The following is a 122,096-nucleotide window of genomic DNA, read 5'->3' as shown; positions in this document are numbered from 1 at the left end:
AGTAGAGGGTTGCGTGTATTATTTTCCGCCTACTGTATATACAGTACTCCTCCCCATGCATATCGCTGTATCGTGCCCCCTTTAAGCAGCGTAGTTATAAGTAGACGGTTGCGTGTATTAATTTCCGCATACTATATATACAGTACTTCTCTTCATGGCAATTGGTGTATTGAGCCCCCTTTAAGCAGCGTAGTTAGGAGTAGACGGGGTGCGTGTATTATTTTCCGCACACTGTAAATACAGTACTTCTCTCTTCATTGAATGCATGCTGTTGGTTGTGGTGTGTATATCGGAACGGTCCGCGTAAGTTTCTATTCGCATCCAGTTTGTTAATATAAGAGGGATTAATAAAGTTAATACCAAACAAACAATTTTTTCGACCAATCAGCAAGCACCAAAAGTGATATATGTACCTGCAATTAATAACTGCGCCATTGCCAATATGACTTCTACAAGAGCCAGGCCCTTTTCTACATCTGAGCTTTTGGCCCTGGTGGAAGTGATGGATCGTCACCTGGGGCCCAGGGGCCCATATGTATCTAATGCGGACAAGCGGCGGGCGTATAATGCTGCCCGCCGCCTGATATTTTCCACAACCGGCGTCCGCAGAAGCCTGGGCCAGGTTGAGCGGCGCTGGTCCGACCTGCGCCGGCGGCAGCCGGTTCTACTCAGCAGCCTTCGCCGCCATATTGCCCGATGTAAGTTTTGATTACTAGTATGTCAGCGTTTTTTAGCAATGTTTGGTGTACTTTTTATAAATATGTTCCTGAGTATGGGGGTGTATATGGGGTGTATATGGGGTGTATAGGGGGTGTATAGGGGGTGTATATGGGGGGTATATGGGGTGTATAGGGGGTGTATATGGGTGTATAGGGGGTGTATATGGGGTGTATATGGGGGGTATATGGGGGGTATATGGGGGGTATATGGGTGTATAGGGGGTGTATAGGGGGGGGTTTAAGTAGTTGATCAGTTTTTGGGTGTAGGATATCAAATAGTTTGCATGATAAATGTCTGAAATTTCACAGCAATGATAATTTTGAAGGTTATGAGCATGACTAATGTGAATTTTTCTTTCCCCCTTTTTTATGAAACCCAATCTTCGATTTCTATGCCATCAACATGAACATTTCAGCACGGGCAAGGGCACGCATTGAAGCCCGGGAGCAGGCAGCCCGGGACCAGGCAGCCGAGGAGGAGGAGGAAGAGGAGGAGGAAGAAGAGGAAGAGGAAGAGGAGGAGGAGGAAGAGGAGGAGGAGGAGGAGGAGAAGAAAGAGGAGGAGGAAGAGGAGGAGGAGGAAGAGGAAGAGGAAGAGGAGGAGGAGGAAGAGGAGGAGGAGGAGGAGGAGAAGAAAGAGGAGGAGGAAGAGGAGGAGGAGGAAGAAGAGGAGGAGGAAGAAGAGGAGGAGGAAGAAGAGGAGACCCAGGGTGCAGTTTTCACCCACACAATTTCCCCATCCCCCCCCCCTCCACAACCCCCACCCCCTCCACAACCCCCCCCCCCCTCCACAACCCCCACCCCCTCCACAACCCCCACCCCCCCCTCCCCACCCCATTTCCAACCCCCCTACACCTCTCCACCACCCACCCCCAAACCTCTCCACTCCCCAGTAACACCCAGTACCTCGGGCCAAACACCAGGACCATCCTCCTTGCTCCTGCCTTCCCCAACCACTCCACAGCCAACCAGCGGCGCCCAGGATGGCTCAAGTAGCCGTAAGTAAATAATGTGTCTAATGTTGACCTACACATTTCTACACATAAACAATCACAACAACCACATATGTGTATCCAACATCAACATTAGTTGCAACATATCACTGCAGGGCGACCATGAGGTGTGTCCTGTCCTTCTCCAGGAACAAGGGTCCCCTTGGTGGTTTTTTTGAGTGTGGCCATGCCTCACCCCTTGAATAATTGACATAACAGTACATCCAATGAGATATCCGACATTAGTGGTGTGGTAGTTATGTGGCTCCAGGTGTTGGGTAACTCCAGTTCCCAGCATGATGTGCAACACAGGGCCAGATTATAATGGAGGCGCAAGGGGTCAGTGCCCCTGGGACCCCCTCTAGCTAGGGGCCCCCTGTGGTTGTCATTTTTTTTTTTTAAAAAGACAATGTTTAAGTTATGTTTTTTTTTTTTAGCTAAATGTTTTGTGCATGGGTGGGGTAGTGCTGCAGCTTCACCTATCTGCCAATGTGACAATGATTTATGGTGCTGAGCATCGGGAGGCAAGGCACACTGATTGCACAAGTGTGCAGTGCATTTCTGGGAGTTGACTAAGTCCCATGACACTTTGCACCAGAGGACAGAGGCTGAGAAGTTTGTGCTGAGCTCTGATTGGTGAAGCTCATTACATACTTCTCAGGTCCATGGAGAACAGCAGCAGCAGCTTAGTCATAGGAGGGTTTTTAATCAGAGGCAGCACTAGGACTGTGAGGTCTCCTCCAGAGTAAGGGGCAGAGGGACAAACACAGGCTTTTCATGTGGTGTGTGTATATATATATATATATATATATATATGGTGTCTATTATTATTCCGAGTGCCGCCAACCCCCTGTCTATATATATATATATATATATATATATATATATATATATATATATATATATCCCCTGCAGGTAACCATTGACCAAGTTTATTCTGCCTTTACTCTATGTTTTGACAGTATAATATTCGCCCATGCAGTGTGCGGCCAGTAATGACAAGTGCAAGGGGGCCCCCCGCTCTAAAGTACCCCGGGCCCCCCAAAGGCTTAATCTGCCACTGGTGCAACTTAAATGTAGAGATTGTTTTGGTAATAGTGTGTGAGGCCATGCGGATGCATGCTTTACAAACATAGCTGTAGGCCTATAATTTGTACAGCAATGTCCTAAATTTAAAATAGTAAGGAGTGCTTAAGCCACAACAATGTCATAACCCTTAAATAGCACAGGCTAATTGTGAGGTTAGAGGACAGTCCCCCCAAACCAAAGTACCAATTGGGATACAGCATACATTCATTGATGAAGGAGTAATTGAATTAATGTTATTTACTATGTACAGTATGTGCGTGTTAACATATTTTTTTTTAGTACTGTGTTTACAGCAGACCCATCTTCAATGTAGTTTAAAAATGTATGTGGCCTTCACACATAACTCACAACTTTTTATTATGTACAAATACAACAAACATTTGTGTATGTTATATATTAATTTTTTTTTTATCCCTTCACTACAGACACTGAACAGCACCAGGAGGAGGTCGCCAGAATTATGAGGGAAATGTTCCTGACCATCCTCTATTTATGTATTCTTTTTGGCCAACTGGAGGCCCTCATTTAATTTATTTTTACCCCCCCCCCCCCTTATTATGTTTGTTAGAAATAAAAGTTTCGATTCAGTTATAAATTGCCTGTGTTTTTACTAATAAATATGTTAGAGGGCTTGTAAGGGTAGGTACATACAGATGTGTACTGTACGTTATACTTGTAATTTGAGGTGAGGGGTAATGATTGATGTGTGAATGTGTGTGCTTTTGAGTAAAATAACACATAGTGAAAATGCATGAATGTTTAATGTTGTTCGATTAAAACATCACACATAACATCAGGGTAGGTATACATGTTACACATTTTGGACAAAGTAATTACGTACATAATTTAGTACATATACAGAAACACCAACATAACTTGATTTAAAAGTAACAGCAATATGGGGACACATAGATAGTGATTAAAATGCCACATTAGAACATAACAAATATACATGTAATGTGGTTTAAAATGTAGTTTTATTAGGTCTTTATTAAGGTAGACAATTGAGTTAATAGAAAACAATAATTGAATAACAAATAGATTAATTAATCAATTGTCAGATTAGTAGTTGAGAGGCAAGATTTGCAGGTCCATATATGTGAAGGGTATGCCAGCGTGCACGGACGTACGCTCACTCTCACGAGCGGTGACATAAGCTGAGTTTTCCATTGAAAACAATAGGGACCCGTCCGTGCAAACTGGCGTACGCTCAGATCGCCGCAAGAAGGCGGTGGGGAGACGGAGGAAAGACGGCCGTAGACGGCACCATACGCTCAGTTGTACGCCTGTTGTCGGAGTGCAAGGGCTGGCCCGTCCGCGTACGTTGCCGTACGCTCATTTGTACACCACTCCCCTTCTACGTTATTTCTGCCCGTACGCAAGCGGCTGATTTGTGGGTGGACTTAACCCTAACGGCCGCGTACGGCTAGCGTGCGGTAATTGTGAACGTACGCACGTTTGGCCGCTCCGATCAGAATAAGGCCCATGGTGTACTAGTTACCTTAACCTGGCCCTGTGCCCGTGTACCCTTCTAGGGCCCTCTCAAGTTACAGAAGCCTGGAAGAATGTTGCCACGCCCACTATTTCTGTGGGTACGGCAGCCCTGCTGCCTTTGTTGCAGGACTTTGGAGGGGTAAGTAAAATGGTTGTAGTGTGCACCTCCTGGGACTCGGGGCCTGTGTGAACTGTGCACATTGCAATCATCTATATAAGTTAAAGAGTGTGTGTGCGTGCGTGCGTGTGTGCGTGTCTGTCGCATTGCAGACACACCGTGGAACTCAGAACCACCAAATTCAGCATTAAGATACCTCTGGACCCGGAGGTGTGCACCTCAAAGCCTTTTTGGGAAATTTCACATACATGTATGCCATGATTCATAATGAACACAGTTTACAGTAGATACAGAGGGGCAGATGTATTTAGCCAGGTGAAGTGATAAAGTGGAAGGTGTGAATGCAGCAGCCAATCAGCTTCTTACTGTCATTTTTCAAACTCAGTCTGTAATTTGACCATTAATAAATCGTCCCCACAACATCTCTTTCCATATTTAACATTTCAGGACAGTGTACAGGTTTGTTTCTTGCAGTAACTTTACTCACGTTGTTTGATGCCTGAACAAAATAATGAATGAATTAGTTAATGCCCTACAATATCCCAGTTAATATATGATGTACTTATGCAGGGCTGCCGCTAGGAATTTTGGGTCCCGGGACTGATTTTCAGTTCCCTCCCTCCCACCTCTTCCCGCTTTAACTCCTCACCCGGTGGCAGTGGCAGAGGTGTGGCATCACCTGGCTCATGCATCCCCTCGGTCCCGCTAGGTCATGAGCGCACATTGCAATGCAGAGAGCAGCCTGCAGAGCGCCAAAAACAGGAAAAGAAAAGAGGTGCAAGATGGAATTATCCTTGGACCTTCCCACCCACCCTTATGATGTATAAATAGGACATGCACAGTTTAACAAACCGATCACTTCAGCGACAGAATCTGCCACAACTGCTGCTGAAATGATTGGTTTGTTTGGGCCCCCACAAAAAAAGAGGTGCAAGATGGAATTGTCCTTGGGAGAAGAAATACCATAAAACCGGCAGCACTGACGGAGCCAATCCTCGGGGGCTAGTAAGACTCACCACTGTGGTGGTGGTGGGGGGGGGGGGGCACGGCACAGGTAGGGCAATGAAGTGGGGGGGGGGTTTCTGGCGATGATGGCACTGGTGAAGCTAACGGCGGCGCAGTACAGCATCAGGGTATTTTTCATGAAAAATACCCCGATGGTGATGAAGAGACCCATCGGATATTTTTGATAATTGATACATCCCTGCGATGTATGCATTGTGAGTTGGCCCAATGTTATCACAGCACATCCGCATCATTAGATGCGGATGGTGACAAACCTGAGGATAAGTGCAACATGCCCTGCATCACATGCTGCAAGCTGTGATGAGTTTGCTATGCCCGTTCCTTTTTTACTCAGGGTTGGCAGGCTCATGGATGAGCACGCGGCAGGATCAGCTGCACTGTCAGTTTGTTTTTTCTTTAATTACTTAATGATTTAGCATTCTCAGAGGCAATAAATACCAGCAGATAGCACTGACTATACAGACCCTGAAGGAAGCTTCCTGTGGGCTGTGGAAACAGCTGTCTGGGACTTGCTGATATATTGTTCCCTGTTGCTCATTCAATAAATCCTTCTACACCTTAATGCTTATTAGTGAGTGCTGGTCTCGGATGGATGAGGTAAGTGTTGATACTGTATATCAGCGGCGTAACTATAGCACCGCAGCCCCCGCCACCGTGGGGGGGGGCACTGTGCATGTGGGGGCGCCGGGGGCTGCGGTGCTATAGTTAAACCCCCCCTCAATCCCCCGCAGACTTACCTATCGCGCTGGTCCCGGCGGCTCCGTTCTTCTGCTGAGTACCACCACAAAATCTCTGAAACTGTCTGCTGTATGGGGGCGGCCATTTTCTGGTGGTCCTCAGCAGAAGAACGGAGCCCCCGGGACCAGCGCGATAGGTAAGGCTGTGGGGGATTGAGGGGGGTTTGCATGGGCGGCGGGGTAGGGGTGCTTGGCGGGGCGGCGACGGGGGGGGCTCCACCCTAACGGCGGGGGGGCGCCCAAAACGTAGCTACACCACTTCTGTATATATAGTCTAAAGTGGAACTGGATGAGTGCAGAGTATGTATGATGACACATTAAACGATGAGCGTACCCAGTGACATCTTGCATGATGATGACTCAGAGGTTGCTGGCATTGGCTAGCGCATACACAATTACCGATGCCGGCCGTGACAAGCGACATTCCTAAGATATCTCTTTACTGTTAGACACCGTCGCCCGGATGCCAGGGACTCCGGGCGAACGGTGGTGCGGGGGCAGCGCAGCAGCGCCAGGCTTAACGCCCAGCGAGGATCTAACAGCCGCCGTCCGGATACTGGGGATTCCGGACGGTCGGCGGGGGGCGTGTTTAATAGCAGGCCGGGGGACGTCACTAGGCGACGTCCCAGCCTACAATCTGACGCCGGGCGTCGGGGCGTTGCTAGGCAACGCACCCGGTCTTCCGCCCGGCGCCAGGTGACGTCAGACGCCAGCCTCAATGAAGGGGCGCCTGTTTCAAATAAAAGACCTGCGTCTGCTGCATACAGACGCCGGTTATAGCTCTGGGTAGCTGTTCCTGGTCCCCCAGCGTTGCTTCAGCTTCCTGGTTCTCCTGGCAGAGGCTCCCCATTGTGCCTGCTGCCTCCCTGGTTTCCAGTCTGCTGTTTTCCTGGAAGTCTCATCTGCGGACCCGATTCTTGATTGTTGCAGGTTCCAGTCCTGTCCAGGCGCTTTCTCCACCCTTCGCCTGTGGATCCTCTTCCACCTTCCCTATTTACGTAAGTGCTCCAGTGGAGCCTGGTTATATTCTTTACTCCGTCTGCTATTTTTTGCATACTTGTCTGACCTGCCTGTGGGGTTACTTTGCGGGTTCAGGCCTCATCCCCGCCGTGGGTCTGGCCTGTCACCCCTCCTGGTGGTTACCAGGTTCCACTTCTTTTTGTCATTTCATTCATTCTCTTTTTAGTCTTTCTGTAGGCAGGGCGTTTCTTTGTATTCCGGTTTTGGGAATTCGCTCCCCCTCCTGTGGTTTTACCGTGGAGATTCCCTTTACACTCCCTGGTGTTTGCGACTGGGTCGCAATCCCGTTCTTGGCCAGGTGCCGGCAGATAGGGGTTATTATCAGCTTAGGCCCGGTAGTTAGTCTTTTCCTTTTGTGTCTACCTCCGGCGATTGCAAGCCCTTTGTCCGTACATAGACCTAGCTGCATCGGGGTTGGAGCGGGCATAACTCGCTCCTTCGGACGCGGCGGCAACAGGTGAAGGCTAGCTTTTGCAGGGGTTTGCCATCTGTCCGAGGAGCTCAACAGAGTGAGTGTAGGGTTCGCCGTGGCCGTCCTAAACAGCGGTCACGGCTACGGGCTCTCGCCTGACCTCCCACTCCCTTCTCCCTGGTGCACTAGTGCACAAACCTCAGTCAATCCTAACATTATAACCGGCCAAAAAGACAGGTTGTATAATAGGCCTTGTACAGCTATTTCCTTTGTTTGTGTGGTTGGATTTCACTTAGTATGAACCCTAACACTCAGACGTTTGCTGACCAGCTCCAAGGGGTAACGCAAATGGTTAGAGAGTTGTCCTTAAAGGTTGCCTCTCAGGAACAACGGTTACGCCCGATAGAGCCAGAGGTTCCTGAACCCCGGGTCAATTTACCCGATCGTTTCTCGGGTGATAGAAAAGCCTTTTTCAATTTTCGTGAAAGTTGTAAATTATATTTTCGGTTGCGACCTCGGTCTTCAGGGTCCGAATCCCAGCGTGTGGGCCTGGTGGTTTCCTTACTACAGGGGGACCCCCAAACTTGGGCCTTTGGGCTTCCTGCCGATAGTCCTGCCTTATCCTCAGTGGATAATTTTTTTTCATCTTTAGGGTTATTATATGATGACCCTGACAGGGAGGCTTCTGCGGAGACTCACCTCCGGGCCCTTAGACAGGGGAAAGACCCAGCGGAGGTTTATTGTACGGAGTTTCGCCGTTGGGCAAACGACTGCGGTTGGAACGACCCTGCCTTACGGAGTCAGTTTCGCTGCGGGTTGTCGGAGGCAATAAAAGACAGCCTCATTCAGTATCCAACACCCAAGTCTTTGGACAAATTGATGGAACTGTCTATCAGAATCGATCGCCGCCTCCGTGAAAGGAGATCTGAGCGGGGTGTTTCTACTCGGCCAATTCCATTTGTCCCTCTTGCTTCAGAGGATGGCGAGGAGCCTATGCAGCTTGGGGCTACTCGCATCTCACCTGAAGAAAGAGCCCGTCGGTTCAGTTCCGGTCTCTGTCTGTACTGTGGCAACAAGGGACACGTTCTCAAGAATTGCCCTAATAGGCCAGTAAAAGCCTTGGCCAAGTGAACAAAGAGAGGGTTTACTTTGGCCTACAGCTCTTTTCCTCTCACGATTCACTACTAGTTCCTTGTTGTATTGCTTTCGGTGATAATAAGTTTTCCGGGACCGCATTTAATGATAGTGGAGCGGCTGGAAACTTTCTGGATATCTCCCTTGCTAAAAAATTGGGGATTCCCCATCTCAAACTCCATGGGTTGGTGACCTTACGTGGGTTAGACGGGAGTGTCTTGCCCAACGGGGCAATATCATTTCAGACCCCCTTAATTTCATTGACCATGGGTTTGTTCCATAAAGAAAAAATTGGTTTTCTTCTCATATCTTGTCCAGTCGTTCCCATTGTGTTAGGGCACCCCTGGCTGGTAAAACACAATCCCACCATTGATTGGTCCGCGGGTGAAATTGCTCGTTGGAGTCCCAGTTGTTCCCAGCAATGTTTTAACACTCCAGTCTTAGTGGCGTCTCTTTCCCTCTCTGGGGTTCCACCCCCTTATCAAGACTTTGCGGATGTGTTCTCAAAGGGAAAGGCTGACTGTCTTCCCCCACATCGCCCCTACGATTGTACTATTAATTTGATTTCCAATGCTCCCTTGCCCAAGGGTAGATTATATGCCTTATCCATCCCTGAGACTAAGGCGATGGATGAATATGTTCAGGAGAGCCTGAAGAAAGGGTTCATTCGCCCATCCAAGTCTCCACTCAGCGCGGGTTTTTTTTTTGTTGCAAAAAAGGATGGCACCCTAAGGCCCTGTATTGATTTTCGTGCCCTCAACAAAATCACTATAAAAAATACTTATCCGCTTCCCTTGATTTCTGTACTTTTTGACCAGTTACGGTCAGCGACCATCTTTTCCAAGATTGATCTCCGGGGCGCTTATAATCTTGTGAGAATTAGGGAAGGCGATGAGTGGTAGACGGCATTCAGTACACAGACCGGGCATTACGAGTATTTGGTAATGCCCTTCGGTCTCTCCAACGCTCCTGCCGTCTTTCAGGATTTCATAAATGATGTTCTTCGTGAATTTTTGGGCAAGTTTGTGGTCGTTTATTTAGACGACATTTTGATTTTTTCCCAAGATTTGGATTCTCATAGAAATCAGGTTCGGCTGGTTCTACAGAAATTACGGGAGAATCGGTTATTTGCAAAACCAGAGAAATGCGAGTTCGAGGTTACACAGGTTTCTTTTCTTGGATACATTATCGCGTCTCAGGGCTTCCAAATGGATCCTAAGAAGCTTCAGGCAATTGTGGACTGGGCTCGTCCTACCAATTTGAAGGCGATCCAACGTTTTCTTGGTTTTGCTAACTATTATAGGCGATTCATTTCTTCCTTTTCTACCATTGTGGCACCCTTGGTGGCATTAACCAGGAAAGGGGCCGACCCTTCCCAGTGGTCTCAGCAGGTAGAACAAGCCTTCGAAACACTAAAAAAAGCCTTTATGTCAGCTCCTGTGTTAAAACATCCAGATCCGAGACTCCCTTTCATTGTAGAAGTGGATGCCTCCGAAGTTGGGGCAGGAGCGGTCCTTTCCCAACAAGGTTCCGATTCACTTGAGCCACATCCATGCGCATATATGTCCAGGAAGTTCTCCGTGGCTGAGGCTAATTATGATGTCGGTAACCGGGAGTTGCTCGCCATCAAGTGGGCCTTTGATGAGTGGCGACACTGGTTAGAAGGGGCAGTCCATCAGATTCTGGTCCTTACTGACCATAAGAACCTTCAGTATATCGAATCTGCTAAAAGACTTAATGCCCGGCAAGCCCGTTGGGCTCTCTATTTTACACGCTTTAATTTCATCATTTCTTATAGATCGGGCTCAAAGAACATCAGAGCTGACGCCCTGTCACGGGCCTTTTTGCCCCAACACGAGACCAAGATTGACAAAGGACCCATTCTGCCTGCTTCTTATATTCATGCAGGAGTCAATCAGACCCTGGAGAGTCTCATACGCCAGGCACAAGGGCAAGCCCCGGCTCAAACACCAGTGGATAGATTATATGTTCCTCCGTCTCTTCGTCGCAGGGTTCTGTCTGAATACCATGATACCAAGATCGCTGGTCATCCGGGGGTCCTCAAGACTATGACTCTTCTGTCCCGGGTACTCTGGTGGCCAGGCATTTCACGAGATACCCGGGAATTTGTGCTGTCTTGTCCAGACTGTGCCCGGCACAAGGTTCCCCGATCTAGGCTGATGGGAGAACTGATTCCATTGTCCATTCCTGTCAGACCTTGGTCTCATCTGGCCATGGATTTTATTGTTGGGTTACCTGTTTCTTCTCAGTGTCAGGTGATATGGGTCATCATTGACAGATTTTCGAAAATGGCACATTTTGTGGCCTTGAGGCAACTACCTTCGGCTAAGGAGTTAGTCACGTTGTTCCTGCAACATATTTTTCGATTACACGGTTTGCCCACCGATATCGTGTCTGATCGTGGCCCGCAATTTGTGGTACAGTTCTGGAGGCTGTTCTGTTCCGCTTTAAAAGTCAAAACCAGCTTGACTTCTGCCTTTCATCCCCAGTCCAACGGGCAGACCGAGCGATTAAATCAGTCCCTCAAACAGTATTTGAGGTGTTTTGTGTCTAAATTGCAGGATAATTGGGTGAGCTTTCTCCCTCTAGCCGAATTCGCCTATAATAATGCACATCATTCGGCTTCTAAGACCTCCCCCTTTTTTGCAGTATATGGCTTCCATCCGCGGGTTAATTCCTTGGGACCTGATGCCCCCAGGTCGGTTTGTTCTTCGTCGGCCTCTCAACTCAAAGTCATATGGAGAAAGGTTCATGCAGCTCTTAAGGAGGCCTCTTTGAGAGAAAAGGTACTAGCAGACAGATCCAGACGTCCTTGTCGTTTGAAGGTTGGTGATTGGGTGTGGCTTTCCACCCGTAATATCAGGCTTCACCAACCATCCGCAAGGTTAGGGCCACGTTACATTGGCCCCTTTCGGATCATCAAGAGGGTTAATCCGGTAGCGTTCCGTCTCTCCCTACCTAAGTCCCTCAGGATTGCTAACACCTTCCATGCCTCGCTGCTCAAACCCGCATTCTTTTCTCGAAAGTTTCCTCGCAGAATCAACGCTGGGTCATCTCCAGTAATGGTGCAAGGACAGCGAGAATTTCGAGTGGAAAAGATACTTAACTCCAAATTCGTGAGAGGTTCTTTACAATTTCTGGTGCACTGGAGGGGGTTTGGTCCCGAGGAGAGATCCTGGATCCCGGATAAAGATCTGCATGCACCCAGTCTTAAAAAGATCTTCTTCCGAGAGTTTCCGGATAAACCGGTGGTAGGGGTTTTTTGACCCCTCCTCAAGGGGGGGGTACTGTTAGACACCGTCGCCCGGATGCCAGGGACTCCGGGCGAACGGTGGTGCGGGGGCAGCGCAGCAGCGCCAGGCTTACCGCCCAGCGAGGATCTAACAGCCGCCGTCCGGATACTGGGGATTCCGGACAGTCGGCGGGGGGCGTGTTTAATAGCAGGCCGGGGGACGTCACTAGGCGACGTCCCAGCCTACAATCTGACGCCGGGCGTCGGGGCGTTGCTAGGCAACGCACCCGGTCTTCCGCCCGGCGCCAGGTGACGTCAGACGCCAGCCTCAATGAAGGGGCGCCTGTTTCAAATAAAAGACCGGCGTCTGCTGCATACAGACGCCGGTTATAGCTCTGGGTAGCTGTTCCTGGTCCCCCAGCGTTGCTTCAGCTTCCTGGTTCTCCTGGCAGAGGCTCCCCATTGTGCCTGCTGCCTCCCTGGTTTCCAGTCTGCTGTTTTCCTGGAAGTCTCATCTGCGGACCCGATTCTTGATTGTTGCAGGTTCCAGTCCTGTCCAGGCGCTTTCTCCACCCTTCGCCTGTGGATCCTCTTCCACCTTCCCTATTTACGTAAGTGCTCCAGTGGAGCCTGGTTATATTCTTTACTCCGTCTGCTATTTTTTGCATACTTGTCTGACCTGCCAGTGGGGTTACTTTGCGGGTTCAGGCCTCATCCCCGCCGTGGGTCTGGCCTGTCACCCCTCCTGGTGGTTACCAGGTTCCACTTCTTTTTGTCATTTCATTCATTCTCTTTTTAGTCTTTCTGTAGGCAGGGCGTTTCTTTGTATTCCGGTTTTGGGAATTCGCTCCCCCTCCTGTGGTTTTACCGTGGAGTTTCCCTTAACACTCCCTGGTGTTTGCGACTGGGTCGCAATCCCGTTCTTGGCCAGGTGCCGGCAGATAGGGGTTATTATCAGCTTAGGCCCGGTAGTTAGTCTTTTCCTTTTGTGTCTACCTCCGGCGATTGCAAGCCCTTTGTCCGTACATAGACCTAGCTGCATCGGGGTTGGAGCGGGCATAACTCGCTCCTTCGGACGCGGCGGCAACAGGTGAAGGCTAGCTTTTGCAGGGGTTTGCCATCTGTCCGAGGAGCTCAACAGAGTGAGTGTAGGGTTCGCCGTGGCCATCCTAAACAGCGGTCACGGCTACGGGCTCTCGCCTGACCTCCCACTCCCTTCTCCCTGGTGCACTAGTGCACAAACCTCAGTCAATCCTAACATTTACAGTATATGCAGAATTCCAAAATCCACAATACATCTGGCCCCAATCCTTTTGAATATGGGAAACAGCCTGTAGTTTGAATTGGGAACAGAAGCGTAGGGAAGTTGGCTCTGGTGAAGCTCAAGCTTCAGGAGCCGGGGAGGAGAGAGGGCTCGCTGGCGGTCCCCTCTTCTCCCTCTTCCATTGCACCATAGAATGATAGAATATGAGGCAGAAGTCAGAGAAAGAGTCTCTGTCCGTTGCAGTCTCTCCAAAAATGGCCACCGCCTTGGAGGAGACAGACACTAGTCCTGGTGGACCTCTAGTGTTCATCAGAGGAGCTCAGCGCAACCAGCACTACCCGGAATGCCGGGCCATACCACCCCCTCGCACTGCGGGTTCGCCCACACTGCCTGCGAATGAATGTTTAACATAAACATCTATTCACAGGATAGGGAGAACCACCCACATCATTCGATGGTCACCGACCATCGAATGATCTCGAAGGTGCACATACTCTCAGGTCACATAGATATACGTGCACGCTTGGCAGGAAGTGGGCGGGTAGCTGACATCGGGGGATGTTTTGCTATTTGGACCGGCTACAGTTTTGCTATTTGACCATGCTAAAACAGATGCAGGGCATGCTGGGATGTGTAGTTCATTAAAATCTGGAGTGTCAAGGTTAGCCATCACTGGTCTATTGTGTACCCATATTTACACACTTCCGATTTGTCTTTGCAATCTAGGCTTTCTGATGTCATGGATTTCTCTGATCTCATCACAATTCCTCTGTGCATTATAACCGGTGTTTTTGTAGCCATTGTCTTTTTCCGACAAAAGACACACATTCATCCGAATTATCCCCCTGGACCATGGCCTCTTCCAATAATAGGAAATATTCACCTTCTGAACTTCAAGAGACCCCACCTAACAATGCAAAAGGTAATACATAAGGTATTGTGATGAATTGGGAATAATGGGCCTGATTCAGACCATATATTCACAGCCCAGCTAACAGGTAAATGCCGCCCTACCAAATGCATTTCTCCCACCGGGCGAATCCCCACACTACGATGCGAGCGGCGGTGTATGCTAACACATGCACTAGAATGCGGCCACACAGAGGAAAAAGTCAACCGATGGTCGCTCACCATCAAAAGATTTTTTGTTTCTTCGTAGGTAAAAGCAAGTCTATACCTACAGTATACTCATGTGACATCAGCCGCCAGCTCCGAGACGCTTGCATTCGCAGGTTGCCTCCCAGCATTTTTGTGTGTCCACGCCCATAAAATAATGGGCGGACCCTAACGACCGCCCCTTGTCTGCCCATCATTGAGCAAACCCCCCGGGCGAGCGTGAAACTACCCGAAAGTGTTCGCTCCACGGGTTTGCGCACCCGCATATTTGCGCATATATTCGCATGCGCAAACCCCCACCATTGGCCTGGGAAACGAGTTCGGGCCACAATGAACAGGTCTGAATCACCCACAATGTGTCCTTCCTTATCATGACGCAAGCAGTGAGATGCTTTTGTAGCTGGCAAAAAAAAAATTTTAAGCTTCATATGTATTTGCATGGCACCGGATAATTGTATGTACCAAAAAATACCATAGGACTGTATGCTGTGGTAACCCATCCGTGACAGTCACCTGAATACTATCTGCTACATTTCGCAAAATTTTCTAATTTCACAATAACCTAACTATATATAATAATTTTTACACATTTTTTCACTTTAAATTCATTTCAGCCAGGCCATTTCAATGCCTCATGGGAGAATACCCATTGAGACCATTTGTGACCAAGGCTGACACACTTATTTATTTTTCAGTATAATTTTCATCTAATAATTTATCACAAATAATAACTTTTTCACCATTAGAAATTTCTATCAAAACCCTTTAGGCAAAGCTAAATTAAACTTCTTTTTGCATCTCCATTGTTCAGTGACGATGTGACGATATATTTGTGAGCTACTATTTTAATGCATATTATTAAAGATTAATATATTTTAATAAGTTGTACCCCAACAAAGAGAGTCATCTTTTTCTTTTGTGTGTTAAATACACATAGAACCAAACAAACAGTCCCTGACTACATTATTGGAGCTAGAAATTGTCACTGACAGCAAACGTCCACACACCACCACCACCACCACCACCACCATCATCACCCAACATATTTCGGTGTCTGGTAGACCTCCACTGAATCATTGCTAAAATTATTACTATAAAACTTGGAACTTAGTTTGGGCTGTTAGAGTTAGGCGGTGGGATAGTCACTAAGGTGGTAGGGTTAGGCTGTGGGGGGACACTGAGGTGGTAGGGTTAGGCTGTGGGGCCAGTTAGCGTTAGGCACTAAGAGGGGGTTAGAGTTAGGCTGTGCGGTGGGATAGTCACTAAGGTGGTAGAATAAGGCTGTGGGGGAGCACTGAGGTGGTAGGGTTAGGCTGTGGGGCCAGTTAGCGTTAGGCACTAAGAGGGGGTTAGAGTTAGGCTGTGCGGTGGGATAGTCACTAAGGTGGTAGGGTTAGGCTGTGGGGGGGGGGGCACTGAGGTTGTAGGGTTAGGCTGTGGGGGCAGTTAGCGTTAGGCACTAAGAGGGGGTTAGAGTTAGGCTGTGTGGTGGGATAGTCACTAAGGTGGTAGGGTTAGGCTGTGGGGACAGTTAGCCTTAGGCACTAAGAGGGGGTTAGAGTTAGGCTGTGTGGTGGGATAGTCACTAAGGTGGTAGGGTTAGGCTGTGGGGGGGCACTGAGGTGGCAGGGTTAGGCTGTGGGGCAGTTAGCGTAAGACACTAAGGGGGTTAGATTTAGACGGTGTGGTGGGATAGTCACTAAGGTGGTAGGGTTAGGCTGTGGGGGGGGGGCACTGAGGTGGTAGTGTTAAGCTGTCGGGGCAGTTAGCGTTAGGCACTAAGAGGGGGTTAGGGTTAGGCTGTGTGGTGAGATAGTCACTAAGGGCTCTTCTACCTCTAAGTCTGTCAGTTGTTACCCAGTTTGTTTTATCACTGTCTACTATTGTAAAGCGCAACGGAATCTTCTGTGCTATATAAGAAACTGTAAATAAATAATAAATAAGGTGGTAGGGTTAGGCTGTGGGGGGGCACTGAGGTGGTAGGGTTAGGCTGTGGGGAAAGTTAGCGTTAGGCACTAAGAGGGGGTTAGAGTTAGGCTGTGTGGTGGGATAGTCTCTAAGGTGGTAGGGTTAGGCTGTGGGGGGGGGGGACACTGAGGTGGTAGGGTTAGGCTGTGGGGACAGTTAGCATTAGGCACTAAAGAGGGGTTAGAGTGAGGCTGTGCGGTGGGATAGTCACTAAGGTGGTAGGGTTAGGTTGGGGGGGCACTGAGGATGTAGGGTTAGGCTGTGGGGGCAGTTAGCGTTAGGCACTAAGAGGGGGTTAGAGTTAGGCTGTGTGGTGAGATAGTCACTAAAGGCTCTTCTACCTCCAAGTCTGTCAGTTGTTACCCAGTTTGTTTTATCACTGTCTACTATTGTAAAGCGCAACGGAATCTGCTGCACTATATAAGAAACTCTGGTACTTCTGTACTTTCACGGCGCCACTAGAAATCGCGGGCATCGCGGCCATTGAATGCACTAAAAATCGGGTGCGACGCGATGCCCGCGATGCCCGCGATTTCCCATAGGGACCAATGTTAAATTTCTCAATTGACCCGATTTTACTGTTCAATGCCTCAATTGACACGATTTTCCCATAGGAAACAATGTTAAATGGCCCACAGAGGCCAAATAGCCACCCTGAAGTGTGAAATGGCCCCCACAATTGTTAACGCCACCCCACGATCAACGTGAACCCGAAGCGTGGCGAGCGCAGCGAGCCCGCGAGGGGCGGTGGTACGCGTCCTCCGACCTTTTCATACCCCCACTATCCACGTCGGCGTGGAGTTGAGAATAGAATAGTGTGGCGAGCGCAGCGAGCCACCGAGCCCGAAGCGTGGAGAGCGGACGCGGATACCTTCACAGGTAAACGCGTCCCTTCGCGGGCTTCACAGGTATCCTCGTCCCCTCGCGGGGCTCGCTGCGCTCGCCACGCTGCGCTCGCCACGCTTCGGGCTCGGTGGCTCGCTGCGCTCGCCACACTATTCTATTCTCAACTCCACGCCGACGTGGATAGTGGGGGTATGAAAAGGTCGTAGGACGCGTACCGCCGCCCCTCGCGGGCTCGCTGCGCTCGCCACGCTTCGGGTTCACGTTGATCGTGGGGTGGCGTTAACAATTGTGGGGGCCATTTCACACTTCAGGGTGTCTATTTGGCCTCTGTGGGCCATTTAACATTGATTCCTATGGAAAAATCGTGTCAATTGAGGCATTGAACAGAAAAATCGTGTCAATTGAGAAATTTAACATTGGTCCCTATGGGAAATCGCGGGCATCGCGTTGCGCCCGATTTTTTAGTGCATTCAATGCCCGCGATGATCGCGATATCCTATCCTTCCTAATCTAGTGGCGCCGTGAAAGTAAAGAAGTACCGAAACTGTAAATAAATAAATAATAAATAAGGTGGTAGGGTTAGGCTGTGGGGGGCACTGAGGTGTTAGGGTTAGGCTGTGGGGGCAGTTAGCGTTAGGCACTAGGGGGGGTTAGAGTTAGGCTCTGTGGTGGGATAGTCACTAAGGTGGTAGGGTTAGGCTGGGGGGGGGCACTGAGGTGGTAGGGTTAGGCTGTGGAGGCAGTTAACGTTAGGCACTAAGAGGGGGTTAGAGTTAGGCTGTGTGGTGGGATAGTCACTAAGGTGGTAGGGTTAGGCTTTGGGGGGCACTGAGGTGATAGGGTTAGGCTGTGGGGGCAGTTAGCGTTAGGCATTAAGAGAGGGTTAGAGTTAGGCTGTGTGGTGGGATAGTCACTAAGGTGATAGGGTTAGGCTGTGGGTGAGCAGTTAGGGTTAAGCACTAAGGGGGGTTAGGGTTAGGCTGTGGGGTGGGATAGTCACAAAGATGGTAGGGTTAGGTAGTGGGGGGGCAGTTAGGGTTAGGCACTAAGGCTGGTTTAGGGTTAGGCTGTGGGGTGGGATAGGCACTGAGGTGGTATGGTTAGGCTATGAGCGACAGTAAGGGTTAGGAACTAAGGGGGTACAGATAGGGTTAGGCTGCAGGGAGTGAGGTTACGTTAGGTATTAAGGCGGTTAGGTTTAGGCTGTGGTGGTGGGTTAGGCACTATGGTGATACGGTTAGGCTGTGGGGGGGGGGTAGTTTTAGAATGATGCTGTCTGACTGCCGGCATCCCAAGCACCAGGATGCCGGTTCCATCCCCTAGAGTATCCACACGTGTGTCCAGATTATATGGAGTCTCCTTTAACATCCTCATTTTTGCTTTTCATTTGCAGCTGGCTGATAAGTATGGTCCGGTGTTCAGCTTAGCAATAGGGAGCCAGAAGATGGTCGTCCTGTGTGGATTTGAGGCTGTGAGAGACGCCCTAGTGAACCATGCAGCGGAGTTCTCCGAGAGGCCCAGCGTACCAAGTTTTGATGATATGTCCAAGGGTTATGTAACAGTTGTTTAAGCTGATAAAATGTTTTATTTCATAGGTTACAAAATGTCAAAAAGAAATAAAAAAGGGAATTAACTAAACACGAGACATGCCCAATTCTACATACTGCACATTACATGTGATAAAAAGTGTAACAGAACAAAATGTCAATAGAACTCTCATTTTATTAAATAAGCCCCTATGTTTGGTGACTGGCACATTTTAATTATTTTATTAATGGACAAGTCAATCTGGGGAGTTCAATTTAAGCGGCATGTTGAATAGCGCTGTGAATAAGTGACAGAGGCCAAGCTATTCAATTGTCTGCATCAAGTCTAATTAAATATTAAAATAGTGCAAGAAAGCTTAACATTGTATTAAAAAATATTGTGTTAGCTGTGTAGACGCAAACCCTGAACTATTGCTCCGGGGGTGGGCCGGGGACATGTTTTTTTTTTTTTGTTTGTTTTTTTTTAAATTCAGTCTTTCTTTATTTCGATTTTTTCAAATTTTTACAAACAATCATCACATTGATATTCATTATGCAAGCACATGTCACATAGTAAAAAAGCAGAAAAAGAAGAAAAGAAAAAAAACACCGTTGAATTTTGACAATAAATTGCGTATTATTCTTACATAAACAAAAAACAGCATTTTCCCTCTCTAACTCATATTTGTGCTGAGCTTCCAATTTTTATCTTTGCATGTTTTTCTATTTGTTCTTCTAACCCTACTCTTTCTTTCGATTTAAAACTAGTTCATCCATTCTTCCACCCCACCCTCCCTCCCTTAGCCTATTTCTGTACCCCCTAGCCCCCCCGATTTATACTTCTGCTATCAATTATTGTGCTTCTACCTACTTGTTTTTAATCCTACCATTTTCGCGTGCCTATCTGTGTGTAATTAGATTGCCCCCTTTATTAAGTGTCAGTGTCGGTGACAATCCTATTTTAACTCTTTGTGTTCAGCAGTTTATCCATCCGTGTGGTGTTTTGAGGATATCCAAGGTGCCCACATTCTTTCAAATTCTCTTAGGTGTCCACTTCTCCTAATGTGCATATGTTTTTCGTGTTCTATCGTGTTATTCACTGCTCTAATCCATGTTTTTATATCTAGTCCTTCTTGCCCCATCCAATTTTTTGCTATTTGTGCTTTAGCAAGTGCCCACAGCTTCTCCCACAACCAATTGTTTAAAGCCCCTATCTCACTGGAGTTTTGAATCCCCAATATACACTCTCTTACTTCAGGGTTTTGGTGAGATCCTCTGATATCCCCTATGATGCAGCCGACTTGTCTCCAAAACTCTTGGACCATCCTACATTCCCAGATCATATGTATATAAGTCCCTAATTGTTGTTTACATTTAGGGCATATTTCATCGCAGTTTGGGTCATACTTTTTTTTCCTTACTGGGGTAACATATGTGCGGTGGAGTATATACAACTGAATTTGCTGGCATCTTATGGATTCCGTTGCCCTCAGGGGAGAAGATAAAGCTCTCTTCCATTCCCTATCGTTTAGTTTACCCACATCCTTCTCCCAATCTTGTCTGAGCTTAGCTATTTGGGGGTTCTTCAGTTCTTGTATTAATAATTTATATATTTCTGAGACCTTCAGCTTTTTTTCTCTGTCCAACATTACCTTTGCTGGGGAGCTGTCCAATTTTATTCTCTCCTTCCCAAAACTCGCCTCGAGGCTACCCCTTAATTGTAGGTATCGGAAGTAGTATCCTCTGGGTATCCTATATTCCAATTCTAGCTGGCCATAGGTTTTAACCTTCCCATCCTGAACTAATTGGCCCAGCTTATCTATTCCCACTTTGGACCAGGATAGTCTAGCCTCTTCCTCCCCTATGTCATCTCTCTCCTTTCTGTTTCCCCTCATTTGTGTTTTTACCCATACTGCAGTTTCTGGGTCTATGCCCCTATGGTCCATAAGTTTATTTGTATAGCACCATATATTTACCGCTTGTTTGACTATGGGATTATTTATTTTTTTAGTTCTCTTTATGCAACTGGTGATTATTGCTTGTCTAGCTGTTATTTTCCCAAAGCACTGGGTCACCATTTAGGAAAGATGCTTGGCGGGAGAAACATCCAGACAGTCAAACCTATTCATGTTTCTCTAGGTCATTGGAGGCTCTGTCTCGTATCGATATTATTTTTGTTAATAGTGAAATGCTGTCAAGAATTGAAAGTGTTGCATATTTGCCCCATGGGATTTCTGACCATTCCCCTGTATTGGCTCAAATCCGCTTGAATCAGGATAAAGGTCAGAATATGTGGAAATGTCATCCTGCATGGCTGGAACAAATGGAGGTAGGTTCTGGGGTGGAAAAGGAATGGGGGGATTACTGGGCTAACAATGAGGGTTCCGCACACCCGAGTGTATTGTGGGATACTAGTAAGGCAGTAATAAGAGGCTCCCTAATCAAACAGATTGCATATATTAAGAGACAAACAAGGGAAAAGAAACAACGGTTAGAGAAACTTAATGCAGAGTTAGAATCACAGTACTCCCAAGATAAGGAAGCAAGCACAAAGGAAAAATGGGAGGTAGCAAAGAGGGAGTGGGCTAGAGAATTAAATGTAGCCACAGCAAGGTATCAGACATTCCTCGCCCACAGAAGATACATAAACCAGGATCGTCCTGGGAGCTATCTGGCCCAATTGGTTCTAAGCTCGAGACAAAAACAATTTGTGAGTAAATTAGAAGGTGAAGATGGGCATGTAATTGAAGCCACCCCTGATATAGCTCAAACCTTCGTAGAGTATTATAAAAAACTATATTCTAGCGCATTAACCCATGAGGAGGTGGATATTAAGCAGTACCTAGAAGCAACACCGTTACCACAAATAAGTAAAGAACAGAGGGAGAGTCTGGAGGCCCCTATAACGGTCATGGAAACTATTAATGCTATAAATCAGATGCCACGTAACAAAGCCCCTGGGTGCGATGGTATACCAGCAGAACTATATAAAAAATGCAGGGATACAATTGCACCCAGACTAACTGAATTATTCAATAAAAGTTTGAAAGAAGATAAGCTGCCAATATCAATGGATGAAGCCCTGATAACGGTAATCCTGAAAGAGGGGAAGGACCCCCAAAAAACAGACGCATATAGACCAATATCTCTGATAAATGGAGATGCAAAGATCTTGGCAAAGATATTAGCGCAGAGATTGGAGGGAGTTTTGGACGACATAGTCCAACCCGATCAAACCGGCTTTCGGAAAGGAATGGGTACCAAGGAAAACATCAGGAGACTATATACTAACTTACAGGGAATAGATACAGATGGATCTGGTAAAAAAATAAAAGCAGTCATGTCTCTTGATGCAGCCAAGGCATATGACTGTGTCGAATGGAAATACCTGTGGTCGGTGCTGGAGACCTATGGGTTCGGACCACAATATGTTAAGTGGATCAAATTTTTATATAGAGACCCTAAAGCTCGAGTCCAAATCAACGGATATACGACAGCCCAATTCCGGCTAGCCAGGGGAACTCGACAGGGGTGCCCGTTATCCCCGGCCCTGTTCAACCTGGCAATCGAGCCGCTAGCATGCATACTAAGATCAACCCAGGGACTGGAGGGAGTTCAAAAGGGGGGAGATAGAAAGGAGATTATCTCGCTATATGCAGATGATATGGTAATATTCCTAAATGACTGGGAAAAAGAGCTACCAATGGTTCTCAAGATAGTAGAGCAATTTAGGACATACTCTGGGTTGAAAATAAATTGGGGAAAGTCCCACATTATACCCAATAAGGGCAGGGCTAGTCTAAATACTGAATGCCCCTTGAGATGGGTAGATGAGATGAAGTACCTCGGAATAGTAATCTCAAATAATCCAGGACAATTCCTTGAATTAAATCTGGAACCACTTATTAAGATGTACCAAGATAAAAGTAAGTCCTGGGCCAGATTACCCCTGACTGTGACAGGGAGAACCAATCTGATCAAAATGATGTTTTTGCCAAGATTTCTGTATCTCTTCTTGAATGCACCAATAACCATACCGAAAAAATACTTAAAAAAAATAGATAGTATCACTTCCTCGATAATATGGGCAGGGAAAAGGGTTAGAATAAAAAAGGGTACACTAATTAGACCGAAAGGAGCAGGTGGGTTGGGACTTCCCCATTTCTATTTATATTATATAGCAGCACAGCTTACACACATACAAGAGTGGATAACAGGTAGGGAAAATGATCAGGTTAAAGAAAGGGCCGGGGACATGTTGACGTCACATGACATAGCCGCTCGCCCTGTCTTCGTCCCGCTGCCCGCAACTATAAGTCAGTCTCCACTGACTTATATTTGCTAAGGCAGGAGAAATCATTCCATGACCGAATGATTTCTCCTGCTGCGGGCATATGCGAGGGGATGTGTCTTCGTTACACATCCCTTCGGAACCATACGACAGGGGGGCGTGCATTCGCTGGGGCAGTGGGGCGGCGTCACGAGGACTCGGTTAGCTGTGAGCTTCACAGCTTACCGAGGCAACTAGAATCACCCACTAGTTGATACGTTTTCCTAAAATAGTACAATATTTATTAAAACAGAAGACAGATTCCAGCAATTAATACAACGGCGTAACTATAGCACCGCAGCCCCCGCCACCGCGGGGGGGGGGGGGGGGGGGCGCTGTGCATGTGGGGGCGCCGGGGGCTGCGGTGCTATAGTTACATCCCCCCCCCCCCAATCCCCCGCAGACTTACCTATCGCGCTGGTCCCGGCTCCCTTCTTCTGCTGAGGACCACCACAAAATGGCCGCCCCCATATAGCACACTGTTCTCTGAAACTGTCTGCTGTATGGGGGCGGCCATTTTGTGGTGGTCCTCAGCAGAAGAAGAACGGAGCTGCCGGGACCAGCGCGATAGGTAAGGCTGCAGGGGATTGGGGGGGGGGTTGCATGGGTGGCGGGGCGGCGGGGGATTGGGGGTGCTTGGTGGGGCAGGGGGGGCGACCCCCCCCTAACGGCGGGGCGGCGCCCAAAACTTAGTTACGCCAGTGAATTAATACACAATTTTCTGTACACATTTCATGCTTCAGTCTCTTGGTGTACAGAAGTAGTCATTACTGTCACATTTTCCAGACCACCCAGCTGGTGTGCGGGTGCATTCATTCCTAACCGACACATTAAACAGATCCACATGTGGCCTGGAAAATATGATCAGCTCGTAGATCTCGAGGACCGGTTTAGCCCCCCCCCCCCTCCTTGTGGTCATATTAAGGTGGTACCACACCAATCTTTTTACATTATCCTATTGTATTTCTGACTAAAGATCATACACAGAGCACCTGATTTCCACACTTGATAAATAAGTACATATCTACTGCAGTTGAGAAATTAGGTAATTGCCAACCTCACTGCCTCGTTAGACCACAAATTAATAATATACTAGTTATTACAAATACTGTACCTTAAAGAACAGTATTGTAATTAGCAGCAAAGGCTTTTACTTTGATACTTTGCATGCTCGTCCAATGGAAGATGAATATTTTGAGTATCTACTGTAACATTCATAGCCTGAACTTTGTTGATCTTTTATTTTAGGATTTGCACTTTCAAATGGGCACAACTGGAAAATGATGAGACGATTTACCCTCTCTACACTACGACACATCGGTGTGGGGAAGAATATCATAGAAGACCAGATCAATTACGAATCGGATTGTTTAGTAAAAAGGGTTCAATCCTTTAAAGGTCAGTAATTGGTCCCTAGCCAGCTCTAAAGTATATTTCTTTAAGTACAAGGAAGAGACCATGTACAAAGACACAGTATCGGATATGAACCAGAAAACTACAGAGCAGGATTAGACAAACATTAACTTTTGAAATACTGTAAGACCAGAGGTGGATTCCAATTTGGGGGCCCCTTCATCAAACAATCCATAGCACTATTTCGGCACTATTTGGGCCTCAGTCATATGTGATAGACATGCAGGGTTGGAGTACTAGGGTTTTGTAACCCAGATTGACCCATACACACAGAAAAGGACCTGGGTTGTTCCAGCTAATTACCGGGTCCAAATGCTTGACCTGACAATTACATCTTCTGTCTAAAAGGGGTTTATTTATGTACTTATTAACAGTTTCTTATGCAGCGCAGCATATTCTGTTGTTCTTTACAATTGTAAATAAAGCAAACTTCATAGTTACAGACAGTCAAATTGGTAGGAGGGCCCTGCTCGCAAACTTACAATATATAAGGAGATAGGTATTACAAGGATAGGTGTTATCTATAGCATAATGGTCCACCAGATTGCGAAGGATCTTGGTGGGCTGTATGATATGGTGCCTCAGCAACGTAAACCAGAGGTCAGGAGGATGAGAAGGTGGGAGAAAATAAGGGAGGATGTGTGTGGACTGTACAGTGTAGATGTAATTGAACAGGAAAGGTTTATGACGGTTATGTGGGTAGTTCTGGGTTATGATAAGCTTGCCTGAAGAGGTTAGTTTTCAGGGAACGCTTGAAGTATTGGAGACTAGAAGAGAATCTTATTGTGCTTAGGAGAGCTTTCCACTGAGTGGGTGCAGCCTGAAAAAAGTCCTGCAATCGTGAATTGGAGGGAATAATGAGTGCGGATGAGATATAGATCTTGTGAGGAGCGAAAAGGTCGGGTTGGGAAATATTTTGAGATAAGAGAGGAGATGTACTGTAGATTGGTGTAGTTTGATTTATGGCCTTGTGTGTACAGATGGATCTGCTCTCATCAAAGTGGCTCCCATCGCACCGTCCACCGTGCGACACCCTGCGCCAGAATGGGGCACGCACGTGTTGAGACACTTTCGTTTTAGTATGTCTTGTGTAAGGTAAGGGTGAATTTTGAATATGATTTTAAGATGCATGTGGTATGATTTCTAGACAGATTGAAATTGGGGAACAGAGGAGATTTCAAAGTCAAGGATGACACCTGGGCAGCGAGCTTGTGGAGTAGGATTGATTACACAACAAATTTGTTGGTAAGCTGCTTAATCAGAGGTGTGTCACACTGAGTGAGAAATATCTACATAATAAGTAGGATTGATTGTCATATTCTCAAGAGCGATAGAGATATCTGGTTGGTAGCTACTATTGGTTGGTGGAAATATAATTCAGAGACAGGTTTGCTACTTTATGGAGCTGGGGGTATGTCTGCACTCTATAATCAATTTGAATGTATGTGATCTACAGATCAAATCCCCACGTTATATTTAATCGGTTTGCGGGGGTGCAGTTCCCAAACAGTAATAGTTTAAACGATGAGCAAGAAGAGAAAGGACTGTTGTTTAGGGGACGCACTAAGGCAAAAAATAATCACATAAAATTTAGCTTTTAATAGGTCATATTTTAAAAATTCCCATTATATGACATGATGGGAAGCCGCAGTGAATTTTAAAGAGGTTAAAATCACACGTACAAACATATACACACACAGATGGTGTTTTTAGTGATAAAGAATTGAGGAAAAAGTGATCCTAAAAAGATCTTAAGCTGAAAAATGTCAATTTTCTTAAGCAGATCTTCAATGTATAAAGAAAAAAATGTTTTTATTGTGTAAATATCTCTGACAATAAAAGTCCTTGTACTTTTTGTACTCAAAGTGTGTTTATTAGTGCTAATACTCTTATTTATCCCTGCTAATACACTGGGGGACCACGGGCACTTTTATGTACAAGGCCCGGGAATAGATTTATGGTTATTCCCTGTGTTATGCCTGATTACCACCAGATACAATACAGTCACCTAGGTTTAGAACCAGGTGATATTAGTAGATTTTAGTACAATTATCGTAATTGTCCGGTAAGTATTTTATAAATATAATGAAGATAGTTCCAGCTGTATATCAGTTTAAATACTTGGTCAGCAAAGATACTATCTATTATTTATAGAGCATAACACTAGATTGTTTCCTGATCAATATATTGTATACAGGAACAATTAGGTGTATTATTGGAGTACTGAATGCTATGTTCAGGTATCAACAATTGAATACAGTCACCAAAGCTGGGGACCGGGTGGTCTTACTAATTCTGGCAATGTTGCCTCTATTGTTCCCACCTCTCAATTGTTTATGTGAGCAGATCTAGGGAAACCTTGCATAGTACTGGTTTGGATATTTTACAGGCAAGGGTGCCCTCTGCTGTTCATATCTGGAACATAGTATAAGAGTCCTATATTCAGCATAACACACATAAGACAAATCTAAATGACTGAGTACATTTAAAGATTATTTCTGCTAATTGACATTTCAGTTTAGATCAGTATGCTGGCGTCAGTATTATGAATGCCGGTATCCCTATGTATTCTGTTTAAAATGGTCATGCTATGTATTATCAGCATTGTTAGGGAACCATATATTGTGCCCCAGAATGGTTACAGTGGAAGTGTTCTTTAATGTATTCTTATGGAGATGCAACACTGTGTTCATATTATTGCGTTAACAATTTTTGTTTATTATAATTAATAATAATAAAAGATAATGATATAATAACGATAATATTAGTCATTTCAAAACTTTATTAGATTTATTTGCAATTCTCAAATGAAAGTGTGTTTATGCCGCGATTGTTAATAGACTGTAGCGTAGAAAACTTTATATTAATAAAATTATGCTTTCAACCATTACACTATACTTTTTCTCATTTTCATGGTTTCATGGATACTGTCCCTTTAAACTGGGACAATCAAGAATTACACTGGTTCTGTGGCTGGGTGACATCAGCTGTGGCCCTTTAGAGTTCCTTAAGCCTGAACCCTACCCCTAACAATAACTCCCTCACAGCATAACCCTAACCTCATCTGATGCCTAACCTCAACACCCCCCCCCTGCAGCCTAACCCTCCTGCCCATAGCCAACCCTAACCTCCTCCGGCAGCCTAACCCTCATGTCGGCCTAACCCTAACCTCCCCCTGCAACCTAACCCCATCCTCCTCCGTAGCCAACCCTAACCTCCTCCGGCAGCCTAAACCTCATGTCAGCAGCCTAACCCTAACCTCCCCCTGCAACCTAACCCCATCCTCCTCCGTAGCCAACCCTAACCTCCTCCGGCAGCCTAAACCTCATGTCAGCAGCCTAACCCTAACCTCCCCCTGCAACCTAACCCCATCCTCCTCCATAGCCAACCCTAACCTCCTCCAGCAGCCTAACCCTCATGTCAGCCTAACCCTAACCTCCCCCTGCAACCTAACCCCATCCTCCTATGTAGCCAACCCTAACCTCCTCCGGCAGCCTAACCCTCATGTCAGCAGCCTAACCCTAACCTCCAGCTAATTACCGGGTCCAAATGCTTGACCTGACAATTACATCTTCTGTCTAAAAGGGGTTTATTTATGTACTTATTAACAGTTTCTTATGCAGCGCAGCATATTCTGTTGTTCTTTACAATTGTAAATAAAGCAAACTTCATAGTTACAGACAGTCAAATTGGTAGGAGGGCCCTGCTCGCAAACTTACAATATATAAGGAGATAGGTATTACAAGGATAGGTGTTATCTATAGCATAATGGTCCACCAGATTGCAAAGGATCTTGGTGGGCTGTAAGATATGGTGCCTCAGCAGCGTAAGCCAGAGGTCAGGAGGATGAGAAGGTGGGAGAAAATAAGGGAGGATGTGTGTGGACTGTACAGTGTAGATGTAATTGAACAGGAAAGGTTTATGACGGTTATGTGGGTAGTTCTGGATTATGATAAGCTTGCCTGAAGAGGTTAGTTTTCAGGGAACGCTTGAAGGATTGGAGACTAGAAGAGAATCTTATTGTGCTTAGGAGAGCTTTCCACTGAGTGGGTGCAGCCCGAAAAAAGTCCTGCAATCGTGAATTGGAGGGAATAAAGAGTGCGGATGAGACATAGATCTTGTGAGGAGCGAAAAGGTCGGGTTGGGAAATATTTTGAGATAAGAGAGGAGATGTACTGTAGATTGGTGTAGTTTGATTTATTGCCTTGTGTGTACAGATGGATCTGCTCTCATCAAAGTGGCTCCCATCGCACCATCCACCGTGCGACACCCTGCGCCCGAATGGGGCACGCACGTGTTGAGACACTTTCGTTTTAGTGTGTCTTGTGTAAGGTTAGGGTGAATTTTGAATATGATTTTAAGATGCATGTGGCATGATTTTTAGACAGATTGAAATTGGGGAACAGAGGAGATTTCAAAGTCAAGGATGACACCTGGGCAGCGAGCTTGTGGAGTAGGATTGATTACACAACAAATTTGTTGGTAAGCTGCTTAATCAGAGGTGTGTCACACTGAGTGAGAAATATCTACATAATAAGTAGGATTGATTGTCATATTATCAAGAGCGATAGAGATATCTGGTTGGTAGCTACTATTGGTTGGTGGAAATATAATTCAGAGACAGGTTTGCTACTTTATGGAGCTGGGGGTATGTCTGCACTCTATAATCAATTTGAATGTATGTGATCTACAGATCAAATCCCCACGTTATATTTAATCGGTTTGCGGGGGTGCAGTTCCCAAACAGTAATAGTTTAAACGATGAGCAAGAAGAGAAAGGACTGTTGTTTAGGGGACGCACTAAGGCAAAAAATAATCACATAAAATTTAGCTTTTAATAGGTCATATTTTAAAAATTCCCATTATATGACATGATGGGAAGCCGCAGTGAATTTTAAAGAGGTTAAAATCACACGTACAAACATATACACACACAGATGGTGTTTTTAGTGATAAAGAATTGAGGAAAAAGTGATCCTAAAAAGATCTTAAGCTGAAAAATGTCAATTTTCTTAAGCAGATCTTCAATGTATAAAGAAAAAAATGTTTTTATTGTGTAAATATCTCTGACAATAAAAGTCCTTGTACTTTTTGTACTCAAAGTGTGTTTATTAGTGCTAATACTCTTATTTATCCCTGCTAATACACTGGGGGACCACGGGCACTTTTATGTACAAGGCCCGGGAATAGATTTATGGTTATTCCCTGTGTTATGCCTGATTACCACCAGATACAATACAGTCACCTAGGTTTAGAACCAGGTGATATTAGTAGATTTTAGTACAATTATCGTAATTGTCCGGTAAGTATTTTATAAATATAATGAAGATAGTTCCAGCTGTATATCAGTTTAAATACTTGGTCAGCAAAGATACTATCTATTATTTATAGAGCATAACACTAGATTGTTTCCTGATCAATATATTGTATACAGGAACAATTAGGTGTATTATTGGAGTACTGAATGCTATGTTCAGGTATCAACAATTGAATACAGTCACCAAAGCTGGGGACCGGGTGGTCTTACTAATTCTGGCAATGTTGCCTCTATTGTTCCCACCTCTCAATTGTTTATGTGAGCAGATCTAGGGAAACCTTGCATAGTACTGGTTTGGATATTTTACAGGCAAGGGTGCCCTCTGCTGTTCATATCTGGAACATAGTATAAGAGTCCTATATTCAGCATAACACACATAAGACAAATCTAAATGACTGAGTACATTTAAAGATTATTTCTGCTAATTGACATTTCAGTTTAGATCAGTATGCTGGCGTCAGTATTATGAATGCCGGTATCCCTATGTATTCTGTTTAAAATGGTCATGCTATGTATTATCAGCATTGTTAGGGAACCATATATTGTGCCCCAGAATGGTTACAGTGGAAGTGTTCTTTAATGTATTCTTATGGAGATGCAACACTGTGTTCATATTATTGCGTTAACAATTTTTGTTTATTATAATTAATAATAATAAAAGATAATGATATAATAACGATAATATTAGTCATTTCAAAACTTTATTAGATTTATTTGCAATTCTCAAATGAAAGTGTGTTTATGCCGCGATTGTTAATAGACTGTAGCGTAGAAAACTTTATATTAATAAAATTATGCTTTCAACCATTACACTATACTTTTTCTCATTTTCATGGTTTCATGGATACTGTCCCTTTAAACTGGGACAATCAAGAATTACACTGGTTCTGTGGCTGGGTGACATCAGCTGTGGCCCTTTAGAGTTCCTTAAGCCTGAACCCTACCCCTAACAATAACTCCCTCACAGCATAACCCTAACCTCATCTGATGCCTAACCTCAACACCCCCCCCCCCCCCCTGCAGCCTAACCCTCCTGCCCATAGCCAACCCTAACCTCCTCCGGCAGCCTAACCCTCATGTCGGCCTAACCCTAACCTCCCCCTGCAACCTAACCCCATCCTCCTCCGTAGCCAACCCTAACCTCCTCCGGCAGCCTAAACCTCATGTCAGCAGCCTAACCCTAACCTCCCCCTGCAACCTAACCCCATCCTCCTCCGTAGCCAACCCTAACCTCCTCCGGCAGCCTAAACCTCATGTCAGCAGCCTAACCCTAACCTCCCCCTGCAACCTAACCCCATCCTCCTCCATAGCCAACCCTAACCTCCTCCAGCAGCCTAACCCTCATGTCAGCCTAACCCTAACCTCCCCCTGCAACCTAACCCCATCCTCCTCCGTAGCCAACCCTAACCTCCTCCGGCAGCCTAAACCTCATGTCAGCAGCCTAACCCTAACCTCCCCCTGCAACCTTACCCCATCCTCCTCCGTAGCCAACCCTAACCTCCTCCGACAGCCTATCTCTCATGTCAGCAGCCTAACCCTAACCTCCCCCTGCAACCTAACCCCATCCTCCTATGTAGCCAACCCTAACCTCCTCCGGCAGCCTAACCCTCATGTCAGCAGCCTAACCCTAACCTCCCCCTGCAACATAACCCCATCCTCCTCCGTAGCCAACCCTAACCTCCTCCGGCAGCCTAATCCTCATGTCAGCAGCCTAACCCTAACCTCCCCCTGCCACCTAAACCCATCCTCCTCCGTAGCCAACCCTAACCTCCTCCGACAGCCTATCTCTCATGTCAGCAGCCTAACCCTAACCTTCCCCTGCACCTAACCCCATCCTCCTCCGTAGCCAACCCTAACCTCCTCCGGCAGCCTAACCCCCATGTCAGCAGCCTAACCCTAACCTTCCCCTGCAACCTAACCTCATCCTCCTCCGTAGCCAACCCTAACCTCCTCCGGCAGCCTAACCCTCATGTCAGCAGCCTAACCCTAACCATCCCCTGCAACCGAACTCCATCCTCCTCCGTAGCCAACCCTAACCTCCTCTGGCAGCCTAATCCTCTGTAGCCAACCCAAACCTCCTCCGACAGCCTATCTCTCATGTCAGCAGCCTAACCCTAACCTCCCCCTGCAACCTAACCCCATTCTCCTCCGTAGCCAACCCTAACCTCCTCCGACAGCCTAACCCTCATGTCAGCAGCCTAACCCTAACCTCCCCCTGCAACCTAACCCCATCCTCCTCGGTAGCCAACCCTAACCTCCGCTGGCAGCCTAATCCTCATGTCAGCAGCGTAACTCTCCCGCCCATAGCCAACCCGAACCTCCTCCTGCAGCCTAACCCTCCTGCCCATAGCCAACCCGAACCTCCTCCGGCAGCCTAACCCTAACCTCCCCCTGCAACCTAACCCTGTCCTCCTCCGTAGCCAACCCTAACCTCCTCTGGCAGCCTAATCCTCATATCAGCAGCGTAACTCTCCCGCCCATAGCCAACCCTAACCTCCTCCTGCAGCCTAACCCTCATGTCAGCAGCCTAACTCCCAAAAAGCCTATCCCTACCCTCCCCCTTTGCAACCTAACCCTGTCCACTGTAGCCTAACCCTAATCTCTCCCTGCAGCTAAGGACAATAGTTGATCAGGGCCAGAGCACAAGGAGAAAGGTTCCATACCCCCCCCCCCCCCCCCCCCCACCACCACCACCAAGAAAAAATTTGGGGTGTATAATAAATCATAAATCGTGACCTATAGTATTTGGTGGTTTCTCTATTATAAGGAATAAATTGATCCTCCTCCTCCCTCGCTGTCCTATACTGTGTTACTGTACTATACTGTAGATAACTGCAGGGCATCTACACTGAGTTCTTGCTATGATAGCATACTGTACTTACCAACTTTTAAAGTTGCCTCTGGGCCATTCCGAGAGGGCAGGCAAGTATGTAAGTATACAGGGGGAGAGAAAAAGGTGTATTGCGCTGCTGAATATAATAGTATTACTTGCAACAATTTGAGTAGTAATAATATCCCAATATTGGCTGGAATAAATTGAATGACGGACACACTGTTTGTATTTCAAATTTATATAAAAATAAATATAAATAAATACATTTAATTACATATAGATAATAGACAGTACACATAAAACAAAAATCTAATATAATATAATGTAACAATTATGCTGAACTGGGATCCAGTTTAAAAAAAAAAAAAAAGCTATTTGTGGATTTTATGAGAAAAAAATAGCTTGACGGCATATGTTATGCCAGATTATTGGTACCGATATATATTCTCCAATTATTCTCCGTTTGGGCTGGTAAAGTGCGCGAAACAATTGTATTAATATCCAGCTATGAATGGGGCTGACCTTCACATTTAGTAGTAGGGATTTGGGGGGACATTTACCAAAATGGATTCGTAGAAAAAAAGGTGTATTCGTAGGGAGAAATACACCTTTTTTTTTACGAATTTGTATTTTCGGGATTTGCAATCCCAAAAATACAACAATTCGTAGTCCTAAAGATGGAACATTCGTATTTGTATTTACAAATACGAATGTCTACACCATCGATAGGATACGACAGAAATCACCATTCAATAGAGAATGGTGGTTTCTGATTTACTAAGCAGCCGTACTGATAATACGGCTGCTTAGTGGTGTAAAACACCCACGCAAATACGACAGGAAAATGGAACACCAATAGAAAGGTCTTTCCTGATTGGCCGCTAGGCGGCTAGGCGGCTCCTGATTGGCCAGAATTCATTCTGAGCCCTGACGCCGAAGAGGAAGGATCTCTCCGGCTCTGAAAGCCGGGGAGCGTCGCGGGAGATGCCGGCAGCTGCTGGAAGTCCTGGATGTCGACAGATGAAGAAAGAAGACCATCCATGGAGGACCTGGGTGAGTTGGATTTCCTTCCACAGGTCCAACATGGATTATCCTCGGACAGGACGCGGACCTCGGAGCCACCGACACGGAGCCGCCGACACGGAGCCACCGACACGGAGCCGCCGACACCGGAGCCAGCGACCTACCAACGGGATCAAGATAGGTAAGTATCAGTATGTGTGTAATGTGTGTGTTAAACTTTTATTTAAAATGGGTGTCAGTGTGTTTTATTTAACTATTTTTTTTACTGTGGCACTACAAGACCCAGCGGGCCCTTTAATGCCCAGCAGGCTGGGACTTGTGGTTCTCCAAGTCCCAGCTTGCTGGCACTTGTAGTGCCACAGTAAAAAACAATCGTTTGTTCTATTTTTTACACCGCTATCAGCTCGATGCCCACCGCCCAGGGGCATCGAGGACAGCACCAGGCTTCAGCCTGGTCAGGTAAGTCCTGGAGGGGGGGGACCCCTTTATTGGGGGGGTCCCCACTCCCCCAGGGCCCCTGGCCAGGCTGACTGGTCGGTAGGGTTAATGCTTTGGCCGGGGGGACTTGCATAAAAAGTCTCCCCCCGGCTGTGGCATTACCCTGCTGGCTGGTTTTGCCTGGGGCTGGTTCTTAAAATACGGGGGACCCCTAGTCATTTTGTCCCCCGTATTTTGGGAACCAGCCCCAGAGCAGGAGCCTGGGGCTGGTTGTTAAAAATCAGGGAACCCCTATTTGTCGGGTTCCCTGATTTTTAATTACCGGCTCCAGGCTCTGTCAGCCTGGTGCTGGTTTCGGCTGTGGGGGGGACCCCACGCCGTTTTTTTTTTTTTTTTTTTTACACCTTGCAGCCTGCACGGATCTGACTGATCCGTGCAGACTGCCTACAAATAATTCGTATTAGCAGCCGTATATACGGCTGCTAATACGAATTCCTACGACATCGGAGGGTTACAAAGCAGTCGTATCTGACTGCTTTGTAAATCCCCCTCCGGAACACGACTTTGCATACGACTGAAACATCGTATGCAGTCGTAGGGAAAATACTAATACGAAAAACTAGGTTTTTCATATTAGTAAATTTCCCCCTTAATGTGTGGTCACAAACTAAAATGAATTGCTCACCCTTGTAGCAGCATGCTGTGAGCTATTTAGTATTCCTTTTTAAAATCCCGGCTGTGTTTGAGAGCAAGAAGCTTATCTTCTCCTGCCAATGCCTGCTTCAGCGGTGGTAGGATTCACACTGGTCCGGTCTGTTAGTAGTCAGTGACGGATTCACCGTCCTGACCACAGCCAGACACGGAGCGAAGTCGGCGGCGGATGTTGTTGTCAGCCAGCGGGGGACTGGGCTGTAGACTTGAGCTGCAGCGTGGTGAAAGTCAGCGGCAAACAGCTGATGGCCGGCAGCGTGGAAGGGAGGGAGCTGCACTTCAGCTGTGTAGGAGATGGTACGTCAGGTTTCCAGTCAGCAGAGAGGGATGAATGACGTCAACGCGTTTCGTTCCCGTAATCAGCTGGGAACTTTTTCAAGACGGATCTCGAAGTATGTAAGTATACAAATACCTCCTTGAACCACCGCTGTACATCGACACATCAGGTTGGCTCCTCCTCTTCATAGGGTCTCTCATTGCCTGACAGGCAGGAACAGGTGATTCTGTGGTGAGCACAGATTCTGGATTCTGGATAGGACAATCTGTTCTCTCCCTCTCCCTCTCCCTCTCTCTCTGTCTCCCTCTACAATAAGAATGAGGTTGATAATGTACATTTTCATCAAACTGTGGAAGACCACCTACCACAGCAATATCAAGGGATTCACAATTGGAATACCTTTTTAAATACAATTTTAATTGGTAAGAACCAGGCCACTCTAATTTAAAGCACACATGGATAAAATGGAAGGGGTATGGGGACAAAGGGATGCAGTCACTACCTTCCAATTCTTCAAAAATCTAAGGGTGGGGCAGACTGCCCATCCTAAATATTACATACATTATAGAAACATTATAGAAAACAGGGAGTGTGAATAGGGCGGCCAGTCCTGGGGCATCCACCACCACCAGGCCACCCCGCAGTTTTACTTACATGGGGCTGGCGGGTGGTGGATCCAGCAGGAAGGAGGCAATTGGTGTGGCTGCCGGAAGCAGTATGGTGGGCGGGCTGAACCGCATGACCTCATGGAGCAGGCAAAGCCAGGAGTAGGTCCACAGATGCCACCCGGTTTTAGATACGCAAGATCCAATCCCGGGATTCAAATTCCAATGATTTCAGGGCCAAATCCTGGGATCCTACTGAACCTGATCCCAGGATTGGCCACCCTAACGGCCTGATTCAGGTCAGCTAACTGCCTAGTGAGCGTATAAGCGTCACCCCGACGAATGCCCGCCCCACCAGCACCACCCACATCCACTCGCTAGCATGCGAGGGGATACGTACGAGACATGTCACTGACCATTAAATGACTTCTATCCCCTTCGGAAATAAAAGTCAGTCTGAACTAACTTTTAATTCCACCGCTAATTACCGAAGACGGGGCGGACGCTGATGTTATGGGACGGCAGCTGCCCGTCCCGAGCAGGGAACGCCACGTTCGCTAAGTGTCCGGATGGTTTCACCTTGTTATCGTGGTAATGCGGGTCCTGTATACGGCCTCATGTATTACCACTGCCGGTTTTGATATGGGAGTGCGTTATCCTACCCCGATGGTCCCCCATATCCATCTTTCTGCGCATGCGCCGGTTTTCTTTTCCGGGGCTGTGTCTGGCAACTTATTTATTTTTTTAAACCCCAAAAATTAACACAGCAGTCCTGACCCGTATCGTCACCTCAGGATGGCCAAGTGGATGAAGAGAACATGATACATTAGTCAGCACAGGGAGGTACTGTAAAAAAAACATAGCGCTGCCGAAGACAGTGACTTCCCGTATAGCCGCTGGTGTCCGTCCCGCTGCGCGGGAATGATACATTAGGACAAGAGCAAATGAAGGGGCTAAACGTGCGGGCATAGCTCATGAACCCCTTACTGACAGTTCATACATCTACCCCTAAGAAAGATGGGAGGTATAGGAGAGTGATAAACCACCAGACAATCAGCTGCTAACTGTCATGTCACAGACTGTGTTTGAAAATGACAGTTAGGGGCTGATTGGCTGGTGGTTTATCACTCTCCATTTGATCACTTTTCAAGGCTTAGTACATATGGCCCTTTGGCCTTCATTAATATCCCCAGCTGCGCACCACTAGAGTGGTCAATCGGTACTTGTATACTATCACGGCTCCCACGATGGGCATCGTACAGGGAAAAATCGCATTGCATGCGATCGCATGTGATCGCATGCGATGCGATCCGATGCCATTTTTCACAGAAATCATGGACAGGTGTTCAAATCATGTAAAATGCACCCCAAATGTCATTTTTCACACTGTATCACCCCCACTATCAACGCCAACCCGAAGCGTGGCGAGCAGCGGCGGTACACGTCCTACGACCTTTTCATACCCCCACTATCCATGTTGGCGTGGAGTTGAGAATAGAAAGTGTGGCGAGCGCAGCGAGCCACCAAGCCCGAAGCGTGGCGAGCGCAGCGAGCCCCGCGAGGGGACGCGGATACCTGTGAAGCCCGCGAGGGGACACGGATACCTGTGAAGGTATTCGCGTGCGCTCGCCACACTTTCTATTCTCAACTCCACGCCGACGTGGATAGTGGGAGTATGAAAATGTCGTAGGAGGCGTACCGCCGCCCCTCGCGGGCTCGCTGCGCTCGCCACGCTTCGGGTTGGCGTTGATAGTGGGGCTAATACAGTGTGAAAAATTACATTTGGGGTGCATTTTACATGTCCATGATTTTTGTGAAAAATGGCATCGCAGCGCATGCGATCACATGCGATGCGATGGCATGCGATTTTTCACGAATGCATTAAAAACCCAGTAAAATCGCATCGCATGCCATCGCATATGGCATGCGATGGCATGCGATGGGAGCCGTGATAGTATACAAGTACCAAACGATCTCCTACGCCATCACGCAAGCGCGCAATTCTGCGTACATACAATAGATGTTATTTACAAGCTGTCATTCCATACATGTAGCATGAGCACTTCACATGTAACAAGCTCATAAAAAAGGAGGTTGGGGCTTGAACCCTTCAGCTGCTGTGGAAGTTGAAACTACTATCCCCGCCCATAACGCCCGTACAGGTTGTCTGACCCTAACAAACAAATATACATTTTCCTGTACCTGCCACATGGCGGCGCTCGACATGAAATAACTCGGGTTGTAAGTTACCAGGAACCAAAAGCACTTTTACCAAGTTACAGGGGGTGGAGAATGTGATGCGCACACCGGAAGCTAGGAGCAGGGAACGCTGGGAGTTGTAGTCCTGTTTTGCTGGTATTGACATATTACAGCTGCCAGGACGCTGCTGGTAAGGTGAGAGTGTCAAGCAAGGTGCTAGTGCCCGGAGTTGCCACCACTGGGTGAGAACCGGGCATATTGGGTGCAGGGCTCATTCACAGGCACACCCCCAGCTATGTGCATTGCCATTGGTGCAGTCACTGGTCAGGCATGTGTTGTGTATACTGTATATAACTTTGCTGTTAGTGCTATGTAAGAAGGGGCGCTGCATAACGTGGCCACAGACTGCAGTGATTGCAAGCTCTGGACACCCTCCCCAATGCATACGTAGTTGATACATTATATTTGCAGCAGGATATTATTAAAATACCATGCCAACCAGCAGAGTGTATAGTATAGTTTATACAAATGGCAACACTGCTTCACCACAACCTGTGATTGACTGCAATATATATATATATATATATATATATATATATATATATATATATATATCTCCTTGTATTGGACAGTGCAAATTGCGACCAATCCAATGTCAGCTATGACAATGACTTCCCTGTGCGGTTACCTTATAGGACAGTTTTCATACATGTCTCTGCATGTGTTTGTACCATTATGGTGGAGTCCGATTGATCCAGGAACTCAATGATGATCCGTCTAATATGCATTCTATGATACCATAATTCGATTGTCTGTCTCTGTATTATTGCACCAGTGACAGAGGTAACCAGTGAAAATGCTCCAGTTGTGTATTGAAAGGTTATATTTGCAAGACTGGTTAATAGTGTGTCCTTCCTACACGTGTTTATGCAACCAGTTCTTTAAATACCATATACTGCATTGAGGCCCTGTTTAGCCGTATAGGGAGACACAAGAGACATTGCGATCATGAGAATATTGTGATTAGATGCAGCAGTATGCTGTGTCTGCAGTTGCCATGACTGGCTTATTAGGCCTGACACATGGACATTTTCCTTAATGCTAGTGTCATGGGATCCAGCGTTTTATTGGCTTTGGGCAGTGAAGAGATATAAACAGGTGATTGGTCGGTTGCTGTGGTTATTATACTTAGGGTGCAGCAAGTGGCACTGTGCCAGATGCCACTACCCTCCGCACTGAGCAAGTCACAGGGAATGTCCAGCTCAACAGTTTACTGCCCTGGTTTTCGTATTTGAAAATGCTCATCCATCATGTTTATAAGGAGAGTTTTACAGCATTGTAAATGGGTGTCAGTATGAAAATGCTTACATGTACTGGTAGCACACAAGAGTTCAGGGTTAGCATTGTATACGGTATATCTGAGCCTTACATCATTGGCCACACAATGCTCACTGCTGTATGGTTTTTGTTTGGACTTGTAATTGATGGTTAAAAAAGAAACCGCCAGCCCTTTGCAAACAGGACGATGTTACATAGAAACCCAGAAATTGGCGGCAGATAGGAATCACTGGGTGGTATGGGTCAAAGGGACCACTATAGAAGGTCAATCACTATTGGTCGACAGGGTCAGCATCATCAATCGGTTAATTTTCAAAAGCTTGACATGGAAAAGGTCGACATGAGTTTTTACCACTTCGGGTGCGGTACCTCGGGAAAAAAAATGTAAAAACCTTGTGTCGACCTTTCACATGTCTGCCAGTTGTATGTGTCAACCTTTTGACCACATCGACCTAAGGTATGTCAACCTTTTCATGTGTCAATCTATGGCCAGCTGAGCAATCATTCTTTATTTATTGTCCCCACTGGGCACATCTAGTCTTTGCCCGTGTACGTACACACACTCACCGCTTTCTCCAGAAATTGTGGGGTCCAGAACTGACGAAATAGGCAACCCCCCTCCCCATATAATTGGTGGGTGGAGCTACAGCATAGAACATCAATCGTGCATAAACCAATTTTTTCTTTTCATTGTTAAAGTTTGGGCTGTGGGGGGGGGGGGGGGGGGGGGGGGTGTATCAAGCAATCATATAATATATAAAACTATACAAATACAGAAATCTACCGTACAAGATACAAACCACTGTAAATGAATGCACTCATGGAGTATTATGTTGAAAACTGTGCAGAATTTGTAGATTGTCATGGAGAATATACAAACTCCACACAGTTAGGGCCTGTACGGTCCACAGAGTACTGAACACTCGCTTGTTCATTTTTTTTTTTCAGTTGTCCATTATAATATAATTATGCATGCCACTCGTCCAAATACTGTAACTTGTTTTCTGGCAGATTTAAGTCATTTCCATTTTATATTTGAATACTATAGAGTACATTAAATAAATATTTCATTCTCATCTTCTCCATTGTGTTGCTACCTCCAGCAATTCAGACGTCTGGTAGCCCTCTAATCATGCTGAGGGCGCGAGTGCAGCACCTGGTGCTGGGAAGCCTATGCGAACATCAGCACCCTGGTCGCACCAAGCTGCCAGGCCTCCTCCGGCTGAGCCGCTGCACCTCCGCACAGAGCCGGCACAATCAAACCTTACATCCAGAATGGACAGCACTGGCCAAGAAACAGTTGAAAGGGAAAGACCCGGAGAGCCTGCGGTGGCACACGCCAGAGGGTATAGCAATAAAGCCTCTTTACACCAAAAGGGACACGGCAAACCTGCCCGAGGAGCTGCCAGGGGTGAAGCCGTTCAGCCGAGGTCCATACCCTACCATGTACACGCACAGACCATGGACCATCCGGCAGTACGCTGGTTTCAGCACCGTGGAGGAGAGTAACAAGTTCTATAGAGACAACATAAAGGGTGAGTGCTTTTTTTAGGGTGATGGAGGTTTCCAGTTAAAATAAATTGTGCAGTTGATTAATGACCCTTATCTGCCACCCATAGTATATATAATTACTAGGTGATTCATCGCGACCTACGGCGCTCTTCACACCGTCGTAAGGGGCTGCGCCCCCTTAATTTGTGAACCGTTTGTATTGTGAGAAATATGGTTAGAATTGTATGAAAGATGCCTGTATTGCAACTTGAGTTATAGGTGAAATGTGTTAAATAGAGAGCATATGATTTGGAAGGGGGTGTGTATTGTTTTGTTTAATTAAAAAGCGGTTACAGAGTAAGATGTACATTGATAGTGTGGAGGGTACCGTGACATTTGGAGGGGGGGGGGGTGAGTGCGTGTTGTTGAGGTGTGTGTGCAATAGTATAGTAAGGTGTTTCTGAGTCAGCGGCTCCCCACTGGCGGAGGTCACAACACAGGAAAACAGGATGCTGGGTAGTTATAGGGGTGTGTGGGCATAAGGGGGACTAAAGAGGAGGGTGGGGGACACTGTGCAGCTTCTGCCAGTGGGTGAGGGTCCAGCGTGGCAGCACAGGAGTACAGGACAGTGCCCCTGAGTCAGTGTCTCCTCCTACTGGGTGGGAGTTAGGGTGCATGACAGCAGGAGGCTGGGCTATGAGGAATGATAGGGGTATGTGAGCAACACAGCGTCAGCGACTCACCAGTGGTGGAAGTTACGGTTCGGTAGAGCAGGAAGCTGGGTAGTGATAGGGGTGTGTGGCATAAGGGGGACTAAAGAGGAGGGCGGGGAACACTGTGCAGCTTCTGCCAGTGGGTGAGGGTCCAGCGTGGCAGCACAGGAGTACAGGACGGTGCCCCTGAGTCAGTGTCACCTCCTACTGGGTGGGAGGTAGGGTGCATGAGAGCAGGAGGCTGGGTGGTAAAGCATGATAGGGGAATGTGGGCAACACAGGGTGAGCAGGTCCCCACTGGCAGAAGTTACGGGGCAGGAGAACAGGAGGCAGGGCAGGGATAGAGGTGTGTGGACATGAGGGGTAGTAAAAGTGTTTGGCTGTTGCAGAGTAGGGATGGGCATTGGTGCAGACGCCATCGATGGTTGGCATTGATGGCGATTTTGCACCTGCCATCGATAGTAGTAACTTATTACTTGGATAACCATCGATTGTTGTAGCTATCGATGGTCATCCATTATATCTGACTGAATAGGCCGTGGGTCAATCAGAACTCGGTGGCGGGACTTCCGGGTGTGGGGGGGGGCGGAGCTATGCTCCGTGTCCCGGCACCTTAAAAAAATTTGAAACTTGATCAGTTCTTCTTTGCCATTGATGTAGGGAAACCATCTGGTCCTCCCACATCGATGGCAAAAGTCTTCAACATCGGCCATAAACCATCGATGATTTTAAATCATTGATGGTCGATAGGCATCCCTAGAACTGGAGGAGGGTGGGGAACAGTATGCAGCTCCCGGCAGTGGGTGAGCATCTCCTCGCACTGGGAGGGAGTAAGGGGGTGCATGAGAGCAGGAGGCTGTATAATAGTGGTATGTGCGCAAGATATTGATAAAAGTTGTGGTGCTGGTGCAGAGGACCGTGGGGACACTTCTGGCAGTGGATGAACCTGCAGTGCGGCAGCTAGGCCGGATTTCCCACCTAGGGGCGGCACCTGCTTGTGGCGCTACAGGATTCCCCATTCTCACGGGGGTATGTGAAATGCAGGAGCGGGGGTCTGCTGGGGGGGGAATTGCCGGAAAGGGGTCAGGGGGGTCTGCAAATTGCTGGAGGGGGTTGCGGGAATCTGCAATTAGCGGCAGGGGGTCTGCAAATCGCGGGAGGGGCCACGGGGGGGCCTTGAATCGCGGGAAGGGGGGGTCCGCAAATTGCGGGAGGGGGGTGCCGTGAATCACAGGAGGGGGTTTACAAATCGCAGGAGGGGGTTGCGGTTGGGCGCAAATTACGGGAGGGGGTCCGCAAATGGGGGGGGCGCAGGGGGGGCTAGAATCGCTGGAGGGTGGGTTGGAATCGCAGGAGGGGGTCGCAAATCGCAAGAGAAAGGGTGCCGTGAATCGCGGGAGGGGGCAAGGGTTTGCAAATCGCGGGAGGGGGCGTGGGGGTGCCGTGAATTGTGGGTGTGCTGCGAATCGCGGGAGGGGGGGTCCGCAAATTGTGGGAGGGGGTGCGCGGGGGGGGGGTGCTGTGAATCGCGGGAGGGATCTGCAAATTCCGGGGGGGGGCACGGATCACGGGAGGGGTGGCGCGGGGGGGCTAGAATCGCTGGAGGGGGGCGGGAATCGCGGGGGGGGGTCGCAAATCGCAGGAGGGGGGGTGCTGTGAATCGCGGGAGGGGGTTTGCAAATCGCGGGAGGGGGACACAGCGAATCACGAGAGAGGAGCGTGGCGAATCCGTGGGAGGGGGCGCGGGGGTGCCGCGAATTGCGGGGGGGGGTCACGGGGGGCCCGCGAATCGCGGGTGCGGAGGGTGCCGCGAATCGCGGTAGGGGGGGGGGCGCAAATTGTGGTAGGGGGTCCACGGGGGTGCCGTGAATAGCGGGAGGGGGAGTCTGCGAATTGCGGGAGGGGGCTTGGGTTCGCAAATTGCGGGAGGGGGCGCCGTGAATTGCAGGAGGGGGGTCGTGGGGGGTGCCGCAAATCGCGGGAGGGGGGGGTCACGGGGGTCCGGCGAATCGCGGGAGGGGGGGTGCCGGGGGTCGCGCGGGTCCCGCGAATCGCGGGAGTGGGGGTCACGGGGTCCCCGCGAATCACGGGATTGGGGGTCACGGGGGTGTCGCGAATCGCGTGGGGGGTGCCGTGAATCGTGGGAGGGGGGGTCGCGGGGGGTGCCGTGAATCACGGGAGGGGGTGGTGGTGGTGGTGCCGGTGCCTCGCGAATCTCGGGGGGGGGGAGGTGGAGGTGTGGGTGTGGGGTGGGTGTCGGGCGAATCTCGGGAGGGAGGGTGGGGGGGGTGTCGCGCGAATGGAGGGGGGGGGTGCCGGGGGTCGCGCGAATGGAGGGGGGGGGTGCCGGGGGTCGCGCGAATGGAGGGGGGGGGGGTGCCGGGGGTCGCGCGAATCTGGGGAGGGGTGCCGGGGGTCGCGTCGCGTGAATCTCGGGAGGGGAGGGGGGGTGTCGTGTGAATCTCACGGGGGGAGGGGGTGCCGGGGGTCGCGCGAATCTCAGGGGGGGGGGGGGGGTGCCGGGGGTCGCACGAATCGCGGGAGGGGGGGTGCCGGGGGTCGCGTGAATCGCGGGAGGGGGGGTGCCGGGGGTCGCGTGAATCGCGGGAGGGGGGGTGCCGGGGGTCCCTCGAATCGCGGGAGTGGGGGTCACGGGGGTCCCGCGAATGTCGCGGAGGGTGCCGTGAATTGCGGGAGGGGGAGGTCGCGGGGGGGTGCCGTGAATCGCGGGAGGGGGGGGGGGTCGCGGGGGGGCCGCGAATCGCGGGAGGGGGGGGGTCACGGGGGGTCCCGCGGATTGCGGGAGGGGGGGTCGCGGGGGTCCCACGAATCGCGGGAGGGGGGAGTCGCGGCGGTCTGGGGGGTGGGTGCAGGAGTAATGGTGGATGGTGTCTGTGGAGTAATGGTGGATGGTGGGCGTGTACTGTAGCCCTGGCTGGGCGGGTGGAGGTGATGTCAAGGGGGTGGAACGTTATACACATGAAAACGTTATACACATAAAACACTGGTCTTTTCCCTATGGGGGCGGGTTTGTGTATGCCGCTGGGCGGGAACGTTAGCTACACAGGGGATGAGTGACAGATCTGGCTAAATATATAAGAGATTGTATACTTGCCTAACCATCCTCAAATCCGGCTGTGTCTTCTGTTCTTCACCAGACTGTAGACCTCCCCATACTAACTGTGTTTGGTTTGCCTTCAGCTGGCCAGCAGGGACTATCTGTAGCCTTCGACTTGGCCACCCACCGCGGCTATGACTCGGACAACCCTCGGGTTCACGGAGACGTCGGCATGGCTGGGGTTGCCATAGACACAGTGGAGGACACAAAAATGCTTTTTGACGGCATCCCTTTGGACAAGATGTCGGTCTCCATGACCATGAATGGAGCTGTCATCCCTATTCTGGCCATGTTCATTGTCACTGGGCAGGAGCAGGGGGTACCCCAGGAGAAGCTGACCGGCACTATACAGAATGACATTCTCAAGGAGTTTATGGTGCGGAACACATATATATTCCCCCCGGAGCCTTCCATGCGCATCATCGCGGATATCTTCCAGTACACGTCGCAGGTGAGGTTCCATGCTTGAGTTTCCGTACTTATAGGAGCAGGTGAGGTTCCATGATCTCTTTTCATACCTACATATGCAGGTGAGGTTCCAAGGCCCGGTTTCCATACCTACATGAGCAGGTGAGGTTCCATGCTCGTGTTTCTATACCTACATGGGCAGGTGAGGTTCCATGCTTGTGTTTCTATACCTACATGGGCAGGTGAGGTTCCATGCTTGTGTTTCTATACCTACATGGGCAGGTGAGGTTCCATGCTCGTGTTTCTATACCTACATGAGCAGGTGAGGTTCAATGCTTGTGTGTCCATTTCTACATGAGCAGGTGACGTTCCATGCTCGGGTTTCTATACCTACATGAACAGGTGAGGTTCCATGCTCGTGTGTCCATTTCTACATGAGCAGGTGACGTTCCATGCTCGTGTTTCCATACCTACATGAGCAGGTGAGGTTCCATGCTCGTGTTTCTATACCTACATGAGCAGGTGAGGTTCCATGCTCGTGTTTCCATAGCTACATGAGCAGGTGAGGTTTCATGCCCGTGTTTCCAGTAGGTGAGGTTCCATGCTCGTGTTTCCATAGCTACATGAGCAGGTGAGGTTTCATGCTCGTGTTTCGAGTAGGTGAGGTTCCATACTCCTGTTTCCATGCCTACATGAGCAGGTGACGTTCCATGCTTGTGCTTCCATGCCTACACGAGCAGGTGACGTTCCATGCTCGTGTTTCCAGTAGGTGACGTTCCATGCTCCTTTTCCCATGCCTACACGAGCAGGTGACGTTCCATGCTCATGTTTCCAGTAGGTGAGGTTCCATACTCCTGTTTCAAAGCCTACATGAGCAGGTGAGGTTCAATGCTCCTTTTTCCATGCCTACACGAGCAGTAGAGGTTCCATGCTCGTGTTTCCATAGCTAGACAATCAGGTGAGGTTCCATACTCCTGTTTCCATGCCTACACGAGTAGGTGAGGTTCAATGCTCGTGTTTCCAGTAGGTGCGGTTCTATGCTCCTGTTTCCATGCCTAAACGAGCAGGTGACCTACCATGCTCCTGTATTCATGCCTACCCGAGCAGTAGAGGTACCATGCTTGTGTTTCCAGGCTACTGCCTACCTAAGCCTATGGAAAACAAGATTTAAATCCTAGTGAGGAATAAATCTATTTGCTTTAAATTCCTGGTGGATAATTAAATGTATGAAATAGGAGACACCCATATCACTGGGGACAGTATAGAATAACAATGACTTTCCATCTTTATAAATAGGTATGTTTTGTAGATGAACATGATTTTCGTTTTTGTTTTGTAGTTTGTTTGTTTGATTTAAATAAAAAGGTACTTGTTTCCTAGCACGGCCACAACGATTAGGATCTCGGGCATCGCAGGTAAAAACATTGCGTCGGTCGCATCGCATGCGGCCAAAAAAATCGCATGCGATGCGACCAACGCGATGCCCGCGATTTCCCATAGGGAACAATGGAAAATGCCTCAATTTACCCAAATCAACATAGGGAACAATGTTAAATGGCCCAGAGACCCCAAAAAACCCCCCTGAACAGTGAAATGGCCCCCCAAAAATAGTTAACGCCACCCCACGATCAACGTGATCCCGAAGCGTGGCGAGCGCAGCGGTACGCGTCCTCCGACCTTTTCATACCCCCACTATCCACGTCAGCGTGGAGTTGAGAATAGAAAGTGTGGCGAGCGCAGCGAGCCACCGAGCCCGAAGCGTGGCGAGCGGACGCGGATACCTTCACAGGTATCCGCGTCCCCTCGCGGGCTTCACAGGTATCTGCGTCCCCTCGCGGGGCTCGGTGGCTCGCTGCGCTCGCCACACTTTCTATTCTCAACTCCACGCCGACGTGGATAGTGGGGGTATGAAAAGGTCGGAGGACGCGTACCGCTGCCCCTCGCGGGCTCGCTGCGCTCGCCACGCTTCGGGTTCACGTTGATCGTGGGGTGGCGTTAACAATTTTTGGGGGGGCCATTTCACTGTTCAGGGGGGTATTTTGGGGTCTCTGGGCCATTAAACATTGTTCCCTATGTTGATTTGGGTAAATTGAGGCATTTTACATTGTTCCCTATGGGAAATCGCGGGCATCGCGTCGGTACCATCGCATGCTTTTTTTGGCCGCATGCGATGCGACCGACGCGATTTTGACTTTTTCAGTGCATTTCAATGGGAAATCGCGGGCATCGCGACGGTCGCATCGCAGACCATTATAAATGACCCGCGATGCCCGCGATTGTGGCCGTGCTAGGAAACAAGTACCAATAAAAAATTTTAAATTATATAACTATAATTCAGTGACTTGGGTGCGTGTGCCCGGCAGACACCCTGTTCACCATGGCTGCACGCACCCAGCGTATGCACATGTGCAGAAATGACTTTGAGGTAGTAGGGCCCTGCTCGCATGCTTACAGTATAAAAGAAGATATATATAGAAGATTTGAATCCGTTTTTTGTCCTCTATGGCGGTTTTGTCTTCTATGAGTCTCACAAACACACACTGCTTGGTATGGAAATGAATGCAGATCTTTGCCCCTAATCTAGTAATTACCCCTATCTCTATCAGCGAGACTTGGCACAAGACGCAATTTTATCAACAATCTACATCTACATTATGCCCTCAGCCCACAATTATCCTTTAAATGAGAGCCAAGTAATAGTCATTCATAATAGGAGAAGTAAAGTTATAACTAGCTCATAGTGTATGCTCTGCACTGACGTTTGTGGAAAACCCTGGAGCCCTTGGGGGTTATTCTGATTCACTCGCAAAGGCACAATCACTCTCGAATGGGCAAAACCATGCTGCACTGCAGGTGGGGCTGATGTTACATGTGCAGAGAGAGTTAGATTTGGGTGTTAGTTTCTGTGCAGAGTAAATACTGGCTGCTTTATTTTTAGAATGCAATATCCCTATACTTGTGTACGAGCACGGCGCCCACGATATTAAGTCGTACGACATATAATCGCATCGCATGCCATACACCCGATGCACACCGATGCGATTTTAAATTGTATAAGCCCCCTATACGATTTTTAATTGTATAAGCACCCTAATGGGGGCTTACTATGTTAAAAGCACCCCCAACGGCACCCCCACTATCAACGCCAACCCGAAGCGTGGCGAGGGGCGGCGGTACGCGTCCTCCGACCTTTTCATACCCCCACTATCCACATCGGCGTGGAGTTGATTTTATATAGTGTGGCGAGCGCAGCGAGCCACCGAGCCCGAAGCGTAGCGAGCGCAGGTATCCGCGTCCCTTCGCGGGCTTCACAGGTATCCGCGTCCGCTCGCCACACTTTATAAAATCAACTACACGTCGATGTGGATAGTGGGGGTATGAAAAGGTCGGAGGACGCGTACCGCCGCCCCTCGCCACGCTTCGGGTTGGCGTTGATAGTGGGGGTGCCGTTGGGGGTGTTTTTAACATAGTAAGCACCCATCACATTTAATTATGTTATAGGGGGCATGCGATACAATGCCATACAATGCGATGGTATCGCGTAACATCGCATCGCATACCATCGTATGCCTTATGGTCTGCGATGCGATGGGCGCCGTGCTAGTACACAAGTACCCAAAATATAGATATCAGTTTGAAGTAAAACCCCACCCAAATCTAACTCTCTCTGCACATGTTACATCTGCCCCACCTGCAGTACACATGGTTTTGTCCATTAGATTGTGCCTTTCTGAGTGAATCAGAATAACCCCCCTTGTGTGTGGGTCACCTGCTTTTGACAAAATAAATGTGACTGCAGCTTTTCATTGCAGCATCCTGTGTATTGTATGTATTCTATAGTTGAGCCTAACACACGTACATTATATAGCACAACCTTGTCCTAATATAAATCCACCGTGCCAAATCGCTTGACAAAAGTTCGATACTGGTACAAAAAACATGAACCATTTATATATCCTGTTTCGTCAATAATTTTTTTAAACTAAGGAATTAATCCAGTCAGAGCCTGTTGCATTAATGCTATATAGATGTAAGTAACAATTTCAACAGAGATTACAGCACTGAGGACATTTCCGATTGGTCCTTGCTCACGGAGGAGCCATTTTGTCTGTGTGGACATTTACACTTCCTGTCTGTCCGATTATTGAAGGGAAACTTCCAGCTCCTACCAAGATAAGGAACCAGGATAATAAGTTCTATGAAGTAGATCGCAGCCAGGCACTGCTAATAAAAAATAAATACATTTTATGGCGTGGGTCTTCCGTATTTGTTCATATCATTTGAGTTTAGAGATCCCGAAAAGCCGATACATTCACACTAACATAAAGTAGAAACAAAAAAGCTAAATAAAATAAAGGTTCGTTAATAATTATTGCTCGCAATTCCTGTCACATATAGAGACTTGTTATATAATCCTGTCATCTTTATACAGACCTGTTCTCATATTGTGGAGGATTTTTATAATCATATTGTCTGCGGTTTCTGTTTTACATGGTTTCCAGTGTAATCATATCAACCTGTTTATCTTCCCTCTACACAGCATATGCCAAAATTTAATTCCATCTCGATCAGCGGGTACCACATGCAGGAAGCCGGGGCGGATGCAGTGCTGGAGCTGGCATACACCGTAGCCGACGGGTTGGAGTATTGCAGGACAGGCCTGAAAGCCGGGCTGACCATTGATGAGTTTGCACCCAGGTAAGTAGGTTTCTTGCAGGACATAGAAGGACCTAGTAAATGAGGGGTAGATTTACTAAGCTCGGTGACGTGATTCAGGGACAGATGCACTAAGCTGCAAAAGCGATAAAGTGGAGAGCGATAAACAGCCAGCCAATCAGCTCCTACCTGCCATGTCACAGAGTATTTGAAAAATGTCAGGCAGGAGCTGATTGGTTGTTTATCACTCTCCATTTTGTCACTTTGAAGCTTAGTGCATCTGACCCAAAGTGTCTGGTTTTTATCACTGGCCAATCAGCTCCTACCTATCATTTTTCAAACCAAGTCTGTAACTTCACTGTTAGGAGCTGATTGACCGGTTTATTTATCACTTCATCGAGCTTAATAAATCTACCCCATAATGTCTTAGTGATCTCACCAGCTGGCCCTAGAAATAAGAGTCATGTGCTTGGGTCAGCACGGGCAGTGTAATGGCTAGCAGTACTGCCTCACAAGCTCTTAGATAAAATCTGACTGGTTGCCCATAGCAACTAAACCCCATACAGTCATATTATGCTGTTACATAGTAAGTGAGGTTGAAAAAAAGACTTTTGTCTATCGACTTCAAACTATATTAATATACATTTTGGAATTTTGTGTACTTGGGTCTAGCCGAGGTATCCCTTCAATCTAGACTTCCTCATGATTAGTGGCCAATGTATTACTGCCCGGTCCCCCTAATGTACTTTACCCAGAGTGTTGTAACCCTGTACGTCAGGCCTGGCCAACCTATGTCTTTCCAGCTGTTGTAAAACTGCAAATCCCAGCATGCCTTGCCACCGTTTTACTATTATAGAATTCTAAAACGGTGGCAATGCATGCTGGGATGTGTAGTTTCACAATAACTGGAAAACCCCAGGTTGTACAGGCCTGCTTTCTGTTACTGTCTGCTATAAGTTTATCTAGCCCTGAGTCTGCCAATACTACTACTTCTGGCAGAGAATTCCAAACTTTAACCGCCCTGACCGTAAAGAATCCCTTTCTTAAGGCCCCCATATCCCCCCCCCCCCCAAATCGGAGGTGTGTGATGTCCCATCGAGTCCAAAGCGTGGTCCTGCGCACAACAGACCTGGGTCGGCCTCTGATTGGGAGCCCTCCACCCAGCGATGGGGAACACGGGTCGCATGTGATACATTACATGTGAAAGGACCGCTTGCGATGTATCGAATGTGATCCTGCTACCCAGGGAGGTCCCGGCCGGCTCGCTGGGGATCGGATGGCCATACACTGCTGTTATACAGTGCAGTAGTATTTGGCCGGGATATGGTCATTAAGTCGACCCTTCTAAAGTCAACATGCAATGGGTCAACCACTGAATGTCGACAGTCCATAGGTCGACATGGGTAAGGTCGACCGGGTCAGAAGGTGGACGCAGGCATTCGGTCAACAATGGGAAGGTCCACATTAATTTAAAAAAATATATATATTGACCCGATCATGTGCCAACCGGTGGAATTTTGTACTTTACCATCAACTAGGGCAGCGGTGGGGAACCTACGGCCCCCGGAGTCGGTGTTTGTGGCCCGTGGTGTTTGTGGCCCGCCCAATGGCAGTACAGTGAGTCTCATACAGGGATAATCTCGTGACAGCTACCGACCTATCGCAAGATTTCCCCTGTATGAGACTCCCTGCACAGCCGCCGGACCAAACAGATTGGCGACTTGAAACCTGAGGCAGCCCGGAGCGTGGGACGGCTGCCGCAGGACGATTTGTACTTTTTTTTTTTTTTTTAAATGGCCCCCGAGGCATTATGCCTTAATGTAAACGTCCCGCGGGCCCCAAAAGGTTCCCCACCCCTGCACTAGGGCATGGTGGGAGAATAAAATAGTGTGCTGAGCGCAGCGGGCCGTACGTGGGGACGTGGTACACTGAGACATTCGGGACAAAAATTTTTTTAAAACTCATGTCCACCTTTTGACTGTCGGCCTTTCCATTGTTGATTTAATGCTTGTATTGACCTTAGCCATGTCGCCTATTTCAGGTGCCGACCTAAGGTATGGCCAGCTTTACGGTGTGTGTGCTGCAATACACCTCAGCAACACTAGGGGGCACTGAAAGGACTATTCAGAAACCCAGGGGCAGCACATTAACAACAGCATCTATTGTGAACCTTAATTAACCATAATATTGTTACATTTCGATGTCATTATTACACATACTGTATCATTTATTATACACAGAACCCAGGGTCAGGAGCGATATGATGCCAACTACAATCATTCACAAATTCTTGCCCCCCTTTACCTTTTTAGGTTGTCATTCTTTTGGGGCATCGGGATGAATTTTTACATGGAAATTGCCAAAATGAGAGCCGGAAGACGGCTGTGGGCGCACCTGATAGAGAAGAATTTCCAGCCCAAGGACCAGAAGTCCCTGTTGCTGCGAGCACATTGCCAGACCTCCGGCTGGTCTCTTACTGAGCAGGTGAGGGCGCACCATGTACCGCGGGGCTATTCTCCAGCAGGCATGGTTATGCCATAGTGTGTGTACAGCACATTAGCTGTGAGTATTGTCACATGGTCAGAAATATGTCCTCCCATTAGGTGACGTCAGTGGGGCTCCCGTGAGGCCACACCTCAGACACACAAAGCCTTGTGTCCTTTTTGCTGTGAGGGGCTCTTGGCTGCAACAGGTGTCTCCAACCATAGTGCCTCACTGGTTTTACAGGCATGGTGCTAGTTACCCGTGTCCGTTGTGGAACTGACTCCCGGCACACCCTTACAAAGTTTCTGTCTTGGTTCTCCCTAACAAACTTTTTACAGACTGTTTTGTGTTCAGATCCAATCAAAAATGCAAATTTTTGGAATTTGTGGCATGGTAATGTGATCTTCCTCCAAAATGCGATCTTAGGTCATGCAAAAATAATGTGCAGTATTTAATTGCATCCCTTGTACTGCAGCGTGGCTTGTCCAGGTGCACAGTTACTTTTTTTGGTACTTGTTTCCTAGCACGGCGCCCACTAAGCTATGTGCTTAGTGGGCTATTCTGCGTAGGGAAATCGCATGGGCCATTTTAGTGCCGTGCCATGCGATGAGATGCGATTTTTTAATGTAATTTATTCACTGCTCTGTATGTCCCAGGGGATCACATCGCATCGCACCTTCTGCAAAATCTCATGCGATCGCATGAGATTTTATAGGGTGTGCGATGCCATTACATTAGCTATACAATAATATGATTGTATGTCATACAAATAGGTTTTTACACACCCCCCACTATCCACGCCACCCCGAAGCACGGCGAGTGGCGGCGGAATGTGTCTGACTTTTTCATACCCCCACTATCCACGTCGGCGTGGAGTTGACGTTATATAGTGTGGCGAGCCACCCAGCCCGAAGCGTGGCGAGTGCATGTGGAATACATGTAAAGTAATCCGCGTCCCCTCGCTGCGCTCGCCTTGCTTCAGGCTCGGTGGCTCGCTGCGTTCGCCACACTATATAAAATCAACTCGACGTGGATAGTGGGAGTATAAAATAGTCAAAGGACGCGTTACGCTGCCGCCCGCCATGCTTCGGGGAGGCGTGGATAGTGGGGGGGTGCGTAAAACATCATTGTATGTCATACAATGATATTATTGTATAGCTAAGTAATGGCATTGCACACACTATAAAATCGCATGCGATTTTGCGGGAGGTGCGATGCGATCCCCTGGGGCACACAGAGCAGTGAAAAATGACATGAAAAAATCGCATGGCGACGCGCGGCACTCAAATGGCCCATGCAATGCGATTTCCCTACATTTGCGTACGTAGAAAATCTGGGCGCCGTGCTAGGAAACAAGTACCCTTTCTCTTCTGCCACCTAAAAGGTACTGCCGGCCGGCATACCGGAGCTTTAACTACAATCAGGGCTGTGTCTTCAACTATCCAGGATTCCTTACTAATGAGTTTTATCTGCGGACACTGATACTAATAGCACTTCCTTCAGCCCTCCAGCCGATTGTAAGCAGAGATGTGGTCATTATAAAAAAAAAAAATATTTTTTAGATGAAAAAAAAAAAAAAACCTCATTTACTACTGCCACTAATTTTTCTACTACTAATGGTTGGTGGAGTATCCAGTCAAATAACAGAACTAATTGGAGGATTGTTAGCTAACATTGGACCGGTTGTTTCAGACTACAGACAGTACTAATATTATTGGACTGCCTATTTACTAACACTACTAACAAAGACGTACCCTCTACTAGAGTGAGGCTGGCAAAAATGGATTTAGCTTTGTTTTTAAAAGGGGTTTTTTCTCCTGCAGCACATGAGATATTTTAGTCTATCTAATTTTTCAGATTAATCCTGATTTTTTATTGTTATTTTTATATATGTCTGGTATCAGCCGGTACCGATGAAATGTATTATTTAATTATATTAATATTGCTATTAATTGTTACTTTATCTTTAAATGTATTTTATTATTATTCATTTCTTTCTTAAAATACTGAGACTGGCTCTAATTTACTCCACAAATCCGAGCGCTTTCTTTTGCTTTTGTTTTTTTAGTTACTTGCTCTGTCTTACTTTTTCCCCAAATCAGAATCGGGCCTCTTGTTTTTTGGTTTTAAAAAGGAATACTGATAAACCAGACAGAATGAATGAGATCTAACCCTGACTCGTATGTCATGGGTGTGACGGGCATAATACAGTATAGTGTGGGGGTGATTTGGGGTCACTTTTACATTTAATGGTGGAACAAAATGAAACTGCTGTCTTCCTAATTGCAAGCTATTCTCTGTCCCCTCTCAGGACCCCTACAACAATGTTGTCCGCACAGTCATTGAAGGCATGGCCGCTGTGTTTGGAGGCACGCAGTCATTACACACCAACTCATTTGACGAAGCCTTAGGGCTGCCCACTGTTAAGAGCGCCCGCATTGCCCGAAACACCCAGATCATAATCCAGGAGGAGTCTGGGATACCCAAAGTGGCGGACCCCTGGGGCGGTTCCTACATGATGGAGTGCCTCACCGAGGACGTCTACCAAGCTGCTCTGAAGGTGACTTCTACATCTCTATGTTTTATTATATTATTTTATTATATTAATATTTCATATTTTGGGCTAAATCTGTCTAAACTGAGAAGGATAATATTGTGTATATGAGTGGTGATGGCAGTCATTATGTTAAGTCTCAGAATATGTGACGATTGGGTGTACTGCAATCCGGCATTGATTGACTGGTAGAGGTTGCAGTAACACATGGACACACATTGTACGTGAGCTGACACTCCTACACCTATCTAGCTCTCTATGATTTTATAACATTGCCTGAGACACTCCTAATACACCTATCTAGCTCTCTATGATTTTATAACATTGGCTGAGACACTCCTGATACACCTGTCTAGCTCTCTATGATTTTATAACCTTGGCTGAGACCCTCCTCCTACACCTATCTAGCTCTCTATGATATTATAACATTGGCTGAGACACTCCTACTACACCTACCTAGCTCTCTATGATTTTATAACATTGGCTGAGACCCTCCTACTACACCTATCTAGCTCTCTATGATTTTATAACATTGGCTGAGACACTCCTACCACACCTATCTAGCTCTCTATGATTTTATAACTTTGGCTGAGACCCTCCTACTACACCTGTCTAGCTCTCTATGATGTTATAAAATTGGCTGAGACACTCCTCCTACACCCATCTAGCTCTCTATGATTTTATAACATTGGCTGAGACCCTCCTACTACACCTGTCTAGCTCTCTATGATTTTATAACATTGGCTGAGACACTCCTACTACACCTGTCTAGCTCTCTATGATGTTATAAAATTGGCTGAGACACTCCTCCTACACCCATCTAGCTCTCTATGATTTTATAACATTGGCTGAGACCCTCCTACTACACCTGTCTAGATCTCTATGATTTTATAACATTGGCTGAGACACTCCTACTACACCTATCTAGCTCTCTATGATTTTATAACATTGGCTGAGACACTCCTACTACACCTATCTAGCTCTCTATGATTTTATAACATTGGCTGAGACACTCCTACTACACCTATCTAGCTCTCTATGATTTTATAACATTGGCTGAGACACTCCTCCTACACCTATCTAGCTCTCTATGATGTTATAACATTGGCTGAGACCCTCCTACTACACCTGTCTAGCTCTCTATGATTTTATAACATTGGCTGAGACACTCCTCCTACACCTATCTAGCTCTCTATGATTTTATAACATTGGCTGAGACACTCCTACTACACCTATCTAGCTCTCTATGATTCTATAACATTGGCTGAGACACTCCTAATACACCTATCTAGCTCTCTATGATTTTATAACTTTGGCTGAGACCCTCCTACTACACCTGTCTAGCTCTCTATGATGTTATAACATTGGCTGAGACACTCCTCCTACACCCATCTAGCTCTCTATGATTTTATAACATTGGCTAAGACCCTCCTCCTACACCCATTTAGCTCTCTATGATTTTATAACATTGGCTAAGACCCTCCTACTACACCTGTCTAGCTCTCTATGATGTTATAACATTGGCTGAGACACTCTTACCACACCCATCTAGCTCTCTATGATTTTAGAACATTGGCTGAGACACTCCTACTACACCTGTCTAGCTCTCTATTATTTTATAAATCTGAATTGATGGTTCCGTTGTATACCTATAGTATGTTCTCTTATATTTGCTAAATCTAAAGTCCATCTGTTGTCCTCCCCTTGATCTATTGGGACCATCCTTACCCCCGCCTGCGGCACAGCTGATTAATGAGGTGGAAGAGATGGGAGGGATGGCCAGGGCGGTGACTGAGGGTATCCCCAAGCTTCGGATCGAGGAGTGCGCAGCCCGGAGGCAGGCCAGGATTGATTCAGGTGAGCTGGGACACTGATCATTATTTGTATCCATAGTGAGTTGGAGGGATTCGGGGCAATTGTAACTTTGATATCTTTACCCGTTGTTTAAGACGTGTCCAAATGTTTTCTGGGAAGTTGTGTGATGTCCCCTCAGGCCAATCAGACTGTTTCTATCGCACCGTACAAGTAACTCCTGGGCTCCACACAGACTGCACACAGTGGGAAAATAATTCCATAGTGGCTGAGTTACGACTGGAGTTGCGACTGGATTTGCAGCCAATCGCCAATCTCCAATATTTTTGGCAAGCCAATCTCAGCCTTGCACAGGGCGATATTTCACTCTGGCGGGGCGCCAGCGATATGATCGCTGGGTTCTGCAAATTACAGAGAAGCGGTCAAGTCTTAATAACCCCCTAAGCCGCGACGGCAGCTGTAGTTTTGTTGTAAGAATATCTTGGCGTTTGTAAGAGTGAGGGCTCTGGGAGTATGAGGAAGAGAAGACAAACAGTGGTAACTGTACATTCAGACTTCTAAACACCATCTCCTACAATAGGTAAAGTCCTTGTGTAAGTATCTGTTTTTTCGGAAACAATTCTGAAAACTATTTTAAGATGAGTCGAAATTTGGAAAAAGTTTTCTGCTCCAATCAACCATTGCCATCAGGATCCCCAATAGAAAGAGGAAAGACAAATTCTATCCAAATCAGAGGTACATAGGCGCATATGTTATAATTGTGTTTGTGGGATTTTTTCGATAAGTCGCTGTGCGCCTCCTGTAAACACGTTTTACGGGTAAAGCTGAGCAGACGTCCGACTGCCTGGAGGAAGTTACAACCTGGATTCACAAAGTGGTCACAAGAGCGGTGAACTCTGTAACCCCTCACCTACAATATACAAGATCCGCGGATAAGTCATTTATCGACTGATGCGCTGCTTTTCTGTTAATTCATCATTAATGTTTGTTCCATATTCATCATAGTCCCCTAATGAGGGTACAATGCTGTGAGGGATAATTGGAGCATAGGAGTCACATATAAGTGCCTTTCTCTATTCCCGGGCACTGAGTGAGCAGCACGGGGTCATTAGAACAAACCCGTCTCCATCCTGCCACGTTCCTTATACATTTCCAGTTGTATTGTCGCTCTGGTTTTCTTTTGTAGGAACTGGACTCGAAAACAGACGTCTCCTTAATAAGCCGCACTTAGCTGAGTATTCCGTTTACCCAACCGCTCTTATGGATATTGTTTGTAAATGTTTTCAAGTGGCTTTCACATTTCTCCCGCTTAGCACAATTACTGTACAATCAGAACAATACAATAAGAACATTGTGATTGGCTTGCCGTTCTTTCTTTTAGCAGCCAGTTTTGGCTTTCGAGATATAAGGGCGTTTATAGTTTTCAAAGGCCCTTTTATTAATACAGTTTTTCCTTACCGCTACCCGGTGCTTTCTATTATTAGTCTTTCAAATTCATTATTCGTTTTTATTTTCTTTTATTTTCCTTTGATGTAATAAGTAGCGTTTGTAGTAAAAAAAATAAAATAAAAATACGGAATAACTTGGTTTACATCAAACAACTGAGGCTAATACAGTCATGCAGTGTTTTAGAGATGTGTACAGAAGTAGCCAAGCTTATCGATCTTGTTTTCCCGACCTCCTGCCTTCGCTGTCGGGCCACGTGTCCTGTGATGGCGCACAAGTCGCACTATTGTCTTAGCATGTAATTGCACTGCTTTTGAAGCTGGGTGGCGACTGGTCCACTAATTAATAGTACAGTACAGTGCCGCGGATAGGTACTGTACAGTATGTGAAGCCCCATCGTTATTCACCGGCTGCATTAGCTTCCACATTTTAATTAATTATGCTACCTAGACGCTCATTCAGCGGGGAAAGGTACGCCAAGATTGGCTCTGTAAGCAAGGGACAAGCTCGGCAAACACTTCCCCACCGAGTCTCTCCGGCTGAAATTGCATCTATGTCGCATAAAAAAAATTAATTAATACAAATTATAATAAAATGTTGGGCGAGAGGACTAGAATTACTGTAACAGCATTTATTGTACATTAGATACAATGCATACTCATACACAGCAGTTTATTTGCATCAGGTGTTGTGTCAATGAGACTGGGTTACAGTACACCCCCCCCCCCCCCCCTCCCAATCCGAGCATTGCTGATTGCAATCCACATGCAGCCTGGAAGCTCGCTGCAAACAAACTCTGCACCTCCCCCCTCCGTCAGCCTCCATCGCTTCATTGTATAGGAAGGGGCAGTCGAGGCCAGGAGGTAATGTGGGCAGACTAAAGGTGCCCACACACTAGAAAGATCTGCAATCGTAAGATGTGCGCATAAATTAGCCTTGAAATCTTTTGTCCGTCCTGGACAAAAGATTTCAGGCGAGCGCACATCTTTACCAAAGATTTTTCTTAAGATCCCGTGTGCGTTCATATGGATCTTTTGTTAAATCTTCTGATCTTTCGTGCAGCACGTAAGATCAGAAGATTCAACTAAAGATCCACGGGAGCGCGCATCGGACCGATATCAGCCGATTTTCGACCGATTACCGGTAAACATCGTATGATATATCGGCCGATTTATCGGAAATCGGCCCAAAAATCGAAAAACCTTTAGCAAATCTCATACCAAATAGCTCTGTACAGCCAGACATAATTAAAGCTGGTTTGTTTGGTTTAGTTATAATTGGCAATGACTAAATTAACATACATGTACACAATTAGCGCAGATTTGTAATAAACCTTTTACATTATTTCTAACGTTAAAATTGCAAATTATACTTCTCAAAATAGCTCGACTGGGTTAAAGGTCGACAGGGTTAAAGGTCGACATGGCTTAAGGTCGACATGGTCCAAGGTCGACATGGGTTTAGGTCGACATTAGTTTTTCACTGTTTTGAGCCGACATGTGCCGACAGGCGGTATATCATGCCCTACCATCCACTAGGGTGTGGTGGGAGAATAAAATAGTGTGCCCGAAGCATTGCGAGCGAAGTGAGGGGCTGCGGTTCAACTCTAACTGTGTCCATGTCGACTGTGTCGACATTCGGGTAAAAAAACAGTGAAAAACCCATGTCGACCTAATGACTGTTGACCTAAACCCATGTCGACCTTGGCCCATTGTGACCATGACCCATGTCGACCTTTAACCCTGTCGACCTTGGGGCCAGTCGACCTTCCGGGGTCGACCTAATGACTGTAGACCTAATGCTGTGTACACACGGTCCGATTTCCTTTCCGATGTTGACGATATAGTCAACATCGGATCGGCATCGGATGCAGATCGCAAGGGTTTTAACCCTTGCGATCCCGATCCGATCCCGATGCGCGTTCACGTATCGGAAGCCAGAAAGTCTTGGCTGCCTTGTCTATATAGTGCAGATCTGCACTATATAGTCAAGATAGGATGCAAATCGGATGTGCCTTAAGATCCTATCCACGATCCTATCTGATCGGATCGTGGATAGGATCTTAAGGCACATCTAATGTCTGGTCTGACAGATGTACCGATTCCAGTTTAAACATGTTTTGTATATATATTTTGACCAGTAGATGGCAGTATTGCAGTATACTGTTCTGACTATTGCTTCTGACAAACACCTTTCCGTAACTTCTCACAGATTTTCCACTTTTGTTATATTTGAAACAATAATCAGTGTGTTTTTGTCTGTAATAGCTGTCCTCTGCCACTGGCCCCAGTTGCTTTTCTCCTGCTTCATCGCGATTGGCAGTCCCAGAACATTTGCAGAAAACTGTCATCCTCCAATCACAATGAATTAACTTACATTTAGCTAATTAAACGTGTAAGCACTTACTAAGGGTTGGGATCATGATGGTCGGCAGTCATTAGGTCGACATGGGAAAAGGCCGAAAGGTCATTTGTTCAACAGGTCATTAGTTGGACAATGTCTAGGTCGACAGTCAAAAAATTGACATGGGGTTTTTCCCTGTTTTTTTTTTACCTGAATGTCAACACAGTCGTCATGGACACAGTTTAAAGTGCACCGCATCCCCTCGCATCGCTCGCTGCGCTCGCAATGCTTCGGGCACTATTTTATTCTCCCACCACGCCCTGGTGGATGACCTTTTGACTGTCGACCCAGACACTGTCGAACTAATGACCTTTCGACCTAGAACCATGTCGACCTTTTCCCACGTTGACCTAGACCCATGTCGACCTTTTCCAATGTCGACATAATGGCTGTCGACCATCATGCTGTAGACCAAATGACCGCATCCCCTTACTAAAGTGTTACTTACAGTATTCATACCTCCATATTGGAATGGTCATGTATTCAGAGATGTTTTGCCCGTATCTGTACACGAACACTAGCCACATCCACATTACAAAGAAAGTTATATTTTGTGGGAAAGCTATAAAACTAATTAAACTGTAGTTGCTCATAGCAACCAGACTTCTACACCTTGGAAGGTTTCCCCCATCATCCTTGGATTTCCATCCTGAGATCAGGTCAGACATTGTCAGAAGAGTCTGGAGAAGTCCTCTCCTTTCAGGCATCACTAGCAGATCCATGCGAAAATAATCTTATACCCGTTTTACACCGCCGGAAAAACTTGGGTTTTTCACTTGTGGTCCCAGGTCAGCGGTGGTGTAAAAGGGGTTAACCCGTGTCTCTTTACATGGGACTTCTGCCCAGGTCCTGACTGGGTGATTGCCGATCCCGGCGCTTGGAGATGATGTTATCTCAAAGTGCCACCTCTGTTTACACTGTGGGCAGGTGCCACAGTTTAAACGGTGCAAATTCCGGATCCGACCTGGCTTGGATCCATGTTCCAAATACCGGGTAGGATCTGGGATTTCATTGTAAAAGGGGTATAAGTAACTACCATGTGTGTGACTAATAAAATCATTGTACGTTGTTCTGTGAGCTGCTACAATCTCTGCAATTAGGTCTGTGTAGGGTTAAAGTTGCCATGATTTAACTTGTAAACTCAACTTGAGTTTGCATTTGAAAATTATTGCAGCATTAAATCTACATTAAACGTGTATGATCGCACCAGCACTTTCTGAATATCTCATCCTATTAAATCTCACACATAGTGTTGTTATATGCAAAAGGGTGTGAGTTTTGTGAGCTGGTGCGATCATACACATTTAATGTAGATTTAATGCATATCCATTAACATGGCTCATTCCACTAGGTACAAAATGCTCTGTTCCTGAGCTTTGTTGCCAGTGGCAGTTGCAGAGGAGGAGCTGCAGCACAGGGGATCCCCCACCAACTGCCAGTGAGTCTCCACCGGTGATGTGTGGCAGTTGGTGCAGCTGTATTTGAATTTTGGACTGTGCTACAGCCCCACCTCTGCAACTGCCACTGGCAAAGAAGTCCAGGAAAGGAGGATTTTGTACCAATGGAGTGGGCCATAATGGGTCATGTTGGAGGGCATGTAAAAGTAATGCATCACAGAATGCAAAGAATTGTAACCAAATTGAGACTGTGACCGTGTAATATACAACTGGACACCAACGGGGTTAACAAAGGATCAATGGGGCAGATATATTAAGCCTGGGGAAAGTCGGATAAGTGGAAGGTGATAACATGGCAGCCAATCAGCCCCCAACTGTGAATTAACAGACTATTTTAAAATGACAGTTAGGAGCTGACCGGCTGCCACCTTATCACCTTCCACTGATCACCACTTTATCACTTCACCAAGCTTAATACATCGGCCCCATTGTCTGTTTGCTTGGTACAGTATTACAGAATAGTATCCATATAAACGTTACGGGTTACATAATACTTAGTTATATTTTTTTCTTTCTAAGAACCTTTAATTAATGATGTGATTGGGTGATATCTGCAGGCTCTGAGGTGATTGTTGGGGTGAATAAGTACCAGCTGGCAAAGGAAGAGACTGTCGAGGTTCTTTCCATCGACAACACATCCGTCCGCAACCGACAGATTGAGAAGCTAAAGAAGGTACGATGTGGGCAGTGGTTGGGGTCTGGCAATAGGCTGGGTCCCGGGCTTTCAGCGAAAATGGGTCTGCGGCTGGCTGAAAACACACTGGTGGGGGGGGGATGAGCGAAAAATAGCTGCAAATAGTCATTGAGTCCAGGATTTTTTTCCCACCCGAAACGTGTCTTAGTTGGACGCGCTGGCAGACTGTGACATGATTTGTACATTGGGCCTTATTCTGGTTGACTTGCTTGGATGCAAATTTGCTCGGGAACCGATGTTCTGCGTATGCGAAGCAGCATTTATGCGCATGTGTATGCGCTGGGTGCGTGCGAACTCAGCAAAAAGTCTGTTTGCCGAATGCACACTCCCAGCCTTGCGAGCGTGCAGGGGGGGGGGAGGGTGGCGGACGACAACTGACAAAACCGGATGTCCGCTACCCTGGAATTCTACACGCATATGTACAAGTGGTGTGGACCACCCTCACATATGCATGTGCCTTCAACATCGTTCATGTAAAATATCCATTCGCAAGCCTAGCGAACGAATCCCGCTGGCAAATGGGTGGCGCCGGCTAACCTTTCGCAAGGCGGGCTTGGGGTGACTCGCAAGGATACATATTTGCATCTGAACGAGTCAACCAGAATTAGGGTCATTGTGTGTATGGGAGCCAATCCTGGGGCATTTTTGGGCTTCCCTAATATAAAAAATGCCCCTACCCTACATATTTACTTACATTGGTGGGTGCAGCTGGGAGATGGGTGGGAACGAGGTGGGCGGTGCGGTCTGACCTCTGACCACGTCGGAGGGCAGTAGCCGGGCAGCATCTGAACGAGTGCTCGGACGCTGCCCGTCATTAGACTGCACATGTGCAGTCTAATCCCGGGATTGGAAACTCCAATCCAAGGACTGAAATCCTAGCAATTTTTGGGGCCAAATCCCGGGATTGATGACGCTATTGTTTGTGACCTGTATATGGAGCAGCACAGAACTTGTATTGATACAAAACTGCGGCCACATTGTAGCACTTTGTGTACAGACTCTGATACATTTAATAAAGCTGCTAAAGAACAAAAAGAGGAGATGTTGCCCAGAGCAATCACTTCTGTCTATCGTTTTCAGATTCTGTCTATCATTTTCTAGGATGCAAGAGAGAATTGAAAGACAGAATCTAATTGGTTGCTATGGGCAACGGCACCTCTTTTCATTTTTTAGACTCTTTATTACATTTACCCCTCAGAGACTCTGTCACGCACAGAAAAACAAGTGTTATATATCTGATTAATCAGCAGAGTCTCCTCGCTTGTCGGGGCTGCATTGCATTGCGATGAAGAAGCCCAGCGACCAATTGTTTGGTGTGACTGCAGCAAAGACCTATGCGTGCATATATGTAAAAAAAGCACGGCATTTTTAGCAATTTTTTTTTAGTACATTTTTGCCGTTGCCATTTCACTTTTTTAGGGAATTTTATAAGCGAAAACGGACACAAAAATGGGTTAAAACGGCCGCAATTTCACCAAAACCAAGTGAATTTGCATCAATTTAGCTGATTCACGCAGTTTTTGCTAATGCTGCATTTTTCGCCACGGGGATTGAATAGGGTGAGTCGACTCCTGAAAACGTCTGAAAATTTAATCCGCAATTGAATACCCCCCTACAGCTACTAAATGCATTTCAAGTATGTATGTATGTATGTATGTATGTGTGTGTGTATGTATGTGTGTGTGTGTGTGTGTGTGTGTGTGTGTGTGTGTGTGTGTGTGTGTGTGTGTGTGTGTATGTGTGTATATATATATATATATATATATATATATATATATATAAAGAGAGAGAGAGAGAGATAGAGAGAGGTAGACGGCCTGGCACTCCCTCAGCTGGGATTCAGTACCTGGGTGCCTTCTGGAACAAACAGGTAGTCTCGTAGGAAGGAACAGACAGTGGCACTCCAAGGGTTTTCAACAGCGTGTATTAAAGCAAACCAACGTTTCGGGGTATCATTCACCCCTTTGCACTTAAACCTTGACCTTGACAAAGGGGTGAATGATACCCCGAAACGTTGGTTTGCTTTAATATACGCTGTTGAAAACCCTTGGAGTGCCGCTGTCTGTTCCTTCCTACGAGACTATATATATATATATATATATATATATATATATATATATATATATATATATATATATATATATATATATATATATATATTTGTATGATGGTTACACTGAAAGCTTGTCCTGATGACGTAGGCACCTGGGGTACAGTCCAATATGCATCCGTACAGATCCTGATCTCTGAATCGATATTCCGAACCATACATCAATTAGGGTTAGGCTGCGGTGAGTGTTCGGCTTAGAGTAAGAGCGAATCCCTTTGTCTCGTCCTGAGAGCTTGGCTGTCTTAGCGCAATAATATCAAGTGATCTTCGTGAGAAGCAAATTAAATAAAAGCTTTAACATGACCGAGAGGAGACGAGGAGCACTTCTACATATTGAACAGGTATCACCTTCATTTTATTTTGGGGAACATTTTTGTTTTCAAAAAATAAAAATGTCATTAACTTTTAAAATCCCCCAAAAGCCTGACACGACGCCGGACGCATAATCCTGCAGCAAATACTTGAAGTGAATTGAAAAACCACTTATCTCAGCGAGACGCCAGGCACTCGGCAAAAGGAAGAAATGACTTGTGGATGACAATTGTTCCCTATGTAGCCCTATTGTTGGCGTGCCCTTTGGGCTGCCAGTCTAAATATACTACTGAGTGCGCTTTTTATTACTCCCGCGCGCAGGAATTTCTACAGTATGTGTTCCACACTTTCAGTGTACAGATGTGTGTCTGTATATAAGGGATACGTTTAACATGATGGCGCCTGTCAGGATTCTGATTATCAGGATGCCACAGTTGGTCTGCCAAACATACAGTGCTGCCCTTTCCATCTCCAGCTTCTAGAACCTCATCTCAGGGCTAACCCCTAACCCCTGGCATCCCTTTGCCACCATCAATCCCTCCTCTGCCCACTACACCTTGTCTCCCTTCCTCACTATCTGCCCTTTCCACCTATTTCACATCCAAAACTGACTCCATACTGCACCTTGCATCCCAACCAGTGGCGGCTCCTGCCTTTAGACTTAAGGGGGGCTGCAGGTTCCTGGGTACTGCTCGTTGCAAACAGTCATTCATTATTTGCAGGGTATTAGTTTGATTTGCTCTGTACCAGTGTTTGTATGCATGTACTATAAATACATGATGTAGTCATATGCACACAAACACAGGTACAGAGCAAAATACACACTTTTAATAGCTTTAATATTAATAAAAGTACACAAAATGATACTCTTTATAAAGATCTACACACAAATATTATTAAAATAAAATAAACTTCCGTGCACCTCTCTGGTGCAGCGCATTCCTTCCTTCAGCTGCATCACACTGACTCACTGAAGTCTGGGCATACTCACTGCAGAGAATTGCTTCTGCTGGGCTGCACATACAGCAGCCCATAGAAGCACTGTAGCTCTGGCGATTTGCATAGAATGGCTTCCTGCTGGAAGCTATTGCTGTCATCACTCCATGTACTGGCAGCCCAAGAGGGGGAGGAGTTTCCAGCTCTGTGTATGATGAGCAGTAGCAGCTTCCAATAGGAATCTACTACATGCTGACCTCCTCCCCACAGGGTCGGGCTGTTGCTGTGTCGGCCCTTCTGCTTTATGGAGCCTGGTGAGAGGAGGTTACCAGCATGTCAGAGACACAGACAGCCAGCACCAGAGCTCCGGAGGTAGGGGAGGGAGGGTGCCCGCAGGGGGAAGCACCGGAGCTCTGGTGCTGTCTGTCTGTGTCTCTCCATTAGACCCTATCCCCTCCCTCCTCCGCTACCTCTCTCCTCCATCCTGTTCCCACCCCTCCCATCCTCTCCACTAAAATTGATCTCACTAAAGTCTGCAATGATCTTCATGGGGCCAAATCTAAAGGTCCATACACACTGGGCGATTTTGCTCAGCGTGTATGGACATCAATGATGTAAAAATCGCTGACCTGAAATTTCTCATTGCATACACAGTGGCATCCCGTGGGAGGTGTAGTTCTACTGCAGCTGGAGAGCCACAAGGTTGCCTATACCTGGTATACATATATATTTATGTTGATTTTCGAGAATGTTGACACGTCAGGAGCTGGCAGGTTTTACTGAGCAGGTGTGTGTTTGCCCCTGAAGGAGCTCGGTCAGGCGCCCTCTAGTGGCCGATGGCGGCACCACAGCGGTGAGGAGCAGCGTGAAGGATATAAACTTGGTGTATAACTCTGTCCAGCACATTTGTTTCAGTACAGCATAAAAACCTTATTAAACGTGCTACCGTGCCGAGGCTTCTAGTGCCACGCAGAGAAAAGGGAAAGTGAACGTGCACACGCTAAGGGGGTCATTTACTAAGATGGCAGTTCTTTTTCTCATGTTATGTTGCTATGGGCAACCAATCAGGTACCATCTATTATCTTCTAGAAGGTGCTAAATAAAAAGTACAGTAGAAACTGATTGTCCATAGCAACATCCCATGTGAAATAGAACTCCCATCTTAGTAAATTTCCCCTAAGTGAATTAAAGTGCTTCCCCGCGGCACCAGCGGCAGCTCTACGTCCTCCGGTCGGCGATCCCCGCGGCGCCTGCGGCAGCTTTGTCTCCCTCCTCCATGACACTCCCCGGCGCCAGCAATGAACGTAATTCAGCGCATTGCCGCTGGGGGAGCATCACATGGTTTCCCTGCTCCCCCAGCGGCACTACACTAATTTCATACATTGCTGCCACCGGGGAGTGTCATGGAGGAGGAACGCTGGCGCCGGGAACAAGCGGGACATGGAGGAGGCGAGTGCCAGAGGAGGGGAGCGCCGGGGACATCGTTGAGGGTAAGCATAAAGCACTGCAGCACACACACACACAAGCAACACACATTTCACACACTTACACAATCATATCCTCACTATCCACATCATTCCCCCAGTGTCCACGTCGGCGTGGAGTTGATTTTATAAAGTGTGTCGAGCGCAGCGAGCCACCGAGCCCGAAGCGTGGCGAGCCATACTGGGGGTATGATGTGGATAGTGGGGATATTAACCATTGTGTAGTTTCAGGGCTCCAGAAACCGTTACGTAGTTTACGGAGCCGGCATAGTGTTGTATTGGTATTGTCAATAAAGCACTATTTAACTGCCGCCCTGAAACTAAACAAATACCGGGTTTACAGAATTGGAGCTGTTGCCTATAGCAACCTGTTAGATTCCAGCTACTGTATCCTAAAGGGTGGTAGATAACACACAAGCCGCATGTCATCACTTCCTCAAATCAGCTTCCGGGCAGAACGGCGCTGTAAGGGAATCCCTTATTGTGAACCCACAATACAAACTTCCGCCCATAGTAGCGGAACGTCACTTCTGGAACGCAAGTAACACGGAAGTGTGTTACTCATGTGAAACAGATTATCCAATCAATATGGTATAAAAACCCCAACCTATAGTGTGCTGGCATCCACGTCTGAAGAAGGAACCAGTTTCCGAAACATGTTATGAGGATGCCAACACGCTGACGGGAGGACTCTGACAAACACTACTTGATCCCCATCCAAAGCTTGTGCTTTTATCCTGCTACCCGGGACCCACCATCTATAGCACCCAGCCCAGCGCACCACTCTGGAATGGTGAGATAAAAGAATCAGATTGCCCCCGTCTTACTCATTGTACATGCACTTTGAAAAATACTGCATTGTCACTTTAAAAAAAATTGTACTGCTGCTGCATTTGCACTTTTGTATCTATTTGCATTTGCACTTTTATATGTCCTTTGTTTGTGAATAAACCTTTTTTCTGGTCAATATAATTCCCATTGTGGGTCCAGATCATTTACATATCCACTGTGGATTTCATGCGCCTACCCTGTTGACCTATCTCCCCAGAGGTTATAATGTAACAGAAACTGATATTTATTTCTGTCATACCAGAGACTCCAACTCTTTCCTGGGAATTTGGGAAAGCCGGCTACATATATCCCAGTGTGAATTGTTAATTAGTTGTTGATGTTTTGAAACGTTTTAGCCATGCAGAATTGTCTGTTATTAACCCCTTCCCGACATTTGACGTATATATACGTCATGGCCGGGATGTACTTCCCGACACATGACGTATATATACGTCATGACTTCAAAGTGCCACTGCGTCTAGAGACGCAGTGACAGAGGGACGATGTCTGCTGTCCCTGACAGCAGACATGTCCCTGCATGCCCAGGGGGGGCGGCGATGCCGCCCCCCCGTCGGCGATCGCTGTGATTGGCTGTTCAATGTGAACAGCCATTCGCAGCGTTTTCCTGTGTTACCGGCGAATCAGACGCTCGGTAACACAGGTGTCAATCACCGCCGGGTGTGAGGGGGCATGAGGGGGTCATCGGTGACGACGACACCTCACCCCACCTGCCCCCAAGGCTGTGATTGGTCCGTCGGACCGACGGACCAATCACAGCCATGGCGCGCCATTTAAACTAACGGTGACTGCGCTGCAGACGCCATTCCGGTCTGGAATTGCGTGCAGAGCGGTCACCGGCCACTCTGTCCTGCTATACATACCTGAACCTTGCCTGATACTTACCTGATCACCGCTGATCACCGCTGGTAGCGTGCTGCCAGCAGCTGGATGCTTCCTGGATCTTGTGACTTCCTGTGTGCTGCTGCTGCAGTGTCATAGAGTCACAGATAGTGATAGATAGTCAGAGATAGTCAGAGATAGTGAGAGAGAGTGATAGAGAGTGCTATATTTTGTGTCTGCTGCACCCCCTTTTGTGCTGATCACTATATCTGAGCTGATCAGCAACTTTTTGGGGGTCCAGGTTTTTTTTTTTTATATATATACCCTGTCAGGTTGCACCCACAGTTGTGTGCCTGCTGCCCCTCACTGCATCACTGCATCACAGATCTGCAGTGTTGCATCACTGCATCACAGATCTGCAGTTTTTTTTTTTTTTTGGAGAGTGCAGTGGGGTTTTGTTTTTACACCCACATTGCTTTTGTGGGTGTCCTGTGGCCGCTGAGCGCTGATCAGTGACATACAATCACTGAACAGCATTTTTGGCACAGGGTTGATATAATTTTTTTTCTGCAGTTTTTTTAAAAAAAATTTTTTTTTGGAGAGTGCTGTGGTATATTTTTTTAAATTGTTTTTACACCCACGTTGCTTTTGTGGGTGTCCTGTGGCCGCTGGTCAGTGACGTACAATCACTGAACAGCATTTTTGGCACAGGGTTGATATAATTTTTTTCTGCAGTTTTTTTAAATTGTTTTTTTTTGTTTTTACACCCACGTTGCTTTTGTGGGTGTCCTGTTGCCTTTGAGCGCTGTTCAGTGACGGACGTTACTGACCAACATCTGTGCTCAATTTTTGGCGCAGGACCTTTTTTTTTTTTTTTTAACCCCTTCAATTTTTTTTTTTTTATTGGGATCAAATTCCTGTATAAAGTATTTTTTTTTTCTGCACTACATACACACTACACACTACATACCCCCGTGTTGAAATAAAGTTTGTACCCCCCCTACACTATACACGTGTTGAAACATTACACTTACAGAAACACAAAAATAAAAATGGCATCCCAAATGTCAGCCCAAATGTCATCCCAAATGTCATCCCAGTCATCCAGAAGAATGTATTCAGCGGAGGAGGCATATGCCATGCTTGCCTCTGACTCTGACACAGCCAGTGATGCAAGCAGGGAATTTGAAGGATTCGTCTTAAGCTCCTCTTCCTCCTCTGGTGATGAGGGACCCCCTCAAAGATGCCCCCGTAGAGCAGCTGAGACCCCCCCCCCCCCAAATGATTGATCCCGTATGGACCCCACCACCAGACAATTTTGAGCCCCAGGTTCCTGAGTTTTTGGCCATCCCATGAATCCAATTTGATTCAACAGGTCTCAGAGAAATTGACTTTTTCAAATTATTTTTCTCTGATGATTTTATAAATTTAATGGTGGACCAAAGTAATTTATATGCCCAGCAGTTTATTGCTCAAAACCCCACGTCATCATTTGCTAGGTGGACCCCTGTAGATGCAGTAGAGATGATGACATTTTGGGGTCTGGTGTTACATATGGGCATAGTAAAAAAGCCAGAAATTAGGCAATATTGGAGTACAGATGTTCTGTACAGCACCCCATTTTACCGTATGGCCATGACTCGGACTCGTTTTGAGACAATCCTTAAATTTTTACATTACACCGATAATGCACAGTGCCCACCCAGAGATGATCCCACCTTTGACCGGCTATTCAAAGTCAGGCCGGTCATTGATCATTTCAGTGCCAAATTTGCAGAGATTTACATCCCTGAAAAATTTATTTGTATCGACGAGTCCCTTATACATTTTAAAGGAAGGGTTAAATTCCGCCAGTACCTTCCCAATAAGAGGGCAAGGTATGGTATAAAAATGTATAAGCTGTGTGAAAGCACCTCAGGGTACACCCACAGGTTTAGGGTATATGAAGGGAAGGATTCAACAATTGAACCGGCAGAATGCCCCCCCCTCCCTCGTAGGTGTTAGTGGAAAAATTGTCTGGGATTTAGTGCACCCCTTCCTGGATAAAGGTTATCACCTCTATGTGGATAACTTTTACACTAGCATCCCCCTGTTTAAGGCCCTTGGTTCAAGAGGTACAGCAGCTTGCGGTACTGTGCGCAAGGGGTGAAAGCAGGGGAATATGCACCGAAAATATGTTGTTGGTCAAATATAAGGACAAGAGGGATGTCCTTATACTGACAACAATTCATGGAGACAGTACCACCTCCGTCCCTGTACGAGGTACCAGTACCCACACCTCAAAACCTAATTGTATCCTAGATTACAATAGGTACATGGGCGGAGTGGATCTTTCAGATCAGGTACTGAAGCCGTATAGTCCCCTGCGGAAAACAAAAATCTGGTACAAGAAGCTGGCCGTGTATATCATCCAGATGGCACTGTATAACGCTTACGTGCTATTCCGTTCTACCGGCCAGAGGGGGACATTTATGCACTTTCAAGAGGAAGTCATAAAGGGCCTAATATTTGGGAACCAGCAGGCAGAGGGCCCCAGTACTTCTAGTACTGGCCCCCGTATTGTACCAGGGCAGCATTTTCCTAACGAAATCCCCTCCACTGCAAGAAAGGGCAGGACACAAAAAAGTGCAAAGTTTGCTTTAAAAAGGGAATCAGAAAGGATACTATTTTCCACTGTGAAACTTGCCCCGACAAACCCGGCCTATGTATAAAGGAGTGTTTTAAAATATACCACACATCTATGGATTATTAGGTTCATCATTTCACCGTGCTTCGGGGGTCTTGCTAATGCCACATAGCACCCACCATTCATTCCACCAGAATCTGAGCTGCAAAATCCAAAAATCACTCCTTCCCTTCTGAGTCCTGCCATGCACCCAACTGGTATTTTTTGGTCACATATGAGGCATTGCCATACTCGGGAGAAATTGGGGCACAGATTTTCGGGTGCTTTTTCTCCTTCATACCTTATGAAAATGAAAAATTTTGAGCCAGAACTGCATTTTTGTGTAAAAAAATGTAATTTTTCATTTTCACTGCCCAGTTGTATCAAAATTGGTGAAACCCCTGGGGGTTTGAAATGTACACTATACCCCTAGATGAATTCCCTGAGGGGTGTAGTTTGCAAAATGGGGTCACTTGTGGGGGGGTTCCACTGTATTGGTGCTTTGGGGGTCTTGCTAATGCGACATAGCACCCACCAACATTCCACCAGAATCTGTGCTGCAAAATCCAAATATCACTCCTTCCCTTCTGAGTCCTGCCATTTTTTGGTCACACATGAGGCATTGCCGTACTCGGGAGAAATTGGGGCACAGATTTTGGGGTGCTTTGTCTCCTTCATTCCTTGGGAAAATGAAAAATTTTGAGCCAGAACTGCATTTTTGTGTAAAAAATGTAATTTTTCATTTGCACAGCCCAGTTGTATCAAAATTGGTGAAACCCCTGGGGGTTTGAAATGTACACTATACCCCTAGATGAATTCCCTGAGGGGTGTAGTTTGCAAAATGGGATCACTTGTGGGGGGGTTCCACTGTATTGGTGCTTCGGGGGTCTTGCTAATGCGACATAGCACCCACCAACATTCCACCAGAATCTGAGCTGCAAAATCCAAAAATCACTCCTTCCCTTCTGAGTCCTGCCATGCACCCAAATGGTATTTTTTGGTCACATGTGAGGCATTGCCGTACTCGGGAGAAATTGGGGCACAGATTTTGGGGTGCTTTGTCTCCTTCAATACTTGGGAAAATGAAAAATTTTGAGCCAAAACTGCATTTTTGTGTAAAAAATTTAATTTTTAATTTTCACTGCCCAGTTGTACCACAATTGGTGAAATCCCTGGGGGTTTGAAATGTACACTATACCCCTAGATGAATTCCCTGAGGGGTGTAGTTTGCAAAATGGGGTCACTTGTGGGGGGGTTCCTAACTTTTAGCATCTTATGGTGCCTAGAAACCTACATGGTGCCTAAAAAATAATCTCATAAAAAGGAGGCTCCAAAATCAAGTACAGATGGGTCAGGTCCCATCTTTGCAGGGGATGGCGCTGGCGTCGCCAGCCGCCATCCCCCGCCAGCGCCATGGCGATGGTGAGAAGGGGACGCGCGCGCACGAGCGGCGCGCGCGTCCCCTTCCGACGGCGATTCGATCCGTTCCCCCGGGTCCCCGCCGCCTGCCCGCACCCCCCCCTAACCCCCCCTAACCCTGTCCGTCTCCCTGAGGCGGAGACGGACAGGGTTTCCGTCGCGCTAGCGACGGAGACTGAGACGCGCGTGCGCGTGAGACGCACGCGCGTCTCAGTCTCCTCGCTGGCGAGGCTGCTGGCGGGTCGCCAGCGCGTACGTTCTGGCGACCCGCCAGCAAGGATGTATACAGTAACATACTGTAGGTGCTCCTTCTATTATGAAGCCTGTGGTTTGGTCAACGTGCACACTAGGGCCACATATAGGATATTTATGAAAACAAAAGAATTGGGGGAATCAATTTTTAGTCACATTTCTCTAGTAAAATCTACTGTGTTCCTTAGAAAAATGTATTAAAATTGCAAATCTGCAAAAAAAATGCTGTGAAACACCTAAACGGTTAACAAACTTCCAAAATGCTGTTTTGAATACTGTGAGGGGTGCAGTTTTTGAAATGGCATCATTTATGGGGGTGTCTCACATACAAGTCCCTCAAAGTCACATCAGAACTGAACTGGTCCCTAAAAAAATCAGTGTTTGAAATTTTCTTGAAAATTTGAGAATTTGCTATTCATATTTTAAGCCTCCTAGTGTCCAAAAAATTTAAAAGGAAGTTGAAATAATGATGGAAACATAAAGTAGACATATGGTCTATGTTAGTTATTAACTATTTTGAGTGGTATGATTATTTGTCTCACAAGCAGAAAATTTTACATTTTGAAAATTGCTAAATTTTCCATTTTTTTACGACATTTTGGTATTTTTCACAAAAACACACAGACTGTATCGACCCAAATTTACCAATAATTTGACGTACAATGTGTCACGAGAAAACAATCTCAAAATCACTGGGATAAGTAAAAGCAAAAAAAAGTTATCCCCACTTAAGTGATACCTGTCAGATTTGAAAAAAAGGGCTCTGTCAGGAAGGCAAAAACTGGCTGTGTCAGGAAGGGGTTAATTATTAGATCACTGATGGCTAATAGTATTCGGTCTTGTTTAAAAATAAATCTTCTTCCTGCCGATACGCTGGTCACTAAGCCGTTCTTTTCAAATTAAATGAATTCTGTGTGCAGTTGGAACAAATGACCGTAGATATCGTGCGCCTGGTGCTTGTCTGACTGATGACCGTTTAATTGTCCTTTTTTTGTATATTTCCTCAAATGTTTAATTCTCCATCGCCGCAGTGATACGGACATAAATGGATCAGTAAGAATAATGGTCTGTTTGAGAAGTGCTGATATTTATGTTCCTTTTGTGATGTCTATTGCGTAGGTGAAGGCCAGCAGAGACACTGCGGCTGCTGAGCGCTGCCTGGCCGCTCTCACAGAATGCGCAGCCAGCGGCGACGGAAACATTCTAGGACTTGCCGTGGAAGCTGCCCGCTCAAGGTATGCCTGTTCTATACTCATGTTTATTTTGTTTTTTTCATCTTCGGTCATAACTAAAAGAAAAAGTAAGATATGGGGAAGAGTTCAATGAGCTAAAAATAAACAACACATTTTGGGCGCCCGTTGGTGGCATCAACCTTATTCCCTGTTAGCTCTTCGTCTACTATCCCCTCTTGCAGGCTCGCATGTGCCTATAACCAGAATCCAGATACTAAGCTGCAGAGTTGTCCTCATCGAGCCGCTCTGTTTTGCTGATACGACGTCACAACCTCTTGCTGTTGCTATAGTCTCGCTCCTGTATCCTTAGATTTGTATGCGTGCAGAGCTGTGTAATAGGGAACACTTGACGGCACGCGCCGTTGCTGTGACCTCTGACACAGCCATTGTAGCACAGTAATTGGAATGATAGAGAGTAACATGAATTGACTTTGGAGCATCCGAAATCACCTACATCTAATATAACCACAGCTGTTCCTATAATGATGTAGACTATCACAGACATTTGCCGAGATCACATCGTATATTGGTGAAGCACAATGAGTTCTGTGACGGTACAGCTACAATAATACTACAAACTAAACTGCAGTGTGTAATAAGGATGGAAACTAAAATGCAGTGTGAATTGAGGTCTGAAAACTAAAATGCAGTGTGCAATAAGGATGGAAACTAAAATGCAGTGTGCAATAAGGATGGAAAATATTATGCAGTGTGCAATAAGGATGGAAAATAGTATGCAGTGTGCAATAAGGATGGAAACTAAAATGCAGTGTGCAATAAGGATGGAAACTAGTATGCAGTGTGCAATAAGGATGGAAACTAAAATGCAGTGTGCAATAAGTATAGAAACTAAAATACAGTGTGCAATAATGCTGGAAGCTAAAATGCAGTGTGCAATAATGCTGCAAACTAAAATGCAGTGTGCAATAATGCTGGAAGCAAAAATGCAGTGTGCAATAATGCTGGAAGCAAAAATGCAGTGTGCAATAATGCTGGAAGCTAAAATGCAGTGTGCAATAATGCTGGAAGCTAAAATGCAGTGTGCAATAATGCTGGAAGCTAAAATGCAGTGTGCAATAATGCTGGAAGCTAAAATGCAGTGTGCAATAATGCTGGAAGCTAAAATGCAGTGTGCAATAATGCTGGAAGCTAAAATGCAGTGTGCAATAATGCTGGAAACTAAAATGCAGTGTGCAATAATGCTGGAAACTAAAATGCAGTGTGCAATAATGCTGGAAGCTAAAATGCAGTGTGCAATAATGCTGGAAGCTAAAATGCAGTGTGCTGGAAGCTAAAATGCAGTGTGCAATAATGCTGGAAGCTAAAATGCAGTGTGCAATAATGCTGGAAGCTAAAATGCAGTGTGCTGGAAGCTAAAGTGCATAGTGACCAAACTTAATATGTGCCTTTATCTCGGGCTATACAAACGATTTATTCTTTGCTTAACCAACAGGTAGCATCATTTTGAAGCCGTTAATGATGTTCCTTTTCATTCCTTGCCTAGTCTATTCTATGTGCAAAACATATGCTTGGAATGCGATTTATTTACGCCTACGTACAGATCTGCGTGGCCTACTGTCCCATGACGCCCTCTAGGAACCTAGCTCACGCGACAGGCCACGCTGCAGACAAGTCCCACCTTTTTTTTAGATGCAAGAGAAGATAGTTGGGACTACCTCAATTCTTTATGGACCCCTTCTAGCACTGACAAGAATTGTGATACTTAGGAGCAGGATGAAGAGGCTGCAAAGTGCTTCTCAAAGTCACACTACAGAACCCTACATTTTTTTTATACCATAAATACACACACATATATATATATATATATATATATATATATATATATAGCAGGAGTAAGCGGCACTCGGAGACAGTAGTAAATGGTGAAAGCCAGGTAGGAATATTTATTCCATGTGCAGGAAACAAAACGTTTCGGAGCTCGCAGGCTCCGTCGTCAGTTGAGAGTGCCGCTTACTCCTGCTATATACCTCTGGAGGACGCTCACCCTCTGGCTAGAGGGCACCGGAGCAAGTTATCATTGGCATTTACCCAGTCCTGAGTGCCGGCCTCCTCGTTTTATATATATATATATATATATATATATATATATATATATATATATATATATATATATATATATATATATATATATATATATATATATATATATATATATATATTTTTTTTTTTTTTTTTTATATTGAATGTCATACTATTAAGCTGGTTGCATTTGGGAGATTCCAGAAGTATGTGTTCAGATCTAGAGTAGATTCTGGCTGTATAAATGTAATTGAGAGCTGATAAATGCTCTGTTTTCTCCCCCCGTACCTTCAGCTCAGAGCGTTTCACATTTGCCCAGCGGCGTGCTAGCCACTCTGCAGGTTCTGCGGTGCACCCCGCGGTGCAAAATTCCCTCTAGACAGGCCATTTGCAGACCATCTGTCCATATAATGAGAAAACTTAAGTCTTCCACTTGGACAGAAAAGCAATTTTCTTTTCAATAGTACCAACAATCAGAGAAGAATTGGAAAAGGCTAAATTCACGTATTCGATTTATAAAAGGATTATTAGCGGAATTCTAAAAATATGATGTTGGTTTCTCATGAAAGAACCGGTCTGGTTTTGCGAGTGTTGGCAATAAGTTGTCAGAGTTTCAGGAACAATTCCATTTGCTCTGTAGGAACTTCTTTTATAGAAGTTTTGATGTGAAACATTTCTGCAATTTGGGCGTTTATCGGATATGATAACAGGTTAATGCTGCTCCTCACCTCTATGGGTAGGATTTAAGTGTTGTTACTGGTTCCGACGTTACTGTTCCGATGTTCTGGAATTTTGACGGGCAGTTGACGAGTACATCCATAATAAGAATTTTTATACAGCGTATGTAAATAGCGAATGCACATTCTTTTTATGTTATTTAGCTCATTTAGTAATGAGATTGTCCAAATGCATTTTTTGTGAAAATGTAATTGGATTTCCTCATCAGGTAATTGGATATGCCCTTATTGATGCTTTCTTTTAATATTCTAAGACATTGTTTAGTTCATTTGCATTAGAGGAAGTGAGATCTTTCCAGCTCGGATAGGTCGTGATGTCACATAAAATGGCAAATCACAGAAGATCCTCCGCAGAACTTTGTAGGAGTAAATAAAACATTATTGGACATATGGGGAAAGAAACTAAAATAGGTCTGTTCTGTCTGCTGGGAATGAGTATTCTGTGCTGGAAAACCTTTACTTCCTTGCCCAGGAATAAAAGCGTTTCCGGTCAACAGATCTACAGTGTCTAGATTGACCATGTTACGGTCAACCACTCTTAGTCAAACCCGTCTAGTTAGATGTCTTAAGATAGTTGACCGCATCTAGATAGTCAGTAATGGAAGTTAGACGCCAACGTTACAGCAAAGGAAGCGTGATCGACGGTCACATGCTCGACCTGAGGTTTTTACGTTTTTTTGGGTGCGCATTGTCACAGGTCGACTTGGTTCATACTTTATTATCCAAGTGGACATAGAGTGAGATTATATTAGTGTGCTGAGCGCAGCGAGCCATGCCAGGGGACACTGTGCACATATACGGGGTCCACGGGGATCCCTGTGACATTCGGCACCAAAAAAAGTGAAAAACTCATGTAAACCATATGACCGTCGCTCTAACGCTGGTATCCAACTGCCATTACTGTCGATGTAGACGTGGTTGACTATCTTTAGGCGTTTGACTAGATGGTTTCAACTAAGGGTGGTGGACCATAACATGGTCCATCTAGACAGCTATACCGTAACCAAATACAATGACCCCTAAGGGATACACTTACTAAGATGCGATGTTGCCCATCACAACCAATCAGATGATATCTATTATCTTCTAGAATGTGCTAAATAAATAAAAAGTAGAACATCCCATCTTCAATAGAACTCCCACTTCAGTACATTGGGTGTGATACGGTGGTCCAACAATCGGGATCCCGATGGACAGTATCTTGACATTGGAATCGGAATTCCGACTGCCGGAACTCCAATAGGGGGGCGAGCGCAAAAAAGCCCCTTGCGGGCTCGCTTGCTCGCCACAAGTTCTGTTCTCCCACTTTTGGTGGTCGTTGACCCCCAAAAGGAAGAATAGCCCCTGTCGGGCATTTAAACAGTCAGGATTCCGATGTCGGAGTACTGACCATTGGAATCCCGACTGTCGGTCAGTCACCCGGAACCCTAGTACATTTACTCCCAAGTACTCCTCCCTGAGATCTTTCCTTTCTCTGATTGTGGTCCGTTCTGTTCTAGGTGCACAGTGGGAGAAATAACAGATGCAATGAAGAAAGTTTTTGGAGAGCACAAAGCCAGCGATCGGATGGTGAGCGGAGCTTATCGCCAGGAGTACGGGGAAAGTGAGGAGATCTCCTGCGCTATGAATAGGTAAAGCTGGTTGTACATTTGTATTGTGTATTACGCTGTCTGCAGGCACCGGGGGACTACATGTATTGTGCTCGCCTATCATAAGTTCTGTGTGAACATCGGACGATTCTCCGCTGCACGGCTCTCCACTTCCAACGGCAGCTGCCGTCACCTCACCATCATTAGCCTCATTCAGGGGTGCATTAAGTGCAGGAGGCCCGTGTGCAACTTTTTTCTGGGCCTTCTCCACTTCAGCCAGCAGCGCAGAGACTCTGGTCACCAGGAGACCCTAGTGTCACCCTGAGTTCTAGCGCACGTCCACAGGTCTCCGGGGAAACGGCACGGCATTGATTTTCCCAGTGATTTGTTTAGCGCTGCTGCCGTCAGCGGGGTACTATGGTTTAGTTTGTGAGGTTGAAAAATAACATCACTCCATCAAGTTCCACCTATATCTGATTTCCTGCGGTGTAAATGACCTGGATGAGGTTACCAGCTATTCATTGTAAACCGGTCCCCCATGAACCAAAGTGACTATCCAATCGGAGTCCGCTAAAGTACATTACAATGAATGATTATATCCCTGGATACTCTTATCTGCCATGATCTGGCATGACTACACCATCTTTCCTCTCCTCTATGCCTCTTTTTATGCATGCATGCTAATACCTTATTGGCTGTTGCTGCTGCTCCTTTACATTGCGCGCTGCAGCTGAGTCTACTGTCAATGTCCTCGATGAGAATCCCCAAAGATTCCCCTATATTTTCCCCATTGAATTTATAGATTGCTCGCTTGTTTCTGCTCCCAAAGTGCATAACCTTATATTTATCAATACTAAACTTCATCATTTAGCCGCCCAATCCTCCCGTTTTGTTTAAGTCTTTCTGTGAGTATTTTAAACAAAAATGGGGACAAGGTGTGCAGGCAGGGCCTCCATGGGCTCGTGTTCACCGCACATGCTGCACCCATTATCGACACGCCACTGGCCCCATCCTTGGTGCAGGACATCCCGCTGAGATCATACGGATCTCTGCGTACACTTCGCTCCGAATAAGGCACCAAATGTATTATATGTGTGAACTCGTTGACCAGTGACGGTGCTCCGCCCAGCAGTAAGAAGCAACAGATATATTCAATTCAGAATCCCTTCAAATAAATCATCCCCCCCCACCCTCTCTCGGCGACTTCCCTGCACGGCTGTGAATGGATTTTTTGCATAAACATCTATTCGCAGCCTTGGGTGCGGGGGGGCCAAATCATTCGATGGTCACCGACCATGAAATTATTTGGAAAGTAGACGTAAAACTAAGACACTCTCAGGTGCCTTAGATTTGCGTGTTCCCTGTACGGGAACAGGTCGGGCATCCGGTGATGCCAGCTGCCTGTCTCTGGCAACACCCACAAAACTCTGGGCATTCCCATGGGCGTGTCCTCTCGTTGCCGCTCCTCGCCCCCCTGCCCTCACTGGTGGGTGCAAACGGGACAGTGAACTAGCAGTTTGCTGTGCCCGTTCGCACCCAGAATACGCACATGCACAGAAATGCACATGCGCACTAGTAAAACATCGGTCCCCCGTGCGAACGGATCCCAATAAGGGCCTTAGCATCACATGCAACTCCGAATAAGACCCAGAGGATGAATTGCGTAATTATTCAAGATAACAGTGTTCTTTAGCACAGAAGCAATAATGGGCCAGTTTGTGCTATGCAGGTGCAGTGACCGTAGCATGCAAGTGATCTATTTACTACTTTGCTGAATTGTCCCCCTGACACAGAACCGTTCTGCAAGCTGTCACTGTACTATGACATGCCGCATTAGGCTTTTTCTGTTGCGTACAAAAGAACATGACGTCTGGGTGCAGGCATACTGACGTAGGGAGACAGGCAAACGACCGGCTGCTCACGAAGGAGGTCACTGCCGAGCAAGACACAGTAATGTCTGTCTGCCGGGTCACTGCTGCTTTAGGGGGTCACTGGCTGCCTTATAAGACAATAAAACTCACAAAGGGATTATGGTACATGTACTGCCTCAGAAGTGATGAACACACATCCTTGAGTAAAAATACATAGTGGAAAAACACATGAAAGCGCACAATGAGCATAACGTTTATGTAATAATATAGCTCACGTACATCTAGGTAAGAGTATAACAGCTGGCCCGCAGTAGTATGACAATCACAGGAGACCTAGCTATATCTGCAATGCACCTAGCTCTACGCCGGGGGATACCTCTGGAACTTCACAGAGAGGGGTTTGACGTCATCACTGAAGCCACGTCCAATGCGTTTCAGCACTGTCTGGACTTCTTCAGGGGGTGTGGACATCACTGCTCAATCCTTTTTATATACCTGAGCAATTCTCATCCTATATATCAGTTGGAGATCACTATATCATCAATTAAGCCTTTTAGGCTGCTACACTTAACACATTAAGGGCCTGATAGTTTTAGGTTTAGGCATCTAGTTTGCTCAGTCAGCTGCGGGGATTCGAGACGCCGCCACGCAGAATACCTGTCCTGTGATGTCAGTGATTTCTCTGTAGAAAATAAGTGTATAAAGTAATATTAAGATCATTAACCCCAAGAGGATACAAATATTCTACTACATATATGGTTTTTGAGCTTTACCTCTCCTACCTATTGCTCCCTTCCTTTTACAGTTTCATGAATATACAGACACACGCATTATCTCTCCATTATCTCCCTTGTCTCAGTAACACCTACAGTACGTGTAGAACACTCTTTGATGTGTGACCTTTATAGGATTAATAATGTATTGGTTTACCTGCATGCCTATAGGCCATCACTGTTTTATTGTCACTTTGTTATTTCTTTGTCTGTGCTTTCTCTTTGTTTGTATGCAAACACCGCACTCTTCAATCCGTCCTGAGAGATTAGTGTGTTTACCTTCAATTAAGTTAATTAGATGACGGTTGTTTTACCGTAAACGCTACCACGCATTGAATGAGTGAACTTGTCTTCATGTAAACATTTTCTGTTGTATTGGCTGCTTCATGTAATCTGAACAGAAATCGCACAGATTGTGGGTTTACACTTAAATATGATACCCCTTTTACACCGCCGAAAAATCCGGGTCAGACCCGGATCTTCGGCGGTGTAAATGGGGTCAAACCGTGTCTATTTACACGGGTCCTCTACTCAGGTCCTGACCTGGGTAGAACACGGTTAGGACCCGTGTAGAGCCCGGTGTAAATGGTCCCGCTGCGGGTTGAGGCACCCCGCAGCGGGTCCGTGCACGGCGTGCAGTGCTGGGGAAGCTGTCCCCAGCTGCTGCGGGAGGAGAGGGTGTCTGCAGCTGCTGAGGGGTGGGCGGGGGGCGATCTGTCAGGCTGCTGAGGGGGAGACGGAGGGGATGCTCACCGCGGCTGCCGGTGTAACTCGACGTGGAGGCAGCGGGATCCTGCAGTGCAGGTGACATCATCACTCTCCGCTGCTGCATCACTTCATCACCCTCCCCAGCACGGGGTCCAGCAGTGCAGGCGGGCAGGGCGTCCATCCGGGGTATGGGAAGTCGCCGGCGGCAGAGTCCATCCAGTGCATGGGAAGTAACCGGTGAGGGTCCCTGCGGCGGCTGGGAACTACCGCTACTAGTTCCCATCCGCCGCAGAGACCCCATGGGTTACTTCCCATGCACTGGAGGGACCCCACTGGCAACTTTCTTTACGCTGGATGGACCCCCTGCCCGCCTGCCCTGCACGACCCCGCTGCCTGGAGGCTGGTCCCCGCTCTGGGTTGAGGTGGGGTGGTGATGTGATGTAATGCTTCGGGGGGGTGATGATGTGCAAGGGGCGTGGGGGGGGAGCTGATGTGATGTGATGCTTCAGGGGATGAAGATGTACAGGGGTGGTGGGGGTATAATGTGATGCTTCAGGGGGGTAAATATGTGCAGGGGGGGGATTTGGTGCTTCAGGGGGTAAATATGTGCAGGGGGGGGGGATTTGGTGCTTCAGGGGGTAAAGATGTGCAGGGGGGGGGGATTTGGTGCTTCAGGGGAGGTGATGTGATGCTGCAGGCCATTTTACACAAGGAAAGGCAGGGCTGACCCAGGTCCAGTATAAATGGTGCAGACCCTGGTCCGACCCAGGTCGATTGCTGTGTAAATGGGGTATGAAGCAGGGTCCAACTCTGGAAACATCCGTGTTCAAAGACCAGGGTCCGACCAGGGTTTTTGGTGTAAAAGGGGTATTACTCGGATGAGACCACACACTTCATATGGAGAAACGCGTAAGAGGTGGAACGTGCTGATATTGCTTTAGCTAAAGAGGAGATTGCGGGCGGAATATATGCGCCCTCGTATGCTGGGCCTGATTCAGGACTGCTGCTAGTGGTTAGAGCTCAGCGAGCAGGTAAACGCCACCCGCCAAGCGCATCCCCACACACACACACACCCCGCCCCTGTTCATGGCTGCGTATGCGTACACAGCCGGGCACATGGGGAAAATCTTGGGATTGGATCTTCCAATCCTGGGATTCCGGGATTATCCTGCACATGCACAAATGTAATGCCTGGCAGCGCTGAACCCCCGCTCAGATGCTGCCTGGCTGCTCCTGACCCGGGCTCTATGGCAGCACACAGCATAAGGTGATATGAAAGGTCACGCTGCACAGGGAGACTGCCGCTCTGCACCACCCATCTCCCAGCCAACCCCCTGCCCGTCTCCCGGGCAACACCCTGCCTGGGGAATGATGTTTCCACTGTGTGCATTCTGTGCAACCCGACCATTGCCATAGAAACAGGCTGATTGGAACCGGAGCTGACGCGACCTACCCTCAGTGAACCGCTCGGGCACGCTAGGGTTTTCCCTGACACCTCCCAGAAAATGTCCGGGTGACCCCCACAAATGCCGGCTTCCTGTTAATCAACTTGTGTACGCCAAGCGATTTAAAAATGACACTGGATTTTACCGCAGGACGGCCCCGCACACGCGTTCTACGTTCGGTATGCATGCGCAGTGGATCGATTATGGTCCAGCCTGCATACTCGCAGCTGTGCGCTCTGGTCTGAATAACCTCTATCGTCTCTCTCTTACTCTCATTCCGTTTTTTGTACGAAAACTCTCCCCAACCCCCACTTTCTCTCCCCACTTTCTCTCTCTAGCCCCTCTCTTTCCTGCCCCTAACAGTCATTGTAATGACAATGGCTGGGGGAAGGGGGCTTTCATGGTTTTGCTATGTGGCCGACAAAGTTCTAGTTTTGCCCCTTGTTCGTACTTTATCTCCACGATTCCAACATAAATACCCGACTCTGTCCGCAGTGCAGGTCATACTGCGCCAATGTGGAAGTCTGCCATTAAATTACAGAGCCGCAGGATTTCGCTGATGAAGTTTCCAGCCATTTGCTACAATCTCTTACCTTTAGCTGCCAGTCAGCGGCTCTCTTATATTGTCCTTGTCCTTCTGTCACATACACTGGGGTGACGTTACAGAGAAGCTGGAAAGATGGATTCAGCAGCGGAGCTATATTATATTTGCAAAAGGAGGTAAAAACAAACACAAAAACAATATCGGCGCTAAACTCTAAGGAAACACTGTCTTTATTAAAATGGGTTGAGGTTAGACCCAATACACCACTGTGCATTATGTACCTGTTGGATGTATATGTACAAATGCGCAGTGGGTTCCAGCAGCATAAAGTGAGGGAATTGCCTATTCCCCAAGTATGCAAAGACAAACGAAAAGAACACATACAATGCGCTAGAAACAATGTATACAAATAAATAGAATTTATTCAATTGAAATACACTGGCCAGTGATAAAAATCAAATTACTATAAACAATTTCATTAAAATATGAAAAAGGGATATTTTAGTCTGCCATTTAAAAAGTTCACAGTGTTATATGCAGTGGTCGAAGTGGGGTGGTATACGGGGGTATGCCATACCGCCACTTTAATCTGAAGATTAAAAAATAACCTTTTTCTTCCCCCTCAGGATGCTCTCTGATCACTCAGCAGCGCATATTGTGCTTTTGTAATACCCCTGTACAACGGGGCAGTCTGGCAGGGGACGTTGATGGACAGGGGGGTGTCCGAAGGTGCACACTATATTCACTCTTTACTTTTCCATACCCCCACTTCAAAATTTCCATACCCCCACTTCAAAATTTCCACTTCGACCACTGGTTATATGAGAAAAAAGCTGTTGCTTCGTTTCAATCATAAGTTCTCACTGCGAGGTGGAAGGAGGATGCTTGTACTCCTCTATATGAGAGACCTTCTCTCACTGTATTTTGTCATTTTGTATTTTGTCATCAAAAGTAAAACGTTCAAAAAATAAAAAAGAAGGGGAGGTATCCTCCCTGTACCTGCACTGTCATCTATACCTAAGTGAAGGAGCCCGGGCTTCCAAGGAATATCAAACGGGACTGCTGCTAACAAATCATAAGCACAAGAACCCGGGACATACAGTGCAGGTACAGGGAGGATACCTCCCCTTTCTTTTTTATATTTTGAACGTTTTACTTTTGATGTCTGGCCAGACAAAATACAGTGAGAGAAGGTCTCTCATATAGAGGAGTACAAGCATCCTCCTTCCACCTCGCAGTGAGAACTTATGATTGAAACGAAACAACAGCTTTTTTCTCATATAACACTGTGAAGTTTTTAAACCAAATATGGCAGACTAAAATATCCTTTTTTCATATTTTAATGAAATTGTTTATAGTAATTTGATTTTTATCACAGTGTATTTCAATTGAATAAATTCTATTTGTATACATTGTTTCTAGCGCATTGTATGTGTTCTTTTCGTTTGTCTATATTATATTTATCTGGCAGCAGGTTGTGCTTCTGTTTATCATCCTGATTGCTGTAGACACCCCAAACCGCACCTTTCGGATCGCCCGTTCACGTGCAACTATTCCAGCGCCAGGCATCTTTTGTGTATCTATTTTTTTTTTTTGTTGAAAATGCATCTGAGGTCGGCATTCAATTACCACCGATAATCATTGGATGTATTTTCCTGATGTTTCGCTGCTTTAGTTTTTTCGGGTTATCCCAAATCACGTGGTCTTAGTAAATCTGTGTATTTTTACTTGAAAAAGACCTGTGTCTACCTACATTTAGCGTATGTCGATCTTCATACTGTCGACCTAGCGACCTTGTCCCAACCAGACACTCGCTTGACAATCAGACTTCTGGTTCCTAAAACATGTTGACCACATGGAGGTGATCCAGGAGCCTCTGATCCAGACCTCTGTGTGCGCCACTGGAGCCGTGGAGAACCTAGAACCTTCTTTACACTCCATAACTTATGGCTCATTGTCATCTGGCAGAAGCCAACCTGACCTTTTACTTGTTGTTATTCTTATGATGTTATTGGAATAAATCCCTTCCTTACACCCCACCAGTGTTTGTTGCACTGTATTAGCCTGGTTACACTATTGAGCGTTGTACAACCCCTTCACTCCTCTCTTAATTACCAGCTGTGGTTTTAGGAGACAATTACCTCTATTACACCCGAAGGGTTGTTACACTCCCAGCTTCACCCTACTTCACATTAGCCTGCTGTCACTCCTCTCGTGTACTAACGATTATCCGCCAAATTAGGACAAGTGGTGGCTCGCTCATTTGATGAATGTTTAAACTGCACCGTCATTTATATGTTATCTGATAAAGGACACTTGCTTTTCATTCTCTTACGTAATCTGTCATCTACTCCATACTAACCACAACCGCGCCTAACCCTGATGCTTCATGTCACCTTATATTTATATACCATGTATACTTTATACTACATTGTCTTGTACTGTAAAGGTGCTCAATCCGATATCTATCCAATTTCCCTTGAAATCCAGAAATCCCCTGATCATGGCCACACATTAACGATTGAGTAATCCCACTGATTGTATACTCAATCAGAGGGATTACTCGATCGTTATGTGTGGCCATGATCAGGGGATTTCGGGATCTGCCGCTGCCACCATGGCCGCACCCTGCCCCAGGCAGTTGGAGAGAGAGACTGGCGGTGGGCAGGATTTTCTCCGTATTCTTTGGTACGATTGCCCACTCGCCTGATTGTGAAGTATGCAACGCTAAGGTGAATATTACCAGGGATTCTTGTTCCTAGTTATTTTCCGCTAATGGGTTTTTAGGATAAATAAACATGAGTCTGGTTCCTGCAGAGATTAGATGGTCTCGCCGTGATGGAACAATACGTGGAATAGGGCTTTAGATGAGATGTAAGCAGTTTGCGGAATGAAAGGATTTACGTGAACGCATGTGTGGAAGGAGGAATACCGTCCACTTCATTTACATCTCAGCCGCAGAATCTCTGCCTCCTGGAGTGGCTGCATTTGTACAGAAATCTGTATGATATGTTATTACTATTTCTAATTGTACGGACACCGCTTGTCACATCCGCCCCACCTCCTTAACAACAACCCTGTGCACGTCCGGCTGATTATAGAGGAGGGGAACAAAGAGTATATTGAAAATGTTACAAGTGCGTAATTGACAAATAAACCAGAAAATGTTCTGTTCTTTGTGGCTGTTTTATATATTTCCTTAGAGAACGGAACTGATGGAACTGATGATGCATTGCACTCTGTAGCCTCCGGGGTTCCGCTTGTTATTAATATTCTCCCTTTGGCTGCTCTGTTTCTTTAGCTTATGTTGTGTGTTGTAATGTTATTTTTTATTGTGTACTCTATTGTACTGTTTACTGGTTTCTACTAGGGATGCACTTGGCATACTGGTGTTTGGGATGTTGGTACTCGGAATCCTAACACTAGTCAGGAAGTATAGAGGTCAGGCTGCGGAGGGGAATGTTCGAGTTAGGCACTAAGGGGTAATTCAACACCGCTTGGTAAGTTGTTCGCAGCAGTTGTTCGCTGCTTATTGAGCGGCTTTTCGCCTCCCCCGCGGAACACACACCCCCCCCCCCTCTCTGCCGAATCCCCTCGGTACCATACCGAGGGGACGGTTAGAGTTAGGCACTAAGGGGTGATTCAACACCGCTCAGTAAGTTGTTCGCTACTTATTGAGCAGCTTTACGCCTCCCCTGCGGAACACCTCCCCCCATACGAGAGGATCTGTTCGCTAACCAATCCCCTTGCATGCCTCCGCTATCATGATAAATCATCCGATGGTTGCCGACCATCGAAAGATTACTCCTGCCTTTGGAAATAAGTCTTTTAAACTGACTTTTATTTCTTCCACAAATCGCCAAAGATGGGTTGGGCTCTGACGTCCTGTGACATCATCAGCCCGTCCCCAGCAGGTATCGGCCCACTTGTGTTCCCCTGCTAATCCCGAGAATTTACATAGGCATTTTGCCCTGAAAATATCTAATTTGCATCGCTATGCAAATAAGACGCACACTCAGCTTCTGCTGATTAAAATATGCACATTTCTATGAAATACAGCGTTATGGTTTCCAGTATGTTCTTCAAGGTCTCTGCAAAAGGAAATTTTAGTTTTGTAAATTACTCCCATTGTCAGAATACTTTATTCATTTTAGTGCGACATTAATGCACACCTGACATATTGTGCTTGTTTGTTGCAGAGTGCAGGGTTTCATGGAGCGAGAGGGACGGAGACCTCGTCTACTTGTAGCTAAAATGGGGCAAGACGGACACGATAGAGGGGCAAAGGTCATTGCCACCGGCTTTGCAGACCTCGGATTTGATGTTGACATCGGACCCCTTTTCCAGGTGACCTCTCTTAAATGATCGTTTGGCTGTTAAATTGGTAGTTGTATGACCCATGAAGGTGAAATACACTGTTCAGTGTGACTGTGACATTCCACTACATCTCAGTTTAAATATAAATATTTTTACCTCTCCCACCTCTATCACAAAGAGCTGAAGCTCCACCCACATCATAGGATAATATCCTTATGGAGCACAAAATTCTCGCCATTATGTCAACTGAAGTAGAAAAGCAGCCAAAGGGCGGTTTCACATGCTCCGGGCGGCGAAACTACGCACGGCCAAGAAGCCGTGTTGTACACAGAAGTTTACAATGGTTGGGATGGCCACATCCCGACAGCCGTCCTTTCCAGTGGTGGTATCCAGCTGCAGCCGGGCCGTGAACGTGCCGTGTGAATGGACACAATCCTTTCCATTATTAACTGTTGTGTACGGCACGGCATCAGCTTGAGTGTGTGAAAGAGCCCAAAGAGTGTTGAGAGACATGAGACACACAAGGGGAGGGGGGGGGGGGGGGAGGGTGCTGGCTGTAGAAACCTAATCGGGGCTAGCTAGAAAAACATAAGGGGGGCCTGCCTGGAGAGACATTAATGGGAGCTGGCTGGAGAGACAGTAAGGGGACATTCCTGCAGAGACAGTAGAGGGGGCTGGCTGGAGAGGCATAAGGGGGTCTGGCTACAGAGACAGTGAGAGGGGGCTGGCTAGATAGACAGTAAAAGGGGGCTGGCTGGAGAGACCTAATCGGGGCTAGCTGGAAAAATATAAGGGGGGCTGGCTGAAAAAACAGTAAGGGAGCCTGCCTGGAGAGACATTAGGGAGCTGGCTGGAGAGACAGTAAGGGGGCATTCCTGCAGAGACAGTAAGAGGGGGCTGGCTGGAGAGACAGTAAGAGGGAGCTGGCTGGAGAGACAGTAAGGGGGCATTCCTGCAGAGACAGTAAGAGGGGGCTGGCTGGAGACAGTAAGGGGAGCTAGCTGGAGAGACATACTGTAAGGGGGGGCTGGCTAGAGAGACAGAAGGTGTGACTATCTGAAGTTAGAATAGACACTCAGGGGGAGCAGGAGAGACAGAAGGGGGGCTAGCTGGAACTAGAGAGACATGGGGAGGTTGTGGGGGGGGGGGGCAGTAGAGATGGAGTCTGCAAAGACAGAAGGGGGCTAGCTGGAGCTGAAGAGAGACTCTGGAGAAGGAGCCGTAGCAACACAGGGGATAAGGCAGAAGTAGATGGGGTAAAATTATGTTGATCTGTGCTACTATGCATGTACTGTTGGGGGAAGGAGATGGAAGGAGTGGGGGCCATGGGGGCAGAGGTTCGACAAACTGATTCATTGTAGACATGACCGTGATTCAATGTAATAATGATATATCATATATGAGTTTTTGGCATAAATTTGAAATTAATTTGGCAAAAATTATGAGCCTGAACATCAATCGTCAAGGTAACCGCATCATACATGTCCCTAACTTTTTAGGGGTCATCTGTGGGGTGCTGTGCACCCCTAAATCATCCCTGCAAGGCACTCCCAAATGCCCTATCCAAACCAGCCAAGGCACCACACAAATAAAAGGATAGCAGTGAAGTATCATTGTGTTAGAACACCGAGCAGCTACTGTCAAGTGTTCAAAAAATGAAAATAATAGATGTGTGAAGGTGTTACATAAGTAATGTTAAACATACTTGCCTACCTTAAGAGTCTCCTCTCTGACTCTTTTCTGTTGGGGGCGTGGCTTACCATCATTAAGAATCCCCCCCACACATACACACACACACATTCCTGTACATGCCATGATTCGCGGAGTGGGTGGTACTAAATGACACCATTTGCATCATTTTAGCCCTGCCCCCTCCCCAAAGGGTATCCGGACAATTTGTCTACAACAAGAAGATAGACAGCCATTAGGTCGACACCATTAGTTCGACAACTCAATAGGTCTACGTGCTTTTAGGTCGACATGCCATTAGGTCGACATGCCATTAGGTTGACACTGCCATTAGGTCGACAGTGTCTAGGTCGACAGTCAAAAGGTCGACATGGTTTTTTTCACTGTTTTTTGAGCCGGCATGTGCCGAAAGGCGGTATTTCATGCCCTACCATCCACTAGGGCGTGGAGTTAGATCATAATAGTGTGCCGAGCGCAGTGAGGCACCGTGCCCGAGGGGCTGCGGTTCACTTCAAACTGTGTCCATGTCGGCTGTGTCGTCATTTGGGTCAAAAAACTGAAAAAAAAAAACATGTCGACCTTTTGACTGTCGACCTAATGGCAGTGTCGACCTAATGGCAGTGTCGACCTAATGGCAGTGTCGACCTAATGGCAGTGTCGACCTAATGGCAGTGTCGACCTATTGAGTTGTCGAACTAATGGTGTCGACCTAATGGCTGTCTATCTTCTTGTTGTAGACAAATGGTCCTGCATCCCCCCAAAGAGCCACAAATGTCGTTATTTGACCAGCAGAGGAAGGGGATGCGGGGGCCCCGCTAAATGCGGGGGACTTGTCCACCCTTCCCGGAGGCCGGTGGTAGGTATGTATGATGACAAATAGTGGTGCCACCAAAGCGGCTGGATTTTATCGCAAGAAGGCCTGGCGCATACATTCTGCAAGCCATACGCATGTGCATTCATCTATGTGATCAGGCCTGAATAACCCCTTGTCTCAGTCAGTTAGCGCATCCCTTTATAAGTAGATAGGGTGTGCCGTCCAGACCCCTCCCCCTCAATACCAATGACCATGCTACGTGTATGACTGTCAAACAGAGGGGGTTTACTGACGGCTTAAGTACCCTTTAAACTCCACTTGTGCATCTAATAGGTAATTAGTAGAAATAATGATATCTCTGAACCAGCTGCTTCTTGATAAATAAGGCACTAAGAGGGTCATTGTGCCGATACATTGGGTCCTCTGCCTCCACGTGACATCCTGCAGCTCTTTCCCTGTGCCCTGTAGTATTTTCCTGGATCCCATCTGGGAGAGGAGCTTTGTTACTGCCGGTTAGGGGTATCCGTGTTACATTAGCCATTGGTTACTGTAGGCGGCTATAATTTAGGCTCTGCAGAACGAGGGCTATGCCAGCCCACACACAGTTATTGGGTTCAGTATGATTTCCCGACATACCGACTTGTTCAAAATGCCGACATTTATTACCCTGACGTGGTGTAAATGCCGACGTGGTCAAAACATCAACATTTAAAATGTCGACATTTTTTGTTTTCTCTTTCGACATGGACACAGTATTAGTGTAACGCGTCCTCTCGACTTGCTTCGGGAACTATTACAATCTGACTCTATGCCCACTTGGATCGTGAAGTAAGAACAAGTCGGTTTAAAAGAAAAGAAAAAATCATGAAAAAAGCTAATGCCGACTTTTTGACATGTCGGCATTTTGAACGCGTCAGTATTTTGTCCGTCTGTAAATTGACTGCATCCCCCAGTATTTTTTGGCACACCTGTGTCTAGTAATACAGCTCTTCTGAATGAATTGTTGCTATGTTATTCGCTATTGTTCCTTTTTCCCAAAAGACGGACGCAGAAGGCAATGGCTTGTGACATGCACAGTACATGTTCCCGTGACACTCATCTAGCCGGGAGATTATATGTGGGGTTCACACAAAGGGCACCCTCTCCGCCCGCTGGCAGCCACAGGAGGTGCAAACACACATTCTGTACTGTGTTGTCACAACCTGTGACTGCGGACGTTCCTGTCAATTCATTTCACAAGTCTCTGACGTGTTGGGCGCACACTGAAGCTAAAAGTGTCTTCCGCTGCCCCCATTACATTTGTTTGATGAATAAGATGTTAGCTGCTAGAATTATAATTGGTTATTTTAGACCAAGCTATCATAGGCACTGCATGGATCGGCCTGCAGCGGACCGACGGTGCGGCTCTGCGCATGTGTGTCGGCGAATGTATGCCTGTGCAGGGCTGCCGTGCATAGTTGCCGAGGCGTCCGTACCGAGAGGGCAGGCAGTGGGCGGACCGGGGGCTGGCGCATGGGGACTCGCACAGAAACGGTGGGTGCGCCCGGAAAGCCACTGGGCATCGTGCATCGAACGCAGGCGGGTCAAAGCCTGCACGCGGCGGCACATGACGTCAGTGCCCACCCTGTTCTCGGCCATGTTCATTGTAAAGAAAAGTCAGCATATACAGACTGTTATTTGCGAATGGGTAAAAAAATCAAGCGGTCGGCGACCATGTAATGATTTTTAGCCCTTACCGCCTGCATACAAATGGATGTGCACGCGTACACATCCATTCCCGTGCCGATGGGGACCTTCGCACGACATTGGGGGGCGGGCAGCGTTAACCCGCACACTAAGCAGTGAATGTATGCTGCTTAGCACGCCGTGTTGAATCCGGCCCTTAATCAGAGGACTGTATGCATTCTTTGTGTAGGTTCCCCCATCGCAACAGAAGACTCCAGCCCTGTTCTGGAATCTAGAGCGCACATCTGCAGGAAGATGGCGCTGATGCCATTTTCCTAGTGGTTTCTGTACCTCAGGGGCGGTGCGGTCAGCGTACGCAGGGTCAGCGTTGTGGATACCATTGTCTCCGGGCACGTGCGCACCTGTCACCCGTTATACCTGCGCCCCGGCAGGCTATCCCTCAGTGCCGGTGCTGACGTAGTTGAGCAATTGTTTGCAACTCCCCTATGGAACATGCCACAGGGTGTGCAGGCCTTAGATGCGGTATCCGAAATGTGGTGGGCAGTGGCTAGTAGCGTAAGCAGAAATGGTCCTTTCAGCAGGCGTGTTATGGGAGCGTCGTTTACAGGCATAGGATGTCAGTGCCAGGTGAAGAAAATGCGCCTGTCATCGGGCTCGATCCAAGTCCGATAGTGCGACCGATTGTGTATTAGGACGGACCAATTAGTATTGCAGCATGTGTGAGCGCTAAAGGGCTAGGGCTGGCCATCAACCATCGATGTTTAGAAAACCTCAATGGCTTGTGGCCGATGTCGAATAGTTTTGACATCGATGGGGGGAGTACCAGATGGTTTCCCAAAATCGATGTCAAGCTTAAACAAATAGTTTAGTTTTATTTTTCCTGGGACATGGCGCATAGCTCCGCCCAGGACATCTGCGAAGCCCCACCCCCATATACTAATTGCCCCACAGGCAAGACAATCGATGACCATCTATATCTAAAAACATAGTTATGCATCATCGATGGCCAGTTGCACTTTTGCCATCGATGGCAAACATCGATGGCATAGGCAACGATGGCCATCCTATAAAGGGCATCTTAGTACACGCACGTTTGGGTGTAGACCAGGTAACCTCTTTGTATCGGCGTTTGCATACACAGTTGCTAAGGGTACTTTTGCTGTGACTCAGGATCCGGCCCCAGGGGTCTGTCTGGGGCACACCCGAGGCCGAATTCAGGCTCATTACTACTGTGTGTCTATAACCACAACCAGCATTAGAGACACACCTACGACAGAACACATCCATGTCTCTGTTTATCCTCTCTTTGTATTATCTCCTGGTCACTCCCCAGAAACGCGCCATATGTTTCTGGGCCTACATTTTTTTGGCGACTCTGTTCTCATAGGGACGCACAAGGAGACTGAGCTTGTTTCATTTGCCGTGTGTGTGCCACTGAGTGTCGCAGTCACTGCTGTGGCTTTGTAGCATAGTGTTGCGGCGAAGGCTCACATTTCAGTGGGACAACGGGGCTCAGCGCAAGACATGCTGCGCATAAAAGGGGACATTTGACGCTAGTACACGAGAGCACATCTGTATGTACTTTCTACTTACCGATATAGGGGAAGCCCCCGTTTCATTATGTATTAATAGCAAACTTTTTCTGGTGAAGGATTTCCTGTTACGCTGAACAAGGAATCCGCTTTTAGAACCGTTATCTCTACTTAAGCCGATGCTTCTTTATTAAGTTACTCAGATAAAATAGTTGCTGACTGGCACATATGAAGACACAGGGGGGGGGCTATGCAATTATCTGTAATTCACAGTCCATTTCTCAGATTGTATCTATTTGGTTGTTCCTTTTATATTTTGATTTAAAAAAAAATATGGGTAAAATATTAATTGATCCTACTTTTTATTGATTAAATGTTGGGAGATTTATATGTACAGATAGTGGTAGATGCTCAATTAGTTCAGTAGCATTTCCCAGGTGCATGAGGGAGGGGTTAAATACTGGGTAAGTAAAACAAGACATTTTTTCCCTCAGCACACTGAGCAATGCTAGTAACCAATCTAGAACATTACATGATAATAGAATTCAGAGATATTGGTTACATATACCTGCGCAGGTGTATGCTATGCCCCCAAGCCGCGTCAAGGCTTCTCTGTATATTGGGGGTCCCTAGCGCTATATCTAGGTGCAGGGTGCGGCACCCCAAAAAACCATCATAAGCTGGGAAGCCCAGCGCGGCATGCCAGTGATATACTAAGTGTTAATAATTAGTGATAGGAAGCCGAAGCTATATAAAAAGAGAGAGATAAATGAATGTAATTAAAATAGAATAGAGATAGTGTTAGTGAGGGAAAAGTGTTAATAGAATGTAAGGGCATGCCGCACTAAAGCCATCCAGCCCATCCAGTCCAGGAGCACCGCACCCCACACCACCGTTACCCTAAATTGGGTCTACGATTAACCAGCAAGGAGCCACATGATAATGGCTCCTTACTAGGTATATCTGAACTAAGAGCTACCTACCTTGGAGCAACCCCAGACTACTCCTTGTGGCATATCAGGACCCACATCTCCTCCTAATATGGGATTTATATGTACCGGTATTTTTTCAAATGTATCTTTGAACCGCGCATCTGTTCTGTTTGTCCGCACAGCGCGTTTGTCTATAAAGATTTGGGATGATTTGAAACCATGTTTTGTATGTGCTGATAAGAAAGAACAACCTTTTGGTCAATGTCGGACAACTACTAGGAGCTGGTGATGCTGATATCATTGAGGGATACATAGAGGCAGTCTTGTGTATAAATCAGTATTGCTGACGTGAGCCACTGTTCGACGCATGAAATGGGCCGACGTTAATTTTTTTGAGTGTCTGTGTTGACACCTGAGTACGTAGACCTCCAGTCGGTGTAGTAGGCGACTTCAGTCCTAATGCCTCACTCCCCAGAGTCCACACATTACCGTGTGGACATTTTGTCAATGTCGAACTAACGTGTGTCAATCTTATGGTGTCGACCTATTGGCTGTCTACCTAGACTTTGTCTGTGGGATACAGTTTATGCATTGTATAACGCCGCAGAGTCAATTTACTAATATGGGAGTTTTATTGAAGGTGGGATGTTGCCCATAGCAACCAATCAGATTGTACATGTTTCCTCTACCTCCCCCATGGCAGCCCTCACTCATGGGTTTCTCCCTTCTGGGTAGTGCATTTGGAAAGGAAAGAAAGACACCAGCCCCCATAAAAGGGCTCCTCCTCCTTCCTCCTGTGTCTTTTTTTCCTTTCCGGGTAAGTGCAGGTGTAGGAGGGTGGACACTGGCTTACCTAAGTTCCAACAGGTATCTGCGGCGGTTCTGACCCCCTGCAGATGAACCAGGTCTCCATTCGTGGCGATGGGACAAAATACATGGCCGCATGCGGTCCCCCCCAGGGGCAGCTACAGGCGGTGGCGTCCGCAGGAGTGACGCGTATGGCGGCGCGGGATAGCGTTGCCGCGTCACTGCCTGGCCCGCGTGCGTCGCACAGAGCGGGCGGACGTCGGCAGCAGCGCGGCGCCGGCGAGTGACGCGCTTCCGCCGCGAGCGGAAGCGTACATTAGCCGGCGCCTAGAGACGGGACCCTGGGAGTCAGCGCGGAGATTGCCACAGGATCTGAGGTCTCGGAACAAACGGGTAAGGCGCCGGAGGCGCACGCTGGCTCACAGCCATTTGCTGTTAGTGATTGGTGATGAAAAGTGTTTTGTTTTAGAAGATTGACTAGCGTTGGTTATCTTCCCTGCTAGAATCTGTCAGCTTGCTATTTCAGTCATTGTGCGCTGCTGCCATGGAGGAAGAACGTAGTATAAGAAAGTCAGGGTAAGCCATTAGTGTTATGTGTGTCCACCTGATTAGCGTTATTCGCTAGCTTGTTTAGTAAACTGTTTTGGCTTTTTAGGTCAGAGACCAGCAAGGATAAAGAAAGCAGATCTAAGCATAAAAAGCCACATTTGGATAAATGTGCAGCATGTGAAAAGGGGCTACCTCAGAAACATGTGGGCATACTATGTGAAGGTTGTAAGGCCCCCCAGCAACTGCAGCCAGCACAAATGGCAGGCTTGGTGGAGATGTTAACAGCTGCATTAGCTGAGAAATTTGTAGCTAAAGAGGATGTGGAGATTAAGTCATCCAAGAGAAAGCATGTTATTGCTAGTGAGGACTCTGATGATTCAGTCCGGCAATCTACCAGTGCAGTTTTACCAGAGTTTGATCTGGAGCAAGGGGATGAGGGGCCTAGCCATGATAAAATGGAGGCCGAGGTTAACCCCGACATGATTGATAATCTGCTCAATTTGATATATAAGTCCTTAAATATCGATGATCCACAAGAGGATCTTAGCCTTCAGGAAATGCTGTTTAAGGACAAGAAACGCAAGGGTAAAGTGTTTCCTCTGTCCAATACACTGAAAGAAGTGATTTCAGAGGAGTGGAAACACCCAGATAGACGGGTTGTGGTGTCAAACAGAGTTAGCAAGATGTATCCGTTTAATAAACAGCAGGTGGCTTCTTGGGAGGTACCCCCAAAGGTGGACGCAGCAGTGGCGAGGTTGTCCAGGAAAACCACTTTGCCTCTTGAAGAGGCCAATATATTCAAAGACCCAATGGAAAGAAAGATCGAGTTGGGTCTTAGGAAACAGCAGCTGGTGGCAGGCACTGCTCTAAAGCCAGCAGCGGCTATGGCCGTTACGTCCAGAGTGTTGCGAGGATGGTGTCAGCAACTAGAAAGTGACATGCTGGATGGCCTTAAGAGGTCCGAGTTGCTCAGAATGGTGCAGGATGTACAACTTGCTGTTGAATTCCTATGCGAGGCATCATTAGACTCTGTGCGCCTGGCGGCAAGAGCCGGAGCTACAGCGGCAGCCACTAGAAGGGCCCTCTGGCTAAAGCCCTGGGCGGCGGACGTACAGTCTAAGAATAGACTCCTGTCAATGCCTTTTCAAGGTGACTATCTTTTTGGGAAACAATTAGACGATTTAGTTTCCAAAATTTCGGGGGGAAAATCAGTATGGTTGCCCCAAGACAAGACGGCTAAAAAGACACCTCCCCCGAGGTTCAATAGATATCAGCAGGAGTTCAGAGAGTCACGGGCTTATAGGCCAGGAAGGCCTTACAGAAGGGGATCTTGGGTTTCCAGGGCCAATTTTCGAGGCCAAGGGAACAAAGAGAGCAGATTCTCTTCCAAAAAAGACCCCCAATGACGCCAGCCCACAAAAAGTGGGAGCCAGGTTGCTGAAGTTTCAAAGCGCCTGGCAGGAATCCACATCGGACGAGTGGGTTCTAGAAGTAGTCCATTCAGGCTACAAAATAGACTTTGTAAGGAAACCGGGCGATTTCCTGGTTCACTCTCCCATTCCAGAGGATCTGGAAGAGAGGGGAGCATTGTTATCCAGCCTAAAGGAAATGCTGGATCAAGAGGTAGTCAGTGTGGTGGCAAAACCACAGGAGTTTCAGGGATGGTTCTCCCGATTCTTTGTGGTGAGAAAGGCCACAGGAGGATTTCGAACAATCCTGGATCTACGCAGACTGAACAAGTTCATAAGAATAAAATCGTTCAGGATGGAGTCAATAAAATCAATGATACTGGATCTCAATCAAAACGACTTCATGTCCTCAATAGCCCTTAAGGACGCCTATCTGCATGTCCCGATCTTCGAAGGGCATCGGAAGTTTCTAAGGTTCAGGGTGCAAGGGGTTACCTATCAGTTCAACGCGCTTCCCTTTGGACTAGCAACCTCACCCAGAACGTTTACCAAAGTGCTAGTGGTCATAATCGCATGGCTAAGGAGAAAGGGGATAAGGCTGTACCCTTATCTGGACGACATCCTGATTGTGGCAGAGTCAGAGGGTCTTCTAATACAGCACACAGCAGAGGTGGTGAAGTGCCTAAAGTGCCATGGGTGGCTTATAAACGAGAAAAAAAGTCATCTCACCCCAACTCAAGAAATTCAATATTTAGGGGTAATCCTAAATACCCGAGACCTGAAGGTGTCTCTGACAGAAGTCAGGAGAAAGAAGCTGTTGAAAAAAGTAGAATGGATGAGAAAGAGGACAGTGGTCTCATCCCGGGACTGCATGGAAACCTTGGGGCTCATGTCAGCAGCCCTAGAAACAATACCGTGGTCCCGGTTTCACATGCAAAGACTCCAGGCATGCTTCTTAATACAATGGGACAAAGACAGCAGAGAGTTAAGTCAGCGAATAACACTATCAAAGGCAGCCAAGAGAGATTTGGATTGGTGGTCCGATACGGAACGTCTAGCACAAGGAAAAAGCTTTGCCACCAGGGAACAGGTGGTGATCACGACAGACGCCAGCCAGTACGGCTGGGGAGCAACATGTGCCAGCCAGATAGCTCAAGGCCACTGGTCGATAGAATGGCAAGCGACCCACTCCAACCTGAGAGAGATGGAGGCAGTGTACCGAGCATGTATTCACTTCCAGGATCAGGTGCAGGACAGAGAACTGATTGTAAGATCCGACAATCAGGCGGTGGTGTCCTATATAAATCATCAAGGGGGCACAAAAAGCAGGGCATTACTAGAACAGGTCTCCAAGATCCTCGAGTGGGCAGAAACCAGAGTAGTAAACATCTCGGCAGTATTCCTTGCAGGGAGGGACAATGTGATAGCGGACCGGCTAAGCAGAGAGAAATGCTTACCGGGCGAGTGGGCCCTCAACAGCACAATCTTCGACAGTTTAGTAAGAAAGTGGGGCAAGCCACAAGTAGATTTGATGGCAACAAAGGTGAACAGGAAGGTGCCAGCCTACTTTTCAAGGTTCCGAGAGCCCCAGGCGGCTCAAGTCGACGCCCTGACGGCAGTGTGGGACATGGCGTACGCTTTTCCCCCGATTCCGGTAATCCCAAGACTACTAAAGAAAATTCAGAGGGAGAATGTACAGGTCATAATAATTCTTCCATATTGGCCCAGGAGGCCGTGGTTCAGCACGGTGTGCAGATTGGCAGTAGACGGCCCATGGAGATTACCGGCAATTCCAGACTTGTTATCGCAGGGACAAGTAACGAGGGCACAACCCCCGTCGTGGAACCTGACGGCCTGGTTACTGAGACCAAGACACTAGAGGCAAAAGGGTTTGATAAGGAAGTCATCAGAATCAGAATCAACTTTATTGGCCATGTGTGCCTGCGCACACTAGGAATTTTTTGTGGATTACAGTGCAGCATCAAGCAGGGATGAAATGGGAGGGGGGGGGGGGGGGGCGACGACACATTACATACATTCCATTGAGACATTTTACACATTCCATTGAGACATTAAACGCATTACATTGAGAGCATTAAGACATCACTTGCGGGGATCACATGCCTGCCGAGCTGCACAGCACCTAGGCAGCCATCAGCGGCGCCACTGGTCTTTGCAGCAGCCAGGCAGGTAGCAATATAAGCAGGACAGTACATTTATCACATAAGGGACATGAACCCGCCGAGCTGTACAGCGCCTAGGCAGCCATCGGCGGCGCCACTGGTCATTGCGGCAGCCAGGTAGGTAGCAATATAAGCAGGGACAGTACAGTATCACACAGGGAACACATACCCGCCAAGCTGCACAGCGCCTAGGCAGCCATCAGCGGCGCCACTGGTCGTTGCAGCAGCCAGGTAGGTAGCAATATAAGCAGGGACAGTACAGTTATCACACAGGGAACACATACCTGCCGAGCTGCGCAGCGCCTAGGCAGCCATCAACGGCGCCACTGGTCGCTGCAGCAGCCAGGTAGGTAGCAATATAAGCAGGGACAGTACAGTTAAGCAGGGACAGTACAGTTAACACATGATACATATTGCACAGTTTCCTAGGCAGCCATTTGCGGCGCCATCTTGAATCTTCCTGTGGGAGAGCCGTGGGTGGTGGTGGGGGGAGGGGGCAAAGTCAGTGAGGCCGGGGGAGAGTCAGTGGAAGTGGAGGGGGGGATGGTGCGGAGCTGCCACAGAGTTTACCCGGGGCTGGTGCGGCCTGTTGGGGGGGGGGGGGGGGGGATCCTACCGGCCACTGGGTGAATTGCCAGGGGTCCCCCTGGCTGATCTGCCTCCTGTCCAAGCTGGCGGGGGGGGGGGGGATGGGTCCCTTCTCACCGGGTCTGCTGGTCTTCTTTTGCCCGGCACTGCGTCCATAGGGCAGTGGAGGTGGTCCTAGGGTGGTCAGTGGGCTGGGGGAGAGTCAAAGGGGCCAGGGGGGTGCCTATGCGTTCACCCGGAGCTGGTGCAGCCCGCAGGCTGGAAATACAATGCACGGCCGGGGTAGGGGGGTGATCCTGCCAGCCTCTGTGTGTCATGCCGGGGAACCCATGGCCAATGTGCCTCCTGTCCTGGCCGGGGGCAGGGGGTCGCCGAGTGAGGTCCTCTCACTCTCACTGCGACCTGACCTAACCTGTGCCGGGCCCTCCACTGGAGGTGATCAATGGTGCTGCCGGGGGTGCTGGATGGTGCTGCCGGGGGTGCTGAGCTGATCTGCTCCTCCTGGGGGCTGCAGCGCTGCCCGGGGGTGCTGGGTTGATCTACTGCCGAGGGCTGCAGCGCTGCCCACCTCCGGCCGGGTGATGCTGCGTCCCGCGCTCGGCACTCCTCTCAGCCTCCTCCTGCCGATCGACGCTTCGGAGCTCGTCTCGCTTGCCTCCTTCCTTCCACTTTCTCCGCCAGCCTCCTCTGCCTTCCTCCTTCCCTCCCTGTCGAGCCGCCACGATGCTCCGGAGGCCGGGGTGGTGGAGCTCCGTGGATGGGAGCACGGAGCTCCACGTGCATGCGACCACCCCGGCCTCCACCGTATTGAAAGACAATCGGAACGCTACTCCAAGCCAGGAAAAGTTCCACAATGAAAACATACTATAGAATGTGGAAAAGATACGTCTATTGGGCAAGAAGCGAGCAGAAAGACCCAAAATTGGTGGCGACAATATTAAGCTTCCTACAAAGGGGTCTCCAGATGGGCCTCTCAGGAAGTACCCTGAAGGTACAGATATCAGCGCTAGCCTCCATGCTGGACTGGGATGTGGCAAACAACAGGGATGTCCGCCGGTTCATGCAAGCAGTGAAACGACTAAAGCTAAGAGTTAGAAATCCGTTACCACCATGGGATCTAAACTTGGTGCTAGGGGTTCTCATGGAAGACCCTTTTGAACCAATACATGAAATATCACTCAAGTTATTGTCATGGAAAGTGCTATTTCTAGTGGCCATAACTTCAGCTCGCAGAGTCTCGGAGTTGCAGGCATTGTGGATAGACGAACCTTACCTGAACTTCTATGAAGATAAAGTAACCTTAAGAACAAATCCACAGTTTGTTCCGAAAGTGGCATCAGAATTCCATGTAAATCAGGAAATTGTGCTCCCATCCTTCTGTTCCAACCCGTCAAACAGCAAGGAGGAGCGCCTCCATACGTTGGACGTAGTCAGGGCCCTGACGGTTTACAAACAAAGGTCAGCAGAAGTGCGACAAGCAAGGAACTTGCTTATATTGATGGAAGGACATAGAAAAGGTCAGGTGGCGTCCAAACAAACGCTATCAAGATGGATCAGGGAGTGTATCTTAAAAGCGTACCAAATAAGAGGCGCGGTGCCGCCTGAAGGGCTTAAAGCTCACTCCACAAGGTCGGTGGCCTCATCCTGGGCGGAGAAGGAATCCGTTTCAGTTTTGGAACTGTGCAAAGCGGCTGGATGGTCATCGGTGCATACCTTCACAAGGCATTACAGAGTCGATGTAATGTCATCATCAGATGCCAAGTTTGGGAGAAGAATCCTGAGCGCGGCAGTCTTGTGAAGAAACAGAAAGAAACAAGAAATTATTGTTTTGTTATGATAGCCGTGATAGGCTAATGTTTCAGTTACGTGAGTATTAACCCCCCCTGAGTGGACGTACTGCTTGGGTACGACCCATGAGTGAGGGCTGCCATGGGGGAGGTAGAGGAAACACCGAGTTATTACCTGGTAACGGGTTTTCCTCTACTCCACCATGGCAGCATATATTCCCTACCCTCACTTGTTGTTATTTATGTGTTGTGTACTAATCTGTTATGTTTTTTAGCTGGAGAATTTAAAGACACAGGAGGAAGGAGGAGGAGCCCTTTTATGGGGGCTGGTGTCTTTCTTTCCTTTCCAAATGCACTACCCAGAAGGGAGAAACCCATGAGTGAGGGCTGCCATGGTGGAGTAGAGGAAAACCCGTTACCAGGTAATAACTCGGTGTTTATATAGCACCTTCCAGAAGATAAGATAGACTCTGGTTGCTGTGGCCAACGTCCCAATAGAACTCCCATCTTAGTAAATTTGGGTGTGGTATGACACTTATACCCCTTTTCCATTAGACAACCCGGGTCGCACCCAGATTCTGGACCCAGGTGCGACCCAGCTTGCAGACCCTTTCCCACTAGTCCCCCGACCCTGCATAAAGCCGGGTGGTGATGTCATCAGGAGGCGGTGCAGGGAGAGGACATAATTTCCCAGTGGCTGCTTCTACTCGGCAGTGAACAGAACCGGGGTCGCATCGACCCGGGATACACGTTACTTCTGCCCCTGGACCAGGAAGCATTCCGGGTCCAACCCAGATAACTACCGGTGTTGGAGTCCTGGTCAGTCGACCCGGAATTTCTGCTTTGGATGTGTTTCCACTAGCAAAAAACCTGTGTCGACTCTAGTGGAAAAGGGGTATAAGACAGTTGGAATTCCGACGGTCATTAGTCCGACATCGGAATCCCAACTGCCGAAATTCCAACAGGGGTGCGAGTACTAAGAAGCTGCGCGCGCCACAGGTTCTATACTCCCTCTGTGGGGGGTCGTGGACCCCCAAGATGGAGAATAGCCCCTGTCAGTCAGGATCCCGACTGTCATGCATTTAACAATCATGATTCTGATGTCGTAATAATGACAGTCGGAATCCCGAATGTTGGAGCGCCATCCCGCACCCGTTAAATTTACCCGTAATTCCAACCTTGTAACATCAAGGAACTGTGTGCACAACAGATTCATTGTACTAAATGTATAACACCGTGGTGGGTATTCTGTTAAGTGACATATTTTCGGCACTAATTCGCCCCCTTAGTATTCAATTGCGTGCGTTTTTGACCATTTTTTTAGTACTTATTCACCTTGTGTTCGAGTAAATCAGCAAGAGCGAAAAAACAGACCCAAAATCAGTCGAAAATGCCAGATAATTCGACCAAAAGTGGTAAAAGGTAAAGGAAAAGACTAGACCAAATCCAACTGGCCTTAAAAATGGGTGAAAAGTCTGGCAGTAATTGAATAACCCCCTGTATATTCTACTTTTTTTGATTCCTATGTATCACTGCATTGTAACAATTATATATCCTTCTTCAGTAATACTGTTGTCTGCATATTAGTCATCATTGCTTATTCCACACTACACCGAGAGGTCTGAGCGCTCTGTAACTATTGTCATTCCTCAGCTGATGTGGAATTAAATAACTCTGTATTGATTGATGGCGCATTTTCTAGATGTTAATACCAAGGCAGCAGGTGGGAGAACAGCCAGAATACTAAGTGGTCACACAATTGCCTGGCTTATAGATTATCATTTACTACAGTCTGTTTTGCATCCATATTATTTAAGCATTTATTAATATATACATTCCACATCTGTTCCGGTAATGGTCAGGTCATTATTCTGTCACATTTGTGTCCCCTACTTCTCTGCATGCTGAGAAATATTGTATTACAGTGAATAATGGTTATTCGTGCGTGTAGCAATGGTTCGTTTAGTGCTGTATGCCAGAAAATATCTATAATTAGGAATAATTTGACATTATTTCTTTATGAATCATATAGTGCGACAAGGATCACATACACAGGGATTCCAAAAGGGTTTTATCTTAATTTTATAATGCAGCATACCAGATGAATCCCATAGGCAAGCGTAGTTACAGGCAGCAGCATACAGGTAATCACAGCATAAAAAGAGTCTTGCAAAATTCTCCAGTGGTCCCTAACATAGCCCACACCCCAGCCTATAGCTTGGGCAGGTAATCCACCATCAAGAGCATTTGCCCTGGAAACACTTATATCAGGAAATCACAGGTGCTGCTGATTACACACCTGCTACTGCTCCAAAACCTGGTCCGGATCATTGAAGATGCAATGATATTACAGTATATACAGTAATGTAGGAAGAAACAGGCAAAGGTGTTGATTTGAGTCGGACGCAGCGTCAATGCCGTAGTTGGCCGCTGTTTTAAGTCAACACATAGCATTTATCACATAGCGTTAATTCTAGCACCCTGCATCTTTCAAAAGCCGTGCGGTTCCCCTTTATGGGGTGTTGCTTCTAGCACACTCTGCTCTGTATGTCAGTGCTAATATACAGACCAGGCTGTGCTTTAAGCACCAAAAAAGAGAGAAATGTCCCAGGCAGGGAAGAGGAACTGCACAGGTTTTGAAAGGTACAGGGTGCTAGAATGATCACTTCATTTATACCAATTGTCAGCACTCAGTCACTGTACTAAAGCAAACGTTTTAGCGGGCGTTCCTGGGAGGTAACATGCTAAACCGACGCACGTTTCGAAGCTCAACTCACCCAAGAAACCATAGACAGAGGAACTGCACCTGCCACTGACAGGGGCGGTGTGAATGTGCAACTAGAAGCCCACACCAATAGGGAAACGTACTTTTACAAGGCGCCACAAGTAAGCATCTCAGTTTTCTGAAAATTGTTTACTATTATTATTCTTATCGTTTATTTATATGGCGCCACAAGGGTTATGCAGCGACTGACCATACATAAAATGAGCAAAAACAAACAAATAACCAATTACAGTACAAGGCATTTAAGACAAGTACGTGGTAAATAAAGACAGTTGCATCAGGGGACGGGACACTAAAGCAATTATATTCAACATTAACGTGATATGTAAAGTTTGAGCTTATTTAGGGAATTTTGGTGCACAGAAAATGAGATTATGTAGGGGCTCCCTGTAATCACAGAACTCTGGTAACAAATATAATAAACTCTTTATTATGAAGTAACATTGAGGCACTGAACGTCATTTTTTGGCAACACAATATAGGCCCACTTACCACGACCAGGTGACCTCATCGGGTGGATCCCTAACATTCCTAAGGTTCAAGTCCAGAGCGCGGGACCCCCCAGGCCAGCACTACCCTCATGCCCCAAGTCATCGCACTAGTGAGACGTAGCAGGATAAGTGCTAGAAGGTGTGACATTAATAATCGCAGCTCAGTGATGGGTGTTACATAGGAGAGAAGTAATTACACAGTGTTACATAGGAGAGAAGTAATTACACAGTGTTACAGGACCGTTTAGCTGCTAAAAGATTGTTAGACTAAATGGGGTATGCGTCATAGTGTCGACATACATTTGGTAGACATGTCTGTGGTCAACAGGGTCAGAAGGTCTACAATGGGAAGGTTGACAGTCAAATGGTCGACTGAGTTTTTCATGGTTTTTATTTTGTCCCGAATTTCGACATAAGTCAACATGGACACTGTATCCGTGTACCGCGTCCCCTCGCCATGCTGCGGGCACGGTGCCTCAATACGCACGGCACACTGTTATATTCTCCCTCCATGCCCTGGTGGATGGTAGTACCACCTGTCGGCATATGTCAGTTTAAAAAAAAACGTGAAAACTCATGTCAACCATGACCTTCCGACTGTCGACCTAATGCTTGTGTCGACCTTCTGTTGACCTTAACCATGTCTACCTTTTGTGGTCATCCTAATGTATATCGACCTAGCGAATGTATTCCGACCAATCCAAGGGGCTCCGACCCCATCCCTGATACAGGTACATTACAGATAATCCTGCACCCAGTGCCAGATTATCCATTATAGGTGGTACATACAGCGGCACCCTGGAGGCTTATTCCCCCCACCTATATCGCCTGCAGCCTGACTCCCTCCCTCAGCCTAACTGATTTGTCCCCGCGCCGCAACACCTAAACCGCTCGCAGCCTGACTCACCCAACCCCCACATTCTACAGATTACATACATTTCTCTAGGATGTACTGTACCATTCATAGCGGCATATTCAATCCCAGACGATATTTCCAAACATCGGACACAATTTGCATTTTCAACAAGAATAGGTTGAATGCACATTCGACCTATTCAATGTCCGTTCCGATCTTCCGACTTTCGGAAACATTCCGAAAGTCAGAAAAGATGGGAATCGGTTGGTTGGAAACAGACGCTAATTCGACAATTTAACGCCCGTTTCCGACAATGCGGATCCAAGTTTTAAATAATTCGGGTCTGCGGCGGCGAGTCCTGGCCGAAAACAGCCTCAGCTTGATGGTCAGATCGTGCGCGCCGGTGCGCTGCGGTCATACTGCATTCTTGCACATTGATACGACTAGTCAATTTCGGAGTTTCATAGAGCCCTTAAATTGCAGCATTTCAATTATTAAAAAAAATTGAAAATATTAATTGAAAGCCTTTGCGAAAGAATTGCAGAGTTAGTGACGACAAAGTGCCATTAACAGACTTGTACCTATCCTACAGGTGTTAATGCTGCGATGTAGTCATTTGTGGAAGTGCAAGTGATCTTTGCACATTAAGGAAATAATTAAAAAAAACCTTCAATTATTAACGTCCCTTCTCCAGTAAAGCCACTTAGGAGGCAATTTGCTGGGCTCTGGGGGAAATTACTTGTCATTATTTTCTTCCCTGTGATTATTGTTTAATACACTAAATGGAATACGCATTTCTTCTATAAATAACTATTAAGACGTCTTGGTTTTGGTGCTAATAGCATGCTCCTCTCTTATACAACCACGTTCCTCCCCCGGTGTGCACTATCTTCCATTGCAACAAAGATTAAAGCCGTTCTTTCCCAGTCTCCGTTCATTACGTTAATGGACTTGGTCTTGGAATGTCTGAAGCAGGCTTCATGTATTTCACATTGTACATTTGCTCTAGAACACCTATTAATAACTTTCTTGTACCTTCCACACAGACGCCACGGGAGGTGGCCCAGCAGGCGGTGGATGCGGATGTACACGGAGTTGGCGTGAGCACTCTGGCCGCAGGGCACAAAACCCTAGTTCCCGAACTTCTCAAAGAGCTGAGTGTGTTAGGCCGCCCGGACATCCTTGTTGTCTGCGGGGGAGTCATCCCACCACAGGTGAGTCCCCAAGCAGCTCGTAATAGCAAGGGATGAGTTAATTAAGAATGGTGAGACTTTCCTTCTCGCAAAACCCTTAGATTGCGTTGTTATTTTTTAAGGTTGCTATGTTGCTTATAACCAGTCCCAATGCGACGTTTGATATCATTCAGAAGCTGACCCATGACCTCTGCGTAGTTGAGGCAGCCATATTGTGGGAGGAGCTTATAGTCTCAAAAGTGAAGCGCTCGTCATTGAGGAAAATCTAATGACGTCTCTCATGCTTGCAGCACCATTTGCATCCAATGATGTTGGTTCCCATGAATTTTGATTCAGCATACAAAATGGCTGCCCCAGTTGTGCACAGTGCCTCTTGCATCAGTGCCGTTACTACTTCCAATTTTTGCATTCTCAATTCATGTCGACATTTTGACTGTCAACCTTCCCATTGTCGACCTAATGCCTGTGTGGACCTTCCACCCTGTTGACCTTACCAGTGCCAAATTATTTCAGGTGTCAATCTAAGCCCTATTGACCTTCAATGTTTGACCCAATGCATGTTGTCCTAAATAGTATTGACCCAATGACCCAAAACCCTTGACCGTTGGGATGGAAACTACATCCATAACAAACGCAACAATGCAATGTAATATTTTACATAACTGCCATATGATATTCGCATGATCTGTCAAGCAAAAACTGTCTGTCCTATCCCTGCGCTGAGAGCTGATTGGACGAAAAGCTGTCTGAAATTTAGTATATTGTTTGTTTTTCTGGTAGTGATATGGAGAAAATAAACCCGATGACATTTTTTAAATTTAAAATAAATGAACAAATAAAAAAAAATGTTTCAATGCTGTGTAAAAAGCAACATTTTTAAAGTTGAATAATTGCCTAATCCGTGCTGTTTATGTAATAACAAGGTAACCTGCTTGGTATAGTACTTTACATAGTAGCGGTCAGTTTCCCCCAGTCCGGTGGATTTCTTAGTTATACAGAAGCGTCATAATACACAATGTCTCCAGCCAGGCTGCTTTCCTCTCTGGCAGATGCTACACTGACAGTCTCATACAGAGTCCAGTTACATCTTTTCATCTCACCTACAAAGCCCTCAGCTCCCCCATCATCTTCAGCCTAATTTATGCTCACAATCTGTTCCTCAGCCTGCTAGCCCTCCTCCTCCTCAATCTCCCTCCTTGTTAACCCGCACCAGTCCCGGCCTCCGATAAACTCTCTTCGACTCTGCCATGTCCCCTTTAGATTGTTACCTGTCACATGCAGGACCCTCTTATCCAATGTATTCCTGACTACACTGTCCTATTTACCTGCTTACACTTTGACACCCATGTTCCTGATCCACGATGGTGCCCTTCCTGATTTTATTCCCATATCTACTCTGTTCTATTGCATTGACTGTAAACCCCATAACATTATGCTTACTGCACAATATATGGTGACACTGCCCTATTTTGCAATAGAATATCGACTGTTCTTTATGTAAATGTGTAAATTGGGTATGTCGTCCAAATCCTCCAATCAGGGGCATATTAACACCCGCGCAGGCCTAGGTGCAGGAGCCCACTCCTCTGAACACAGGGCCCAAACGTATCTTACTTTATGCCAGCAAGCAGATACCTTCTTCTCCACAGCATCTCAAGATAGCGCATGGACACAAGGGTGCAAAGGCTGTGGCCCAGTGCCAGTGCTGTTGCGTCCCAAAGAAGAAGATGGCACTGCCGGGGAGGAGAGAATCCATTGCTGACAAACTTTGGTTGCAGGAACCAGCGGCCCTCGTGAACCTCACAGCCTACAGCACCTGTTAATAATAACAGGCTTAACTCCATGTTTGTGCGCGTCTCCCTTAGACCCTAACTACAGAATGGTCCTATTGCCATCTTGTACTCATTTCATTGTGTTCTCTACAGGACTATGACTTCTTATATGACGCTGGAGTTTCCAGCGTGTTCGGACCGGGAACCCGCATCCCCAAAGCTGCTGTCCAGGTTATTGATGACATAGAGAGAAATCTGGAGAAGCGTCAGCAGTCGCTGTAATAATGTGGGTAGTGTCACCACAACGTTTCCTGGAGTACCGGCTGTGGATGGGATTACAGCCGTCTCCTGGAGAACTAAAACTAACTAACTAACTTTTTGGCCTGTTCGGTACAATATACAAGACCTTTGCTACAGAACATTACGGGTGAAATTTAATAGGATGAGAGATTCAGAAAGTGAGAGATTTGGTAAGAAATCTCCAGGGTTTTTTTTAAAGCGGCAATCATTTACACTTCAAAATCAACCTGGTTTTGCAGTGTAAATGATTGCCGCTTTAAAAAAACTGGAGTTTTCTTACCAGATCCCTCACTTTCTGAATCTCTCATCCTATTACATTTCCCCCCACATTTTCTTTTTTGATTGAAAAATTGCTGTTGTTAAAATGAGATCTGTACGTTTAACCGTAATTTAAAATAAAATTAACTTTTTGTAATGTTTCGGCTACAGTACATATTCTGTTATAAAAAATCTGGAGTATAACTACAGTATAACTGTAACAATAGATTCCTGTTTTTTGGCCTTCAAATCGTGACACAAATACCCGTTTCAGCATTTACTAAGGGGAAACCCTGTGATGTCACCACACAAATACACGTTTCAGCATTACTAAGGGGAAACATTGTGATGTCACCACACAAATACGTTTTTCAGCATTACTAAGGGGAAACCCTGTGATGTCACCACACAAATACGTGTTTCAGCATTATTAAAGGGAAACTGTGATGTCACCACACAAATACGTGTTTCACCACACTTATGCCTTTGCCATTACTAGAAGGAAAACATGTGAAGTCACCATACAAATATGTGTTTCGATGTTACTAAAAGGAAACCCTGCAATGTCACCAGGGATTATCTCAAGTTGTCTCAGCTCAGGTATAGAAATGTCTGCACTCTGTCCCAACTTGTGGTCCCACTCTGCGGCCGTCCTTCCCTCCTTTCTTAGTAAGAGAGCGGGAACTTCAGACTATCAGATAATGTATTAGCACTGTGGACCAGTATTTGAATTCCTTTCATCTCATGCGCGTCATTGGTCTTGTCTATGTGGAAAGTCTTTCATGTACAACAACTATTCAGTCAGCGCGGCTGCATTTCATGTATCTGGGGCCTCATCTGGTTTTGGGACTCCATTACAGTATGCAGCTTTGGTGAGAATTTCACTGCTGGATACTTAGCTGCAGGGGGACCCAAGTGTTGTAAACAGGATGTCAATAGCAACGTGTGAATAGTGACTTGGCTACAAAGCCCTGTAATGTGTGTGCAGTGACATGTGTGGAAGTGGTAATGTGCAATGCACACAAGCATCAAAGCTCTTTGTTTTTCCTGATGGTCTTATTTAAAATGAAGCAATGCCGATCGCGCCGAAGAAACTGTATTGATCTGGTCCAGCAATTCAGCTCGTGACAGACTTGTGCAATTATATGGCTTCATCTGAACTTGGGCCTATCAATGCTGATATTTATATGACCAAAGAACAATAAGTGAAAAGCGTAGGTTACGTACTTTTTCCGTAACTTGCGTACCCTTTATTCCTAGCTACATGCGAACAAAGCGTAGCGCAGCGTAGCGTACCTTTATCGTGTATTGTACACGGATGAATCAATGCAGTAATAGGAGATCCCTTCGCAGTACTTTGTCTCTAATCTGCGAATACACTTTAAGGACAAGGTCCGTAATACACCTTATCGCTAGATGCGAATAATTAGACGAGACCACGTTATAACAAGTGAGGAGATAGATTCTCCTTAAATAGTGTATTTAGTCCCTAGCGGACAAAAGGGGATTACAGAAAGAAGAAAATACAGGGTAACACGTGATACAATTATCTAACAATAATAAGTATACTTTAAAACACTAACAGAGGAACAGAAACAGATACAACTTCAACCAGCCACATTACACAGAACAGGAATACAAATTTTACCGTCATATACTTGTAGAAATATCGCAGCGCAGTCCGGTCGGAGCTCGCTATGTTCAAATTGAACTTAGCCCGGTCAGGATGAGGCGAGAGATGTAGTGCCCAAAAAAAAGAGAGCCCCAGCCAGCTCAGGGATAGCTATCTTTATAGTTTACAAACAAAGGCCGTTTCAATTGGTCACAGGTTCAAATATCAAGTAGCAAAATACTGCACCCAATAAGGATTGGTGCGGGGGGGGGGGGGGGGGTGTACTTCAGTGTCCTTTGTGTGTTGGCATCGTCGTCGGGGGTCGTAAACAGCAACAATAACCGGTTATATCTAGATTCTTTTGTCACACACATTTTAACAGAAATAGTCCTTGAAATATAGATTTTGTCCGTAATTATCGGACCATGTGAGTTGCGAAAACTTCGCAATGACCAGAGTACTGCGCATGAAAAACGGAACGTAACGGTTCCAAACATTATACAGACAGAAGTATGTAATGCTGATTAAACTATGTGTAGTGCTCTAAACCTTTAATTAACTATATTTTATTTGGTGTAAGTATGGTATTATGAATTTATGTGTAATAGTATGGCTGCGCTTCTGGTCCACTTTGTCACACAGACTCGGGTATGTATACTTTATTTGCGCAACTCTGCGAACCAAAATGGCGGCCATACTATCCTAAAATGGCGTGTGTGTAACTCGACTTTAACAGGCCCAATTCAGACCTTGAACCGCTGGGCTGCGAGTGTTCAGAGACCAGCAATTAGGTCCGGCACTAGTACATTCCAGTCCATGTGCCTTGGCAGCCATGCGCTGAGGGGGAAATCTTTTCGGAATCACTCAATATTGAATGTATTCCCTCCTGTTTGCAGCTGCTGAGGAAATGTAGACTTAAGGCCCGTACACACTGGGCGACTTTGAGCGGAAAGTCGTTCTAAACAGCAGGTTTGAGCTGCTTTCAGCTCAAAGCCACCCAGTGTGTATGGCCCGGCGGTGAGCGCTGCTGCGCGCTCCCGCAACATCGCGGGGAAAGCCGTTCATCTGCTGGTTATACCAGCAGATGAGCGGCTTTCAGGACGGCTTTGCATAGCGCTGCGCTATGCAAAGCCGTTCCCCCCCCCCCCCCCCCCCCTCCGGCTTTCCCCCCAGCGATGAATGCGATCATCACTGTCCATACACACTGAGCATAGTCGCCCAGTGTGTATGGACCTTTATGGTGAGATCCCCTTTTCTATTCGACTTAAGATTCAAGTGCTATGCAATCTTTTGCTATTTCTGTACTATTTGCAAATTGCATACAATTCATGCTGTCTACATTCGATTTGCACTATATAGTCATTGCTGCCCTGTCTATCTGGGTTTCGATTTGTGCTGTCACAGCAGCGCGCATCGGGATCGCAAGGTAAAAACCTGTGCGATCTGCATGCGATTTTGACTGTATAGTCAACATCTCATGCTGATTGTACCCGTGTGTACACAGCATTACTCAGCGCTGTGAAGGCTGTGAGGAGAAGGAGGCCTCTGATGACGTCAGTGACCCTCCCTCCCAACGGCCGAGTGACTCCTGCATTTTCTGGCACACTCCCAGAAACCGCCGGTGTGCCATCAGCTGCCGGCTGTCTGACACCTTGCGTACCACGCGCAGGTGTGGTTCGATAATCGCTGGGGTTGCGTTGTCGCAGCCCAGCGCGTGGGTCTGAATCGGCGACTTGGAAACCACCATTTTTTCCCTCAGTAAGTGAAGCTTTTATACAAACCACACAGAGGATATTGTATAATAATGGAAATGATTGCTCTCACTACCTGGCTGGAAGTAAATGTAAATGTCTTCTGGATTAAGCTGGCCATACATCTACAGATCGATTGTCAGATTGGGCTGGTTGGAACAAAATCCTGGTAATGGATGAGAGCAAATGACAGTTGACCATTTGCTTTGAAATGCTAGAAAACTGACAAACTGTCGTTCAGATATTACCAGGTGTTTGTTCCAACCAGCCCAATCTGACAATCGATCTGTAGATGTATGGCCACCTTTACATGATTCACAAAACTCTAGATTTCTTGACTACAGCCTCATTCTCCCTGGCATTGATACATGCATGTTACTAATGCTTTCACTGCGAGCCTGGCACGTGTAACACAAGAACCCATTGTTTCTTATGCCACCTTGCTCTCTGATGTTAAAAATATTGACGCCTACTGTCCCCTTCCAAACGTCTGTAAAGATGCGAGGGGCTTCCGCATGTGGCCTGCTTATAAACTGCCAGTTGGAATGTGCCTGACACTTAAGGCACATCATCCGATTCATCATTTCGATGTTTTCGGGCCGATATATTGTCTGAAAAGTGCCACATCGTTTGTGTTTTCCATTCAATCCGATCCGATGTGCGGTCCCGTGAGTGTCGGATAGGAGCCCCTAGGTTGGTCCTACTGCACCTGTGATTTATTGGAAACTGATGGAACATGGGGTATTTTTGCGCATATGATATATTGGTACTCTTTACCTAGCACGGCGCCCATCGCGGTCATCGCGGGCATTGAATGCACTAAAAAATCGGGTGCGACACGACCGACGCGATGCCCGCGATTTCCCATAGGGACCAATGTTAAATTTCTCCATTGACCCGATTTTTCTGTGGGATTGGGATTGGGAGCCGAAGCGTGGCGAGCGGACGAGGATACCTGTGAAGCCCGCGAAGGGACGCGTTTACCTGTGAAGGTATCCGCGTCCCCTCGCGGGGCTCGCCACGCTTCGGGCTCGGTGGCTCGCTGCGCTCGCCACACTATTCTATACTCAACTCCACGCCGACGTGGATAGTGGGGGTATGAAAAGGTCGTAGGACGCGTACCGCCACGCTTCGGGTTGACGTTGGTCGTGGGGTGGCGTTAACAATTGTGGGGGCCATGTCACACTTCAGGGTGCCTATTTGGCCTCTGTGGGCCATTTAACATTGTTTCCTATGGAAAAATCTGTGGGGCATTGTTGGCACTGTGGGGCATACTTGTTACTGGCACTGTGGGGCATTGTTGGCACTGTGGGGCATACTTGTTACTGATACTGTGGGGCATTGCTGGCACTGTGGGGCATTGTTGGCACTGTGGGGCATACTTGTTACTGGCACTGTGGGGCATTGTTGGCACTGTGGGGCATTGTTGGCACTGTGGGGCATACTTGTTACTGGCACTGTGCGGCATTGCTGGCACTGTGGGGCATTGCTGGCACTGGGGCATTGTTGGCACTGTGGGGCATACTTGTTACTGGCACTGTGGGGCATTGCTGGCACTGTGGGGCATTGTTGGCACTGTGGGGCATACTTGTTACTGGCACTGTGGGGCATTGCTGGCACTGTGGGGCATTGTTGGCACTGTGGGGCATACTTGTTACTGGCACTGTGGGGCATTGTTGGCACTGTGGGGCATTGTTGGCACTGTGGGGCATACTTGTTACTGGCACTGTGGGGCATTGCTGGCACTGTGGGGCATTGTTGGCACTGTGGGGCATTGTTGGCACTGTGGGGCATACTTGTTACTGGCACTGTGCGGCATTGCTGGCACTGTGGGGCATTGCTGGCACTGGGGCATTGTTGGCACTGTGGGGCATACTTGTTACTGGCACTGTGGGGCATTGCTGGCACTGTGGGGCATTGTTGGCACTGTGGGGCATACTTGTTACTGGCACTGTGGGGCATTGTTGGCACTGTGGGGCATACTTGTTACTGGCACTGTGGGGCATTGCTGGCACTGTGGGGCATTGTTGGCACTGTGGGGCATTGTTGGCACTGTGGGGCATACTTGTTACTGGCACTGTGGGGCATTGTTGGCACTGTGGGGCATACTTGTTGCTGGCACTGTGGGGCGTTGCTGGCACTGTGGGGCATTGTTGGCACTGTGGGGCATACTTGTTACTGGCACTGTGGGGCATTGCTGGCACTGTGGGGCATTGCTGGCACTGTGGGGCATACTTGTTGCTGGCACTATGGGGGTATACTTGTTGCTGGCACTGTATGGGGCATTGTTGGCAATGTGGGCACATACCCAGTACCATGGGGTCATACCTGGCACCGTGGTGGCATTCCCATTTATGGCACTGTGCGGGCATACCTGGCACCATTGGAGCATATGTGTATCTGCCACTATTGGAAGGCTAACGTGATCCGTTGAATGTCTGTTGCTTCGGTAATAGAGATTTGACAAGGTTCTGTTATTTTATATGCTGTCCGCAGAATGGGCTGAGCTTATATTGTGGCCAAGTGGTTGCATTTTTTTTTTCCCGTCATTGCCAGTATGACTTGCCCCTGTTAAGCCACACCCCTTTTTAGGCCACGCCCCCTGAAAATTTCACGAGGGGGTACTCCTAAATGAAAAGCCTAATCAAGGGGTACGGGAGACAAAAAAGGTTGGGAACCACTGGCTTACGGGAAGGTCCAGGGGAAGTTGAAGGGAAATTGCATCATATTCCAGCATCTGATATATTGTTGTAGTGCATGGGTCTTCAACCTGTGGCCCTCCAGATGTTGTGAAACTACATGTCCCAGCATGCATTGCCACATTTTTTCCTATAAGAGCATGCCAAAGCTGTCAGGGCATGCTGGGACATGTAGTTCCACAACATCTGGAGGGCCACAGGTTGAAGACCTGTGTTGTAGTGTATGGGGGGCCTTTACAGATATATGGCAATGGTCAATAGCGTGCACATAGAATAGGCCGAGTATTAGTAAAACTAGGTGGGGTCTTGTTCACACTGGATACAGGTGAGAGAGGGAGATAAGGGGGGTAAATTTACTAAAAATTTTAATTTGGGATGTTGCCCATAGCAACCAGTCATATTATATCATTTTCTAGACTGCAATAGAGAAATTATAGCTAGAACCTGGTTGCTATGGGAAACATCTTCATTTCTCGTTTTTTAAAAGCCTTAGTATATTTACCCCACGGGGTTTGCAAGCGATGCATTCAGGATGGAGGCGTTCAGTATACCAATGCCGACTGCCGTCATAACACTGGCGCCAGAACTAGGAAAGGATCAGGATTCCGAAGCTGGAATGCCGACAGCCGGCATCAGGAATGGTAAGTATGTGTGCCAGGTTAGGGGCAGGCTGGGGAGGGGGGGTTAGGTTTGGGCACTAGTGGAGAGGGTTAGAGTCAGGCTGTGGGGGGGGGGTGTCAGGCTGTGGGGGGGGGGGGGGGGGTAGGGGGGGAGTATACTTACCTGAACCCAGTCGGGATGACTGCCGCTCATTCGTATGTATCCTGTTTGCACTGGATTTATATTATACTGAAATGAGCCTTCAATGGGGGCAGATAATAGTTTCAGGAGCTGTGGATATTCCGGGGTACACACTGCGGTTGGTTTGGTTCTGGAGGACATGGGAATTATGATAGTGGTCCTCCTCTTATCTTCTGCCATCCCACTGTTGGGCTCCTTGATTCTTCAATCCATCCAGCCCCACACAGAGAAACAAGCTTGAGGTGGGAATAGCCACACGCCGGCCCCCATGTTTCATAGGGAAAGAGGCCGTGTATACAAACTTAAGGTGTTCCATCCTAGCCCTCTATGTTCCTGCTGCACCCTTTGCAATGTCTCTGACGTGCCTCCCAACTGCAGAAAACTCAGTGGGGAACCCCCAGTGTGTTCTACGCTGACGTACCGCTGACCCTCATTGCAGTGAACAGCGTCTTATTAATTTAGGCTATTTAGGCAGTAAGGACGGTGTAATGGTTACATTACTGCCTCACAGCGCTGAGGTCATGGGTTCTATCCCCACCATGGCTGTAACTGTGCGGCATTTGTATATTCTCCCTGTGCTTGCGTGGATTTCCGCCGGGTATTCCGGTTTCCTCCCACAATCCAAAAATATACCGGTAGGTTAAGTGGCTCCCAACAAAATTAACCCTAGAATGTCTGCGTATGCATGTATTAGGGAATATAGATTGTAAGCTCCACTGCGGTAGGGACTGATGGGAATGTTCAACTATACTCTGTACAGCGCTGCAGAATATGTGTGCACTATATAAATAACTGGTAGCAATAAATATCCTAATTTTCAGACCCTATTCCTGTTCTGCTCTAGTTTTATTTTGACTAGTATGCGCCGTGTATAATTCCCATCAGTAGTCTTCTGTATCTCGCAGCAGAAAATAGCACATTTCCTAACGTTACCCAGCACCGTAACTGGGTGAAAATCTAGCCCACAATTGATCATTTCTACCATTGTTAAATGTGTAAGATTCTGAAGCTGAAACTACAAAAGGAACGTGAGAAACTCGCCGGGGGAAATTAATAAAGGTGGTGATTGTCTACGCAAATACGCCGCAGGAGAATAGGCCATTATCACAGCGATTGCATTAATAATTTGACATTATAAAACACTTAGTGTGACGAGAAGAGTTGTCGTTCTCCTGTCTCACTCAATATGAAGCCACTCTCAGCATCGGTACAACTTGTTCTCGGGGAATTGTGTTAACGTGAAGGACTTCCTTTTATGTTTTTTTATTTGCTATCAAATATTTAATGGTTAACCTGCGGGAAGCAGAGACCGACTGCTGGCAGCGATAACACAGTGTACGGCGCTCTGCATAGTGAAGTGTGAAATCCGCTGCAGCCTCGGATAAGCACGCTGGTGTCTGTGATTGATGTTATTCCAAGAGTGTAACTGTGGCGCACTTCAGAAAACTCCGACATCGGTGTTCAGTGGTACAGCCTGCGTATCTGCCTCATTGTCGTGGCCAGGTTAAAACACCATCCGGATGATAGGTTGGGAAGTCAGTATGGCCGACGCCAAAAGCTCCACAGCGACAAAGAGTCGACATGCTCTACAGATGTAGCGTGTCCCATCTTTGCAGGGGATGGCGGAAGATTCGCCATCCGCCAGCCGCCGTAAGGAGATGCGCGCGCGTCCCCTTACAACGGGGCTCCCCCGGGCCCTTGCCGACAGTCGCCCTAGGTCCCCGCCGCCTTGCCGCACCCCCCCCTAACCCTGTCCGTCTCCCTGAAGCGGAGACGGACAGTGTTCCTGTCCCCCCGCCGCCGGGAAACTGAGACGCGCGTGCGTGTGAGACGCACGCGCGTCTCACTCAGATGGAGCACCTCTCCGCAGGCGATCGCCAGCGGACAGATTCTGGCGATCCCGGAGCAATAATGAGAGGCGCTCAATCTGTAGGTCAACACTGGCAAAATGTCGACACAAGCAAAAGGTCCGCTTGACAATCGACACAGGAAAATGACGACATGAGTTTTTCATGCTCCCTCCCCCCCCCCTTTCTTTGGGACTTTTTTATACTTTAACACCAACGTGATCTCCGACAGGAAATATTAAAGTCATAGGAGCGTACGTGCTCAAGTCTCGACATTGACACACAAAAAAAATGAAAAACCTGTCTACATTTTTACGTGTCGACATTTTGCTTGTCAACTTTTGTGTCAATGTTGACCTATTAACTGGATATCCCAGCGGTTTTCAACCACTGTGCCGTGGCACTCTAGTGTGCCATGAGCTGTTCTCAAGTGTGATGCCAGAGATGCATTTTTAACTCTACACCCTGGGGCACTCCACATTTACAGTATATCAGTGGGCATTGGCATAAGGTCTCTCCAGTGTTCTGCAAGCAGATAAGACTGGCACGGACTCTGTACTGTATGTTCCTGTTCATAGGGGGCCAGTGCATTTTATTTCTGTGTTCTATGGGGGAAATTGTGATTGATTGGTTTTTTTTTTTATTCATGTGGGAGCCAATGCCTGTGTGTTTTTCCCTGTGGGGGTCCGCTGGTGTGCCAGGGTCATTTAAAAATGTTGTTGGTGTGCTGCTAGATACAAGTCATGTTTAATAGGAAATGATGTGCCGGTATGGACGGTCCTGTGCGCTGACAATCCAGCCGCACTAATCTGTGTGGAGAAAATACAGAAACCACTTTACAGTTCTGATCTGATAGCTGCAAATAAGGGTGTACAGTGAGCAGAGGGTCTTGGTATAACCATAGGGAACGGACTGGAGACTACGTAGCGATGACATATTTAAAATGAGACAACAGTTTGGATGGTTTTATATATGGCAGATACAATACAGGGTGGTGATTGGGACAGGCGGATGAGCTTCTTGGGCTGGTAGTAATATAAACATGGCTTCATAGACTCAAGTGTGGAAAATGTAAATAGAAATTACCGGTTACAGATGCACAAAGCTTCAAAAGCAATGAAATGGAGAGTGATAAACAACCAGCCAATCGGGTTCTAACGTCTATGTCACAGACTGTGTTTGAAAAATGTCAGGCAGGAGCTGATTGGCTGGTTGTTTATCACTCTCCATTTTGTCACTTTGTGAAGCTTAGTGCATCTGGTCCATAGACTTTTTGAGCCTTATTCAACTTTGTGAGCAAATCAAAAAAGCATGCCGATGGGCAAACTACCTTACACTGCAGGTGAGGCAGATGCAGAGAGAGTTGAAGGTACTTGTGTAGTTTCACGGCGCCAGCTCTGCGCTACGTTATGTTTGGATCCTGCCGTTTGAATTTTGGCAGCTCGCCAGCTCTAAGCTACGTTATCAGCATAGCGCCGGCAGCAGTGCTCATAGTCTGCTAAGCTAGTGAGCGCCGGCGCCTGCATGATATCCTGTCTTCTGTGGAGAGGGGATAATGCCCCGGGGAGAGGCGTTCCATCTGTGTGAGACGTAGGAGCGTCTCAGGCGTTCAATCTGTCTTAGTCGCAGGTGCGTCTGACACGCCCAGCTGGGTACAGTAACTAGGTGTTCGGGAGCGCGTGCGTCTCCTGCACAAAGAGGGGGTGTCCACGCGAACACTACGCTACATCTGACAGGGACGCTGGCTACACTAAGCAGGAACTGACTGACTACGCTAACTGCATACCACTACGCTGTCCGTGGGGAACAGTACAGGGGCGCTCACGCGACTACCGCGGGGACACTTCGCTACGCTAACCACCCGATTCTGAAATGGACGCTACGCTAACTATGTACGTGGCGCCTCGAAACTACACAAGTACCGAGTTAGATTTGGGTGCCCATAGCAACCAATCACGTCAAACTTCAGCGGTCGACCTAATGACCATATCCCTATATTACATAGGGGCTGCTATACAGTAGGTGCAGACCAGACATGGTTTTATGGATATTAAAGAACGGTTCGCATACTGTAGCTAACAACATAACACTTATTCCACAGAAATAAAAAAAATATATATTTTAAACATTTGATCATACTTTATTTATAGTGTTCCCCAAATTCTCCAAAATAAACATTTATAAATATTTTGCTACATGTAATATACAGTGTCCATATCCGTAAACAGCGGCGACGTCGTTTATTTTCCAACTTTTAAACATTTATTTAACAGTCTTGAAAAAAAAAAAAAATTGTGTCAAGTCCCGTTCCAGGATGCAGTGGCGGATCCAGAGGTGGGGCAGCAGCAAAAGTCAAAACAGTGGAACCACACCAACCACAAGTAAGTCCTGGGGCGGCTGTTTCCATCCCAATTTGAACCTTGGCCCCACCTCTACAGGCACCCAGCACTATGTGGTATAACATGTTGTGTTAAAGTGGACCTGTCCTTTACACACTGGGTCCATTGCAGAGGAGAAAGCTAGAAAGATGTGTCGATAAGTCTCCTTGCTCAAATCACTCCAATCGGACCCACTTGGTGCACCACTGAAGGGCCCGTACACACTGGGCGACTTTCAGCTTTAAAGCCGCCCAGTGTGTATGGGGCAGCGATAAAAGATGACACTCACTCCCGCATCATCGCTGGCCCGGCCATTCATCTGCTGGCATTATCTGTAAGTCTGTGCATGCATAAATCACATATCTGAGTAAAAAAGGTAAAAGACAGAGACACAATACAATCGACCTCACCGTATATCATTATGCTTAATCTGCTGGTTTATACCAGTTTCTCTGTGACAAAAATACTAATCTGTAAGCAACTCTATATGTAGCTACAATGAAGTAAGTTGCAAAAACATAAAAAATAAAATTGCTACCCGTAATGAAACATCTGTCACGCCAAGCGTCTACTATTGTATGGCACAAAAACGCTCGGTGAGTAAGGACACCTTCGTTATTCCTCCCACATTGGCCACCAATTGTATGTATACAGTGTTGCAGGCATCACTGCGGCCCAAACTCCCCTATTTGTACATTTTGGGGTCTATTTACAAAGACTTGGATGATGATAAAGTACCAGCCAATTAGCTCTTAACTGCCAGGTCACATGCTGAGGGGCAGATTTATTAAGCTCGGTGAAGTGATTAACTCTGGTTTTTATCACCGGCCAATCAGCT

The 122,096-nt window shown here is 47.0% G+C and overlaps 1 protein-coding gene across 4 annotated transcripts; it reads left to right on the top strand.

Moving 5' to 3' along the window:
* The first annotated feature begins 21,009 nt into the window (after window positions 1-21,009).
* On the top strand, window positions 21,010-110,329 carry MMUT (methylmalonyl-CoA mutase). Of its 4 annotated transcripts, XM_083178698.1 has the most exons (14): window positions 21,010-21,043; window positions 24,293-24,442; window positions 40,302-40,733; window positions 44,604-44,971; window positions 49,469-49,626; window positions 51,897-52,068; window positions 54,380-54,628; window positions 56,368-56,479; window positions 62,298-62,413; window positions 74,403-74,518; window positions 78,792-78,923; window positions 88,422-88,569; window positions 107,694-107,861; window positions 109,766-110,329. In XM_083178698.1, the coding sequence occupies exons 1-14, from the start codon at window positions 21,013-21,015 to the stop codon at window positions 109,892-109,894; spliced, it is 2,481 nt and encodes an 826-aa protein (XP_083034824.1). In that variant the 5' UTR covers window positions 21,010-21,012; the 3' UTR covers window positions 109,895-110,329. The 4 variants fall into 4 exon arrangements, with proteins under 4 accessions (XP_083034824.1, XP_083034826.1, XP_083034827.1 ...); XM_083178700.1 differs by lacking the exons at window positions 21,010-21,043; window positions 24,293-24,442 and adding an exon at window positions 37,933-38,055; XM_083178701.1 differs by lacking the exons at window positions 21,010-21,043; window positions 24,293-24,442 and adding an exon at window positions 37,937-38,050.
* The last annotated feature ends 11,767 nt before the right edge of the window (window positions 110,330-122,096 follow it).

Source organism: Crinia signifera, chromosome 3, assembly GCF_055691185.1.
Source record: "Crinia signifera chromosome 3, ASM5569118v1, whole genome shotgun sequence".
Lineage (NCBI taxonomy): Eukaryota > Metazoa > Chordata > Amphibia > Anura > Myobatrachidae > Crinia > Crinia signifera.
Note: the sequence above shows the minus strand (reverse complement) of the source record. Positions and strands in the feature narration are given on the sequence as shown.

Bases quoted from the DNA above. Each gene is read 5' to 3' on its own strand.
- MMUT (XM_083178698.1), top strand. From the start codon at position 21,013: ATGTCATCCTGCATGGCTGGAACAAATGGAG. The intron at 21,044-24,292 runs GTAGGTTCTGGG...CTTTTATTTTAG, and splicing joins CATGGCTGGAACAAATGGAG to GATTTGCACTTTCAAATGGG. The intron at 40,734-44,603 runs GTGAGTGCTTTT...GTTTGCCTTCAG, and splicing joins CTATAGAGACAACATAAAGG to CTGGCCAGCAGGGACTATCT.